The sequence below is a fragment of the Sus scrofa genome, chromosome 1 (genome assembly GCF_000003025.6).
Source record: "Sus scrofa isolate TJ Tabasco breed Duroc chromosome 1, Sscrofa11.1, whole genome shotgun sequence".
Classification (NCBI taxonomy): domain Eukaryota; kingdom Metazoa; phylum Chordata; class Mammalia; order Artiodactyla; family Suidae; genus Sus; species Sus scrofa.
This window is the reverse complement of record NC_010443.5, coordinates 192,483,873-192,628,051: the sequence shown is the minus strand read 5'-3', so window position 1 is coordinate 192,628,051 and position 144,179 is coordinate 192,483,873.

The window sequence follows — 144,179 nt, the reverse complement described above, 5'->3', positions numbered from 1 at the left end:
CAATGAATGTGTGCATGTAGATGAGGAAATATGTGGGTTGAACTCAAAAAAATGCCAACTGACTTTTTTCTAGCTCAATTAGAGGCGAATGAACTAAGGAAAACAACTGTTCAATTCTGAGTAGAATCTGAATTAAAAAATAAATATTCAGATCTGAATTTGCTAGTTTGGAAAACCAAACTGTTTCTCCTTTCCAATCCCCAATCAGAAAAATGACTCTCAAAGTAAGAAATAGCGTCAGAGCAAGTTTCAAATCCAGGGCCTCTTCAGTAGAAGGTGTCCTCAGGCTCAAGATCAAATCAGGAATGTAGGTGTTAAGTCCTTTGTAAAGACTTCAGAAAGATTTAATGTGGTGCCCTATAGGCTCAACTAAACAAAAACAAACAAAACTGCTAAGAATCTTAAAGACATTTTATCCCAGCAATCCAAAGTATGATTTGTCTTGAAGATATTTGTGAGTGTGGCTTTTGTCTGATGATGTCACACTAATATGATTCATAGAAAACTTACAAAGTTTTAAAATATAAGTATATTAAAGAAGGCCTTACCAGCTTGGACCAAAGGGGATAGGAATGGTTCGACATGGCAGGAAGATTTGGACATCTGAGCTTCAAAGTTTATCTCCTTATTGAAAAGAAGGATGATGGATGATGCAAAGGTCAGGACCAGCAACTCAGAGAGCAAAGCCAAGACACACACACAGTTACACACACACATGCACTTCAAGGAGTAGAACTGAGTCCATTGGGCCCTAATACAAGAATATCAGGGGTCAGAGAACTATTGATAGATGCCAGGGTGGATTTCAGAATTTCATGAACCAGGGGCTGATAAGCAATGTCTTTTACTTTTGTTTTTGTGCTATAGTTCTTCTTCTTCTATATCTACCTCTGTATCACACCTTTCAGTGTATGGGGTCTGTTTATAGGTCTTTGGATTAAGAGAACTTGTACTTTATTGAACTGACCCCGAGGAAAACACAAAAGAAGCCCTCTCTATGCTTGGATCTGATTTAGAAGACAGTACTCTGGACCTTCAGTTCAAGAATGATGCTAAAATGGGTCAGGCTCTCTGGGCTCCTGTAGGGTGGGACGTGAGTATATTTTGCATGTGGAAAGAAAGTGAGTGATTATCAATGTCTTGAAGTTATTGCTTTTGTATTCTTGGGAGGCTTGATTCTCTGTGCAGGAAGCCCAGTTATACTACTGTCAAGAGTGCATGGAGAGACAAAGTGAAGGGTTCATACAGAAGGGGAGAGGCTCTGAGGCTGCACAGGAAAAGATGGCCCTATGCCAGCATTCCAGCAGAGCCCAGCTCCCAACTGACCTGTCAGTTGGAGGGAATCACAAGAGTGGGCGCTGGCAAGACCAGCTGAGCCCAGCTCACAAAGTAGAATCCTGGGCAAATGAAATGGTGGCTGTTTTAAGCCACCACGTTTTAGTGTGTTTGTTAGGCAGTGATAGAAAACCAGAACAGAAATCATCCTTGTCTGCTTTGGATGCTCCGATGATTTAAGCAGGTGATATAAATTATCACAGGAAATAGCAGGGAAAAGAAAAGTACAATGGGGCATCTCTGAGATTTCCCTTGTAGATTCCCAGAGCATGATGGGCAAAGGCCATCTCTGACCAGAGTATATGGCATCAGAGAAAGACTGGCCACATTATCTTGTTACTAAGTCACTTTTTATCACCAATCTGGTTTGGTCTTGGACCAAGAAGCTATTTATATAGTGCTATATAAATGTAAGTTTGTGTTATTAACTTATCACAAAAGAAAAACACAAAAAGAAAATCCGACAGGTCAGGGGCTTGATAGATTTCATCCAGCAGAGAGCACTATAGTGCTTGGCCTATGATGACAGCCTTAGCAGACATAGCCCATGAGGGATTTAGCACAAGCAAGGACCTAACATGCTCTGCATCCAATGTCTCAGCACATATGTGGATGTGTGCTAAAGACACTAGAAGGCTGAACTAACACAAGCACAACCTAGGCATCTTGCAGTATCCAGGCTCTGGGAACACACTTTTCCCTTGCAGTAACTGTAAGCCTGGATCTGGAAACAGTGTGCAAATTATAGACTTGTGGAGTCTAAACAGTTAAGTGAATGTAAATGAATGTGACCTCCCAGGAAATAAAAATATGAGCTCATTATTTTGTTTTCCAATCCAGAGAGGAAAACACTTTGAAATGACAGTTGCTGGCAAGAATAAAAGAATAGTAATAATAATGATAGCTCTGCCCGAGTCAATTTTCTCCAAGTGGCAAAATCTGATAGGAGTTTACAAAGTAAAGTGACATCAGCCAATCCGAAGCATAGCGACCACCAGGGAGCTTGTCAAGAATCTCTCATCAAGGGGCCTTTGACCAGCAGCATTTACTCAGCACATTCATTCCCTGAGGTGGGGGTGGGGCTTGGGCATAACCGTACCACTTTATGCAGGCCTCACAAAATGTATTGTTAAGGGATGGGTAATATATGACGTGATGTAAAAATGTTCCATTTTAAACATTTCCAAATTGGCCAATTTCCTTGATCTTTAAAAATATTTGCAAAGCACTGCAGTGATAGAAACATTTTTTCTATCTTTAAAATGCATAGACCGGATTCATCTTGGAGATGGCTGTGCTATTAGAGTATTTTATGGATGCCATTTCTGCAGGCGCTGGTACTTGGGTAACATAGCAAATGGTGGCAGGGTTATTTGTTGGGTTTGCTCAGCTATTCAGGTGGCCTCTCCGGGCTCCTTGCTGCAGGAGGTTCTAATCCATAGAAGACCCTGAAGAGCAGAAAGTTCTTTTGAGGTTTCTATGCCTTTAAATTTCCATTCAAAGACCACCTTTCTTAATTAGGCCCACTGCTGTATTAATACTAAAACCTACTCTCTAAACCCTTGCATTTACTGATCTCCCTTATTCTTCTCTATTTAAAAAGAAATCAAATAATTATTTCTATTAACTACAATGAAATGCAAGCTCTATAAGAACAGAGCTTCGTCTTTTTTTTTTTAACCCACTGATATATTCAAGTGTCTAACACAGTGCCTGCAGCTCAATAAGCATTCATGGAATAAATAAATGAATGAATGCATCTCTGGTAAAGCATTTTATTTCTCTGATGTGTAAATCTCATCTCCTGAATAAGAGTGATTATTCTTGTTTCCAGGAACTGTAACCTATGAAATCAAACATGATTCCAGGCAAATCTAGTTCATGTTGGTGAGATCCAAGGAGGTTTTTGTTTTTTGGTTTTTGTTTTGTTTTTTGTTTTGTTTTGTTTTGTTTTGTTTTTTACATATAATCCTAATGACTAATAAGGTCAGGAGATTTCAGTTTCTGATTTTCAACATAGAAAAATTCTCCATGGATGTCTAAACTGTTATTTTCCACAGCATGGACCTGCATAATAGGATTGAACTAGCATGACTCATTCACACATGTGTTAGATAGACTGATTAAGAGCCTACTTTGTATCAGACGGGTTCACCCTGTGGATGCAGAAATGAATCAGTTGCCAGCATGAGTCCTTAAGGAGCTCACCTTCTGGTACAGTCAAAGACATGCACATTTCTACAGCAATGATTGAATGCAACTCGTACCACAGAGGAGGCAGGAGCAGATCGTGGAAGGGCCATGGAGAAGAGAACCACTCAGTCTGCCTGCAAGGTAGCAGTGATCAATGAGCCGGCAGAATGGGTGATGAGAGAGGGAAGGTCAGAGGTCAAGCATTCTGGGTAGAGCTTACCCTATGGGAAAAGACACAGGGTGGCCAAGAACATGGGAGTTTGGAGTGGGACACAGTGTTTGGTGGAGTACTTTGTATCTTGATTCAGCTCATTACTTGGAAGAGTCCTCCCTGAATCTCAGGTAAAGAAATGACATGGCTGTTCAGATTCAAAATAAACAACCCACCTTACTATGGAGGCAGCATCTTGGTAAAATTTTTTTAAAATTATAGTCGATTTGCAATGTTGTGTTAATTTCTGCTGTATAGCAAAGTGATTCAGTTATATATGTGTGTGTGTGTAATACATAAATATTTATTTATGGCCACCCTGCGACATATGGAGTGCCTGGGCCAGGGGTCAGATCCAAGCCTCAGTTGCCACCTATGGCTCAGCTTTGGCAATGTTGGATCCTTTAACCCACTGTGCCAGGCAGAGAATGAACCTGTGTCCAGGTGCTGCAGAGACACTACTGATCCCATTGCACTATAATGAGAACTCCCATATATTTTTTCATATTTTTTTCCATTATGGTTCATTATAGGATATTGAATATAGTTCCCCATGCTATATAATAGGACCTTGTTGTGTATCTAACATATATATATTAGTTTGCATTTGCTAATCTTAAACTCCTGATCCATTTCTCCTCCACCACCTCCCCCTTGGGAACTACAAGTCTGTTCTCTGTGTCTATGAATCTATTTCCATTTCATAGATATGTTCATTTGTGTCATATTTTAGAGTCCACATATAAGTGATATCATTTGGGATTGTTCTTCCCTTTCTGACTTACTTTGCTTAAAATGATAATCTCTAGGTCCATCCACATAGCTGGGAATGGCATTTTTAATTATTTTTCATAGTGTATTTCATGGTAGTATTCCATTGTGTATATGTAACACATCTTCTTTATTTATTCAACTGTCAGTGGACATTTAGGTTATTTCCATGTCTTCGCTATTGTGAATAGTGCTTCTATGGATATAGGAGTCCATGTACCTTTTCAATTTATAGTTCTGTCCAGATACATGTGGAGGCAGCAACTTTGGAGGCCACATGTCTGTAAGTGACTATGATATATCTCATATGCACATAATGATTTTGTCCAGGTTGCTCCAAATTCTCATTTTGACGAATGCCCAAGCATGTAATTAGGTGTCTAAAAAACAACAGCAATAAGTGACATCATCTACAACTAACCCACTGGCAAGCTTCCTGTTAATACATTCATTCATAGGGAGTTCACTGGTGGCCTAGAAGTTAAGGATCCAGTTTTGTCACTGCTGTGGTAAGGTCACTGCCATGGTGTGAGTTTGACCCCTGGCCAAGGGACTTCCACCTGCCTCAGGTTTGGAAAAAAAAGAAAAAAAGAAATGTCCAAAAAATAGATTTTTACAGGAAAACACACACAATTAAGTATATTAAGGTTGGATAATCTTTGTCCAATGAGAGGGCTGGGGGTGCCTGATATATCAATGAAGATGATACAAAAGGTGATTTACCTGCAATATCTGTTGTCACAGTATCACCAGGACTCTCTGATTTGACCTGGATGGCTATAAGAGTAAACCTTCCTTGCTCATATTTCCAAATGCACCACCTTACTGTGCTTTGGACAAGCCCAGGAGATGGCCATGGTTGTGCCCTCTACCAGGAATGTTCTTCTGCTGGATGGCCACATGGACCACTCCCTCATATGTTCCTGATCATTGCTCCAATGTCACCTTCTCAGCAAGGTTTGCCTTGAAGCATCTTATTTAAAACTGCAATTTCTTCCCCACATCCTTATCCCATCCCCCCCTTCCTCGGCCTCTGGAATTCTCCATTGCCCTTTCTGTTATTTAAATTCTTCTATAGCAGTGGGTTTTCAAATTATATGTTTGCCAGCTTGCTTTGGGGCCTATTGAAGGAGAAGAGACGGGGAAGTTGAAGAGACAAGGTCTAGTTTTCCAGCATTTATTTTAATCTAGCTACCTTTAATGAGTTTTATATTTTTGACTCAATAGAATATATCATTTAAAGTGTCCTGGGGTTTTGCAAAGTTATAAAATGATGGGCAGAGAAGAAAGCCCACAGGGATAAATTCAGGAAAGTTAGATTTAAGCCCTTCATCTCCTATAGACCAGCTGTGTATAAACTTAGGTATGCCATGTTCCTGCTTTGTACCTGTTAGATGGTGGGAAAAGTGATGGTCTCTTGGTCCTATTCTAATGGACTGTTTCTGTGATTCTGAAAAGACAAAACCTACTCACTGCTGTTGTAAAATATAGAAGTAGCTGCTCATGAAAACTGTCATTAGTATGAGACAGAGACAAGAGCAAGAACTGACATTAAGTAGGTGTGGGAAGATGCATTCCTCTACCAAAAAAGTGATTTTCTCAGGGACCACATGACAAAATATAAGTGGTGAGAAATAGGAAACAGGCTAGATGGCTAAAGGTGAGAAGAATGGTCAGGTGGGGCTATTTTTGAACAAATATGAGACAATATAAGGATTCTTGATATCTAAAGGGAAGGATTTGGGTTCCAGCTTTTCAGAGATTAATCTGGTGAAGGTTAAGGTACTATTCTGTAGCCAGAATCATATTTCGGTTTTTTGTTTGTTTTTTGCTTTTGAGGGCTGTACCCACAGCATATGGAAATTCCCAGGCTAGGGTTAAATCAGAGCTGTAGCTGCCAGCCTACACCACAGCCACAGAAATGCCAGTGCCAAGCCATGTCTGTGACCTACACCACAACTTATGACAACACCAGATCCTTAACCCACTGAGCAAGGCCAGGGATCAAACTTGTTTCCTCATGGATACTAGTAAGGTTCGTTACTGCTGAGCTGAGCTACAACAGGAACTCTGCCAAAGTCATATTTTGAACCTCATCCCACAAATGTGCCTTCCCACTTGAGTGAGGCCCCAGGAAATATGGACCATTTTGTGCTTGTGTTTTTCAATATCAAAAGCAACAGAGGCTTCTCTTCAGAATGCACTGTTTCAAAGGAAATTGGATATCTTGTGACACACCCACAGGACTCGTGATAACAGCTGTCATGGACACCCTATTCCAAGTCCTGAGTGCGTGCTGGTGAACATGAGCCTGCTCTTACTGAAAGGTCAAAAGGGAAATCAATACAGAGAGTAACTTGAAACAGTATAGACTCCCCTGTATGTGTGATGTGTTGAAAAAATTCCCCTCCATCAGCTTCTGCTAAGCTTCATTTCCCTTCTTTGATTATCTAGTTATTTCGAAGGACTAAAGGACACAAGTTTTGTCAGAACTAATTTATGGTGATGATATCATATTATTAATTCAGGCCCAAAAGCTTTGATTTTTTAGAAGCTGTTTGAATGATGGTTTTCTTTTGCACTGAGAGAAACAAAAGTTTGTTTAAAAAAAGTGGTACCATATGGGATATTACTTAGATTTAACTCTCAAATTTAGAAGCTGATGAAAAACCCTAAGTTTCTTGATTTAGATACGATTACAGTAAGTTGAATATCTGACTCCCCAAATTATATTACATTAGAAACATTTTTTTTTGGACTAGGAACATGAATGACTATAAACATTATAATAGTAGCTAGGTAAGAGCAGTTGGCCTAAATAATAGCAAAGGAGAAGACAGCATATTATTAAAAATGAGACAAGTACTTCAATAATGAAAAATGTGATCATTATAGAATATTTACAAAACATGTACTTTCTTGAAAATAAATAAGATGAAAACAGTCTATCAAATAGCTCTAGGATCAAAGATAATGTATTAATGTCCAGTCATAGTCTTAGACATTAATGCCAATTAGAATAAACATCCATGAAAACTGAAAGGAGGCTGAAAAACCTGACTTTAGAAGCGCACTCATTAATTATTGAGCTAGGATAATAACAACTAATTCTTCAAGTTAGTCTCCACACCCCTTTCAGTTAAAAAAAAAAAAAGAAAGAAAGAAAGAAAGAAAGAAAAAAAAAGAAAAAAAAAAACCTGGAGATAATATGATAGATTATAAAGACAAAATCTGAATTAATATATTAGAAAATATGAAAAAATTAAAACACAGATAAATGTAAGAACTAGCATTTTGAATAAATCTAATAATAGTCAAACTTCTTGCAAATCAAGCAAATTAAAACTCAATCTCATAATTAAGCAAATTTCAGGAAACTAAAAATAAATAAGAAATTTGTATACCAGTAAGAGGCCACAAATATGGGAGAGCTTAAAGACTTTAAAGAATAATATTATTGTCTGAATAATGTTGGAAAATCTATATGAAATAAGCTATTGTCTGAACAATTGTCTGAATAATACTGGAAAATCTATATGAAATAAGCTATTGTCTGTGCTTTATCTCAAAACAGACGAGATGATATAAGACATATATTAAATGGAAAGAAATTAAACATTATTAAGAGCTTCTCCAAAATGCTGGGTCCCAAGTATTTTAAGTTCTAAAAGACACAGAACAAATAACGCTTATGATCTCTAAATTTTTGTGTTGTGGAAAGCAATATATTTCTACTCAATTATGTTTATAAGTCAAGTATAATCCTCACCATAAATCATGAAGATAATTCAATAAAATTTACAAATTCCTTGAGAGAAATATACTAATAAAATGATAATATAAATCAGCATGTTAAAATAATAATATACATTTAAATAAAGTTTACAAAGGAATGTAAGGCCAGCCCAAATTAAGATATATGTTAATATATTGATATACTTTAATAAATGAAGAAGAGAAAATATTAATATATGGTAAATATAATTTGAAGAAACTTTTTCAAGAGCATGATAAAACAGCTTTGAGCAAACTGTTAATTAAAAATACAAATTTTAATGAAGACTTCAAAACTAATAATATCAATATGATTAAACAATAGAAAATTTTATTGTACACATGCTATAATATATAATATGTAATATTTTACTGTATTTTCTGTATGACATGTATTCTTACAGTTTTAAAGAATGTATATTTAAAGTTTTCCTGGAAGTTCCAAACAATACATAGAAAATAAGAATATTATTTAGAGAAGGGTAGATTAAAAATTTTGACAATTTAGGAATTTAGCTACTTACAAAGTAAATTTATAAACGTTAAGTAGCTTTCCTATATAATAGCAGTAACCAGTCAGATCAGCAGATATTTAAAGAAAACCAACAGCACGCTACGTGGACGCACATACATGCACTCTCATTAGAAACAGACTATTTGATCCTGAAAGTAAAATAAATTATAAACAGAAAAGATCTTTAAAGTATTCTTTTCTATAGAGAAATTAAAGAAGAAATGATATAAAATATGATTTAACATTGTCACAAGAGGAAGTAATCAGAGAAAAATAAAAATATATAACAGACTAAAAATTATTTGGTAAGAGAAGTAAATTTTTTTAAAGTCCAGATTATTCAGCAAAAGAAAAAAAAATCAGATATTTGAGAAAAAAGCTGAATGAGATTTAACCAGGAACATGACATTCATGTAATAGGAATTTATAAGAAAGAAAATAAAGAAGGATGAAAGGAGAATATATTAAATAAACTAAAGGAATAAAATTACCAGAATTTAAGAAAGAAAGGAATTTTCAGTTTATAAGAATTCAACAAGTGCCAACTTCATGGAAATGAAAGAAGCCACATCTATATTAGAAATGAGGAAAATAGTGCCTCCATGGTGTCAGAAAGTGATAAAACAAGCAAACAGAAAGCAAAACAAAACAATGCTGTTGTCCACAAAGGAAAAAAAAAAGTCAAAGACTTTGGCCTTCGCCTCAGAAACACTCTCTGCCAAAAAACGAGATCATGTTTGCAAAGCTTTGAGGGAAAATAATTTTTGTTTGTTTCTTTTTTGTCTTTTTGCCATTTTGGGGGCCGCTCCCTCAGTATATGGAGGTTCCTAGGCTAGGGGTCGAATCAAAGCTGTAGTTGTTGGCCTACACCACAGCCACAGCCACACGGGATCCAAGCCGCATCTGCAACCTACACCACAGTTCATGGCAACACCGGATCCTTAACCCACTGAGCAAGGCCAGGGATCAAAGCCGCAACCTCATGGTTCCTAATTGGATTCGTTAACCACTGAGCCACAACAGGAACTCCTGAGGGAAAATAATTTTGCACTTAGAATTCTACATGTATCAAAAGTATAAGTCAAATGTGAATACAAATTTAATATATGTTCAAATGAGCAAGAACTCAAAAAAGTTATTTCCTATATACTTTTTCTCAGAGAAAAATGTCTTCAGCAAATGAAAACAGAAACTACAAAGAATGAGAAAGAACCAAATGTGGAATCCTATCATCATGCAGTTACATCAGTAGTGCATCAAAAAACCTAAATATAGGAGTTCCCATCGTGGCGCAGTGGTTAACGAATCCGACTAGGAACCACGAAGTTGCGGGTTCGGTCCCTGCCCTTGCTCAGTGGGTTAACGATCCGGCGTTGCCGTGAGCTGTGGTGTAGGTTGCAGATGCGGCTCAGATCCCGTGTTGCTCTGGCTCTGGCGTAGGCCGGTGGCTACAGCTCCGATTCGACCCCTAGCCTGGGAACCTCCATATGCTGAGGGAGCGGCCCAAAGAAATAGCAAAAAGACAAAAAAAAAAAAAAAAAAAAAACCTAAAAAAACTTAAATATAAAGCAGACCTAAAAAATAAATAAATAAAAGCTGAACCCCAAAGAGGAAATGAAATGCCCCAAACAATGTTCCCATTAAGAAGGCGGATTTTATACTAATATTCATTTAATGGAATATTAATATTCATTTAATATTCATTTAATGGAATTCCCATCATGATGCAATGGAAACAATTCTAACTAGTATCCATGATGATGTGGGTTTGATCCCTGGCCTCGCTCAGTGAGTCTGGGATCTGGTGTTACCGTGAGCTGTAGTATACATCACAGATGTGGCTCCGATCCAGAGTTGCTCTAGCTGTGGCATAAGCCAGCAGCTGTAACTCTGATTCGACCACTAGGCCTGGGAACTTCCATATGCCACAAGTGCGGCCCTAAAAATCAAATAAATGAATAAATAAATAAATACCTAAAAATAAAAATAATTTAAGAAACTGAATGGCCAGGGTTCTGCAATGAAGACAGCACATTTTAATTATTAAGCACCACAACTAGGAGAACCATGAAAAATATCTGGAGGAAAAGCTCTCTAAATAAATCATAAGTCACTTGCAAAGAAAATTGAGATACAGATGATTTGGAAGAACTGATGGAGTTCTTTGGCAACAGGAGTTTCTTAATGTGATTGTAACAATTTACATCCCCACCAACAGTGCAGGAGGGTTCCCTTTTCTCCACACCCTCTCTAGCATTTGTTATTTGTAGACTTTTAATTGATGGTCATTCTGTCTGGTGTGAAGTGGTACCTCATACTAGTTTTGATTTGCATTTCTCTAATAGTCAGTGATTTTGAGCATTTTTTCATGTGCTTTTTGGCCATTGGTATATCTTCGTTGGAAAAATGTCTGTTCAGGTCTTTTGCCCATTTTCCAATTGGGTTGTTGGCTTTTTTGCTGTTGAGTTGTACAAGTTGTTTGTAAATTCTAGAGATTACGCCCTTGTCAGTTGCATCGTTTGAAACAGTTTTCTCCAAATCTTTGAATTGCCCCTTTTTTTATTTAATGGATTCCTTTGCTGTGCAAAAGCTTGTAAGTTTGATTAGGTCCCATTGGTTTTGCTTTTATTTCTGTTGCCTTGGTAGACTGACCTGAATAAACATTTGTTAGGTTGATGTCAGAGAATGTTTTACCTATATTCTCTTCTAGGTGTTTGATGGTGTCTTGTATTAAACTTAAGTTTTTAAGCCATTTTCAGTTTATTTTAGTGCATGGCATGAGGGTGTGTTCCAGTTTCCTTGAATTTACATGTGGCTGTCCAGTTTTCCCAGCACCACTTGCTGAAAAGACTCTTTTCCTCATTTTATACTCTTGCCTCCTTTGTTGAAGATTAATTGACAGTAGGTGTTTGGGTTTATTTATGGGTTCTCTATTTTGTTCCATTGGTCTCTGTCTGTTTCGGTACTACACTTCTTGATTACTGTGGCTTTGTAATATTGCCTGAAGTCTGGCAGAGTTATGCCTCCTGCTTGGTTTTTGATCCTCAGGATTTCTTTGCAATTCTGGGTCTCTTATGGTTCCATATAAATTTTTGGATTGTTCTAGTTCTATGAAAAATCTCCTGGTTAATTTGATAGGAATTGCACTGATTCTGTAGATTGCTTTGGGTAGTATGGCCATTTTTATGATATTAATTTTTCCAACCCAGGAGCATGGAATATCTTTCTATTTCTTTGAAGTCTCTTTGATTTCCTTGATCAATGTTTAACAGTTCTCAGCATATAAGTCTTTCACCTCCTTGGTCAGGTTTATTCCCATGTATTTGATTTTTGGGTTGCAATTCTAAAAGGAACTATATTTTGGTATTCCTTTTCTAATACTTCATTGTTAGTATACAGAAATGCAACTGATTAGTGCAGGTATTTTCCCTGACCACAATGGCATGAAACTAGAAATAAACCACAGGAAAAGAAATGAGAAAAAAAGTTAACCACATGGAGACTAAAAAAACATGCTACTAAAAATCCAATGGATCAATGAGGAAGTCAAGAATGAAATTTAAAAAATACCTTGAGACAAAAGATAATAAAGACACAACCACTCAAAATCTATGGGATGCCACAAAAGCAGTGCTCAGAGGGAAATTCATAGTGATACAGGTCTTCCTCAAAAAAGAAGAAAAAACCCTAATCAACAACTTAACCCACCACCTAAATGAATTAGAAAAAGAACAAACAATACCTAAAGTCATCAGAAGCAAGGAAATCATAAAGATCAGAGAGGAAATCAGTAAAATAGAGATTCAAAAAACAATAGAAAAATCAATGTAAGCAAGAGCTGGTTCTTTCAAAAGGTAAACAAAATTGACAAACCTATGGCTAAACTCACCAAGAAGAGGAGAGAAAAAGCCCAAATAAACAAAATAAGAAATGAAAAAGGAGAAATCACAACAGATACTGCAGAAATAGAAAAAACCATAAGAGAATACTATGAACAATTTTATGCCAACAAATTTGACAACCTAGAAAAGATGGACAATTTTCTACAGATTTGCAGCCTGCCAAAACTGAATCAAGAAGAAACAGATCAACTGAACAGACTGATCCCTAGAAATGAAATTGAATATGTCATAAAAGCACTCCCTACAAATAAAAGTCCAGGAGCAGATGGCTTCACAGGGGAATTCCACCAAACATACAAGGAAGAACTTACACCCATCCTCCTTAAACTTTTCCAAAAGCCGGAAGAAGGAACACTCCCAAACATAGTCTATGAAGCCACCATCACCTTAATACCAAAACCAGACAAAGATACTAACAAAAAAGAAAACTATAGGCCAATATCTTTGATGAATATAGACACAAAAATTCTCAACAAAATTTTAGCCAACTGAATTCAATAACATTTAAAAAAGATCATACACTATGACCAGGTGGGACTCATCCCAGGTTCACAAGGATGGTTCAACATACGTCAATCAATCAACATCATACACCACATTAACAACAGAAAAGTAAAAAAATTGCGTGATCATCTCAATAGACGCAGAAAAAGCATTTGACAAAGTCCAACATCCATTCATGATAAAAAAATCTCACCAAAGTGGGTATACAGGGAACATACCTTAACATAATAAAAGCCATTTATGACAAACCCATAGCAAATTTAACACTCAATGGAGAAAAGTTGAAAGCCTTCCAGCTAAAATCTGGAATAAGACAAGGATGCCCATTCTCACCACTTTTACTTAACAGAGTATTGAAAGTCCTAGCCACAGCAAACCAACAAATAAAAGAAATAAAAGGTATCCAAATTGGAAGAGAAGAGGTAAAATTGTCACTGTATGCAGATGACATGATACTATATATAGAAAACCCTAAGGACTTAGCCCAAAAACTATTCAAACTGATCAACAAATTCAGCAAAGTAGCAGGATATAAGATTAACACTCAAAAATCGGTTGCTTTTTTGTATACTAACAATGTAATATTGGAAAAGGAATACAAATATACAATACCTTTTAAAATTGAACTCAAAAAAATCAAACAAATACCTGGGAATAAACCTGAGCAAGGAGGTAAAAGATTTATATGCTGAGAACTATAAAGCATTTATCAAGGAAATTAAAGAGGATCCAATGAAATGGAAAGATATTCCATGTTACTGGATTGGAAAATTTAATATTGTTAAAATCACCAGGAGTTTCCATTGCAGCAGAGCAGAAATGAATCCAACTAGGAACCATGACATTGTGGGTTTGATACTTGGCCTCACTCAGTGGATAAAGGATCCAGTGTTGCTGCGGGCTGTGGTGTAGGTCACAGAAGTGGCTCGGATCTCGTGTTGCTGTGGCTATGGTGTAGGCTGGCAGATATAGCTCCAACTCAACCCCTAGCCTGGGAACCCCCATATGCTATGGGTGCAGCCCTGAAAAGACAAGAAGACACAAAAAGATAAAAGATGGCCCTACTACCCAAAGCAAGCTACAGATTCAAAATAATTCCTATCAAATTACCCATGACATTCTTCACAGAACTATAACAAACCATGCAAACATTTATATGCAAGCACAAAAGACCCAGAATTGCCAAAGCAATACTGAGGATTAAAAACCAAGCAGGAGGCATAACTCTCCCAGACTTCAGGCAATGTTACAAAGCCACAGTAATCAACACAGTGTGGTAGTGTTACCAAAACAGACATAGAGACCAATGGAACAGAACAGAGAACTCAGAAATAAACCCAGATACCTTTGGTCAATTAAACTTTTAAAAGGAGGCAAGAATATAAAATGGGAAAAAGGACAGCCTTTTTAGCAAGCAGCACTGGGAAAACTGGACAGCCACATGTAAATCAATGAAACTGGAACACACCCTCACACAATACAACTTATAGAATGGGAGAAAATAGTTTTAAACAATGCAATGTCTATATCTTAAATATATAAACAACTTATACAATTCAACAGCAAAAAAGCCAACAACCCAATTGAAAAATGGGCAAAGGACCTGAATAGACATTTCTCCAAAGAAGATATAGAGATGGCCAGAAAGCACAAGAAAAAATGCTCAACATCACCGATTATTAGAGAAATGCAAATCAAAACTACCATGAAAAAAAAAAAAAAAAAAAAAAACGGAGTTCCCATCGTGGTGCAGTGGTTAACAAATCCGACTAGGAACCATGAGGTTGTGGGTTCGATCCCTGGCCTCGCTCAATGGGTTTAGGATCTGGTGTTGCCGTGAGCTGTGGTGTAGGTTGCAGACGTGGCTTGGATCCCACGTTGATGAGGCTCTGGCGTAGGCTGGTGGCTACAACTCTGATTTGACCCCCAGTCTGTGAACCTCCATATGCCATGAGAGCAGCCCAAGAAATGGCAAAAAGACAAAAAAAAAAAAAAAAACTACCATGAGGTACCATCTCACACCAGTCAGGAATGTCCATCATTAATAAGTCCACAAATAACAACTGCTGGAGTGGGTCTGGAGAAAAGGGAACCCTCCTGCACTGTTGGAAGGGAATGTAAATTGGTACAACCACTATGGAAAACAGTATGGAGGTTTTCCATAGAAAACTATATATAGAACTACCATATGGCCCAGCAATCTCACTCTTAGGCATATATGTCTTTCAAGGAAAGATAAAACTTTCCTTGAAAAGACACATGCAACCACATGTTCATTGCAGCAATATTCAATAACAAAGACATGGAAACAACCTAAATGTCCTTGGACAGATGAATTAAGAAGAAGTGGTATACATACACAATTGAATACTACTCAGCCATATAAAAGAACAAAATAATGTCATTTTCAGCAACATGGATGGAACCAGAGACTCTCATACTAAGTGAAGTAAGTCAGAAAGAGAAAGACAAATATCATATCACTAATATCTGGAATCTAATATATGGCACAAATGAAACTTTCCACAGAAAAGAAATTCATGGAGTTGGAAAACAGACTTGTGGTTGCCAAAGTTGAGGGGTAGTGAGTGGGATGGATTTGGAATTTGGGGTTAATAGATGCAAACTATTGCTTTTGGAAGTGATAAGCAATGAGATCCTGCTGTATAGCACTGGGAACTATATCTAGGCACTTATGATGGAGCATGATGTGAGAAAAAGGAATGTATATGTGTATGTGTGACTGGGTTACCTTGCTGTACAGTAGAAAACTGACAGAACACTGTAAACCAGCTACAATGGAAAAAATAAAAGCATTATAAATAAAAAAAGATATAGAAAATTGAAAAAACTGAGTGGTTATGAGGGAGGAGTTGCGGGTAGGGAGTGGGGCTAGGAATTGTATTTTACAAAGGTGGCAACATTCAAGCAAGTGAATGGTTAAGGAAAATGAAAATATTGGGTTAGAAAGGCTGTGAGAGAACAGATTGGGTGGAAGCATTAATTCTATTTATATTAATAAATCTGCCTAAGCAAATGTGTTGTTTCATCACAAAATGTGAGTTTTAACCTTGGCAATTTAAAAATTATATAGAAATAAATGGACATTCCTGTCAAGGCTCAGTGATTAATGAACCTAACATCCATGAGGATGTGGGTTCAATCCCTGGTTGTGCTCAGTGGGTTAAGGATTTGGTGTTGCTGTGAGCTGTGGTGTAGGTCACAGATGTAGCTCCAATCCCACATTGCTGTGGCTGTGGTATAGGCTGAAGGCTACATCTTAGATTGGACCCCTAGCCTAGAAACCACCATATGCTGTGGGTGTGGCCCTAAAAAGACAAAAGACTAAATAAATAAATAAATAATATAAAAATCATAGCATAACTTACAAAAATGTAGTGTGGAGAGAAATTGGAAGAAAATGTTAAGAGTATCTCATCTTTTATTTGACACTACTTGAAGGTAGCAGATTATAAGGTAATTTATAGACATTATAGTTTTTAAAATTATGAAGAAAATGTTGCAAGGAAGAGAGTCTAAAAATATTACATCTTATGAAAGCTAAAGCCAACATCATACACATGAAGTCAAAGAAAACAAAGGGCTTAGAGAAGATAACAGATACCATAGGAAGAAACATTAATACAGGTGGAAAAATATAAATGACAGAATTAAAGACAAAAATATCTGTTACAGCCAAAAAATGTCAGTGGGATAAATTAACCTCTTAAAAGAAAAAGCCTCAGATTATATCCAAAAAACCTAACTATATGCTATACGTAGGAGACATATCAGAAATGGATTTAGAAAGGTTGAGAGTGAAAAGAGTAAAATCATATCAGGAAAGCACAAACAAAACATAAATCACAGTATTAACATAAAAGTTAAATCTAAGACACAGAAAATAAAGGGTAAAAGGGAGTTATCATAATAAAGGGCACAAACACATAGAAGAACAAATGCTCATGTGTCTTCATGCATCAAATAACAGAATAATTGAAATGTGTAAACAAGAATGGCAGGCAGTAAAAGGAAGAAAATAGAAAAATGTTAACTAGCAGAATTTAACGTCTCTCTGGTCTCATGAATGATCCAATAGATACATTTTCAGAATATATAGAGAATTTAAAGTGCACTTTAAAAGGTAGACCCAGTAGAAAAATATCTTCAACATGGTACATCGGAAATGAATGTCTTTTCACGTATCTGTGATAACAACCGTTGCCCACATATTAGGCAAAGCCTTTCTTTAGTACTACCATGGTATTTCTTATTTTGTTACCCTCCATTCACATACCACTATTTTATTCTAAATTACTGTATCACACTAAGATTCTTCCCATATTCTCCTAAATTTGGGTCTCCTTGTCCCATTCTCCAGACTTAATCTCCAGTCAACAAAGAGATTTCTCCTAAATAAAATTAAGGAAACAATCTCTTTGGCAATATTGAACAAAAACTCATACATAAATTACTGATTGGGATACTATAACACTTTAAGAGGTTAATGATGTTTCAATATTAGGAATTGTGTCTAACTTATTAATGATCCTCTCCATATACACCAAAAATGCTATCTATGAAATGAGGTATTTATTCCTGATCTCAGTTATAATTCTATTATGTGGTCAATACCTTGTAAAAGGTAGCTTATCTTAATGCATTTAATGTATAAGTACAAATATATGTATTGTATTTTAATTATGTATCTTATTTATTCATATATGTATATGTATTTATATATACAGAGACACAAACATATTTTTATATCACTGCAGAAATATGATCCTAAGCTTTTTTTTTTTTTTTTTTTGCCATTTCTTGGGCCGCTCCCGTGGCATATGGAGGTTCCCAGGCTAGGGGTCGAATCGGAGCTGTAGCTGCTGGCATACCCCAGAGCTATAGCAACGGAGGATCCGAGCCGTGTCTGCGACCTACACCACAGCTCACAGCAACACTGGTCCTTAACCCACTGAGCAAGGGCAGGGATCGAACCTGCAACCTCATGGTTCCTAATCGGATTCGTTAACCACTGCACCACAACGGGAACTCCCTAAGCTTATTTTTTAAAAAGTATATTTTTTTGCTTATTTCCCTCTTCTTCCCTCCCTTCTACCTTTATCCTTCCCACCAAGTAACCCAGATCATCAGCATATGTACTTTCTAATTTTTCCTCGTACTTATGTAATTACATATGAACACACATATATGCATATATACACATACAGACCCATGCATATGCATAAATCCATATACATAATGCTGTTGTTCATGCATTTTAAGATTAAGAAGACTATTTTTATATGTAAAACTTTCTAAATATTGCTTTTCTTCCTCAGCAAAATACACAATGCAGATCCCTCCACATCAACTTCTGCAGCTTTGAGGCATTTTATTTCTGGCATAATATTCTATGGCATGGATATAGGATAAAATGTTTAACCTATAATTGGAATTCACATTGTTTCCTCATTTTGTCACTACATATAATGCATCATAAAATATCTGCATTTCATTGTAGTGGGTTGGGTTTCCTGGGAAACAAATTCTGAGTTCCTGAGTGTTACTGCAGGAGACTCAGAATTTCTATTGGATTTTATGTATTTTTCTGTTAAATCTGTAAATATTCTTTGGGCATTACAGAGGTGAATCCTTTATCTGCTATCCTTAGTATCTGCATTAAAAATTTCTAAAACTGTTTTTATCATATGTTGAATTTGTTAATGGCATAATTTACCAACAATTTTGTATTACTGTTACACTGGAATGTTTATTTCATGGGGAATTTCTTTGGGGAATGGTATAGAGGTCGAACACAAATATTACCATTATTTTCCATTGATTTGACAAATGAATATTTTCATATTAATTCACATATATACCAGGATCTACTTCCAGAATATTTATTATTTTACCAATAAAAAATCAATTATCAATATAAATCTTTAATCTGATAAATATACATGAAATCAAAGGCAAAATCATGACTGATAAGGGAAAACAAGTGTTACCATTAAAATAAGGAAATGAACCACCTTTTATTTAAATAATTTTGAAAGTATGAATCAATTAAGAAAAGAGACAAATGTATTGAGTATTAAATTTATAAATATTTGGCATGATATGATTATATATTTGAGAAGAGAATCAGCTGAGAAACCATTTTAAAAGTAAGAGAGTTTTTACAAATTGCCTGGTTAAAAAATTAATATACGAAAATCAATTTCTTCCCAGACACAGTAAAGTTAAAAAATCAAATTCAGGAAATATCTCATTTACAAGAGCAACAAAAAAGATAAACAATCTGGAAAGAAACTAGAGAAATGTTCAGTCTCTGTTGGAAGAAAATGATAAAACTCTACTGAGAGGCATAAAAGGAGAATTGAGACAAAGGAAAGGCACATTTCTTACAGATATAAAGATTTAATACTATGAAGAGTTCAGTTCTTCATTTATCTGTAAACTCATGACAGGGCTTGGGAATCTCAACGAAAGTGCAAAGGTCCTGGGATCCCAGGACACGGTGAAGGAGACAACCCTGTCTGGAGTTAAGATAAAGATATGATTCCACTTAGTCTCCTACTTATATGTGGTAAGAAATAACACAATTATTTTTCTACATATTCTTTTTGATTTGTGCTTTCTGATTGGTGAGGTAGGCTCATTCCTCAGGAGTTCATAACAAGTTTGGTTTCTGAGTTAGCCCTGTAAACAGGTTCCAGAAACCCATCACCTTAACTTGGACCATGCCTGTGAGCAAGGTCAAAACTGAGTCAATGTGAAAACGTTTCCTTGGCTTATAAATTGTTCTCCCAAGCAATGCGTGAGTACAGAGTTCATTTTGAAAATACTCTCTCAATGTCTCCACTACATTGCATTACCATTTTCTTATTGGCTGTTTATCTATATCAGCGGTCAGCAAACTATGGCCCCTGGGTCAAACCTGGCCTGCTGTCTGTTTTTATAAATAAAGTTTTATTGGAACACAGATGCAGTCACTCATTTACATATTGTCTGTGGCTGCTTTTGCTTTGCAATGGTAGAGTTGAGGAGCTGGACCAGAGTATATAGCCACACAGACATTTGCAGTCTGACCCTTGAGGGGCAAAGGTGGCTGATATATGTTCTTAACCATAAAAATATTGAATACAAGCTCATTTCTTTCTTATCTCAGCATACTCCAGACTTCGGTCATACATGGAGCTTAAAAACAATTTTTGTATTAATGAATTAAAAGAAGGGGTGTTCTTTCCATGCTTTGTTTAGATTATTAAGGTTTTATTTACTTGTATGTGTTTCCTTGACTATTTTTAGTGGAAAATGGGGTTGGGAGAACATCCCAGAAGGACAGCCACCTCCTCACTGTCTTCACATGGCTTTTCCTCTGCACACGCCTTTTGAAGAGAAAGGGCTCTTTCTCGATCATCCTGCTTCCTTTTCTTACAATGGTGGCAATGTCATTGTGAGAGCCTCATCTTCATGACCTCATCTAACTTTAAATAACCCCTAAAGCCTCCAGCTCCAAAGACTATTACATCGCAAGTAGGGCTGCAACATATGAATTTGGGGAGGGTCCACATAGTCCATAACACTTGTCTTTGATTTAATTAGGAAATGATGCTTTGGTTCCCCTTTAAATATAGAGTAAGAGAGAATGAGTGGGACCTGGGAGAGAAAATCCCACTGGACAAAGAAATTAAAATTGGCTCTCTGGCTCTGCTCAGTCAAGAAGACTCTGTGATGGATAACTACAATTATGGGCAGCTATGGGCAGCTATGGGCAGCTATTGGCACTGGGTGGAAAAACTTTCCAAAACCCTTTCTGCATCTCAGACCAGATATTCTTCTCCCTTTCTTTGTAGGTAGAGGAGAGAATTAAATGGAAAGACATGAAGCCCAGGGAACAAGCCCGAAAAAGTTTCCCTCCCCAGGCTGTAAGGCACCTGCTTTTGTCACAGGAACAAGTAATTGTGAATTACAGAGTCCCTGCCACCCAGCCACAGCTGCCCCCCATGGACCTCTCTCACATTGCTTTCTGATTATTTCAGATTCCTGTAAAACAACCCTCCGTTCAGAAGCCCTTGTTGTGAAGGGGGAGGAAACATACTGGCAACTAAACCACTGAAAACAGGTGTCGACACAGAAGAGATGCCTTTTACCAAACAGCCCACACTCTTAGGCATTCATAAGGCACAATCGGGCTTGACTCTCTTGGAAGAATAATAAGAACACACAGATAGTGTTTGATAATATGTAAAAGTACATCCATGCACATAATCTGACTTAATTTACAGAGTGACACAGTGACTTAGAATTCTAATGAACCCCCCCACGAGCTTTACAAATAAAGATGTGTGAATTATGTCATGTTTCTATGTGGGTTTTATGATTGTTGGCATCGTATGGCACTAACATAAGAAAGTGTTGTTAAAGGCATGGTTTTCAAAAGGGAAGGGTGTTCGGAGTTCCCGTCGTGGCGCAGTGGTTAACAAATCTGATTAGGAACCATGAGGTTTCGGGTTCCGTCCCTGGCCTTGCTCAGTGGGTTAAGGATCTGGTGTTGCCGTGAGCTGTGGTGTAGGTCGCAGACGTGGCTCGGATTCCGAGTTGCTGTGGCTCTGGCGTAGGCCGGTGGCTACAGCTCCGATTAAACCCCTAGCCTGGGAACCTCCATATACTGCAGGAGCAGACCTAGAAAAGGCAAAAAAAAAAAAAGGAAAAAAGGAAGAGTGCTGTACCCAACGCGTACATACACACACACTGCAGCCAGAGTCATCTTGTCAAAATGGAAATTTGAGTATATCACTTAGATAAGCAATTCAGAAAAGTCGGCTCTGCTCTGAGAACAGTGCAATGCAGGCTCTGCCATAAGCTGTCTGTGATGCTGGGCAAATTGTGTTTTTTTCTAGATTTCCTTTATAGGATAAAATGCTCATACTCCAAGATGCCAGGACACTGAACATTTACTGTCCTCCAGGCACTGGGCTAGAAGCACTTTAACTATATTATCTCCTTTAATCCTTACAGAAAAACTGTGTGATTAGGAATTTTATTATCCTTATTTTTCCTTTCTTTTAACAGATAAATTCTAGGCTAGCATAGTAAATTACTTACTGAAAATTTCATCACTGGTAAGTGGAGAATGAGGCTATAACAAAGGTCTGTGTGACTCCAGCTATTCATGTTGTATTCATTCGTTTAGCAAATTATTCTTGCATTTTCACTTTGTCCTAGACACTGCTCTAGGCATGTGATATAAAAACCTGCTTGAACTCTGCCCTTCTGGGATTTATCCTTTAAGAGGGGAAAGAGTTTTTAATCAAAGAAATAGAACATACTTGGAAAAGAGCAATTCTTCTAAGTGCCAGGAAGGATAAGCTCCTGGTGATATAAGAAAATAGGACATCACATGGAAGAATGTGCTAAACCCCTCCTGGGAAGGTTGGCCCAGAGAGAAGATTCTGAAACTTTCTAGATTTTCTTACCCAAAGCTGACCCAGCTGAAGCAGACTCGATGGTGGGAACACAGGAACCACTGAGGGTTAAAGCAAAGAATGTTGGGCCATCAGTCATCATGGCTGTGGAGTGGTCAAAAATAATCAACCTAGAGTGCTACCAAGAGGTACACAGATGTGCAGAATATAACTGATCAGATAGAAGGAAGTGGAAGGAACCAGGCTACACCTCTCTAGCTGAGGAACTAGAGGAAAGACTATTAGTTGGTGATAAGAAAAATCTCATTGGAACTGATTCCCAGGTAGCAGTCACTAGGTGGCATTAATGGGGAGGTGGGAGGGAAAACAGTGTAGTCAAGCCTTAAGTGGATATCTATCTCATAGATAATAATAACAATGTTAAGCAAAACCATCTTACCCAAGTACAGTGAAACCCCATGGATAGAAACACAAGAACAGGCTCTATTCTGCTAGGATACAGCAGCTAAGATTAATGGTTCAGTATTTGCTCATCAGATGACATCCAAACTAAAGGATTAAAGATCCTGATTACACCCACTTCAAAATGCATTGCTTTTCTGACTACTTCCACTTAAAGAGTTCATAAGAAATATCCTCTCTCATATTTGTGTCCTGGAAAGTCCCAGAAAGAAAGCAACTTCTGTTTGCCACGTTTTCAACTGGCCCTCTTATGTTTTAGAGCCAAGCAGATTTCGTGTATGTGTGTGTGTGTGTATGTTTTTAATTATTAATTGTTCTTTTTCCACACCCCCTTTTCCAATTGTATTTGTTATTATTTTTCTCTGCATAATGGAGGTATGAAGAAAGAAAAACAGGACATCTTTAAAAGGCCTGGCTTTTCTTTTGACATTGATCTCTTTAGTAGTCTTGGGATAGAACTTGCTGTTACAAGGGCAGTTTTAAAATCATTTTAATTAGGGTTTCTGAAGTTCAACACAATCATCCCATTATTTGTGGTTTGTAGGACATCACAAGGAAAAACAAAATTAGACGATCCTTAGCACAAAACTCACCATGTTAAGGACATCCACATTGATGTTTCTGCTTTTATTTGCATAATAAGTTTACTGGATCAGTGTTTCTAACAAGGCCATATATGCAACAGAAGACCAAACAGAATTCTCCAAGAATCCAGTTGAATCACCTGAGAAGCTAAATTACCCACAGCTTCAAGGAAGGCAGGCTAGAAATATAGGCTAGTTTGTTATTGAAATGAAAGATGGGCCAGGGCTAAAACAACAATGGCTGGGAGAATTTTAAAATCCCTTCTTAATAAGAGGAAAAACACACATTCGAAATTAAAACTTAATTAAGGTCTTGGCAAAGAGCTGTTGTTTCAAAAGTAAGTAAAGAAAAATCACATAGAAATTGTTAACTATAAAAATGGTGTCTGAATCATATTTGTGGAAATTTCTAATTTATCAAACCACTTCTACTTCATATTAAGCAGAATGAATGATGAGAAATCTGTGGGTGAGAAAAGGAGACAATGTTATGTTTCTTACTAATTATCCCAGATGCTACTACTTCTCTTCAGGAATGAGAAGTAGGGCGGAACGAGGAAAATGTAGACAAAGTAGAATGTTTGAGGTATGTTCCCAAGAATATGCTACTTTAAGAAATATCAGATTAAAATTCTGTCAGCAAATCACTGTTGCACAGGAAGAATGTAATGGGTCTCTTTTGGGGAGGTGAGTTGCTAATCTTTGGAACATCCTCAGTGCTTCTCTCATTATGCTGACATAGGAGTCAAAGATGGCTCCAAAATGGGTACTAGACACCTTGCAACACACATGGCCTGGCCCATGATGCATTTAAGCTGTCAGTGAAATGAAAAAGAGAAGAGAGGCTGGCAAGGCCCAGTGTGAGACTAGCACTTTTTGAGGCTCTGTAGTCCAATGGTTAAAGGAGCAAACTGTCATCTGCCTGCCCAGACTTGAATCTTGGCTCCTCTCTCTCACTACTTATCTTTAGGAAGTTCTCTCAAGCCTCTGTCCTCTGTTTCTTCTGTACGCAACATGTGTGGTAGTAGAATGTAGCTCATAAGATTAAGTTGTGCCTAGAACATGTTGAGACATTCTCTGAATGGTAGAAATCATGATTAGGATTATAGGGGTAAGATAATAAATGTTCAGTGCTCTTCTGAGGGAGAACACCTTAGGCTCATTCTGAATTGCACTGATATTCAAGATTTGGTCTTGTTCCTTTTTCCCGATTACTTTAGGGAGAACAGTAATACTCAGTGTTAGCACTGTTATGGTTCTAGCCAGTTTCTTATGTAAATCAAGGCCCCAGACAGCAGCTGGGTGAAGAAAGCACAGACTCCAGAGAGAGAAACTGGGATTGGCAAGGGTTTGAAATACCTTCAAGGCCCTAGTCAAACAGTGTGAGGTTCTGGAAATTATGCCATCAGGAAAAGCAGACAGCAAATTAGGAGATTAAGTTGTAGAGGCTGGGTTAACATGGGGACATGAGAAGTAATGCCAGTGGGAAAAATAGCAGCTAATTAGATATTAGATGGACTTCGACTTCAACAAACACAGGTGGCCCATGAGTGTGTACCTCCCAGGCCATTCAGTGACTGTCTTGCTATTTCTGTAGAATTCTTCCCCAATGGGTCATTATGTTTCATGTAATGCCACCCAAACCTGCCACAGCTGACAAGACCAGGGATGGCCATCTGACCTAAAGGTAGACATCTATAGTATGGGCCAGTGGACAGGTAGTTTAAGAGAAGTTTCCCAGAAACAGTCATACTGTCAGTTCTAAGATGTGACAGCTGGTCTGCCAATCAAAAGACATGAGTGGGAAGCTGAAATCACTCAACAAGAAAAAAAAAACTACACACATATGTATATTTACATACATACATATATATCTCAAGCAGAGACCTCTAGTGTACAGGCAAATGGAGGTATAGTAAGTTTATGACAACAAAATCCAATAAATAGTTTTTATAACAACTGAGTGATCAGTAAATATTTATATTCTGTATATTGTACCTCAAAAGCATGACGGAATATGATAGATGTTTAAAAGAACTAACTTCTTTTTTTCTGCTTTTTAGGGCCACACCCATGGCATATGGAGGTTCCTGGGCTAGGGGTCTAATTGGGGCTGAAGCTGCTGGCCTACGCCACAGCCACAGCAATGCCAGATCTGAGCTGCGTCTGTGACCTACACCACAGCTCACAGCAACAATGGATCTTTAACCCACAGAGCAAGGCCAGGGATCAAACCTGCAACCTCATGGTTCTTAGTTGGATTTGTTTCTACCACACCACAATGGGAACTCCAAGAACTAATTTCTAAATTAGAAGAGATTTTTTAATTTAAAATAACAAAAATGCGTACTGAATTATTCATAAACTTTAAATTATCTAGAGTATTCACTCTGATATTTCTGGGTGGGTAAGATTTAGGTGTTTTTGTAAATAGCGAGCGATGAGATAAATAGATGCTTTTGAGTGCCTTCCTTTCCTGAGGATGGTCCAAACAGTTGAACTGAGGAAACTAAATACAGACCTACGAGAAATTAATCACAAGTTTATAAACTGTTAGAACTGGAAGGGAGGGGGAGGTGATAATTATCAAGAATCTCCTCTTGCCAGGTAATATGCTAAGGAATTTACCAATTTATACTCAAATCTTCTCAGTATTCACAGGAGTTAGGCATAGTTATTTCTGTTCTATAGATGAGGAAAGCATCATATATGCTAGCTACTTATTGATGCTGAAAAAAATCATCTAAAACTTAGTGGATTCCAGTGATACTTTACTATGATTTCTCATGGCTTTGGGGGATGCCTGGGCTCAGCTGGATGGTTCTTGCTCCAGCTTTCTAATGCTTAGCTGGGCCAAAGTAACCTGCAAACCCCACTGAGCTGAACATTCAAGATGGTACATCTATAGGCACATGTCTGGTGTATGAGCTGAGATGGCTTGGTCATCAAGGGCACGGCTGAGTAGCTCTCTCTTTCTCTCCATGTGACCTTCACATGGTGAGCACAGGCTCCTTCAAAGCATGGCCATGAGAAGATTGTCGAACTCTTTATATGGTGGCTGGCATCCTCCAGACAGGGAAGTGAGCAGGTGAACAGGCCTGGGCTCTAAGGTCATTTGCGTGCTGTCCTCAGAAGACTCCAATTGCCACTTCTTTTGGTAAAATAGGTCACTGAGCCCAGCTCAAATCAAAGGACAGGGAGTTAGACCCCACCTGCCATTGGGAGAAATATCAAAGGCTCTCTGGCCATCTTTAAAAAGTTATCCCATGGTAACTCAGTTAGTATGAGAATTGAATCTTGACCTACCATATGGCAGGCTCTGTTTTATCATATTTCAGGTTATTGTACCCAAGAGAATGTTTTATTTTGCTGAGGAAGTAGCAGAGACACAGATAGGTAAAGTCATGCAATCAGATTTATAGCATTATCTAGGAAATTTCCCACATAAAAAGATGCCCGGTATCGATTTGTTCAAAAATCAGAAACTGCCTCTAAAAAGGAGGTTCAAATTCAACTAATTTAAAATAACTCAACACAAAGCACTATGAAAATCCTACAGGGAGCTCTCCAGAGCAGGTTGGATCTGCAGGGATCTGTAAAGCCCTAAAACCAAATGGGCATGACAGGACAAAAGCTGCATGCTGCTCCTTCTGTATAATCACCAGGTGGCTGAGACTTAGAACAGATGGGCCAAGTCCAGAAAGTGAATCATGTCCTACAGCTGGGATGTTAACATGTTGGGGTGGAAAGTCCTCATGCTTAGAGAGGAGTGGAAAGCTCTGGGTAAATCAGCTGTGTTGCTCTCTGCATTTAGAGCCATGAAAAAAAAATCTCCACTAATCTGTGAATTTTCAGAAGGAAATCCAACAGTGATGTTAGTGCAGTGATCCAAAAGGGAAGACGGAAGAGGGAGGTGTCTCCAGGATTTTAGTGCTTAGCCTGTAACATCACACAGGGGCAGCTTTGCAAAGTGTCAAGAGTGGTGAGTAGGAGATCTCTCCCAGATACTGGGGAGAAAATACTATCTTTTTTTTTTTTGTTCAATGGTGATAATGAGAAATTAGGCCAGAAATCATTGTAAAAAGCCATCCTTACAAAACTGTTTTATATAAAAAATAATGAGGACAGAACTAATTTAGTTAGCTAATTATCACATGCATTTCACATCAGCCCACAAGCAACCAGAAACCATTAGCAGTACACCCCACCGTTCTCATCAAGCAGGGGATTAATGGGAACTAACCTGGGATTGGCTTTTGCAGAAATGAATCCACCATTTTCAAAAGGTAATAATCGCCCTGGGCCTCCCCCTGTGATCTGTACCACTCAGTCAGTTTCCCCCTGGATCCTGGGTAGCAGGAATAGATTTGTCTTTACCTCTTTCTGGATCCCCTGGCCCCCCATGCTCTGAGTGCTGGAGGTACAAAGTGCTTCATCTTACATAGATAATCCTAGAGCTCCATTCATCCCATTAGTGACAAAACCCAATTTCGTGATGACTTCTGACTCCTCTTTGGACCTGGATCTAGGAACTAAACACATCCTAGATGTGTTCTTGTCAGGAGCTGAAGTTGTGAGTTGCTCATTTTTTCTAGTGGTCACTCCTATCTTCCTTAGATCCCACACTGTATTAGGTGATAAGAAAGGAGAAAAAATGATTTCTATAAAGAGCTCATAATACAAGATAAAAGAAAACCAACATGCAAACAAAATTTAGGATGCACTGTGATGCATCATGACATGCAATTGAATCAGAACATCCTTGACAAGAGACAGATGATGCAAGGGATGGGAGGGGGAGAGGGGGTTGGGCCTGAGGATTGAAGAATTTACAGATGTGAATAAACAGCAGATCTGGGTAGTTCTTCCAACCAGAAGACAAGCACTATAGACAAAACATAAAAATAAAAATTGCAAGTGCTTTGCCTGCCTGGAAAGTCAGGGGCCTATGGAGAAGTTGCAGATGAAATAAACTTACCAACTTGTACTCTAATTATGGGCACAACCAGCAACCTCTGGGAGATTTTTAGAAATATAGAGTCTCAGGGTTTACTACTGAATCCAAATCTGCATTTTAACAAGGTGACTTGCATGCATCTGAGCATTTGAGAATCCCTGGGCTAAGGTGTACAATAGTTGACAGGTTAGTTGGAAAAATAATAAAAATAAAAATAGAGCTTTCAGCCTTTGACAGAACACAAACCTGCCAGGAAGTGAGAGGGTGAGCAATTCAATTGCACCTGAAGATCCTCAAGATTCTTTTATTTCTCTCTTCTCTGCAACAGAGACCATGCTAAGATCACTAAGAGCTCATTGTTAGTGGAGTTGTCAGGTTTTAGATGAGTTTGACCATATATTTTCCTCATTGCTTAAGGTGTCTGGTAGGGTATTATTTTGATGCTATGTTTTCATTCCTATCATTTTATTTTTAACCTCATGGCTCTTCTCCATTCAAAATAGACTTGGAAGGATCCACTGCCTTGGATTGGAGTTGCTACAGAACAGCGCAGAAAATAAAGAAGTCAATTCTAGGCTTTTGAGCTTCGAAATGGATTTTGAAGGTGGATGCTTTGGGATGTGGAAAACTCAAGGTTTTATCTTCAAAATCCTAACCTGGGGAGTTCCTGTCGTGGCGCAGTGGTTAAGGAATCCGACTAGGAAACATGAGGTTTGCAGGCTCGATCCCTGGCCTTGCTCAGTGGGTTAAGGATCCTGCCTTGCCAGTAAGCTGTGGTGTAGGTCACAGATTCAGCTCAGATCCTGCATTGCTGTGGTGTAGGTCACAGATTCAGCTCAGGATCCTGCCTTGCCAGTAAGCTGTGGTGTAGGTCACAGATTCAGCTCAGATCCTGCATTGCTCTGGCGTAGGCCAGCGGCTACAGCTCCAACTAGACCCCTAGCCTGGGAACCTCCATATGCCGTGGGAAGCAGCCCTAGAAAAAAAAATTAGGGGCACAAACCTCAGGCTCTTGTGAATAGATAAAGAACCAAGCAAATTTGCTCTGAAATCAGGTAGAGAGTCGGTAGGGTGCGTGGAGAAGAGATGACCAGGAGACCAGGAGTATCCTAGATTCTCCTGGGTCTCAGGACTCCGCAGGTTTGAATGTGAAGACTTGAGTTCTTCCCCCTGGGCTGCCTCAGATTTCCCAGAGCCCCTGATAGAGAGAGAGAGTCCTTGGTGTCCCCTGGCACACAGAGGTGGTAAAATGCTCTGGGATTCCACAAAGTGATAATGACAACACCGATGAGGAAGGCTTTGAATGTGAAGAGACCTTGCTGCCAGGTTCCAGAATGAGGAGCAGCAATCTGCAGAGACTGATAATAGGAGACCACTTTCACCTCCATCCTCAGCAAAGCTTGGCATCGGATGACTGTCCCCAACTGACAAGGATCTCCCTACATCTACTGAGATTGCATGTTTGTGTCTGTCAAAAATGGAAACCTAAAACACATTTAATTCTACTTTAGAACAAAAAAAAAGAGATACTCTCTCTGCCACCCTGTGTATATGATGTGAATGTTCATGTCAGTTGCTGATACTTAAGATTCACCAACAGAATTAGCACCAGCCCTGATGGGCAGACCAGCTGTGATCTGTCCATTGGTTGACCAGACCCATGAAGAATATTGAGGAATATTCACCTGGGTGGTTCATACTCTTGGTTTATTTGGTGATTTGGAATAAGCTAATCATAACTGCATTCATTTTTTTTCTTGCTTAAGGAAAAACATAGAAAAACAAAGAAATCTGAGGGAGAAAGGGGAACAAAATTCTGACATAGTGTCTCAAATTCAAAAGATCATCTATAGACTTGCCTTCAACAGTCCTGGGCAGTCCACCTAACCCATCTAAGCCTCACCTTTTTCTGTAAAAGGAGGAATCTCCAGGGTGCAAACAAACCCACAGAGTCTCTCTGCCCAAGTATATGTAGTGTTACACCATCTACCATCTGGTCTTCCAAGGGACTCTTTTTATCCCCTGAGCTAAAGCATGATCGTTGTTATGGGCTGAACTCTGTCCCCACAAAATTCACATGTTGACACCCCAGATCCTAATACTTTAGAATGTGACTGTATTTGGAGGTAAGGTCTGTGAAGAAGCAATGAAGTTAAAGTGAGGTCATTGGGGAACACCCTCATTCAATAGGACTGGTGTCCAAAGAAGAGGGCATTAGGTCACAGGCATAGCCAGCAGAAAGATCATGTGACTATATAGCCAGCTACAATCCAACAGGAGAAACCAACCCTGCCAACTCTTGACTGTGGACTTTGAACCCCCAGAACTGGAAGAAATGCTTCTGCTATTTTGGCCACCCAGTCTCTGGTACTCTGCGATGGCGGCTCTAACAAATTCATGAAGCTACTACTTAACAGCAAAAACCTCTGCCCTTGGAATCAGGCATAGCTTTGGAGCATATTAAGGGTATGAGAAGAGAGAACGAGCAAGAAAAGGGAATCCACCCCTTCTCTGGGGCAGCATAGCTACTGCCTGGGCCAGTTCTTAACTCAGACACTTTTTAAAATAGATATGGAAATGTACTTCTGTGACTCTACTCATGGACCCTTGAGCCAAATGAATCTCTTCATGCTGTATGAGCTAACAAACCTGTGAAGGAGTCTGCATAGCCCTGAGCCTTCCAGGTACAGCTGCCTTATAAACCAGTACCTCCCCCCATCTAGCACCTGAACATGGATTCTGGACTTAGCTCACTTTCTAACACCTAGCCTCAAATGTCCTTTGCCACATTGCTTTTTGTGTTCTCCTTTCTCTGGAGTCTTCTCTCTTGCCTAAGGTCTGGTGACTAACCAGGGTGGCTCTTTAATACACATTAGATTCTTCTTTAATTGTCAGAGATCATCAAGTGTTTTTATATCAGGACTTTCTACAGATGGAGCCATGTCTATGAGCTGCCTTTTCTTCTAAATAATAGAAAAGATGGGCAATATTTTAAAGGAGTCATGAAACATACAGCAGTACTGTAATGGTTATAACAGTATTAAATAAAAAGAAAAAAATCCCAACTTCTCCATCCCATACCAACTTAATTATTAATTTTCCATGTCTTCTGTACATAAATATTTTACACTCATAATCATGGAAGAAATACAGTTTTACTCTGCTTTTCTCACATCACAGTGCAGATGCTTTTCCTTATTGCTCTGTGATCTTTATTATTTTTAGTGGCTTCATAGCATTACATATAAATGGATGTACCTTGTCTTAAATATTGTTGGACATGCAGGCTGTTTTAAATTTCTCTGCTATTTTGAATAATGCTGAAATGAATATCTTTATGAAAACTCTCTTTTCCATCCTTACAGTTACTTTCCATAGGAAATAACCAAGTCAAAAAATCTGGGTATTTTTATAATTTTAAATGTATATGAAATCTTCAAAAGAACTTCCCAAATTACATTGCTTGTAGCAATGTAGGAATGTACCACTTTCATTTCAACCTCATCTGAAATTGGTGTTATCATTACTTCTGATTTTTAATTTTTAGTAAAAATTAAATATGACCTCATTTTTGTTTTGATCATCATTCTTTGATCAAAATGTTCTATTTATGCATCCTCTAATTTGTGAATTTATATTCATACTAAGAGGTAAATAAAGTCATGGCAGAGAGAAATGAATATTCAATACTCACTATCTGCCAATTTACTAGAGATTTCATGCTTGTTACTTTTTAATCTTTGCAATTAAAAAGACTATTTCACAAATAAGTCACCTGAGACTTTGTGTGGTTAAGGACCTGTCCAGAGTTATAAGTCTTGTAGGTCAAGGAGCTGAATTAAAACTCACAACTGTCTCCCCTTATGAACTAACCAATAACGTTAGGAAATTGATTGATAGACATCAAAGCATTGATGCATAAGTTCATACCAGGCCAGAAGCTGAGACTGATCTGTGGATAGTTAAAAATGCAATATCTGGGCCCAGAACTCAGAGTCCCATACAGTGACTTTGGAGTGTGGCCTGGAAATCTGCATTTTGTAACAGCCCAGGTGATTTTCATCATCAGCTTAAGATTTGCATTTGGCAGCAGTTTTCACTCTCAGCTCTCAGAATCATCTATAGAGCTTTTTAAAATCTACAGATATTGGAACCACACTCCAGACCTACTGAATAAAATAACCTCAAGTGGAGCTCCAAAATTTGCCTACAAAACCCTCTTGCCCAGGGTATTCTTACCAAGTGGCCTCTTGGGGCTCCTCAGTGGCATTTGGAAAGTCACACACACAAGGACGTCACTGCTATTGTCCTTTGAGTCTGTGTCAAGAGAAGGTCTTTTGCAGAAGTCGTTAATTAATTAAATAGAAGCCTCTGCAGTGAGGTGCCAGGGAGCCTGGTATTCCCAGTAACTGGGTCTGCTTGCCTTTTTAGATTCTCCCAAAAGATCACAAGAATTCTGAAACTCTTTAAAACGTATAATTTATTACATTTCTTGGATACACTGTGTATCTTACTTCTCATATATGCTAAAATTATATTTCCTTCTTGCTGCCAAAAAAAAGTGTCTGCTCCCATGACAAGGCATGTTTCTGGAATCACCCTCCTTTGAACCCCCCAGTTATTGTTATGTTCACACGTTGGATGAAGAGCCTGTGAAAAGGGTCTAATTTGGATTAATAGGATAATTACTGTGTGACAAATGAATGCCAAATAATGTGAGGAACTGCTTTGAGAGAGAGAGAGAGTTCTTAGTTTGACAAAGGCTTGTTTTTGGGTGCACAGTCTGAATTGAGAACTTCAGAATTATTTCCCAGGCTTCTGATGATATTTGTATTTAAACACACAATGCAACCTTGCCATTTTCTCCGATATTTTTAAGAGTCAAGTTTGAACTCTCTAGTGGAATCTTTCTCTTGTAACTCAAACCTTTGCTGAGGTGGCTGAGTTGGCACCTCAACCTTGTTGACACCCCTATGTGCAGCTTCCTGAAAATAAGGAGCCAGAATCTCAAGTCCCTGGGTGGGAGAAATGCATCCAGTCTGCAGAGCTCATGCCTGTATTCACCAGGGCATTCAGCCTGCTCTCGGGCGATTGTTTATATGTTTCTCATCCTTATTAAGCTGTGAGCTCCATCAATACCAAGGGCTGTGCAGTAATACTTTGAAAATACTGACAGAACATCTTTAACAATTAAATGCTTTTAAGCCCTTAAGATGCCACAGGTGCTGTGCTAGCTCCATTAGGCATGTTTCAGGGAAAAGAGACTGTGACAGAAGAAGGTGAAGAAACTTGTCAAAAATAAAATGCAAAGGGCAGACCTGAGATTCTAATTCTGATCTCCTGGCCTCCAAAGCCTGAAGCATCACGTCTTGTTTTCATACTACCCCTACCTGACCCAGAGTAGATGTGTAGTAGATATTTAGACCCTCTGAATTACTGAGAAGCTGCCCTCTGCTGGATGCTGTGCTAAGCTAGTCACAGACACTATCCTCCGCCCCAAATCTAACCATCCCACTTCCCTGTGGGACTTGCCTGTACAGATGGCAGACTCTCCCGAGATAGGTACAGGGTCACCCACAGGGGACCAGCTCGCATTTCAGCAAAACTCAAGGCTTCTGTCACCTGAATGAATCATTGATTTTTCTCTTCTTTCCCCACTTCCCTACTCGCCACCTTTAATTATTTAATTAATTACTTTATTTATTTATCTTGCTTTTTGGGACCACACCCGTGGCATATGGAAGTTCCCAGACTAGGAGTCGAGTCTGAGCTGCAACTGCAGGCCCATACCACAGCCACAGCAATGCCAGCTGTGAGCCTCATCGACAACCTAGACCACAGCTCATGGCAACGCTGGATCCTCAACCCCCTGAGTGAGGCCAGGGATTAAATCCACATCCTTGTGGAAACTAGTCAGATTCGCTAGAACTCCATCCACCTTTATTTTATGATGGGCTCTTTTCCATTCTACTTAAACCTTTTTCCTCCCTTGACTTACTGCCTGAATCCCTTAGGACATCTTTGGTAAATAATAGGCACCTGCTACTTGCTTTGTACTAAACACCACTTTCATCCCCAGGCTCACATTGTCCCATGTCCATCAGGAACTTTTCTGGGTTCTTTCCCAGCCACTGTGAAGAGTAGTGATTGGGGCCACACACTCTGCTGCCTACAGTCATAGCCCCCCTTTACTTCTTACTATTTTATGACCTGAGGCAAGTTGTTTAACCCAACTATATCTCAGCTACAAATGGGATAATAATACCACTACCTACTTCATCAAGTCAGGGGAGAGTTAAGTGATTTAATACATGTCATGAGCTTATAGCAGATCTTATCTTGTAATAAGATCTCCAACCACATTTGCCCTTTGACCTGCTCTAATGTCCTTTTAATGGACCTCAGTTTGGGATGCCTGCTATTCTGAGTCCTTTGTGCCTGTCATTCATCTCTCCTCCCCTTTCTGACTCATTCCTCAATGACTTCTATTTACTTTTTAATTTTCTTCTCTGTCTCTCTTTCACATTTTCATTAAGTTCTACCTGAGGCTACCCAAGGATGTATTTACAGGTATACATATGTATTTATATTTACCTGTATATGTATTTGTGCTTCTGTATATACAGCCATCAGACTAGTGGAAAAGCAAAAGTTTCAGACAATTGCCTGACTTCCGTTTTTTACAAACTGGGTTGATTTGCAGACTGAATTAATAGAATCAATGACAATGACAGGTAGGATCTATGTTAATGTCATAAAATAATTACAGCTTCACTCAAGTGAATTTGTTTGTAATTGTGTGTGTGTGTGTTGCAAGGCTGATGTATGCCATATTGCAAATAAAGAGCAAGTCTGCAGAGTCCCTGATGAATCTGGAGTGGGGCATGGGTGGGGAGAAGATAGTCAACATTTCTAAGACTCAGCTCTCATATCTGAACAGCAGAGCTAAGTGGGTTTCCTACATAATGGTGTTGGGGGAATGCCTTATTGATATTAAAGGTTTAATGCAATTGGAGAGAAATGTGAAGATGTTTTACAATCTTTTTATTTCCTTACTTTTTACATGGGTTCTAACAGGAATCTATAGAAACTACAATCTTTCCTACAATCTTGTAGCCATGTGGTAATCTGAGACTATGTGTGTGTTTGTGTGTGTGTGCGCATGCGTGCATGCATGTGTGTATTCTTTCACATTCCTTGTCTACACAAACGTATGACTTTCTCCTAGGCATGAATTAATTAATTAAATTTGAAATGTTGAATGAATATAATGAGTCACGCAGAAGACACCAAACACAACATTTGGCATCAGTACCAACCATTCTGCGGTACTGGGACTCAGGTTCAAGTTGGTGATGATATAGATGATGAAATGTTAAAGAAGATGAGACTCAGAAAAGAAGAGAAATCTCTGTTCTGGTATCCTTTATCAGTTATAGAAAGGATAAAGTCGCATTCTTTAGATAATAAGTTAAGTGGGGAAAGGACTGGAAAAGATATTATAATATTACAAACTATTTCTTGTATAAATCTTTGTAAAATTTTTCCTTTCTGAAAAATGAAAACTCATGGAGTAATATCACGAGGTCACAAATGCTCCTAAAATCTTGCCATCTTAACCAATCCATGCCTTCTCTATGTTACCTAAAAACCTGTGGCTGCGGGAATGGGAAGGTCCTGAGGTTGATAACAGAAGGAAATGGTGTGTAAGCTAAATGTATCAATTTAAGCATCTTATCATCTATTCAACTCATTTGCAACAGTAGTTCAAGTTTTATTTGTATTGTGATTCAGGTGGATCCCTGTCACCAGACAGGTGAGTTTCCCTTACCAAATACCTGCTCTGAGACTGAAATCCCTCGTATATAAGGTGTGAGAAATAAGGAGAGAATAGGGAGGCATAGAGTAGAGAGAGAGAAAGATAAGAGAGAAAAAAAAAATCAGGGAGAATGCTAATGTTTGTTTAGCATCTCCTAGGTAACAGGCATCCATGCCAGGCACTTTATGTGATCCATCTCATTCATTTTCACAAAACCGGGACTTGTTTTTCCTTTTTGAGAGTAGAGCTTACATAAATGACCTGACTTGTTAGGAGCCATGAGCACCTTCTTTCACTTATGGAGAGCAAGGAGGCTCTCCCATCTTCATCCCATTCAGCGTTTCCACAGCACCTCACACAGGTAACCTCAGAAAGTTGAGCTAGCCTTCCCACATCACACAGCAATGAAGAGCTGATATGGTTTGGAAGTTAAATATATACAGAAAAATATAAATATTCTATTAACTATAGATCCCTGTCACCATGAAGTCACTCCTTTTGTCAGCATAAGCTAACATTTTCATGACGAGGGGAAGTTCATAAGATGGTAATTATCTTGAAGTCCTTGAGCCAAAGTGACCATGCAGCTCAAATTTAGGTCACTCCAGTAGGAATGTGGGCAAATTTGTGGGAGACAGGAAGATTCTGTTGTGAGTGCTCAGGTTATTTCGTTTATCTTATATGACATGATATTGATCCAGTTTCAAATATTTTCACAAACCTTTTAATGCTCATGCATCTGTTTAAAGAAGGCAACCATTATTTCAAAAGCACATTTTATTTGGTGGCACAAAGATTTAGAGGATCTTGCTAATGTATAATCCAAGTCATTTACCCATGTTAATATATTATTGAAACACAGAATTAACAAGTTTCTAAAAAAGACTGTTTCTTATGAATGGGGTCAATATCACTGTCACACCCTCATGATACATTGTTTAGAACCACCCCTTCCCCTTTGGAACATAAATCCAGCTCTACTTTATCTGAGCCAGCCTCCACCTGGTCCCCTTGCAGACATGTGGGATTGGATGAAAGGCATTGTTTTGCTTGATAATCTCTGACCCATGTGACACTCATTCCATCAGTGACTCAGCTTTTCAATCACATATTCACACAATTAACAAATAGACACTAAGTGACTATTGTGTCAACAATTCTGTTTTGAGAAAGTTCCACACTGAATCAAGAAAGAAGAGTTGATACAAATTACAAATGACACACTGTGCTGATGAAAACACTTATTGACACCAATAAACTATTCATTCTCCTTCAAATGTTTATTCATTCAGATTTTACAAGTACTGAGATGTGCAGACACTCTCTCAGATGTTTCCAATCAGTATTAGCATGCAGAGGGACTGACTCAAAATGTGAAATACTGAGCAGAAAACTACAGCTGTCTGCATGGAATATTCAGCTTTGTTGAAAGTCTCCCTCTTTCCCTTATTTACAATTCTGAAATCTGGAAAACATAGGAAAATACAAAGGTAGGGAAAAATGTCTATTTGAAATAATGAATTGAAATGCATTCTGACATAACCGTCTTTAATACTTCGGTCTTTAAGTTTTTAATCTTTCTTGTGAAGAAAATTAAATTTATATAGAAATGTACAAATACATACAGATAGAAAGCTATGCATATTTTCTATCAAAATATTATTCGTGAGATATTATAGCCACATATTCACTTAGCAAGTCTATTATGGGCATTTTATATGCCAATGAACATTTTTCTATAGTATTATTTTTAGTAGCAGCATATCCATTGCATGAATGTACTATAGTTTACTTAGGGAATCCTATTGTTGAACATTTAATTTAATTCTGATTTGGTTTTGTATTATAAATTATACTATTACATCAGTCATCTATTTCTAAAGTAATGTTGGGTAACAAGGCACTACAAAACTAAATTACTCTTTATATTCCTAGATCTACTGGTTGGCCATGGCAGCACCTCTGGGTCCCTTTGCAAATGTGCAATTCAGTATATCCTATCCATGTGAGTTTCATCTTCCTTGAACCATCAGGCTAACTGGAGCATGTGACATCCACAGCAATAACAGAGATAAGCCCCACTTTGCAAGTATATTCCAAACTCTCCTTGACATTAGCTTCCTATAAAGCAAATCTTGAACTCAAGCTCGAAGCTCAAAGTACAATCTCACCTTTGTTAATTGCTGCAAGAGAACATGGGAAAAAAGCATGGAAACTGAAAGGAGTAGAAATTTTGGAAAATAGTGCACACTACCACAATTGTAACTAGTATATAATGATAGCTCTTGAAAGGTGTATTTAAGACTATTTTGTGAAAGCGAAGTTGGACAACATCATTTACTATCTATATGCATGTATCTAATCTGCCCACATCACATGCATTAGGTATAAAAATATGCTGACACCTAAGCTCCTCTCTAAGGATTGGATTCAGGCCGTCTCAGCAGTGATATTTGTTTTTCTATTCTTTATCTGCTAGTTGGTGCTACACCATCTTTCTTCTGTCTCTTCTGATTAATGACCTCGGATGATCTTGCTTTTCTTCTTTGATTAACATCATCACTACTATCTGGGACACATACTTGTTATTTGCCTCCCTGCATGAAGCCAGGTGGCCTGAAAGGCCATTACCAGCATACCTCTCCAACCTTGCTGAACTGGCAGTCTAACCTGAGCTGGGAAAAGGGGATCAGTCTTAGACCAGTGTATTCACTCTTAAGAATTTTTTCTGCTTTCTTTATTAAGAGTTCACTTTCCTGTATCTATTTGGTCAGCTACTGTGACTACTCTTAGATGTCTCCATCTTCATTGAGTATAAATAGGTTTCAAGAAAGCCTTTAAATAGGCAAACTGGCAAATTTTACAATCTATATAGAGGAGATAATGAATGAGTCACTCACACTTTTGCTGCCTATGTCTTTAGAATACTAGATCCATGGTTCTCAAACTTGAACATACTGAAAAAAACATAGGTTCTCCAAAAAACACATAAAAGATGCTCAACATTGGCAGTTATTAGAGAAATTCCAATCAAAATTAAAATGAGATATTACCTCACACCAGCCAGAATGGCCATCATCAAAAAGTCTGTAAACAATAAATACTGGAGAGGGTGTGGAGAAAAGGGAACCCTCCTACACTGTTGGTGGGAATGTAAATTGGTACAATCACTATGGAAAACAGTATGGAGGTACTCAGAAAACTAAATATAGAACTATCATGATTTAGCAAACCTACTTCTGGGCATATATCCAAGTAAAATCATAACTTGAGAAGATAAATGCACTCAAATGTTCACTGCAGCACTATTTATAATAACCAAAACATGGAAGCAACTTAAATGACCATCAATAGAGGATTGGATAAAGAATATGTGATACATATATACAATGGAATATTACACAGCCAGAAAAAATGTAATAATTCCATTTGCAGCAACATAAGTAGATCTAGAGAGTATCATACTAAGTGAAGTTAGTTCGACAAAGACGAATATCATATGATACCCCTTACACTTGGAATCTAATAAGAATGATGCAAATTAATTTATTTACAAAGGAAAAACATACAAATTTTGAAATTAAACTTATTGTTACCAAAGTGGAAACATAGAAAAGGGGTGGTGGGATAAATTGGGATGTTGGGATTAACATATAAACACTACTACACATAAAATAGATAATTAACAATGACATATTGCATAGCAAGGGAAATATACTCACTATTCTGTAATAACATATATGGGAAAAGAATCTAAAAAATAATAGATATGTGAATATATATAACTAATTCACTGAGCTGTACACTTGAAACTAACACAGCATTGAAACTAACACAGCATTGTAAGTCAATTATACTTCAATAAAATTTTTAAAAAATGAGTTTGTAAATTTGGCTATTTATCCCTACTCCCCAAATTGTGGTTTAGTGTTCTAAGAAGATATCCAGAATTATCATTTTTAATTAGTTTTTTGAAGCAATAAAAATAAGATAACATCTTAAGATATGTTCAAAGAGTTTTATTATTGCATTTAATCTGACTGCAATATTTTTAAAGGGGAAAATATTTTTTTAAATGCCTGGGTCAAAAAAAAAAAAGGTTTTTTGGGTTTTTTTAATGCCCGAGTCTCACCCTCAATTGTTTAATGTACTTGGTTTTGGCTAGAGCTGGAATAATAGAATCTTCTAGAAAGCCCTAGGATTTTGATACATAGGATTTTAATATATAGATAGTGGGAATTATTGTCCCTGAGAAGTTTTACTGAGAATTGATGGGTATTGCTATTTGGCCCTCAGTAGACACACAGGTATACATGTATCCTCTGGACATTCCTCTTTGTATTTTTCTTTTTTCTTTTTTTTTTCCATTTTCTTTTTTATCTCCATGAAGAGAAAGTCCTGTCTGTGGTTAACTACAACACTAACTTTGTTTAAGAACTTCTCTGAAGGAGAATTCGTGTATGAAAATTGCTCCCTGGGTCCTCAGGTTTCAGCTCTCACATACAAAGAGCTTAAAAGTCATCATTCCATTATTCCAACAAGAAAAAAAACTGGAAAAACTGCAAAGCAGTGACTTTTCCTAGATGTCTCAGAGAACTGAGGCTGCAGGTAAGGCACTGCCCCACAATCGCGAGAGAGGCACATTCAGCAAGACAGAGCCCCTGAGATCTACCTGCTGGAAGCAGAAGCCACTGGAATCATAACCTGATAGGAGCAATGACAGGCCTGCTTGCATGGCTGGTCCTCAGCCAATGTCTGGCCACTTGGATTTTCAGACGGCTCTCAACAGTATCAGAACAATGCTCCCTGTGCCTAGACTGTTTATATAAACCTTGTGGTTTATGCTGACACCAATTTTCCATCCAGGAGCCTGCATTTTGGTAAGTGCCAGGCAGAGAGTGACCTCAATCAAAACTTTGGGCACTGAGGCTTTAATGAACTTCCCTGATAGGCACCATTTAATACACATTGTCACAACTCATAGCTGCAGGAGTTGAGGACACTCTGTGTGTCTCTTCTGGTAGAGGACTGGGGGGTGCCTGTGCCTGCTTTCCTCCAAATTTCACCCATACCTATTTTTCCTTTGAGATTTCTGTTTTGCATCACTTTATTGTATGAAATTCCAGCTGTATAATCATATTCTGAATCCTGTGACTCTTTCTACTAAATTACAGAACTAGCAGTAGTCTTGGGGGGCTCCTGCCAGAAACCTTTAAGTAGCAAATTTAATGAATTGCAGGAGGCTTGAGTATGGGCAAGCTTGAGAAGGAGAAAATCCTGAAGCCCATTATCTTAGGGGGCATCCCATATATTCATGGGCTTTATTCCCATGAACCCTGGGACTCCCCATATTTCTCAAGGTGAAGTTTTGAGGAGTAGTATTTCCTTGTTCTGGCAAGGAAAAGAGTCATCATTACAAAATAAACCCAGAGACTCCTATATAACAAAATCCTGTTCCCCAAGGGAAACATATTTGCAAAAGGTTTATACCAGGAAGAAAATTCTTCTATTCCAGTCGTCTCCAGGTTTCCTATCTCACCTAACAGGAAAAAATATCCAATAGGGATCAGGGTTTCAAGGAATTAGATCGAGAACACTGCACCCACAGAAGGATTTTGGTATATACAAATATAAAATCATTATATTGTACACCTGAAACTAATACAATGTTACATACCAATTATATACCTCAATTAAAAATAATTCAAAATGGATCTTGGACTTAAAGGTAAAATGAAAAAAATTTCAAAATTACTTAAAAAAACTCAGAAGAAAATCTGTATAATTTTGAATTTCATGTTAAGTTTTCAAATGTAAGACAGTAGCATGACTCATGAAAGAAAAAAAAATGGTAAGTTGGATTTTATGAAAATTATAAACTCCTGCTCTGGGAAAGACAGTATTAATAGGATGAAAAAACACAGACTATATTAGGAGGAAGTATTTGCAAAACACTTATCTGATAAAAGACTCAGATACAAAATACACAAACAACCCTTAAGCCTCAATAAGAAGAAAACAAATATCCTAATCAAAAATGGACAAAATATTTGAATAGACACCTCCCAAAAGAAAACATACAAATGTCAAACAAACATACGTAAAGCTGCTCAATATCATTTGTCATTACAAGCATGAAAAAACAATAGTAAAATGCCACTGCATACCTAGTAGAATGACTGAATGGCTAAAATAAAAAAAAAAAAAAATGCTATACCAACTACTGGTGAGAAATAGGAACTCTTGTTCATTGTTGGTTTAAAGGCAGACCAGTACAGGCACTCTCTAGATAGGTAGAAAGTTTGGAAGTTTCTTATAGAGCTATAAGTTTTACATTATGACCCAGCATTTGTGCTCCTAGGTATTTGCTCCATGGATTTGAAATCCTACATTCACACAACACCTGCATGCAAATGTTTACAGAAGCTTTATTCATAGTGACCCAAAATGAAGTAACCAACATGCTCTTTAATAAGTGAATGGATAATTAAATTGTGTTACAATCACAGAACAAAGCATTATCCAATAATGTAAGTGGATGAACAAAAAATTAAAAAAAAAACAAAAATAAATTTTAAATGAATATTGCTAAGTAAAAGAAGTTAGTATGAAAGGTTACATATTATATGATTCCAATTATATGACATTGTTTAAAAAGTAAAATTCCAAAGGCAATAAATACATAAATAGTAGCTAGAGATACTGCATGAAGAGTGAATATTAATGTATGAAAAGTAAAAAAAAAAAAATCTAGAAAAGCACTTAAGAGTTTGGGGAACCCAAGGATGGAAAGCAGAGAGTATGCATTACAAATGTGTGAAACAGCTTGCTGAATGGGGTTCAAGAAAATGTTTAGACTAAGTAACTCCAGAATGAGTCTCTCAGACTAAAGGCAAAAGGATCTCTCCATTGTAATGCACTCTTATAAAGCGGCTTCCTATGGAAATAGGGGTTCATAATTCTGAAACCACTATTGACAGAAACTGGCAGTTACCAACTGAATAAATGGATGGCAGATGGAGGGGGTATGCTTCTCATGATTAGAGTGTTAAGTTACCGATGAGCAAGGGGATGAAGCTAGAAAGATCTATGGGTGATAGAGTTGGAGACATCAGTAAGAACTCATATTTAACTTATACAGATGTTTACATATTGAAATATTTGTAGATAGGTGTGCATACCTAGCTCAGTATACACATCCATATGCCCTTGCACTGTCCACCCAGAAGGCCTAGAAGCAATGGCACCTCAATAACAACAAGCACCTCATGCCTAGATCTTGGTTTCTAATACTGTTCTCCAATTAAAGGCAGTGGAGCATCTTGGAGAAGTGACAGGTGCTAGGAATGGGAGTGGAACCATACAAGAAGAACCTAGAGAATTTTGTAGAGCTGGAAAGAAGGCATTTGCTATAAAGCAATTAAATACACACATACACACAATGATGGGAAAATGTTAGAGGTTTACAGGAGGCAATTGAAAGAGCTCCTAATGTCCAAAATGGGAAAAAAATTTGAGCAACTAAATAAATGAAGCAGTATGGGATTATAACCCAAAATATAAAATAAGCATACATGATATAAAATGAATGGTTGAAAAAATAAATGAGGAAATGCATGATTAAAGAAATATAAGAGAATAGACAAATATCCCATGTAGAAGACTTCCAAATAACTTATGCACATTCTCCACCTTCAAGAAAATGGAACATAACTTTTCTCTCATTTTTTGAACATGGAGTGTGTATAATGATTTCTGTCTAAAAAGTATAGTATGGAAAGGGATAAAGTAGAATAATGGAGAAACCTGACAAATACTCATTCAGCCAGAGCATCAAGATTAAGGTCAACAGAGATAAGTCATGAGATGATAAGTAGCCTTGATATGATAGGATGAACATGGTATTTAACCTTTGTGGTCTGTTTCCCAAAAAACACATAACCCCAGTATAAAAAAATCAGACCAAATTGCAAAAGAGGTTTACTCTACAAAATATATGACCATTAATCCTCAAAATTGTCAAGGTCATCAAAAACAGGAAATATCTGAGAAACCATCATAGTCCAGAGGGGCCTAAGAACAAATGACATTTCCTATGGTATCCTTGAAGGACACAAACAGAGCATAGGTAAAAACCAGTGTGAGTAAATATGAAATTTAGTTAATTTCTTTAAAAAAATTGCTTTCAACCAATAGCCATGCATTTTGTTTTTGATTCTTATTTACTTATTTATTTGTATCATCAGCTGAGGATAACCCCAGCCACACCTCTGTTGCTGTTTTGGAGTACCAGAAGTGAGATCATCTCTTATTTTAAGCACCTTTCCCAAACACTAGGTACCATATCTCAACCCTCTCAACCTGCCAGTTGAAATCTATCAGTGTAACTGATTTGATGCCCCTATGGAAACCAGAGCTCGCCCCCACCTCTAGATTTGTTTCTGTAGGTGTCATGGTAAAAACAAGATTGTTCCTGACAGCTAGGATTTTGAACGGGGCTTGAACTTGGCTGCAAACTGGTACATCTCTTACAGAAAGTCATGGTTCTTTCCCAGAATTTTTAATTTATGAATTTAAACTAGTTGTCTATCCTGTGTCTAAAGGCTCACCTCTCAGTTATGCAGGTTAATTTCCACAGAGCAATTCATCTTTTTTTTTTTTCCAGGTTGTATTTAAAAACCAACAGTTCATTCTGTGACAGCATGTTGCTTGGAATATTAATAAACATCTTAAAGGTTTATGTTATCTTACTTAGGAAATTAAAATCCAATCCTATATTCAAAGCACTCCACTAAGCATTCAGATCTTTCAAAGCTAAAGCTTCCTTCCTTTTCAGTGATTCCCTTCTCACTGGGGAGATAAAGGAATTGACCAAATATTTCTAAATCAAGCGGATATATGTGGTGGTCACTCCAACAGCATTATAAATTTCCCAAGCAGGCCAGGACATTGTGGGCTGGGAGAATCAGGAAAGATTTCTTTGAAAGCCTCTAGGATGCTATTACCTAGAATCAGTTAAAAAAGGAACTCCAAGAAGAATGAATGGGAAAAGCAAGTGGTAAGACAGAGCAAGCCTTTCAGAGGCCTTTCAGAGGATGAACACTAGAACTATATGCTCTGAGTAGAGTCACCAAGGGGTGAGGCATATGTCAGAGATTGGATCCTTTGTGTGCAAAGTGAAAGAGTTTAAAGTTTATTTGTTAGGCAATGTGGAGCCATTAGGAGTCACTTCTGAATACAAAAGTGCCATGATCAGAGGGATAGTTAAGAAAAATCTTTCCGGCAGCCATGTGGAAGACATATGGAAAGAGAATTCGGGCTGAGCAGAGCTCCAGTCTACAGTGAGAGCCTGAACAAAAACAGAGTCTTTAGAAAGGGAGGGTGGGGGGACTAGGATGGGCGACACAAGATAATTAAAAATGACGTTTCAACCTGGGTGAAGAAAATTTGGATCACAGAGGAACAAGAACAGGAGCAGAGTTTCTGCAGGTCAGTCCTGAGACTGAGGCTGTGCTGATCCCCCCAACCAGCTAGTTCTTCTCAATTACTTCTCCATTTGGGCATTTGTTGAATTATATAATATTCAATATTCTCTACATATTTTTTGCCGCCACATGTGCAATCAGAGATCATGACCAACCAAGACTTCTCATACTGAACAAACATATCCATTGACACTGAAGCGACTCATGGGCCTGAACCCAGGAACCAGCACTGGTTCTTCAAGCTACCTGTTAGTAAATAGAAAGTCTGAGATACTCTGATTCCACTGTGCGTCTGAACTCCACATTATCACATCCTTGACAACAGTGAGAATCCGGTGATTTTTGCCCCCAGATACCTGAAGGGAAAGCAATGACATGAAAAGTGAGAAGTGATTCGCTTCTCTGATTTTGACAGACCAGCCACTGTTTTTGTAGGAAGATGTTCATCCTTCCACCACAACCTCTGTGGGGAACTAGTAGCAGAGTTGAGTGAGAAAACATTCATGGGGACCTTTAGGTGTAAACAACAAGGCCTCCAGGAAGCCTGGACACTTGCTTAAAATCTTATGTCTTAACTTTATAAACATACAAACATGAATAGTCTTATTTTTATAATTATTATAGACCTCATCTTGTATTTGGTTTCGTATCTGTGTTTGCTTTGGTATAAAAGTTAATGTGTTCTTAAACTTGTGGTTACCAAGGGGGAACGTGGAGGGAAGGGAAGGATTGGGAATTTGGGACTAGCAGATGCAAACTATTACATATAAAATGGATAAGCAACAAGGTCCTACTTTACAGCACAGAGAACTATGTTCAATACCCTGTGATAAATCACAATGGGAAAATAGCAAAAGTAATATATGTACACACACACACACACACACACACACACATTATATGTATAACTGAATCACTTTGCTGTACAGCAGAAATTAATACATTGTAAATCAACTGTACTTCAATAAAATAAAATTTTTTTAAAAGTAGTGTGTTCTTTCTCATTATTGGAGTGAAATTTATGCTCCTGGAAGATGTGCCATGCTAACCCAGTGGCTCTGGGTACTCACTGCAGACTCCTATGCTCCCCCTGCAGGTACACATAACCTTGTATCATAACTAAAAGAAGGATAATTTTTTCTCAGAAGCAGACAGTGGGGTAAGAGGGTAGTTTTCATATCTGCCAAGCTCATCCTAAGGACAAGTGGGAATTCAAAAGCCAGCTGGACCTGTCGATGCTGAGCCTCTAAGAGGAACTGAGGCAGGCAGCCCCTCCAACATGGGCAGCACTTCCTCACATTCTGGCAGAGACAAATACCATCCCAGGGCCTTTGGAGATCGCCTGATTGGTCTTGAAATAAGCAAAGCCTAGCTGTTGCAAACGAGGGAGCCAAACTTTCCCTAACTCCATTAACATTTCCCTCCATCCAAATATGAAAAATGGGCCCATTTATTATTTATCATCTTCCTGGTTGATATTTTACCTGCTGCCAACACAGCTCAACCCAGCCAAGACCTCCCCCCACACACGGTGGGCCCAGAGACAGATGATCCCAGCAAAGCAGCAGCATCACACCCAGGGAACCAGATGGGTGACCTTTCTGTTTCCTGCTCTCCAGACGAGAGAACAGACCGTCACACTCTCTGGGCGGCCTGGGATCTTTGCTTCTATAAATTCAAATGTACATTTTCAGACCGATGGTCTGTTTCTCAAAAACATGGATCACACATTTGCCAAGTACCATCCCTCATGCGTCATGCCAGAGTAGCCAGTTTTTCTGTTATCTGAAATCCCTTACATCATGCCCCCTACTTTCTTGCCAACTTCCCCTCAAAATAACATGGTGTGAACTTTTTCTGTTGCCTTTTTTCTTCTCCTACGTAGCCCATGTGTTTCAAATATGTTTAATATATTGTCACATCTCATATTTTAAATATCATGAGGATAGGCCAACTCTAGGATATTTTAAGTGCCCTCATTATGAAACATATGGCCAGAGGGGTGGGAATAGGGAGGTGGGGAAAGAAATATGGCAAATGTAACATTTTCCCAAGGGAAGGGGGTGGGGAACATGACCTGCAAGATGCAAGAATCTATGTGCATCACTACTGAAATACCATCTGTTTCCATTCAAATTATCATCTTGAAATTATAACTTCTTTTTTTTTTTCATATGCCATCATGTATTGGATTCAAGGGCCAAAACACATCATAGTGTTTGCAACCAACCAATCCAGTTGCTGCCAAAGCTGTGGTAATTTAAGAAACAGAAAAGAAAAACAAGGGAATGTTATAGTTGTGTTTTCATTTGTACTTTTCTTTAAAATAGAAGCATTATTACTACAAGATAGTAATAATAGTAAGGATAGTCATCAATAACATCATTCACCGATTCATTCATTAGTTGATTCGTCATTCATTGATTGATCATTCGTTAATTCTTTCATTCATTCAGCAGCTACTTAATGTATTTTATAAACCACACATGATGTGTGGAGATGGGAATATAGAGACAAAAGTACCTTCATCTTCTGTTAATCAGAGACCAAAGGAAGTGAGGGGATAGAGAGCAGAGTGTTAAGATAGGAATGATAAGGCCTATTGTAGAAGTACACAGAGATGTGACAGGAATACTGATAATTGTGCGGAAGTATGGCGACATTGCTCAGCGATAGGGAATTCTTAAAGAAGGCTATTTTTAAGCTGATTTAAGAAGTAGGTAGAATTTATCCATACAAAATGGATGTTGACCTTCCCAGGCTTTGGAACCAGACTATGCAAAGCTATAGAAGTGTCCACAAGCCCTGGTAACAAATAATTGATTCTGGCTGGACCATGGGGGTAGAGAGGGCAGAAATATAAGAGATGCATACAGAGAGGGTGGTTGGAGCAACTCCTCCAGAGCCCAAGTCTATTGAAGTCCAACAGGTACTTCAGCAACTAATGCCTGGATTCCTACCAGGAAGACAAGCTGTCTTTGGTTGAAACAGTAACTTTTTTTTTTTAATAGCCATGTCTGTGCTATTCAGTTCCCAGGACAAGAACTGAATCTGAGCTGCAGTTGTGGCAACAGTGTCTCCTTTAACCCGCTGAGCTTGGCCGGGAATGGACAGAATCTCTACAGTGACCTGAGCTGCTGCAGTGGGGTGCTTAACCCACTGCGCTACAGTGGGAATTCCTAAAACAGTATTTTAATGAACACAGCACTGAAAGGGATTGAAAGGTCCTCTATGTCAGATGTGGCCAAGGTCAGAGACACAGACAACCCTAGTTTAGGTAAGATATAAGGAATAAGTAAATGTATTGCCTTGACAAGAGTGTTCAAGAGCTGAGCATAGAGAGGAAGAGGTGAAGAGATGGCATGGTGGAAGAACAGGGGTCTTCAGGAGCAGAGGGCAAAGAGAGAAACTCCAAGTATCGGAGAGAACAGAGAAATCTTTGGCGGGGGCAGGGGGGGGAGCCTGAGTAATATGCAATTGTTTTGGTTGCTTCTCCTTGAGAAAGTATTTTTCTCTCCATGTTTGCTGCTCTTCTCCAAACTCTCCCTTCTGCCCCTTTGTAAAGTATTCTGCAATCTTGTATATTTTGTGGTAGGTTTAACCTTCTTTTGTAAAAGATAGCGAAGGGATGGAGCTTACTGAAATAACATAGAACACTGAAGATATCACAGGAAAAAAAGAAAACAAAATCCAATATAAGTCTTAAGGATTTTTTTTTTTTTTTAAATCATGGGATCGATGGGATTTGAACTTCCACAAAACGCACAGACAAGATTTCAAGCCAATCTTTCCAGTCTTTTAGGTCCAAGGAAGCACTCTGGTTAACATTTAGGTTGTGTCAGCAAAGAATTAACTGTGATAACTGTAGTTAAGAATCAATATATGAGGTCCTTTTACTATGGAGAATCTGTCTAGGGAGCACCCCTATGATGCTTCTAAGGACTCAGTCCTGTGCAGGGCCAGGGGTGTGTTCACGATCAAAGACATGTGGCTAGGGGACATTCCACAGGCATGCAGCCTCTCCCCCGGCTTGCCATCAGCCCTTCTCTAAGATTTGAGCCTCCCACTCCACTGAGAGGCTAGGTGAGTGGTTCCAGGTTGCTGGGGCTCTGACATTAAGATCAAGGCTGGTGAAGGAACAGGAAACCTGCTGTGTTCTCTCCACTACCTCTTCCCTGTGCTGTCCTACAGTGTCATTGTTACTGTTAAATTACTATTCCTGCTTCTCTAAAAAAAATAAAATAAAATAAAAAAACAGTTAACATCTTCCCAAGTGACAGGCAGCATACTATAAAGGGACAACACAGATTTCAGTGACTCCTGCGTTCAAATTCTGTTTCTACTACCTACTGTTAGGTGGAATGAAGGACAAGTCACTTTAAGTCTCTAAATTTCCATCTGTTAAGTCAGGGTCCTAAGCCCCTAGGAGTGTAATAGGCAACAAGGAAAATCCACTGTTAAGCTATCCAACCAATGGACACTATAAACTAGGTGCACAGGATAGCTGCTTCATTCCAGTGCCCTCTTTCTTAGCAGCTGTGGCACCGCATCCTTGGTAATCTACTTCTTTCCTTTGAATGCCCACATTTTGATAATCTGTTGTCTGGCTCCATGGACATCCACTTTCTCTAGCTTCTGCCTTGCTCCCATATGATTGATTCTCTACTCGGCAATTCGAAAGATATTTTGAAATTGTGAACTTGATCCTGCCAACCTTTGGATGGAAACCCTTCCATAGTTTCCCATTTTCTAGGAATGCAGTTGAAATAACACATCATGGTCTGTGATGGGCTCCCCGCCTGCCCCTTCTACCCGTCCTGACCTTGATGCCTTTTCCCCACTCTGCTTGTCTTGTTGCTAGCCCTGAGAACACCTGTTCACTTCTAACTTATGGTCTCTACTTTGATTTGCCTTCTGCCAGAGATATTATTTTCTCTCAGATTTCTGTCTAACTGGTTCTTAGCAAAAAACACCACCTACTCATAGAATCATTCACTCACCACTCAATCAAAACTGCTCCCATTCTTAGTACAATCACATTTTGCACTCTCTAAGGTATTTATCTGATGCTGTGCTTTTTTTCCTGTCCCCTTTCAAAACTGTCAGCTCTGCAGGAAAGTAAACAATCCAGATATGTCTGTCTGGTCCATTACTAGGTCCCCAGCACCTAAAACTATTCCCACTACATAGCATGCCCTCAACAAACAGTTGTTGAATGAGTGCATAAAGGAGCTTACCATTTTGAATGCCTGGACTATGGAGCAAAACTTCACACTAGCTTGTCTATATTTAGTATAAACATAGCTTTAACTCTCTTGAAAGAGACTCCATTAAGCTTGTTAAAAAGAATAGCCAGCTATAACTGTCTCCAACAAACCACCCATAAGCAAGAGTACTCTTCTTATTAAAAGGCTCCCTTTGGGCCTGGCTGTGGATAATTGTTTCATGAGGACGGGTGGGTGGATGGCCTGATTATAAAGACCATTCCCTGCAAGCAAGTTTCTAAAAAGGCACACAAGATGTTCAGTCATGATTACAGATGGCCATCCACCTTTCTCCCCTCCTCCTCACCGCCCTCTCTCCTAGGCACTTACAAAGGTGCCGAGCTGTCATCCCATCTCTGAAAAACTACTTCTATCACCTCCCCCTCATTGCCCTTCATCCCTCCCCAACATAATTACCATCTTACTAATAAGTCAAATGAGTGGGTACAGCAAAGTGGGCAGCTCCATTTGGCTGCCTCACTGAGCACTGGCATGGAGTGAATGGGAAATATAAGTAATAGGGCTGCTGCCGCCCCCGAGCTCTGAGGGAAGCCTGCTAATGGTTTTCTCTTCAGTGGCTGTCATGTACAGAGATGGCAGAGGGGACCAGCTAGAGGAAGGCAGTGTTATGGCCCCATCTCGGCCCTAAACTATGCCCCTCTAGCCGGTGTGCTTCCCTAAAAGCATGGAAAGGAGCCAGCCAGATCCTTCCAGCCTTGAAAGGACACAGCTTGTTCTGTGCTGCCTTTTTTTCCCCAAACCCAAGCCCATTTCCATCAGATACCACCCCAAGTGAATGTTGCCCTTCCCAACAGTCACAATCCCCACTCTTAGATGAATTTATCAGGCAGAAACCCCTGCCTGACAAATTGGAATTCCAGGCTGGAGGAAAGATTCTGAGACCTGTGACTGGAAGGCAGCAGAATACTTAAGGCACTTTCTTCATCCAGGCAGGCCAGGAATGAAGGCAACTCGCACAGACCACAGGACCACAAGGAAAAGGACATCTTCACTAATGTCTGTGATTTTGCAAAACGGTAGCATGAAGATCAAGCAACAGCACAAGAAGTGTCAAGTGCTGAAAATGCAATACCAGGGCTCTTGGTGTAGAGTTACTTAAATTCATCTTCAAACCACTAGAACATGGGTGGTGGCAAAAAAAGGGGGGGGAGGTGGAGCAAGGAGTGGAGTGGGCGTGGCCATGCTCCCCCCCAACCACCCCCCCTCATTGAAAGACCTCAAGGAAATCATGGTGGCAGGAAAATTGCCAATACCTGGGCCCCAAATTAATTTTAATATACCAGAGAATGTGTTCCTTCTTTTTTACGTATTTTTTTCTTTATTTACACAACCAAGCTCTGAACAGCATTTTGAGAGGTGCAGGGCAGGAAGGAGGCGAACCTTGTCTCATCTCAGCAAGGACTCCCTGGTGCGCTTTTAAATATTAATCTATACCAGGGTATTCATCATCAGGAAGGCAGCAATGGGGATGGGCCACACAACTTCATCTTTCATCATATGGAGCTCAGGATACTAAAAAAGCAAATGAAAAATGATCCAGGAACCTCCCAAGACCTCTTCACCTTGTCACCTCCGCATTTCTTCCCTGAGAGGTCCAGCCACTGTGGTGACATTCTCCCTGCCTTTAATGTGCAAAATAAAGGAAGCAAACGTGGGATGTGGGATGTGAATCACAGTCAAGCCCTTCAGATTCCGAATAAAGAGATGAAGGTGAGTGTGGAAGAGTGGAAAGCCCAAATTCAGGTATTCTTACAGAAATCTATCCATACCTATTTAAACATATAACTAATGAAGAGTTGTCAAAAAGCAGGCCAATAGGCAACTCAGTAAATACCATTTTTCAGAAGTTTACTGTTATATATTGATGATTGTTAAAAATTTGGCGACAGGAGGGCTTAGGAAACACTTTCCTTATATATTTTTTTATCCATTCTTTTGGTCAGTCTTGTATGGGATCATAATGTTCTATGGTTTTATTTTTATTTGATTTTTTGCAACTTTTTGGATAAGAACTAGCATAAGTTTAGTGACTGTGTTGTGCTAGGTGACTATTATTTGTCGTTTTTATTTTTACTAAATTCCACAAAGTTGATTAGTTTAGACCAACTTAGCAAATAGAAAAATTAAAGTTCAGAAAGATGAAGGTATTTGTTTTAGGCCACAAAGTTCATTAAAAATAAGGTGGTAGCAACATGGAGGGACTCAGAGATTCTCACACTGAGGTAAGTTAGAAAGAGAGACAAATATCACATGATATTTCATACATATGGACTAAAACAATACAAATAAATCTATATAAAAAACAAAAACAGACTCAGAAAACAAACTTATGGTCTCCAAAGGGGGAAAGGATGAGGGATGATATATTAGGAGTATGGGACTAATAGATATAAGCTACTATATATAAAATAAATAAGCACCAAGGATTTACTATATAACATAGGGAACTATATTAAATATCTTATACCATCTACAATAAAAAATAATCTGAAAAGAAAAAAATATATATACACACGTGTGTCACTATGTTGTAATCCAGAAATTAACACAACTTAAAATCAACTATACTTCAATAAAATAAATAATGTAAATCCAACTTCATGCCACCCTGTTTTCCCTCCTTAATAGAACTGCTAAGTTTATATGTCAGGGCTATACTGATCTCAGGATAATATACATGGGTTTTGCTAGTTACTTATTGTGGACTGAATGCTTGCCCCCCTCCTCCAAAAATTCATGTGTTGAAATCTAATCTCCAGTGTGAGAGTATTTGGAGGTGGATCCTTTGGGAGGTGATTAGATCATGAGGGTGGAGCCTTCATAAATGGGATTAGTGCCCTTAGAAAGAGACCAGAGTGTTAGCTGTCTCTCTCTCTCTGCCTCATGCGAGTAAAATAAGATGTTGGCAGTCTGCCATCAAATAAGAGGGCTCCCAACATTACTAATTATTAGAGAAATGAAAATCAAAACTACTGTGAGGTACCACCTCACACCTGTCAGAATGGCCGTCATTAACAAGTCAACAAACAAGAAATGCTGGAGAGGGTGTGGAGAAAGGGGAACCCTCCTGCACTGTTGGTGGGAAAGTAAGCTGGTACAGCCGCTATGGAGATACCTCAGAAAACTTAATATAGAACTACCATATGACCCAGCAATACCACTCTTGGGCACATATCCAGACAAAACTTTCCTTGAAAAATATATATGTACCCAAGTGTTCTTTGCAACACTATTCACAAGAGTGAAACAAACTAAATTTCCTTCAACAGATGAATGGAGTAAGAAGATGTGGTATATATACACAATGGAATACTACTCAGCCATAAAGGAGAACAAAATAATGCCATTTGCAGTAACATGGATGGAACGAGAGACTCATACTAAGTGAAGTAAGTCAGAAAGATAGAGACAAATACCATATGATATCACTTATATCTGGAATCTAAAATACAGCACAAATGAACTTTTTCACAGAAAAGAAACTCATGGGCTTGGAGAACAGACTTGTGGTTGCCAAGTGGGAGGGAGAGGGAATGGGATGGACTGGGAGTCTGGGGTTAATAGATGCAAACTATTGCATTTGGAGTAAATAAGCAATGAGATCCTGCTGTATAGCACTGGGAACTATATCTAGTCACTTGTGATGGAACATGCAGGAGAATAATGTAAGAAAAAGAATGTGTGTCTCTGTGTGTATGTGTGTGTGTGTGTGACTGGGGCACTTTGCTATGCGGTAGGAATTTGACAGAACACTGTAAACCCACTCTAATGGAAAAAATTAAAAATCATAAAAAAAAAGGAAGAGGGCTTTCACCACAACTTGACCACGCTGATACCCTGCTCTCAATCGTATCCAGAACCATGAAAAATAAATGTGTTGTTCATAAGCCCCTCAGGCCATGTATTTTGTTATAGCAGGCCAAATTAAGACAGGATTTAAAGAATTTATATTACTAAATACATTATTATACTATCAATACTACTAAAATTTATGGCAAATATGGGCTCACATATTCGTTAAGCTCAGAGGATTTGTTTCTGATTGAGCTCTCTTTTAGATAGCTGCACCAGTTGTTCACATCTGGATCTAATGTAGGTCCCAACTGGAGGTCCAAAAGCACCTTCATCCTTAGGGACAAGCAGTGTATTCAGCCACATCCATCATTGGTAATGTGCTGCCTTCTAACTCACGGGCTGTTTCAGAGAGTGGTCCTGAGTGTTGTGTAGACACTATAGCACTCCCCATGTCGACTTTATCTCTGTCTTTCTTTGCAGTCTTGCTCTTTATTTGAACTGGTCTCCATTAACAAGTGGAGTTTTTCAGTAACTTTAATTTACTGAACTATATCCTTATACTTCTTGGAACTTGCCATTCCCCACAAGTTAAAACTGAGCCCTATGATAAGTTACCATTGGGGGTTACACTGGGGGACCATCTCTTAAGTAAACACTTATATCTGGTTCATGACATAGCTCTGCTTGTTTCCAATATTATTGTCAAATTCTAGGCAACTTTTCTTTTTCAATCACTACTGTCCAATCTCAGGGTGCTTCATGTCCAAGTCTACCTTTACTATGAAAAGACCCCAATACTAATAACAAATGCTGAGATTTTACCTTTAAAAAGCATCATTCTTTAATCATGACTTTGGCCTACCTCTAGTCAACATTTTTGTCTATAACCTAGATGATGATAAATGTGACTAGATCAACCTGTGTGTGATATAGAGCCAGGAAGGCATGTCAAAAAGGGACCCCAAAAAAATGTTCCATGAGCTTCAATAATAGACTGAACATGAAATTTAACAGGCACAAATGTAAATTTAACAGGCACAAATGTAAATTTAAAAATAAAACCCACCAACAATGGCACACATGCATAATTGGGGGAGATTTATCAATAACACATGCGAAAAAGACACAGGCGTTTTAATTGACTTTGAGCTCAATATGAGTCAACTGTGTGATGTCCTTGCCAAAATACTAATGTAATCTTGGGCAACAAGAACAGAAATAGAATTAACTTTTCAGAACAAGAGGCAATCATCCCCTTCCATTTTGAGCCAATGAGACCACACCTTGAGTGTTGGGCTGGATTCTGGGGGAACATTCAGACAGGGGTGGAACTTGGAAGGATGTTATACCGGGAATGAGTAAAGAAATTCATGGTTAGAATGGGAGAAAGCCAAGAGGAGTATCTTAAAATATCCAAAAGGCTGCCACATAGAAAGAGTAACAAAATTTTTCTGTGGAACCATATACATGGGAAATGTAGGGAAGTCTGGGATCAATATAAAGGGGATGATTTACAATTCAGAATGTCCTTAAGTGGAACAGGGCTGCATTGGGAAAAATGAGTTGTCAAACAACAAATTAAGCAGATTCTGGATAATTGCTTGGGCTTTTTAGAGGAGATTCATGCCTTCAGTAAATCAGGGTTGGACTAGATGCACTGTACCTTGACCATGAGTGTTATATACATAGTCCATAGAATTTACCCATTGTTGGAAATCATGAATCATTTGTTGTATTTTTCAATGATTTTCTCTTACTTTTCCAATTAAAAGTTTGCTAAAGCCTGGGGTAGCATCCTTATGAAATGCTGCTTCTGCTTTCCTTCTTTTTGTTTCTAGTATGGGGCAAAGATGAACCCATAATAATTATGCACTGATTGATAGCTGACATTATTAATTCATGTAACTAATTTACATAACTATAAGCGTATATGTTACTTCAGCCCATGTTGTGATTGTTCTGTGTCATCCGAGTTAATCTATGATTTTGTCAAACCACTGATTATTCATCTCATTTGAAAGAATCAAGCTCCCCCCACCAAAGATACCTAGTTCTAAGTAATATGGACATGCTGGGAAATCACCCTACGTCTTAGTGTTCTCTTTGTGAAGCACAGGGATGGGATTTCCAAGATCCCCTTTAGTTCTGCCATTCCATGAATCTAGTCATGTGGACTGCCTTAGGAGTTTTCATTATTTTGTCTTTTCCATATATTCCCTTCATCTCTCGCCATCTACGTTTCTTCATTGACTTTGATAGTATCAGCACTGAGCTGGGTATGTTAGCATTACATTCTGAACATAGCATCTCAAGAACTCTTAGAGATTAAATATGTAGAGAATTATAAATATTTGAAATACCCTGGGGCTGGTGTATGTACTGTCTTTAAACATATCTTTTTGATCTAGTATCTTTTTATTTGCTTGCTTTTGTGCTGGCTTTTTCCCCTCTGTTGGAGCATCAGAACCTTCACAGGCTTTAGGACTGGCAAAAGACCCTGTGGACAGTCATATCAACCTAAGTCCTTGTCCTCCATTCTTGCTTTAAGTTGAAGAAAATAATGGGATACTCACATACAAGCAATGTAACTACAACAGACTCAATACTAAGATTTGCTTTTGCTGATCCTGAACTATGTTAAAAGTTAACTATTGAAAAGTCCAAGCTCTAGTTTTAGTGTTTATTAACTCACTTAGGAGAGACTAATAACCTTGTTTGGAATCCATTTCCAAAGTGATGACCCATACATTCTACATATATTTTATGCCTTTCTTGAAAATTATTTTCTAATTCTCAATTTGTTACAATCAATTTTTTTCACTGAAGCTCTACCATAAACATAAGTGAAATAAGACCATTTATTTATGTTTTCCTTTTGTTTGCTTCCATTCTTATTTCTTTCTTTTTTTTTTTTTTTTTTTTGCTTTTTTAGGGCCACACCCACAGCATCTGGAGGTTCCCAGGCTAGGGGTCTAATAGGAGCTATAGCTTCCAGCCTATGTCACAGCCACAGCAATGCCAGATACAAGTCACGTCTTCAACTTACACCACACCTCACAGCAACACCAGATCCTTAACCTACTGAGTGAGGCCAAGGATTGAACCCGCAACCTCATGGTTCCTAATCAGATTTGTTTCCACTGTGCCATGACGGGAACTCCCATTCTTATTTCTTCGCTCCCTATCCTTCTTTCCTCCTTCTTTACTATATTTCATCAAAAACTGCTTTAAGATGCCATACAAAAAGGTGCAGAGGAAAAGTGAAATTTACATAAAGGGAGAAGTTAAAGCAAAAGAAAATATTAGGTGAGCTCAAAAGAGAGGTAAATACAGAACATGGGTTGCAAACATCCACTACTCTTTCTGGAATATTGAGCTATGTTTTGTAATAGCAAAGGAAGAAGGAAAGACCAGGAACTACGTATTTCAACATGTCTACAACATAAAAACAAACTCATTGATCAAGAAAAATATGAGAACTCCTGGTGCTAAGACCAGTTGGAAATGCAGAGAATACCATAGGTTGATGTAGATACATGGTTCTCAAAATACTATTTACAAAAAGGACAAGAAGAACTTTTGATAGAATGCTCTATTATTTCTCAAAGGAAGCAGTGGCTGTGATGCAAATAGCCCTTCATTTAAAGGCATTCTAGTAAGGATGGATGGTGGGTAAAAAAGGTACAGGGAATAAGGGGAGCCATCAGGTTTCTTTGATTGTCCAGCTTAACTTAAAGAGGTTTTTCAACAACTAGAAGACTTGGTCAACTACATCTCCTTCAGAGAACTTTCTGTAAACTAAGAGACCCAAATTTTCTCATCAGCCCAACAGAGCTCTTGGTAATTATTGATGCTCATGGGTTTGAAGTTATAACATCTGATGAGGACCAAAATATCACTATTTCCTATGTCTAGCAAAACCCAGTCCTAAGCATTAAATCCTTTGTTAAAAATGACTGGACTTAAATATCATCTATTTGTATGTTGCATATAGCATTATATATGTGTGTGTGTGTATAAAAATAAGTGTGATGTAGAAACTGAGGATTAGAGAATTGCATTTAAGAACTTGTCCAAACTCACACAGGAAAGTAGAAGGGCCCAAATTGAAATCCCTGTTTCTCTGACTGTGAAAATGGGTTGTTCAGTTACTCCTGCTAAGGCTTAACCTTGGCTAATTCCCTGACAGATGCTTATTAAATATCTGGCCTTTTAAAAAAAACTGCTGTTGTGCTATTGTTTCTTCAAATGTTTGCATGGTTTTGCATAGCCTTTATGATTCAGTTTGCTCATAAGTTGGAGTGAAGATAAAAAGGGAGGTTTATATTCTCTCTCCTGCTCACTCCCATCCTCTCTATCTCCTCCTCTTTTACTTTAATATTACAAAGCCTATACACATCTTGGCAGACATAAAACATACCCTGCTTTTTAAAATCTAGTTTCAAAGGATGAATTTTGTCTCTTATAGGGTCAAGGTTTATTGCATATCATAGAGCTAAGAGAAGAAAATGCTGAATTTGGTGCAAAGCAGAAAAGAGCCAACTTGTAGTCTTCACTTTTCCTTTTATTTGTCTTATTTTAAATGGTCAATAATTTTTTATATACTCAGGATGCTGCAAAAGAAGGTTTCCTGCTGTTACTATGAGAATGGGCAGGGATGGAGATCAAGGTCATAACCTCATCTATGACACAGCAGTCACACTTGTCCAGCCCATGAGGTAAAGTCCAAGATATTTTTTACAGCTATGTTAAGAATTTGGACATGGAGTTCCCATCATGGCTCAGCAGGATAAGGACCTGACATTGTATCTGTGAGGATGCAGGTTTGATCCCTGGCCTGGCTCAAGGAGCTGGCATTGCCACAAGCTGAACCATAGATCATGTAGAGGTGGCTCTGATCCAGTGTTGCTGTGGCTTTGGTGTAGGCTCCAGCTGCAGCCCCAATTTAGCCCCTGACCCAGAAACTTCCATATGCTGCCAGTATGGATGGAAAAAAAAAAAAAAAGTTGCATATTATCTTACCATTGTTTACCTGCCCAACACTTCTGCCACTAATCTCTTAAAACTTGCTTAAAAGTTACTTGAAATTTTATGTGTTATAAAATAGCTTCAAAGGTCAATGTTTATAAAGACTGTGAAAATATATAGCTAATATGCAAAATACAGAAAACAAAACTGTGAAAATAGGAAAATAAAAATCAACTATGACCAACTATGACTTTATCTCCATGACATTACTGATTACATATTTGTGAATGTACATTTTAGCTTTTTTCTATGTGTATAAATGCCCTAAAAACAGATACAAACACATATTTGTTTGATTTTAAGAGAATCAGGATTTTTCTTTTAATTCATTCCATATAATTGCATATTTTTATTTCTCAGTTTAATTTATAAGCATATTATAAGTTTATGGAAATTTTTAAAGTATGTTTTAAATAGATGTATAATATTCCAACATAGGTTATACCATAGCTGCTCTAGTTATGCCAATATTAGAGCATATTTATGTTTTAAATTTTTTACTATATAAAAAAGTGCTATAATGATCATTGTTGCTCATATATAAAAATTGTGATCTACATTAAATTACTTACTTTTCCATCTATAAGAAGCAAGGCAGTAGGAAAAGTTTTAATAGGTCACGAGAACAGAGAGGGAATTTCCACATAAAAGGGAGTACCATGTGCAATGGTCCTATAGGGAGGAGGATGGCCAATAAATAAATAAATATATGTTATAACCCTACAAACAAATAAATAAAAAAAATGGCAAGAGTACAGAGAAGATGAGGAAGAATAATGAAGGGAACTGGAAAAAGAGTTAGGGGCCAGCGTATGCCTTGGTGTTTATCTTAAAAGCAAAAAGAGAAGCCTTTGAAGTTTTAATTTAATTTTACTTTATTTTATTTTTTGGCTTTTTAGAGGTTCCCAGGCTAGGGGTGGAATTGGAGCTACAGCTGCCCACATGTCACAGCCACAGCAAAATGAGATCTGAGCTGCATGTGCGACCTATACCACAGGTCACAGAAACACTGGATCCTTAACCCACTGAGTGAGGCCAGGGATCAAACCCACAACCTCATGGTTCCTAGTTGGATTCGTTTCCACTCTGCCATGACAGGAACTCCTCAAGTTTTATTTTTAAAATGGACTTGAGAAGCAGGGCATAAAACAATCTGTGCTTTAAAAAGTTCCCTTGACTGCTGTGCAGAGGGTGGATGGAGAGGAGAATGGAAGTTTCATGGATGAAACAGCTAGGGGGTATTGTCATATTTCAAGTGGGAAAATTGTAGCTTAGTGTAGGATGCTGAAAAAAAAATTCAAATTTTAAAAAGATGGAGAAAAATGAATGGATTTAAGAAATATTTAGGAGACAAAACTGACAGAATTTTATGGTACATAGGATATGGGTGGGGAAAAAAGGAATATAAATTTACAAGGATGTCTCCTAGATTTCTGACATGCAAAGCAGGTGCTGCCATTCACTAAGACAAGGAATACTGCAGGAGAATCATGCTTAGTGGGTAGATATTTTCTGCTCAGCTTTGCAGCTCAGGAAGCATTTAAAAACATGTGGTTACTGCTCAGAAATGTTAGGAGCAGTCCAGTCTTGAGGAGGTGCATTTGACTCTCAATGGTATGTAAATGGTCATGAAAGCATGGACTTGGATACAATGCCTAAGGAAATGGTAGAGACTGGGAAAAGCAGTGAGTCTGGAAGTAAGCATTTTAAAGTGCAAGTAAGAATGAGGCAGAGGAGGCAAAGTTGAAAGGGAATCGGCAGCCAGAAACCTACCAGGAATGTTAAAAGAGTTTGGGAATGGGAGGTGATGAATTCATGAATGAACCACCTACTTCTACTTAGTCTGTGCTCCTTTGACTTTAATGTGTGAAATCTGCTTAGCATATTAAAACAACTTTATAACAGAGTAAGGGAAGCTCAGGCACTATTTTTAAGTAAGTAATTGAAGAGAGTTTTATTGCTAATTTTAGCTTGTCAGAGGCACTTTTTAAATGGCATAAAACATTCACTCCTACAGAGATAGGACGATGGGCGAGGGTTTAGGAGATGGGGGTCGTTCAGACCGAAGGTCTCCACAAATGTAGAGTGCATGTTCAAGCCAATTGTAAATGAATGATGGAGCACAACTGCTATTTCATTGTACTTCCGTACTGGAAAGAAGAGGTTTTATCAAAGGAGTTATTCTACATGAGCTGGACTCTGGATTATAGAGGACAAAGCAGGGTCTCAAAAAGAAAGGTTTGGTGAAAGCCATTCTGAGATTTGAGGGTCTTTGGATGCCAGTGGAATATTGAGATGTTGGCTTGTTCAGTTCAGCTGCTGTAATACCATAGACAGGGAGCTTAGAGAACATAAATCTATTTTTGCGTGGAGGCTGGGACATCTAACATCAGGATGCCAAAATGGTCAGGAATCCAAGCCTCATCTGCAACCTACACCACAGCTCATGGCAATATCGGATCCTTAACCCACTGAGCCAGAACAGGGATTGCACCGGGATCATCATGGTTACTAGTCAGGTTCATTTCCACTGAGCCACAACTGGAACTCCAAGTTACCTTCTTACTGAATCTTCATGTGACTAAAGGAGAAGTTTCTCTTTTTATCAGGGTATAAGGATCCCACACTTATAACCTAATCTAACCCTAATTACCTTCTATAGTCTCCACCTCTAAATGTCATCACAGTGGATTTTAGGATTTCAACATAGGACATTTGGGGGGAACAAACACTGAGTCCATAGCAGATACCATCTGAGAAAGGAAATAAAAAGAGTGCATGGGAGTTCCCGTCGTGGCTCAGTGGTTAATGAATCCGACTAGAAACCATGAGGTTGTGGGTTTGATCCCTGGCCTTGCTCAGTGGGTTAAGGATCTGGTACTGCCATGAGCTGTGGTGTAGGTAGCAGACGCAGGTCGGATCCAGCGTTGCTGTGGCTGTAGTGTAGGTTGCAGACGTGGCTGGGATACTGAGTTGCTATGGCTGTGGTGTAGGCTGGAGGCTACAGCTCCGATTAGACCCTCAGCCTGGGAATCTCCATATGCCACAGGAGTGGCCCTAGAAAAGTCAAAAAGACAAAAAAAAAAAAAAAAAAAAAAAAAAAAGAAAGAAAAAACGAGTGCAGGGAACAAGGTGGTAGAATCCCCAAGAAGCTGAACAACATTACCATCAGCCTGAGTATGTTAATTTGTTTCTTCAGTTCCCGTATTAGTATTAATGAAAAACAAACCCCCCAAGACCAAAGGACTCTTTGTGTTTGTTTTTTGAAAGCAACTGGAAAAGAAGGTGGTAGCTGAAGAGGAGGAAACTGTGCCTAAAAATATTTCCAATCTTGGGACTGAAAAACACCAAAAGATGCAGTGTGGTGGCCGTCATGAAGCAAAAGTCAATCAGACTGAGTTTGTGAGGGCAGTGGATTCATCCTGGAACACTTAGGTCCTAGGAAGAAGACTGAGGTAAGGGTGACTATTCATCCATGGAATGTCTAAGGAGACTCTAATGTGTGCCAAGTCTAAGAATAACTTGGTAAAAAGTAACCAAATAATTAGTCTCTCATAAGGAAATATAGGTCTACTAGCAAATGTGTTTTAATTCATTTATTTATTCATTCGTTTGTCTCATTTTATTGAACCCCTACTATGTCTCAGGCATTGAGAATAAAACTGAACAAAAGAGGACCTTGCCTTTATTACCTAGCTTGGTGATATTTTTAACTCCTCATTTGATTCTGCAAGACATTTCTTTTCACATGACCCCTGATTTACTTCAATGTTGCAACTTGGAACACTTTTCTACATGAGCTCACTTTAGTAACTATCCTGAATGCTATCCATAAATTATTCCTGAATATCTAGCCAACACAAAGGTCAAGAAAAGCTAGAGTGTATGCATTTTCTTCTGGAGTCTTCCCTCATGCACTCTAAACCCTTCCTGCTGCTTCCCAAAGACTAACATATTTCACATTCTGGACTTCCCTCATGGCTCAGTAGGTTAAGGATCCCATATTGTCACAGCTGTGGCTCTGGTCACAGCTGTGGCAGGAGTTCAAAGGCCCTAGAACTTCAGGCTATGGGCATGGTCAAAAATTTTTTCTAATTAAAAATTTTTTTTAAAGTTATTCACATTCTGTCCCTGCATCCTGAGGTCATTTGGACATCCTGGAACATATCACTCACTTCCATAATTCCTTGTTAAATCATCTTCTTGTTGAATAAATTAGCATAAAATATAGGATAGCTGAAATCCGATTACATTTTAGCTACTCTAGCCACAGACAAATTTGGTGTTCTCACTACACATACTCATTGGGGGCAGAAGATAAATGTTGCTTATTGTTTTTTGAGCATTTGTTTAAAAACCCCTTATTGCATGCTTGTTAGTCCACCCTCCAAGATGCGGGGTTTCCCTTCACAGACCTATCTATCTCATGTCTATCTCCAGCTGAACTAAAACCCCCATTTTTATTGCTTCTTTCTACACAAGCCTTCCATTTCAAAGCATTCCATTCCCATCTCTATGCTAATCCAACCCTTTGGGATGCAACTTACTTCCGATTTTGTATTCTTCCATTTTCACATCTGAACCATTAAAGTATACAATAATACACTTGAAATACCCAAAGGGCTCTTGTTTCAGATTAAAAGGAGGACTAGAATGATAAATTATGCCCAAATAGAGGTGACTGAGAAGCCTTCATTATCATGATTTTTTAAATTCCTGGCAAATACCTAAGAAAAATCACATGAATCAGGATTTCATTTCTAGGAATCCTCCTGAAATAAAATGACAAGAATATGAATTAAAGTATGCACAGGGCTATTAATTGTAGCAATTTGATGTATCAAATGATTGAAAACTACTTAAATATCCAAATGGCTATTACTAAGAAGTGGTGAAATAAACTATGATATCTTCACAGAATAGGGTAGTAAGAAGCTAGAAAAAAAAAGGAATGAGAATTTATTATAGATATTATAAATAGATGGATGGAGAAAGAGAGATCGGTTTATTTTAAAGAACTGGCTCACACAATGGCAGAGACTGGCAAGTCCAGAATCTTCAGGGAAGTCTGAGAAGTTGGGAACTCAGGAAGGAGTTGATTCAGTCTTGACTCAAGACAGATGCAGGCAGAAGCCATTCCTTTTCGGGGACCTCAGTCTACTCTTAGGGCCTTTAGTTGATTCCCTGAGGTCCATGCACATTACGAAGGGTGATCTGTTTCACTCAAAGTCTCATGACTTGGATGCTGATCACATCTTTGGAAATACCTTCACAGCAACATCTGCACTGATGTTGGATCAAGTAACTATGCACCATGGTCTAGCCAAAATGACATACAAAATTAGCTTTATGTGTATGAAATAATGAGTGAGACATCAGGTTTATATAAATATAGATATAATTTATAAGTACATTATATATCTATATTTACCTCTTTATCCATCATCTATCTATCTACTTATCTGTTCAGGCATACCTTGCTTTATTGTGCTAAATGAATACTGTGTTTTTTTATGAATTTAAAGATCGTGGAAAACCAGAATCGAGCGAGTCCATCTGCCTTGCTTTTCCATTCTTTTTCATTATAGTTATATTTGTTAAGGTGATCTGTGATCAATGATCTTTTATGTTACTCATGTAAAAATGTTTAGTCACTGAAGATTTAGAGGATGTTTAACATTTGTTAGCAATAAAGTATGTTTAGTTAAGGTATGCACATTGATATTATTTTAGACTTAATGTTATTGCATGCTTGATAGACTATAGCTTACTACAGTATAGTGTAAACATAACTTTTACACTGGGAAACCAAAAAAAAAAAGTGATTCTGTTTATTGTGTCATTCCTTCTATTGTGGTGGTCTAGTACCAAACCTACAATATCTCCAAGATAAGCCTATACATTACTCAGCTAAACTTCATTCTTATATTTGGAGTACAATAGCTTCTTCAATGTCCTTTTTCTGTGTGTGTGCCAGGAATCTATCCAGGATACCACTTACTATTTTGTTATCTTAACACTTAGCCAAGACTACTTGGCTCCCCTTGCTTTGTAACCATTTCTCAGGCTTCCTTTGTTTTTCAGGGAGTATTTCATTAGTTCGTTTTTGATTTTTTTTTTTAAATTAACTACAGTTTATTTACAGTATTCTTTCAATTTCTGCTGACAGCAGAATGATCCAGTCATACATATACTCTTTTTTTCTCATAGTATATTCCATCATGTTCTATCACAAGAGATTGGATATAGTTACCTATGCTGTACAGTAGGAGCCCATTGCTTATCCACTCTAAATGTAATAGTTTGCATCTACTAACCCTAAGCTCCAAGTCCATCTCACTCCCTCTCCCCCACCCCCTCTTGGCAACCACAAGTCTGTTTTCTATGTCTGTGAGTCTGTTTCTATTTTGTAGGTAGGTTCATCTGTGCCATATTTTAGATTCCACATATTAGTGACATCATATGGTATTTGTCTATCTCTTTCTGACTTCACTTAGTATAAGAATCTCTAATTTCAACCATGTTGCTGCAAGTAGCATTATTTTGTTATTTTTTATGACTGGATAGTATTCCATTGTATATATGTACCACATCTTAATCCATTCATCTGTCGATGGACATTTAGGTTGTTTTCATGTCTTGGCTATTGTGAATAGTGCTGCAATGAACTAAATTTACCAGAAAACAAAAAAACTATCAATGCCTACTGGGATTATGCCAAAAAGGGTCAAGAGCACCAGTGTGACAAGGATCCCACTAAAAAAGAATGAACACTTAGAGCATCAAAAAATTTTGGTTATAATAGATTCTAAATCATCATACTTAAGTTCATAATGACACAAAAATAAATCCCACTAATCATTTTAGGGAACTGTCAAGGCATAAAATCATTCTAAAAACTGGTAGAAAAAAAAAGAAAGGTAGGAAGGTGAAATCAAGCATCTATCCTGACTTTCCCATACCAATTATGTTTCAAAATAATTTAATAGTGAAAGCATGAAAGTTCTTTATAGAAGAATCCCACAGTTCATAAGCACAGGTGGAATAATAGAATATCACCATTTAGCCACGCCTTAATGTAACAAGACCTCTGGACAATGATCTTCCATGGCTCCTAAAACTCGTAGGTGAAAGGCTAATGAAGAACTTAAAAATGAAAGAAGTGAATTGATAACTCCTAAACCTTAACATTGAGAAAGAAACATAAGATAGTGTGTATTTCTTGAAGTGATAAAGTATAGGGAAGTATTTATAAAGATAAAAAAATCAAACATGATTTTTATCAAATCTCCATGGAGGCTCAATATTCACAGGGAAAAGAAAGCCCTGCTAAATTACAGATCCAGAATGTGAGAAACATGATAGAAAAAAAGAACTTGTTTATTTTCCCCAAATAAGTAAGAGAGAAAGAGAAAGAGAAACTGAGTGACAAACTCTAGTAGATTAAAAGAAATGGGGATCTTCTGCAGAGCACAGAGAAGTCTACCCAATATTCCATGATAATACATGTGGGTAAAGAATCTTAAAGAGAATGGATGTGTGTACGTGCATGACTGAATCACTTTGTTGCACAGTAGAAATGATCACAATATCGTAAGTCAACTATACTTCAATACAACCTTAAAGAATGGAAAAAGAAACTTTAGTCATATCAATCAAATATAATATGTATACATTATTTAGATATTGATTTATAAACCAAGTAAGGAAAATGGTAGAACAACTGATAGAATTGAACACTACAAATTTGTAGTGTTGATATAAAGAAATTTTTTTTTGATTGAACACTGGTATTGTGGTTATTTTTGCAATATTCTTTATTTCTGGCACTTGAATGTCAAGTAGTTGTTCTGTTTTGTTTTTAATGCAGCCTTAGATTTACTAAGTTTATGAGTTTCTTCTATATATTATCTCCTTGGACCCCCGTGATCAACTAAAGAGTTATAAATACAGGTAATATGAGCCATTATTTTTTCTAGCGGGAAACTAAGAATTAAAAAAATATAAATGTTTTATCCCAACATATTCCAGAAAGTAGAATAATCAAGTCCTCTGTTGTATTTACATCATGCCCCATTGGTTCACTATCTGAGCTGCTCATGTTTACGAATTAGCATAAAACAGAAAGAAATATCACAGCTTAGGATTTTATAGGCTTTTAAAATTATGTTATCAAATCTGTTTTATTTTATTTAACACACTCAGATAAAGTACATACTCAGACAGAAAGACACACACACACACACAGTGGGAAATAGCCTAAAATCCATGTCTTGTTTTTGACTTTTCCCATTGAACATTCCCTGGTCACAATTCAGGACAAAGAACAATTCCCAAGTAACTTATGATTTCAATTACTTTGATTTTTTTAAAATGATTTGTATTTTTTCCATTATAGCACTTGAACATTCCCTGGTCACACTTTAGGACAAAGAACAACTCCCAAGTAACTTATGATTTCAATTATTTTGATTTTTTAAATGATTTTTATTTTTTCCATTATAACTGATTTACAGTGTTCTGTCAACTTTCAACTGTACAACAAAGTGACCCAGTCACACATACATGTATACATTCTTTTTCTCACATCATCCTCCATCATGCTCCATCACAAGTGACTAAATATAGTTCCCAATGCTATACAGCAGGATCTCATTGCTTATCCATTCCAAATGCAATAGTTTTCATCCACTAACCCCAAACTCCCAGTCCATCACACTCCCTCCCCTTCCTCCTTGGAAACCACAAGTCTGCTCTCCACGTCCATGAGTTTCTTTTCTGTGGAAAGGTTCATTTGTGCCATATATTATATTCTAGATATAAGTGATATCATTGCTTTTATTTTAACATTAATAAATTAGTATTCAGTAAGCCACTCAAATGACTATCTCCTATTAAGGTACCTGAAGTTTTCCATTACAGGAAGTCCAGGGTCCTTATGATTTAATGAATAATTCAAAGTTTACTAGCCCATCCTGAATTTCACATATACTTTTCTACCGTGCATGGTTCACTTCACAATACCTAATTCTATACAAAACTAATCTTGAAGGCTATATAATATTCCAACAAACTTTCTAGATATTTCCTAAAGTGGAGGATATTCAGATCATTTTTTTAAAAAAATTGTTTTTGGCCATGTCCACAGCTAACAGAAGTTCTCAGGTCAGGGACCAGACCTGTGTCACAGCAATGACAATGCTGGATTCTTACTTGCTGAGCCACCAGAGAATGCCCAGATTATTTTCTGATTTGCATTATGCACAAGCTTTGATATACATTCATGTACCTAACATTTATAGCTATATTATGAGCTAATTCTTGAGTATTACTTCCCAGAAGAAGAATTAATGAATTGAAGGAGATTTGAGGCTCTTGATTCATATTAGCAAAATACTTTCCAAAACTGTCCTACCAAGCCTCTTGCTTGCCAGGAATGCACCTCTCAAAGCCCTCTGCAGCAGTAAGAATCTGCATATTTTAAAACCTATGTGGATTTGATTTGCATCTCTTTCTAGGCTCTTATCTGAATTGTATCTGCTCTGAAATTGATGATGGTTAAGAGTATGTAGAGGAGACAAACTTGAGATGTTTCTTCCCCTGGAGCTGGCTCCCATAGTCCCATATTATGTAGTCATTTCCCAGAAATGATTTAATTCAGGACTGCCCTTGTTTTGAGGTATGAAGTCACTGAGTTTTTTCTGCTTTTAATCCCCTTAATTCTTTTGATTTGCTGGATGGTTGAAAACAAAAGGAATAAATCGCTGACACACAGGAAGCCATGCATGTTTCAAATGAAATTCTCTCTTTGTAAAGCTGGGCAATTACAGGCTTGGCTCACTCTGTCTCTCTTCCAAACAGTTCCGTGCATGGTGGCAATGGTGTTTAATTCAACGACTACATTGACCAGGCTGCTGGTCAGAATTAGGCTTAGTTCTGATCTGCTTTTTTAGGCCGTGTTTAGAATTCGCTAATCAGAAAATTGAAACAGTGTGCACATCAAAGAACCAGTTTCCTTTAGAAATTCCCAGGTTGCTTTGCATTTCCTTCTGTCCCCTTTATGTTTCCAGGGAGCTGAAACATTATTGGCGCTCAACTCAAGAAAAAAAAAGTAACTATATGGGGGGGTATATGTTAATTAAACTTACTATGGTAATCATTTTGCAATATATATGCATATTAAATCCTTATCTTGCATACCTTTTACTTTTACAATGTCAATTATATCATTAAAACTAGAAAAAAGTCAATTAAAAATTCACTTGGTATTTTGAAAAAGAGGTATAGGACTTAAAAACACAGAATGGCCTGAAAGAAAATGTGATTTAAGCTCCCATCTCTTTTTCTGAATTTCACTTTTATCTTTTAGTAAGAAGCTTTGAAGAACTTCCTGAAAATTGAAAGCAAAGTATAAGAAACAAAACCTCCCTAGAAGCCAGATCTGTATCAATAACCCATAAATTTTGGAGCTTGGGTCACCATGTGCATTCTACAGCATCCATGAACATCCATCCATTCATGCAACAGCCAAATATTTTTTTATTATATGCCAGTTTCATGGTAAGCACAAAAGATTCAAGACTGAAAACAAGATAATTCTTATTCCCATGAATGTCAAATTCAAGGAAAAGACAGATCCATTTCTGATTAACTCTAATATAGAACCATCCAGAAGGACAAACAGCTTTGACTTCTGCCATTTGTGAAACATAATGAAAAACAAACAAGCAATACAAAAATGTCAAACATATTACAAACCACCATGACCACCTTAACTACATATTTACAATGCCAATTTTGTGCATTTTGTTAAAAAATGGCTTTCACTCAACAGTAAATAAAAATTTGTTGTGGGGTGCATATTTTCCTTTAACCTTTCTTCTATTTCATGCTTATCAATATATCATTAAGTTTCCCTGAATTTCCTTTTCTGAAAGACTGTCACAAAATACCCAATCTGTGTTTAATTTATGATGTGGTATCCTAAAGCATCAGGACTTGGTGGTCCAGAGATGGGTTCTCTGAGTTTTGACAAGTGAAAGGTATCACATCTCTTTGGCTCATTCCATTCACTTTTGTTCATATAAAGGCATTGGCCTTACTCTTCTGTGTTAGAAAACTGAGTGCCAAATGTTGGCGTTGGAAACCAATCAGCAGGAGCATTTCCAACTATGGAGAATTTTTTCTGTGATATGTGGACCTGGTCTTGCCAGAATTCTCTCCCAACCAATGTTCCAGTGGGTAATGACCTGAGTAATCACAGATTCCCATTGTTTAGGCCTTTTCTATATTCCAGTAACTCTAGGAATATCCACAAAAATGAGTTTTTTTTTTTTCTTAAAAATATCTATGATGTGGTTTAGATGGACTTGACTGAAATGAGTTCCAGATGGCCCTGACCATTTTTATTCATCACTATATTCTCATGAGATAACAGGCTCTGGCCCGTGGTAGATATCTAATCATTTTTTTTGGAGCAAGTAATGAGAAGATGCATTAACACATTTCCCTGATTAGTGCAGAACTTTTAAAATGCACACACCTTGCCTTTGTGAAGTCCATCCCTTTGTCAGGACTTTCCATGTTGTTGCATGGAGATCACCAGGAAAGGCAGCTGTTTCCAAAGTGCCCAGGTTACTTTAACCATCTCACTCCTATGAATCATGGACATAAAAATGTTTGGAATAGCAGATCCTTTCTTCAGAGCAAGAAGCATTTTACTTCAGATATCCTTAGTTTTCTAATCCATTTCTTGGTGAAAAACATATATATATATATATATTTAAAATATTTAAAATATATATTTTTTGTGTTATGAATACAAACCAGGCTATTCATGGAATAGACACCTAGAGCCCCACTGACTCTCTGTCTTTTACAAAATCAAGCTTGTTCTTGACTATGAGCTTCTTGGTTTATATTTCTCTCTCTCTTTGTAACAGTTCCTTATTTTTATTTTCTTTTCCTCTGGTTGATTCATTGTTTATATAGGTCTCCAATTAATTGTGGTCTCTTTTGAGAAAGTTATTTCCTGATTAAAGTATCCCTCCATTGCATATTTTATCACTACCTATATCCTGACTCCACTTCTTTTTCTCAATATCACCCACATGTATTTTCTCTCCTATCTGCTACTGAATCCCTGGTGTGAGGCACAGTGCCCAATTCAGTATTTGTCAAATCATTTAATGAATGGATGAATCTAAGAAATACATCAGGTGACCTGAAATATTCCTTCCTACTTTTTGATTTCTTGACAACCTGATACACCAGATACCATTTAACTCTTCTATGTAATGGGAGGCTTCTGGGGCAGTGTCCAGACTTCAGATTTTAAGGACTATATGCGAAAAGTTTAAAGGTAGTGATTTGTGATCATCAAAAGGAGGTTGCTTATTTATAGGCTGAGAACTTTAGAAGGAACATGAATTGCTGCCCATTTTACCAAATCTGAGAAAGATGATTAGAGAAAAATTGCCTTTATTCAGAAGGTTGCACTGATCAGCAAGATTTACTGACAGCTGTTAGGAGTCTGAAGTAGAAATTCCTGCAAACAATAACAAGATTGATAATGAAATATTGATCAGAGTGCACGTTGGAGGGCAGTTCTATCCATTTCCCTGTGGAAGCCAGAGCTTCCTCAGGCTATAAGGAGAGTCTGGATTGGCATCTGCAGCCCCAGCATTTTTCTTCTTGGAGGTTGATGGTGATGCTTATTTAGAACTGTCTGGAAAGTGTGATTATTTCTAATTTTCTTTGGGCCTTTAGGGTCTCCCTTTCTTGTCCTCTTTTGTTCACCCTTTGTCCTTAAATATGTCTTTGAAAATGAGCTCCTGTGGCTTGGGAATGGCTTGTGCAAAGAAAATTTTTAAATCAATCCATCAGACTAGCTCTGTAGCAGCAGCCCCATAGTTCAGGAATGATGGCCAGATCACTCAGCCATCACTTACATCAGAGATCACTTCCTCTGCTTTCTATCCCACTCATGCCCACCGGAAACTTGGACAGATTGGAGCACTTTTGCACAATGTCAGATGGTACTGTCTTTTGGCTGCAGTGCTAATCAGAGAGCCATGGTGCTACAAATCCTTTTACTTCCCCACAGAACAGATAATCCATGGACATTAGAAGTATGGGCTATCACCAACCTTCTCCTTCACTTTCTCATGCTTCTGTTTCTGTTGACACCTGGACAACTTGTCATTGGAGGATAAAGAGAAATGAATTCCATCTCAGAAGTCAGTAGGACCTTGTGTTAACCAAAATAATTAAAATGTACTTTATGTTACTGTGGTAATTATTTTACTGTACATATATATACATATATGTATGCATCAAATCATATGTTGTATATGTTCAACCTATACAATATTACATGTCAATTCTATCTCAATAAAGCTGGGAAAATAAATAATAAATATATGATATATAATATATAAAGAATTGCTACAAGTCATAAGAAAAAGATAAAATGCCCAATAAATTAATAAAATAATTTAACAATTATCAAAAGATACTAAATGTCCACTAAGCGTATGTAAAGAAAGCCAAACGTTTAGTTATTAAGGAAATGAAAATCAAAACTACACTGAAGAATTATAATACTATTGCAGAGGATGTGGAACAACTGGAACTATCATACATTGTGAACTGGTTAAAAAACTTTGGAAAATGAGTAGTTGGTATCTATTAAAATCTGGCAGTTGTTTAACATATGACCCATGAATTCTACTCCTAGGTATATTCCCAAGAAAAAGTGAGGGCATGAATCTACCAAAATATATATGCAATAGGTTCGTGGCAACTTTACTCATTCTACTCCAAATCTGGAAAGATCTAAATCTTCATCAAGAAGAAGATGGCAAATAAATTGTATATTAATCTTGCAGTGTATTGTCACCTACTCAGAGATAGAAAGAGACATACTCTTGATACATGCAATAGCATGGATAAAAATCGCAGACACAGGTGATGAAACAAAAAAGATAGATCACAGCAGAGTATATATTGTTTGATTTTATTAGTATGATATTGTATCACTTGGCAGAGGGCAGTTATTGACAGTGGGGTCTCCTAGGTGCTGTGGATAATCTTATTTGGGATTACATGATTGCAATGATATGTACGTATTCATTGAGCTGTATACTTAAATCTGTGCACTTTGCTGTTTGTGTATTATACCTCAATAAAAAAAACCTAAATAAAACAAAATGACATTTTGGATTAGGTCAAATATATTATGATCTGAATTTCTCCTTATGATATTCTTTATGATGTTCCAAAGCCACCAGTCAGAAAAATCTAGGCAGAACCATCAGTCTGCCCTTTGGCTTGAGATACCATAAATCAAATAAGTATATATACCATGCTAAGAACAATGACCAAGATAAAGAAAGACTTCTGGATTATTTCCCTTGAAAATGAGAGGACTGAACATATTCATTGAGCAGCAAGACAGGCCTCAGTCAATTATCATCAAAATATTTTTCTTTTTCAGGTCTTTTCAAAGAAGCTGACTTCAATTGGCCAAAGATGGTCTCTGTAGATTTGCATTTATGACATGAAGTACTACTGCTTAGCAATGCTATAGGAGTCTGATTTTAATATTTCATGAAAGACCTAAATACCAAGAAATAAACTTTTGTGAAATTTGGAATTAGCACTCATTTCGGAGTCAGGAGACCTGTAGTCTAAACTTCACTTTGATATTAAAACCAACTGCATAATCTTCAAAGATTTATACCTTCTTTGAGCAATCTTGCTCTCCTGTAAAATTCAGGGATTTTTTATTTTTTCCTAAATAGTAGAATTATTTATCCAAATTATTTTTAATATAAAATACATATTAAGATCTGTTCTGATTGATGGTTAGGTGGCATTAGGGCCGAAGCCCTGTCCTTCCAATCTCCCATTTTTGTCCTCCATGGTCCCCTGAGGCCCAAGGAAGACAGTTGGAAAAGCACTGGAAGTAGATAATATCAAGCTCTGGCATTGGAAGATGAAAGGGAAATCTCAAAGGTATTGCCAAGATATGCTCGCTTATCACTTTGAATTTTAGTCAGTGATTCTGTTTTAGCCACTGTGCTCAGAGGAGGCAATATTATTCCTTTTCATGTTTATAGAAATCCCTGGTTGCAGCATGCCTGCTACCTTAAACCTCACAGGAGACACTGCAGAAGAGGAAGCCTATAATGGAAAATGAAATTGGTCTTAGCAGTCTTCCAGTCCCCTTACCTTCAACTTCCTGGCACTCTCCTCTAGAGCTTTCTGTAGCACCCTCTCATATTGCCCTTGACCCATCAATCACGGTCCTCTGAATCAGTGGGTATTCCCTCTCAAAGATCTAACTCATTTTTGGCTATAAAGACCTTGCTAACAATGTTAACTCTGATACAAGGAATAAGAAAAAAAAAGAGAAAAGTAGAGTGGAAGAAACTCTGGAGGCAGTCACCTTCTATCTGGGCTTTGCTGTGCCATCTTGGCAAAGACAATATATTTCTCTGAACCACTCATACCATTTGCAAAACAGGAATAATAAACTCCTTGTTGGATGCTATGAGGAGTAAAGTCAGTATCTATGAGTGCTTAATATACCTGGCACATAGTCTTCATTAGAAAAAATAATAGCTATAATAGATTGAACTAACATATACTAACTTGTGCAACTGGACCATCTGCAGCATTACAAGGTACTTTTATAGTAGAGAGAATATTAGACCATCTGAGTCATGGTTTTCTGGGAGTTTTCCAGTAGATCCCTTAATCTTAAGGACACCTCAGTCTCTGGGGTTTCTAGGGGAGGACAACTCATAAATGCCAGATTGTCATCAGGCGGCTTACCCAAAAGCTCCAATGAAAACTGAGACTGTGGATGTGAACTTCAAGGGCACCACTGAGGTCGGTGATTCCTGTCCAACATTTAATTTTGCCTCAATGTATTCTGGGAAAATGGAGGTATAGATTATTTGGACCTGCACAATTATTCTTCAGGGATTCTTAAAACCCATTACCTATTCCTACTCTTTAGGACCTAGTAAGGGAGAAGCCATCAATGCTGATTGCACTTCCTTGACCTCAGCCTTTTGCTGTTGTTAAGGTGCACTAAATAAAGGAAGCAGCACAGGCTCATGGTTAGACTGGGCAGGTAAGTCAGACAACTTCAGGCAAGGAGAATTTGACAAATTAACTGCTATTAGCCTCAGTTGCCATTTAAGTAAAATAGGGATAATATTGTTTTATAGCTAATTATGATGGTTAAATGAGTTAGTTAATTGGCAGGTAGAAATGGTTCACCAAATTTTAGTACATAATTTTCAAAGACAGAGAACTGGCCTGCAATTGGGATTTAGGGGTTATATGCTTGCTTTTTTTATGTGCTAGGTAAGGTTACTTACCCTTTTTCACTTTGATCTGTTTGCCCATTAAACAAAAAGTGGGGGAGGTTGGATTATATGATCTCAAATATCCTCTTTTAATTTGAGGATTTTGAGCTCCTCAAAAACCAAGAGCAGTTCCTTAAGTTCTCTGCTCTACCTAAGTATTCTCATTCGAGATAGGCATCTGAATATGACCTTGAAAACAGAAGATGTATATGCTCAATGTAATGAACGCCTCGATAAATCAATTCACTAGAAATCAAAAAGATCCTTGTCACCTAACGTACGAATATGATGACCTGGTTATCTGCCTAGCAAGTCATGATGCTTGATAAAGTCAGGAATATTAAAGATTATTTTTAGAGGAAAAATGGGTCTACAACTGGAAAATTGGAAGCAAATATCCTTGAAAGATGAGAGAGTGAAATAGTCATCTGGGGAAGTGGAAGACTCAAAAAAAAAAAAAAAAAAATCCAGTGCTAGTGAATAAAAAAAAAGCCTGCAGATGTGTCAGAGACAAAGTGGGTAATCTGTGAGAATTCAGGGAAAATAGGGGCTATGTCAAAAGAGTGGCAGAGAACAACACTAGGATCAGTAAGAATGAACTACATAGCAGGCATTTTCACGTTCTTGATTTCAGAACAATCCAATTTTAGTAGGAGGAATCTGAGGATCAATAAGACTATGTGACTTGCCTAAAGGACTGCAGCTCGAAAGTGGCTGAGATAGAATTTTAACTCAAGTCTGTCTACCTCTACAACCTGTGAGTTTTCATTCATATTTTATTCATACATTTATATTCCTTCCTTCATTCATTCAGCAGTGCCAGGCAGCAGAATTAGAGCGATAAATGAGGGAGGTGGTAGCTAGCCCAGTACTTTCAGAGCTTACTATTTGGAAGAAGAGAGAGAAAGTTAAATAAATAAATTTCAATCACTACGGTAAATTATAATTTAATACGTTATAAACTATAATATATAATTTAATATATAGAGAGAGACATAGTAAGTTCTATAAAAGAAAAAAGCAGAATGTCGAGATAAAGCATAAAAGGTGTTGTGAATGGACCTTAGGTTAGAAAGAGGGATCATATACGGGGATGCCAAATATCCAAAGAAAACTCTAATTTGAACATATGCATACACACCAGTATTCACTGTAGCACAATTTACTATAGTTAAGACATAGAAGCAAACTAAGTACCTACTGACAAATGAGTGAATAAAGAAGAGGTGGTATATTTATACAATGGGATATTACTCAGCCACAAAAAAGGAATGAAATAATGCCATTTGTAGCAACATGGATGGGCCTAAAGATTATCACATTAAATAAAGTAAGCCAGACAGAGAAAAACAAATATTATATTGTGTATAACTGGAATCTTTTAAAAAAATAATACAAATGAACTTATTTACAAAACTGAAATAGACCCACAGACATAGAAAATAAATTAATGGTTACCTAAGGGGAGAGGGGTACATTAGAACTTTTAGATTAACTGATACATGCTACTATATATAAAACAGGTAACCAACAAAGACTTACTGGAACTCCATCCAATATTTTTTAATAACTTATAAGGGAGAAGTTCCCGTTATGGCTCAGTAGGTTAAGAACCCGACTAGTATCCATGAGGATACAAGTTCAATCCCTGGCCTCGCTCACTGGGTTAAGGATCCATCATTGCTGTAAGCTGCGATGTAGGTCACAGAAGCAGCTGGGATCTGGTGTTGCTGTGGCGGTGGTGTAGGCTGGTAGCTGAAGCTCAGATTGGACCCCTAGCCTGGGAATTTTCATATGTAACAGGTACAGCCCTAAAGAGGAAAAAAAAAAAAAAAAATATATATATATATATATATATATATATATATACACACACACACACATATACATAAATATATATATATTTTTTTCAAGTGATTTAGTGTGCTATACACCTGAAACTAACACAACACTGTAAATCAATTATACTTCAAGGAAAAAAAGGAAGAAGGATCATATGCATCCTCTTGGAGGAGGTGAGATCAAAGATGAAATCTGAAGGATGAGAATGAACCAGCTATACAAAGAATAGGGAGGAGAACACCATGCATTTTTGCTACAAAACAAGCAAGTTAAGATCAGCTGTATCAAAATTCTACAGTGTATTATGATGCAGGTAGCTTGAGGGCACTTAAAAAAAAACAAAACAAATGATGAATCTGTTTATCTTAGTTTCATGAACATATTGGGCATAATATCTCATGACATATTTTCAAAAAGTCTAGGTTGAATTAAGACTAAGATGTCATAATATTTAGGTGACAATTTAAGCGGTTAATCATCCATGCTAAAACATGTTAATTGTGCTGAAATCTGGAGCAGAAATGTGAGACTCAAACTTAAGTCCCATTTTGTTGAACATTTTCATCTAAGAGGTTCATAGAATCACACAAAATGTATTTAATGGATCAATGTTGAATGGGTAGATGGGCAGACTACAGCAATGTCAGAAACAAACATCCAAATGCCTTAAGTTGCTGTATTCTATAAAATGTAAAATGATAAAAATGAAAATATGAGAATTTCCAGAGTTACATTAAAATGACTGATTTGACGAATACAGATAAAGAAGGATTGGCTTGAGGGAAGTTCACATGAGTTCTGGGAGTCCAAACTGCCTGAAGCTTAAGTTAGTCGACTGTGCCAGAAATCTCCTAAATGAAACCTTGTCTGGTGAGACCTCTGCAATCCTCACTGATCAGAGCCCACTGACACCACTGTGCTCAGGTCTGAGCCCTTCCCTTAAAGAGCAACATGGAAAAAATAGAACTGGTCCAGAGCAGAGTTGCTTTGGCCCCAGTCATTCAATTATATTCATGCCATTTCTGCTTAGTGCATATATACCTCTGTTCCTTTTAACTGGAATTCTCCGCCTCCTAAATTTTGCATGCTGGATCCCTTTTGGAATCTAGGTTTAAATGTAAATGCAATTTGGGAGTTCCCATTGTGGCACAGCAGAAAGGAATCCGACTAATATCCATGAGAATGAGGGTTCAATCCCTGACCTTGCTCAGTGGGTTGGGAATTCTTCTTGTTGCTGTGGCTGCGGTGTAGGCCAGCAGCCTTAGCTCTGATTCCACCCCTATCCTGGGAACTTTCTTATGCTGTGGGTGTGGCCCTAAAAAGAAAAAAAAAAAAAAAAAAAAAAAAGGGAAGTATCCTCAGGGCACTTCCACTGTCAAAAATTAGCCATCTAGCTCCCCTTCTTCAATCCTACCAGTCACCCTTTATCATGTTGCCTTATTTTATTTTCCTCATTTTACATTTACCTCTCCAAAATTATATTTTATTTAAGTCTTTGAAATGTAAGCACTTCTAATTTCCACTAGACATGGAAGGATAAAGGCAGGGCTTGGTTTTATTTCCTTTCCCCTAGGTACCATATAGACATGCTCAAAATAAATGTCTTTGAAAATGAATCATGTAAATAAAAATGGAGGGAAACTGCCACATTTAAATGGGACTAAAGGTCTACAGCAGAATTGCCTGTAAATATACAAAGCACCATAAAAGGAAATAAAAGAGACCTGTGGTGTAGAAGTTACACCAGAAAGACACTTAGGGTCAGTCAGTAGAATGTAACACATCTCAGCTTTGACTCAAAAGTAGTCTGACAACAGTATAAAGCAGTGTGAAGTTTTAAGAGTCACATGGTATGTAAACAACCAGAAATTACAGAGTTGTGTATTGAAGACTTTGTACAACATAGCCTTGGATAAGTGGGAGGCTGAATTAAATCATGTCAAAAGTCATCTTCAGTTGGAAGTATTTCTACATCTATAATAGCAGTAAAGGTCCAGAGAAGCTTTTGCTTTGTTCTATCATTGAATAAAGGAGGAACTCCAGCTGTGGAAAAGAGCTTAAAGCAAAGCTTAGAACCAAGCAGAGCTCAATTCGCTAATGCAATTTATTTTTATTATTTTCTATTATTTTCTTATGTTGGTCTCAAAAGAATAGAGAAAAAAAAGAACAGGTTAGGGAGGGGAGTTTCATTTATGAGACCAGGATTCCAACATTGCGTTGAGCAAAGACCCTAATTATTAATTAATAAGACAATTTCCCTAAGACACATTATTTACCAGATTGGCTGTGTTAATGAGGATGTTTTGCATCTAATTTAATGCACCACAATGAGCATTTTTATCACAAAAAGGACAAACCTTCTCTACATAATCAAAGCCCTTATTAGCAACAAACTTCTGGTAAGTAATTCCTCATTCCTAAATGGAAGACACGTACACCACAAAAATCTCTCCCTGGGGAACTTAAAACTTTCAAGCGTGTATTCAACATGAGTCTCAGAAAATGCTCTGAGGACTCTATATTTCCATCTTTCACTGACTTCTAGTGTCTACATAACAGAGTTCACAAATCCAGACCCACCAACCTGGACTGGCCCCAGCTGGTTACAGTTTTGTTTGCATAGAAACCTGGTTTGGGGTGCTTCCAAAGCACATTCAGTTGAATATTTCTCCCAGTAACAGTCTGCACCAATTCCTCCTACTCAGCATTAAAAATCAGACAATGGCACCATCATTCTCACCCAAAAGTTTCAAAACATCAGGGTCTAGTCTTAGGCATCAATGTCCACCTTCTTCCATCCTAAGTTAGATGACAAGTCACTTGTATCTGATATCAGTCTCACAGATAATATCAAAGACAGCTAATCCATGAGGCTTCAAAAGCTTGACCATCTGGTCTACCTACCATAATCTCACCAGTAATGACATGCTCAAGAATGTGAGACCCAAAATTGGAAGGCTACACAGAGCTGCTCTGTTCCATCCTTTAATTTCTTTGGCACGCATAGGTAGTCTTCCTCTAAAATATTTCTTCCTGGGCACAAGAAGTAGAAATTATCACAATATTACAAGAAGCACATTTAGAATTTCTTGTGAGCAGATGACTGCTTTACTGTAGAGAAGAAGGATAGTATATCATGTAGGGGGTGGCCAGTAAAGTCATAGAGAATGAGGTTCAAATTCCAGCCATGCTGCTTACCTGCTGTGACAACTTGGGTGAAGTACTTAGCTTCATGAAGTATTCATGTCCACACCTACAAAAACAGGGTACTAATAGGCCTGCCTGGGGCAGTGGTTGACAATAGTATAGGAGTTAATGAATATCAAGCATTGTGTAAAGTGCCTGATATGGAGTAAATAGCAAGTCATTATGAGCTATTATTATTATTTTTATAACAAATAATATTATTAATGATATAAGCAGCGGTGCAGAAAAGTGGGTGTCTATTTCTAGAATTGCATGTTGGGGTTGTTGTAAATCCAGAGACTGTGATGCTGTCTATGCTTGCTTTTTCATTACAACATCATCATCAAAGCTCATTTTTTATTTTCTCACCTGGACCACATCCTTCTAACATGGCTCTGCCTTCAATCTCTTCCAACTTATCATTCAACTCATTATTTTCAACACTACTACTTCTATCTTCCTTAAGGACATCTTCAATTACTTAACTCACAGCCATAAGCTGTGATCATTTCTAAGGTCTTGTTAAATAACACTGTATGCCCTTCACATAACACTTGAGGTCTTCTAAAGTCTAGACTGAAACTATTAACTTCACAACTTTCATCAAAAATCTAAATAAACAAGAGTTCCTTTGTAGCTAAGTGGGTTAAGAACCCAGCATTGTCACTGCAATGGCTCGTATCGCTGCTGTGGTACAGGTTTGCTCCCTGGCCTGGGAACTTAGACATGCTACATGTGCAGGCAAAGAAAAAAAAAGTAAAGAACTGGTATCAAGATGCAGTTTAGTTGGTGGCAAAGCAAAGAAGCCATGGAGAGAAGGAAGGATATTTTCCACTTGAGGCTGAAAGGGTTATAGTTTTGCTCTCCCCCTCTCTCTTCCATAGGATGGGAACAACAGCTAATGAAGAGAGCAGTACCTCTTTCATCAGAATATCACTTATATTTCATTTAAAAAAAGAGATTCCTGGAGTTCCCGTCGTGGCACAGTGGTTAACGAATCCGACTAGTAACCATGAGGTTGCGGGTTCGATCCCTGTCCTTGCTCAGTGGGTCAAGGTTCCGGTGTTGCCTTTAGCTGTGGTGTAGGTCGCAGACGCGGCTCGGATCCTGCGTTGCTGTGGCTCTGGCATAGGCTGGCAGCTACAGCATCAATTCGACCCCTAGCCTGGAAACCTCCATATGCCGCGGGAGCGGCCCAAGAAATGGCAAAAAGACCAAAAAAATAATAATAATAATAATAATAAATAATAATAATTTTAAAAAAAAGAGAGATTCTTAACACTTTTGCCCTGTATATGTCCTAAATGTTTTACTTAATGAATACTGTGACATTCAAAAGCAGAATATGGTAAACTGATACAGCCATTGTGGAAAACACCATGGAAGCGCCTCAAAAAATTAAAAACATTAGCTACCATATGATCCAGAAAATCCACTTTTGGGTATACATTTGAAGGAAAGAAAATGACCATCCTAAAGAGATATTGTAACCCGCATGTTCACTGCAGATTCATTTATTTATTTATTTATTTATTTATTTTTGTCTTTTTGTCTTTTTAGGGCCGCACCTGTGGCACATGAAGGTTCCCATGCCTGGGGTCTAATCAGAGCTATAGCTGCCGCCCTACGCCATAGCCACAGCAATGCAAGATCCAAGCTGTGTCTGCGACCTACACCACAGCTCACAGCAATGCCGGATTCTTAACCCACTGAGTGAGGCCAGGGATGGAACCCCCAATCTCATGGTTCCTAGTCAGATTCATTTCCACTACACCACAATGGGAACTCCTGCAGCATTATTTATAACAGCATTATTTCCAACTCATGGAAACAAAGTGCCTATAAATGGATAAATGGATAAAGAAAAAGAATACGTATATATATATACACATACATATATACATACATGCACACACACATGCACATATATATACATATACATACATATACACATACATATATACACACACACACATATATACACATATATATACATATATTTCAGTCATGTAAAAGAAGCGCACTTAGCCATTTGCAACAACATGTATGGACATTGAGGGTACCATGCTAACTGAAATAAGTCAGACAGAGAAAGAAAAATACTGTATGATGTCACTTATATGTGGAACCTAAAAAAAACAACCCCAAACCAAAAACAAACTCAGAGATACAGAGAACAGACTGGTAGTTGACAGAAGAATATGTGAAAGGAGTCAAAAGGTACAAACGTCCACTTATAAAATAAATAAGCTCTGGAGATGTAATATACAATATGGGACTACAGTTACTAATAATGCACTGTGTATTTGAAAGTTGCTAAGAAAACAGATCTTAAAAGTTCTCATCACATACACACAATTAGTAACAATGTGAGTTGACTGATGCTAACTGAACTTATGGTAGTCATTTAGCAATATACTCATAGGAAATTACTAAGTCATACATCTTGGACTAATATAATACTATATTTCAATTATATCTCAATAAAGCTGAGAAGCAGAATATATATTAGCAGATTTCTTTTTAGAGAGGCTTTGGAATTTGTTAAATATGACAAGGTTTATCTTCGCCCTCAATGCTGAGACCTTCTTCCCCCACCTACCAACTATGTCGCAAGGCCCCTCCTTTCTCGGTAATCATAGGTGATACTTGGAAATGATTATACGTTACTTCCATGTATTTTATTTTTTATTTTTTGAGGGGTAAAGGAGAAAAAGATAGCTGTGTTGAATTGCCAGGCAAAGGGGGCCACAGCAGGCTAATGCCTCAAAGTCTGTGCCCCCACTTCCATATATATCAATAGATGGCCTGCAGTGATGATGCCTTGAATGTTGAGCAGGGATGGTCCCATTTTGGGGGTGAACTCTGGGGTAAGGCCAGCAAGAGCTGCCCTCTTTACCTTTGGCAATGCATTTCTAATCAACAGCAAAGCCTTGCCTGAATCTGGAATCTCAGATGATATTTCTACTTGAGGACAGTGATTCTTCAGTTGGTATTTTCTCCACTTGACCATGAGGCACGATACCTTCAATTCCATCAATGTGTGTGTCTGTTGAGAACTTCCCATGCACTCAATGTTATATAAAACTCCACTGCACTGGACAGAACTTCAAGATAATATCATTCCATTAGGCTCATTAGAGTCTTCAACACCACCCCAGTTTTAACTGAGAGCAAGATGTTATTTTCCATCACTAAAATTATCTACATGAGGAAGGACGATATTTTCCAGAAACAAACAGCTTGTCCCCCACCCCCAAGAAATTATTCCAATCATACCCTGAGGGCCCACCCCTTCTTTCTCCTCCAAATAGACAGGGGATAGTGACTCACAGTGGAGACACTGACAAATACTCTGGAAATGGCTTTAGATAAGAAGATTCAGATCTCCAGTTGCAGAGACTGATAAATGACAGAGGCCAGGAAAGGAGACATGTAGAGGCAGAGGGATAGGAGAGGCAAGAGTGTAAGGACAAGATAAACATACATCTTTGAGAGAGAAGGTTATAAGGGCCAGGAAGCCCTGCAGATGAATCCTCCTTTGCCCTCTAGGGGAGCATATGGACCAAGCACCATCAGCCAATTACTCACAATATGCCCAACTGACTCTTCTTCCACGAATGACTGAAAGAACTATAGTCTGGAAAAACATAAATCTCTACCTATCCAGCCAGAAAAACAAAGCAGGTCTTGAATATTTTTGAAAAGCTCACATCTTACCTCAAAACTAAGGAGGGACTAGACATAACTAGCCTAAAATTTTCTGCCATAGAGGTTGGAGGAATATACCGCCAAGTTACAGATAGATTAGTTCCATGTCATAGTTGTTTGCCATGATGGCACAGCTAACAGTCAATGCCATGGGAACATATTACTTCCAACGAGCCAATCCACTCAGTCCCCAGGACAGAAAGAACATCAAGAGTCACTGGAGGAGGAGGTGAAACTTCCTGTTTATCTCTCAGCTCCAGGTGACTGAGTTTCCAGAGGCATGGTGTGCTGATGCTCCATCCCTACTGCCCAGTTCAATCACAAATGGATTTATACCCGAGATGAAGCTAAGATTGTAAATAACCTCGGACCCTATGCAAGCAGGGAGGGAGGAGGCATCAGTGTGAAAATTCACAAGATAGAAGAAGTGATACAAAGTGATTCTCCGGCTGTGTGTCTTCACAGTTAGTCTCTGTGTATGTTATTCCCTAAAGGTGACAAGCCCTTACATTGTGGGTCATCTGCTGGTCACCTTAGGCCACATAAAAGCAAGGTTTCCTTCTACCTATTAGACATGTGAACAAATCTACCTATTAGACATGTGAACAAATCGAGGTACCCAGAGAAGAAATCAGGATATGCTCTAATCTGTTTTCCAAAGCCAGTCTGTGGCAGTGTTTCACTCTGAATCACTTCCTGAGAATGACTTGACTAAGTTGGGTTAAATAGTTGGTCTGTGGGTCAAGTACAAATACATAAGGGAAATTAGAATGGGAAAAGTCCTAAGGAAGATAACTGTCAGCCTCTTGACCCCAAGGAAATGAAGTTTTACTCTACCCTTATGAAGTCCAGAAAGGTTAAATGGCTTGGCCAAGGTCACAAGATTAGTATGTGGTAGGAAGTCTGAATGGTGAGCGTATCTCATCCTGATCTCCTGCCTCCTCTTAAGCTCTCTTTTGACCATTTCAAACAAAATAGATGGAAATCAATAGTTCCAACATGCGTATTTTTCTTTGGGCTGTGTAAGAGAACAGGATGAAGTTTTGGCCTGAGAAAGAAGAAAGTGAAGAGCCAAGAGCAGGAGCAGTCATGAATACTCTGAGGTAACATAAGTCTTTTCTCTGGAATAGCAGTGCAATAAGAGGGGTGGGAAGATTGGAGGAGGAATTTGTTGAAAAACAGTTAAAATGAGACCACGTCTGAGAAACAATACAAAAGGCTGGTTTCTCAATGGAATTTTACCTTTCAGGTTTGAGAGAAATAGCATATTCTAGCAACAATCTTACCATGACAGCCGTGAGTCAAAGAACTGATATCGACTGTCGCAGAGAAAATGGATGTTTCCAGTGATGAAGAGTGACAGAATCTATGTTGATTGGCCCAATTCTCTTTGAGTAGCACAGATAGAGTTGGGGCATTAGTGTTCTCCACTCAATTGTCAAGCTATACTTAAACTCAGGTTCTGCTGGTAGAGTAATAATAAAAAATTCTTATATTCATTATAGTGTTACAGGATTTCTAAATAAATTTCATTAGAATTATACAAAACTAATAAAGTTGGGTGGACAAACCATTCAATTTGATTAGAAAACGTGTCCCTTGGAGTTGCTATCATAGCTCAATGGGTTGGGAACCCGACATAGTGTCCGTGAGGATGCAGGTTCGATCCCTGGTCTCACTCAGTGGGCTAAGGATCCGGCTTTGCTACAAGCTACAATATAGGTCACAGATGCAACTTGGATCCAGCATTGCCATGGTTGTGGTATAGGCCTGCAGCTGCATCTCTGATTCAACCCCTAGCCTGGGAACTTCTGTATGCCACAGGTGTAGCCATAAAAAGAAAAAGGAAAAAAGAAAAAATAAAGAAAATGTGTCCAAGTCACGTAATTAATTAATACGGCAACACATTGAAGTACAATTTATTGAGTACCTATTATGTATCAGTCAGTGTAATAGGTAGTGGGAGTGTATCAGCTGAAATAAGACAACCAATTTCCTGTTCTCCCATTAGGCTCCAGTTTAGGAAGCAGACCAATAACTACATATGAATGAATGCATATATGTTAAATGGTCATAAGTGCTAGATGCTTAAAAAATAAAAGATAAGAGGATAAAAAGTACTAGTGGAGTACTATCTTAGGGTAGTAGAATAGTAGTAGGCCCCCCCCTCCCTGAAGAGGTGATACTTGAGCAGATGTGGGCAACTCTCAGGGAGGGGACTGGCTTTGGCAGAGGAACTGGCAGGTTCAAGTGCCCCAAGCAGAAGTGAGTGTGTTTGGCCACACAGTGGGAAAGGGAAAGATGAGAAAATGAGTGAGAACGCATGTGGTTTGGGTGATTCCATGGGGCCATGAAGGCATGGAATATATCTGGATTTAATGAGTGAGATGGAAGCCATTGAAAGATTATAAGCAAAGGAGTGACTTTGGCTTCTGTGTTGAGAATAACTAAAGGGAGGAATAAGACCAGAAGTAGAATTCAGATTCTGGATATCTTTCCCTATACTTCTGGGTATCAGAAGATCCCGGAATATCCACAGTTCAGTTTTCAGTGGGAGATGTTTTTTTAGGTCACTTAGAGATGACTTCTTACACCCCATTCTTCCCTTCTTGCTCAGGGGAGCTCTCAAGATGAATTCTGGTTTGCCCAGACCAGGTGGGATCCTATCTCCTCTATCGTCCCCATCAATGACCTGTACAGATGTGGTAAAGTACAAAAGAGTACTCATTTTAGACAGGAGGTATCAATGTATGTCACTGAAGTTACTAGAATTTCCTAAAACAGAGGAATTATTTCTGTCCTAAAATGGAACTTCATAGCAGTGGAGCTATAAGGCCTGGGACAATCTTTTCACCTCCCTATTACTCTACTAGTTTCTATCTATGGTACATAACTGAGAAAACTAGGCACTGTGTCTCATACTCCACAAAGGTTAATTTAAAAGAAACTAGAAAGCCACAGTTTGGGAGAAAATATTTGCAAAAGATACATCTGATAAAGGAATCTTACCAAAATATATAAAGAACACTTAAAAATCAACAATAAGAAAACAACTAGATTAAAAAATGGACCAAAGATCTTAATAGATACCTCACCAAAAAGGACATACAGATGTTAAATAAGCATATAAAAAGATGCCTGCATTATGTGTCATCAGGGAAATACAAACTAAAACAACATGGCAATAAAGCCACGCAACATCGGAGTACAAGGCAAAGGCAAAGGCAGTATTAGGGTAGGTGTTTGGGCTCAAACTGGAATGTCAAGAAGAAAGTAGATTTGTAAAGACCTGCAGTGACGGCTCCAGTAGAGTTGCCCTGAATGGCCATACTCAGAGTCCTGGCAGTTAATTGCCCCAGAGACAAGAGTGCCTTGGACAGACATATAGAGATTAAAGGGACAAAATGTAGCAAGTAAATAACAAAACTACTCAGATGATCCCACTTTAAACAAAGCAAGCAGGGAAGTACAGTTTGGGATAGAAATCTGTGGATTGCCCTGACAGCTGCCAGCCTCCAGAGGGCCTGGACTGACATTCAGTGACCCCTTGGTGGCTCTGGCCTGTACTCCCTGCCACCCACCAGCCTCCTGGCTCTCTGCTCCTCCAGGACCAGCAACCACAGCCATTCTCTGCTCTGGGAAACCCCACAGGTGATTGCCACCCTCTTTTCCAACCTAGAGCACCAGAGGAGGATTGGGATGGTGGATGGTTCCAGCCCTGAGTAGAGGAGAGGGTCTCCAGGCTCTGCCAGGCCCATGGCTTTGGATCCGCTCAGATGAAAATGCTCAAGAAGGGAGCTAGCAATACCTCACCTATCTATTATTTCAGGCAAAGGACCTTTTACACTTGGTGGATGTTTCTGGTAACAGAAGTTTATCCCTTTGCCTTCCAAATTAAAAGACAACAAGAACAGCAAAAGACACGCTAATTTTGTTTGCTTACGTCCTGTAAAGCGTTAAAAATATGTATTTGTGGTGGATTGGTCTCAACATTGTGGGGTTGAAATATTTCTATGATGAGTGGCAATTCCTCCAGGCAGTTTCGAACCTAGCTCAAGCACTTAATGAACTTACATTGCATTATTTCTAATAGTTCAAGATCACTTTCTGACCTGAAAACCTACTAAGTTTCATAAAATGGAACCAAGCTACCAGGTATTCCAAGAATACCTATCTGCCTTTTCTTTTCTCTTGATTTCCAATTTTTTCCCATTTCCTTCCTTGTTTTTACCTTTCCATTTATTTCTTGTCATTGTTATTGCAAAATAATTACAGACGTGTAATCACTGTTTTCCACTTCCAACTTCCAGAAGCCCCCTCTGGATTTGGTCAAGGTTTGGCAACTGATTAGAATTCTGTGCAAAATTAAGGTAGTTGAATTAGGAGTGATGGCTTGAGAGAAATTTCTGTGCATAAAATGTGCATGATTTTGAATTTGGACTTTGTGACACATATTTTGACAGGTTTTTACTGTTGTCTTAGATGTGGGTAGGAACCCAAATAAGCAGGAAATGGGGTTGAGGGAAAAAGTTGTCTGAATAACATGTGAGATAATCATACTATGATTATTATTTTAGTGACTTCTTCTAGAGCCCCACATATAAATCTTTAGTGCTGGGCTGGTATGTATAACACTTCCTTTCAAGTAGATACTACATACTGCTACCATGGAAAGAACATTGAATGTCAAATCATAAAAACCAGTCCTAAGTCATTATTTTGTTACTAAACACTTGTTTGATACTGCGAATGTTACCAAACCACTCTGAGCCCAGTTAGATGAACAATAAAGTGGGTCAGATAATAATAATTGATCTGCCTTATAAAGTAGCTTGGGAATGAACTGAGGGAATACATGTAGAAAATTCTTTGAAAAATAAAAATTACTATGTTCATGAATATGTACTTGCTATTAACTATTTTTCAGTCATTGTCCTAATTTCTCCCATGGTAATGACTGGCAGAAACCAGAATACTAAGGAAGAAGAGAGCTAAGTCAAAAACAGAAATTTAAAGCAGTCAAATCAACAAAAAGCTAGAAATAATCAGGGGAAAAAAAACTTACTTCTTGTAAACAAAATGATTATTTGATTGTAAATGAGTATTATAGAACTTGGCATAATTATGCCACTTTTTTAAGGAAAATTTTAGGTAATTTCAATTCTATTTAAAATACCACTGATTAGCACAGTGGACTGGCAGTTAGGATATTAGGTCTCTATGAGGACTTTACTATAAAATAATTGTGCATCCTTGAGTAGATCACTTCCCTCCCCTATGTGGCTCTGATATTTCTTCCAGAGAATGAAGGTGCTGCCACATCATCCCTTAAATTCTCCAAGTCTTGCTACTTCCAGGCAAGCCCCTCTTTGTCTGGGACATGAGCCCTCTGTTTCAGGCAGGCTCTGGGAATTCTGAGCATCAAAGCAGAGCATGATTTCCTTATCCCGTTACCTGGAAAATAAGTCCCATCATTTATAGGCTATGAGCTGCTGGAGGGCAGGCCCTGGTTCTGGGTTGTACAAACTGTTATATTTGGAATGGATGTGCAAGGCAGCCCTACTGCACGGCACAGGGAACTGTGTGAGATTGGGTCACTTTGCTGTATAGCGGAAATTGAAGAACCATTATAAGTCAACTCTACTTTGTTTTTTAAAAAAGTAGCCTTGGCATACTATTGATATTCATCATTGTCACAGCAACACTTTTGCAGTTCTTTCTTTCATGCTCCAGAGGTCAATGGTCAATTCAGAACATATCAGATGGAGTGGGAGGAGTTTGGTTTAGGATACTCTGGGGTGGGCATCCAACATGGCTGGCACAGGTGAACCCCGTGTATGAGGGGATCATTCCTGTTAGCATGTTCATTCTTTTGAGAATAATATCAACACACAGAGGAAGCATCCCAAATAGCTTCCTCTTAGACGATGCAGGAACCACGCACTAGATGTTGCTTCCACTAGGTCCCTAGCTACTTTTCCTTTGCCTTCAGTCTCTGTGCATACTTTTAAATACTGTGGATGATAAAACACAAACACTCAAGATCAATGTATTTAACAGATTTAATTTTTATGGGTGATAAAATGAGCAGCACCTAACATGGGGGTTAGTGCTGAGGTTTATCACAACAGTGAGTGCTTAATAATTTCTTTTTTCTTTTTGGCCACACCTGCAGCATGCAGAAGAACCCAAACCACAGCGTTAACAATGTGGAATCCTTAACCCCTAGGCCACCTGGGAACTCTGGGGGGTTACTAATTTAAAGGGTGATCTGGCCTTGCTGTTTGGTCTCCAAATCTGATCTCCAGCTCAGATGGAGATCTCAGATTATATTAGCTTATATTAAGGCACAATCTCCTCTCCCAGGAAGAGGGCTTGCCTCAGAGCCTATAGCCTGGATGGTACTAGAGAAAGTGCACCCTCAGAGAAAGCTATGATTTTCACCAGTCAAAATAATAAGATCAACAAAGGAGCCATGACCATCCTGAATCACTGTCTCCAGGGTGACCTGTGGTCATATCAGGCTGCTGCAGACACGAGCTGTTTCATTGTTGATTCAGAGCCATGGCAGCACTCAGTGTAGGAATCTCAAGATCTGTGTCCCAGGGTTGTTGACAATGCTAATGGATCTTAAGCAGGTAATTTGATTTTAATTCCACTATGTCTTTGTATCCTTATCTGTATAATGAGGCCATTGTTTTAGGAAAGCAGGAATTCACTTTTGCAACCATGGTGGGCTTCAACATCATGTCAGATACTGCTATATGATGCTAGTACTCTTTCACACCTGACATTCTTTCTCAAAATAGTGCTCCAAGAACTCACATCCTAGTCAAAACAGATCAGACATGTGAGATGCAACATATTGGAGACCTCTGATCTAGGGAAGAGGGTGCTTCAATAGAAAAAAAGGACTGCTTGTGGCTTTGCTGTGCTAGGAAATCAACTCTTCAGAAAATCTCAGGGGAGGGCTGATTGGTAGCATTTTCCAATTTCTAGGGTATAACCACTCAAACTGCAGCTATTTTAAGCTAATGATGCAACATCAAGTGGCTTGCAAAGTTCCTAGAAATTTTGCAGTTGGCTCTTACAAACCACTACAAAACAGCTCCAGTACTCTCCTGGCAGTGACCTCCTGGTTAAGGTTTACTGGAATCTGTAAACTCACCACAATTCAGTGAAACATGGGTATATAACTATCTAAATTTTTCTGGGTAGCTGATTCCTACTTTTCATTAGTTATTTGATGAGTTCATGATTCAGATAAGGACCACTAGCTAGACAGTATCTACACTAGATATTACAATTCATGGCTGGCTCAACTCTCCTTCTAAATATATACTGCCTTCTCACACCCTTTGTAGTTAGACAAGGTCAGGAAACTGATTCTGGCAGGTGTCAGTTCTAAGGTAAAGGTGTGCACTTGGAATATGTCTGCCTGGATCTCTGAGTGACTATATGGAGTTGGCAGAGAGGCCCTGCCAACTCGCCCTAGGAATATAGCATAGTAAGAAATAACCATATACTCTGAAATCACTGAAATTAAAGGGGTAAATGTGATACTACAGAAAAATCCCAGTTATTATGACCAATACAATTAATAAAGTGCTTTCCAGACCCTAAATTACATAAGCTTAAATAAATGATCTGAGATGACAATTGTATTCCTAACTTCGTTGTTTATGTATAATTAATAAATCTCTAGAATTATTAACCTCTGAATAATCTTTCCTGGAGCTGAAGCTCTGCCCTCAATTGTCATCTGAAGCTCAGACTCCAAGCTTAGGTTATTTCATTCTCCTCACTGCTCACAACTTTTGAGTCTACTTTCTGAGCAGCCAGACTGTATCATGAGGCCACTGTGCCCCATGAAGGGCATGAGTCAATATTTATTGAGGGCTGATACTATATGCCTCACACTTTACAAATTTGGGAAGCATTATTTGAGTATATAACATCATACCAACAGCTAATTTGGCAAGTATTATGTACAGCACATCTAGAAACTGATCATCCTGGTGGACCTGGCTCTCAGTATACTTAAAGAGACAGCTATTTGTGATTTCATGTTAAGAGACCTTAAGAATTCCTCTTGGATCCAAATAGCTTCACAGTGAGTTTATGACATAGCTTGAAGTTCTCCTACTAGCACTGTATCACTTTGGCCAAATAAACACCATACTTTGTATAAATTTCCCTAGGAAGGGCATGGATCAATTATCAGGCATGCTAATAATTATAGGAATCGTGGTACTTGAAAGAATTCCTTTCTGGAAGCTGGATGAGAGCTATGCATTGAAGCACTTGAATTTTTGTGAGAGAAGAGAAATAGGTGAGAAAGAAAAAGAGGCCATTTGGGAATAAGAACATTGTTGAGGGAACTCACTTTTACACTTCTCAGGAATGGATGAATTAGTAAAAGAAGGTATAATTATCACTGACATTTTATATATAAGCACAATAATGAAAATCAGAGAAACTAAATGTCTTATCTTAGGGAAGACAATTTATAAGAGATGAAGGATTGATTTAAACAGAGCTGATTATATTGATTATTGCACATGCAGGATATTTCAATTTAGTCTACATCAGAAATGTAGAAGTCATCTTTTTCAGACTTCTTTTAATCTAAACATCATGAACCAAAATACTTCAGGAAAGCAAGACAGGCAGAGCAATAGGCTTAGTATGGCAGATCAATCTGAGGCTGAGGAGTTCCCGTCGTGGCGCAGTGGTTAACGAATCCGACTAGGAACCATGAGGTTGCGGGTTCGGTCCCTGCCCTTGCTCAGTGGGTTAACGATCCGGCGTTGCCGTGAGCTGTGGTGTAGGTTGCAGATGCGGCTCGGATCCCACGTTGCTGTGGCTCTGGCGTAGGCCGGTGGCTACAGCTCCGATTCAACCCCTAGCCTGGGAACCTCCATATGCCGCGGGAGCGGCCCAAGAAATAGCAACAACAACAACAACAAAAAGACAAAAGACAAAAAAAAGAAAAAAAAAAAAATCTAAGGCTGAGAACCACCTGACTGCCTGGGTTGCTCATTCCTGCCCCAAGGTTGGAGGGAAGGACAAGGGCTCAGATGCACACAGAGAGAAGGAGCTAGGATGTCTGACCTGCATCCATCTGTCTGTCCCACTCATTTCCTTGTATTTTGTCAAGCACTAGATGTGTCTGGCCTTCTGACAATCCTGTCTACACCACCCTGTCCACAGAGGGGGAGGAAACAAACTCTTCCCTCATGAGTTAAGAGTGCAAAGGGAGAGAAACAAAAAATGATAAATGAACAAACAGATTGCATTTTTTTGGCAAATATTGTGAAAATGAAAAGAATGCCTTGTGAAATGATTGTGATCTTGTTCTTCTATGAAATCCTTCAATACAGGATGGGTGGGGGAAGCATGTGACCCATAAAATGTCTCTTTGGTCAAGGACATTAGGAGGTAGCTGATTCTCTCCTGCTGGCTCAGCAAAAACCCCACCATCCCAAACCCAAGAAACCCGCAGATACAAGGATGAGAACCAGAAAAACAAACTGGTCATAGTAATAAACACAGGAATCCCATAGCAAGAAATTTAACCTAGACCTGGCCTCCCAGGAGACTACCTTTATGTCCATCATCAGAGTACCAGACAGGGCAAAACAAAGTAAATGACAACAACTACTAGGGACTTAGAATAACAGGGTGCAGGGATACAATCCGTGCTTGTGAACAGCCAAGTCAGGAAAGCTCGGGTCAGGTTTTGTCCAAAGAAAGCTAAGAATGATGAGTAACAAGGGACTAGAAAAGCAGAGTAATGATGACCAGGTGCAGGTGCTCTGCAGTGGTTTCCTATTCTCCGTGTTAACTATGTGGCATATTTCAAATCCAGCAACAAATTTAGCTGAGTGTGGGCCTACAATGAGTCAGGCATATTATTATGTTTATTGTTATGTCACATTATGTTGTCTCCATTCGGGGCCAAAAATGTCACATAGCACCATTTCTAGACACAGCAAGATCACATACTCCTACAACAAAAGAGCCTTGGAAAGCCCATGCAGTCTCCTTCATTTTCCAACTCTAAGCAAAATGAACAGTTGGAGGATTTCCATTTTGACTCCAAAGAAGCCATTTCTTCAGGATTTCTCCATGGTGGCTTTCCTTGGAGCTTCCTGGAGTTGTGATTATTCATTCTAAGTAGGCCATGAAGGACAGCTTGAACAGAGGGTCTGAAAACTAGGATAAGATTTGAAGGAAGCGTCAGGGTATTAGATATAGCAGTTTATAGAGTTAGACATATCAGGATTCAAATTCAAGCTTAGCTAATTTGTATGTGAACTTCGGCCAATTGCTTAAGCAATTTAACAGTCAGGATCTAGCTGGGATTCAACTACTCTCTGAATATTTAAGCAGAAGGAATTTGATTCAGGATTTACACAGATAATGAGAAAGCTTAGAAGTCTCATAGAGGACAGTCAGGCAATCCAGACATTAGTAATAGCAGGAAGTCACCACTCCCTTAGGCCAAGGAGGGCAAAGGAAGGAGTGCCAAGACTATGGTCAAAGATGAGAAGCACCTTCTAGAAGGTAGCATCATGGCAGGTCTCTTTATCAGAAGCTGAAACCAAATTAGGAATATAGCCACTGGAGGAGCCTTGGGGGGAAACAGAAGGGTCGGAATACCCTGGCTTCCTTCCCATCAGCCAATCTCCCATCCATGCCTGCAAATGGCCAGAACTAGACAGATGACTGTGGGCAGAGAGCCTGGATAACAGCCTGAAGGGGTCAGCCACCCTGCCATACAGAGCTCAGTGCAATGGGGGAAGTCCATTTTAAAGCTTGTTATTATTAAAGCAGTCACTGTAAGCTCATTTAAAGTGTAACCAGGGGTACAGTGGTAAACATTTAACAACCGACTCTTTAAGAAGTCCTAATTTGTTGCTGGTTTGCATGATATGAATATCTTCATCATGGCTAGTTTCAAACACCCAGTGTGAAGGCATTGAGCAGAACATTGAGAAGATTGGCTCCTACAAGTGCTATAAGTAACTCCAGCATAGGTTGAAAGTAAGCTTCTGAAGAAAACAGCACTTGTTCAGTTCCAGGAGAAAGCATGGATACCAATAGTTGAAAACTGCAGATAAATAGGGTTTTGGATCTGTTTAATTAAAACTTGTCAGATTCAGACGATAATACCTCTTTTTGAGTCATCAGTCCTCATCAGTTGGGACCACATCACTAGAGAGTTGATCATTCGTTATAGATATTTTTGAGGAGATCCATATTACATAGGCAGTGAGCTATGACGGTTCAGAAACACAAATCCCAATCCTCCCTTGCTTTAAAGCCAAGTTGTAAAGCCTGGCCCTAGTAAACTTCTCTTTATGTAAGTGGGATGACATTAGCCCTTATTACCTGAACTCTCAGTAGGAACTGTTTTGCATATCAGGACAGATGCAAATGAAGGCTTGATGCTATCTTGATTTTTCTTCAGACTGCCTTTTCCCATATCTCTCACTGCTGTTGCCATCCTGTCACTGAACAAAGTAAGGGCAAACTGGCAGGGCTCCTCGCAGTCACTGATAAATGACATGCCTGTGTTTCTGATTTGCTGACTTTTGTGATTATATGAAAGTACTACAGCCATCACTAAACCATCACTAAGCCCACCCTTCTAACAAGCTCTTTACAAATTCTTGCATTATTAGTGCTTTCAACAATTTGGGAGGAAATCTCTTGGACACACATTGATCTCTCTACTTCAGTGTGGAGTTGACAGGTCTGAGGACATACAGTTGTGGAGAATGGAATTGTGGAAGCTGGAATGCAAATATTACAGTAGCTGGACAAATATGGATGAGTAAAATATCCTCAGTAAGATATACCTCTTTTATTTCCACCAACTGTTTTACCTATTAAATAGGTGTTAAAATAAATTAAGAGTTGGCCCATTTGTTAATTTGCACCTTGGAAACAGAAATGATGATGTGTAAAATTCAGTGCAAGGACCAGGGGATGTAATCATAAAAAAAGTAATTCTTGTCCCTATGATGCCTTCAAGATGTTTCTAATCTAATAAAATAAAAGACAAGGAGAACTGACAATTATAGGCAATGTTATAGCTGTTAAGGAAAGTTAAGCCTGAGGTGTTCCAGGAGCACTAAGAAAAGGCTGTGGAAAAGTTATTTCTAAGAGAAGAACTGATTAAATAAGACCTGAAATATGTTTAAAGGATTGGAAAAAGAGAGAGAATATTATTTCAGGTAAAGCTAATAGATTGCAAGAAAGGCAGGAACAACAACAAAAAAAGATCAGAGGGGAATTCCATTTCTGGCTAGATGCTAGATTTACCTTCCTAACTGAAATAATCCAAAAACAAATAAATAAATAAACAAGCAAACAAACAAACAACAACAAAAAACATATGGGGCTGTGATTTTCAAGCAATGGACCTAAAGCAACAAAAGGTAGTTATCCTTGAGGGATAAGAAACAGATGAGGAGTTCCCACCGTGGCTCAGTGGTTAACTAATCCATCTAGGAACCATGAGGTTGCGGGTTGGATCCTTGGCCTCACTCAGTGGGTTAAAGATATGGCATTGCCGTGAGCTATGGTGTAGGTCACAGAGGCGGCTCAGATCCTGAGTTGCTGTGGCTGTGGTGTAGGCCAGAGGCTATAGCTCCAATTAGACCCCTAGCCTGGGAACCTCCACATGCCGCGGGTGTGGCCCTAGAAAATACAAAAAAAAAAAAAAAAACAAAAAAACAGATGAGATAAGCCCTATCATGGTCTCTGTGGCCTCAAAGGAATTCTCAGGCTATGATAAAGGAAGGAGGAACCCTGGAGAAACCAGTGGACTCCAAATTGATGAGACAAAAATGACATTCTAGAGTGAGCAATTTGGCTCATGTTCACAGAAAAGTGAACCAGAGAGGAGAGATATGTTAAGAGAAATCTCTAGAGATACGCAGAAGGTCTCCTTAAGTACTTAGCAGAGTACTGGTCAGTACATGTGAAAAACTAGCCAAAGCCAGAAAAAAAAAAATTACTCAGACAGTTTAACTCCCAGTGTTCACACAGGGTCATAAATGGTATCTATTCCCAAAAGCCAGGCTGGAAAGCTTCATAATTAATGGTGAATTAAGTAGAATACTCAGAAGGATCTTGCATCAGTACTGGAAAATAATTGTTTGGATCAAATTTTGGTCTGGACACTTCTAAAAATTCTTGAAATAAGATCTAAAATGATCAAGTTTTTTAAAGTAACAACACACTGTAGAAAAAGTTAAATAATATTTATAAGAATACAAAAATATCAGCACTTAAGATAAAATGCACAATATCTTTCATCCAATTAAATATTACCAAACCTAATGTGGTTAATGTTAATTATTGTGGTTAATGTGGTTTTCTTCTAAAATGAAGAAAAATCCATCAAAACTACTGCAGAATAAAAACAGCTATTAAGATTAGTACACAGCTATTATATTTAATATAAACAAACATTTACAGATGAAAACTACAATGCATACAATTAAAATTCACTAGATAAAATTAGAGAAGAGATAAGGTATTCAGATGGCCAATAAGCACATAAAAAAATGCTCAACATCACTGATTATTAGAGAAATGCAAATCAAAACTATTATGAGGTACCATCTCACACCAGTCAGAATGGCCATCATTAATAAGTCCACAAACAACAAATGCCGGAGAGGGTGTGGAGAAAAGGGAACCCTCTTACACTTGTTGGTGGGAATGTAAATTGATACAACCACTATGGAAAACAGTATGGTGGTACCTTAGAAAACTATATATAGAACTACAACATGACCCAGCAATCCCACTCTTGGGCATATATTCCGACGAAACTTTCCTTGAAAAAGACACGCACCCACATGTTCATTGTAGCACTATTCACAATAGCCAAGACATGGAAACAACCTAAATGTCCATTGACAGAGGAATGGATTAAGATGTGGTATAGCAACATGGATGAACCAGAGACACTCATACTGAGTGAAGTAAGTTAGAAAGAGATAGACAAATACCATATGATATCACTTATATCTGGAAACTAGTATGTGGCACAAATGAACCTTTCCACAGAAAAGAAAATCATGGACTTGAAGAATAGACTTGTGGTTGCCAAGGTGGAGAGGGAGGGAGTGGGATGGATTGGGAGCTTGGGGTTAATAAATGCAAACTGTTGCCTTTGGAATGGATTAGCAATGAGATCCTGCTGTGTAGCACTGGGAACTAGTCTAGTCACTTACAATGGAGCATGATAATGTCAGAAAATAGAATTATACATGTATGTGTAACTGTACAGTAGAAAAAAATTGTTTTGGGAAAATAACAATTAAAAAATTAAAAATAAATCAACTGAACAAAAAAAATCATAAAAGAAGATGTGGTATATACACACAATGGAATACTACTTAGTCATAAAAAAGAACAAAATAATGCCATTTGCAGCAACATGGATGGAACTAGAGACTCTCATACAAAGTCAAGTCAGTCAGAAAGAGAAAAACAAATACCATATGATACCACTTATTTCTAGAAGCTAATATATGGCACAAATGAAATTTTCCACAGAAAAGAAAATCATGGACATGGTGAACAGATTTGTGGTTGCCAAAGGGGAGAGAGTGGGATGGACCGGGAATTTGGGGTTAATAGATGCAAACTGTTGCCTGGGAATGGATAAGCAATGATATCCTGCTGTATACCCCTGGGAGGTATATCTGGTCAGTTATGATGGAGCATGATAATGTGATGAAAAAGAATGTGTATATGCATGTGTGACTGGGTCACCTTGCTGTACAGTAGAAAACTGACATAATACTGTAAGCCAGATATAATGAAAAAAAATCATTAAAAATAAAAAAGAGATAAGGTACTGCAAAAGGAAAAATTACAATAATTTTGGATAAGATTAAATGGCTTAATATAAAGGTAATTGGAGCTCCCAAAAGAAGTAAGGTTGAAGACTATTTGAAGACAAATGGGTGAGTCATTCCACAATTGAAGAATGCTATAAACCAATGGAGCCCAGGAACTCAACAAATTGGAAACAGGATTTTTTTTTTTAAATCATATGTGCATTATGGTCAACTTGTTCATAATCTGTGATAAAAGTAAGAGCTTAAAAACAGGCAGAAAAAGAAAGACAAATTATGAATTAAAGAGTAAAAAATAAAAATAAGGGCTGATTTCCCACTAAAGCTTTGCAAAAGATAAGAGAATGGAACAATGCTGTTAAAATAATGCAAGGAAAAAAATTCTGTCAGTCTAGAAATTTAAACCACGTGAAAATATATTTTAAAATGAAAGGTAAAATAAATACATTTTCAAAGACAAAAAAGATTAAAAAATCCAATACTGACACACCCACAATATAAGAAATGTTAAATGAATTCATTCAGGCAAAAGAGAAATGTTACCAGATAAAAATATGGATCTATGCAAAGAATGAAGAACCCTGGTAAATGCATGAGATTTTAAAATTTTAATATTTTAAAATAAAAATTGTTAAAACAATGCAAAATATACATAAAATGTGTGTATATGTATAACTGTATGTAAAATGTTGGTGTAAAGTTATAATATACAGGTATAACTTGGAGAAAGTTATTGTGGGTTTCAGTTCCAGACCATCTCAATAAAATGAATTTTGCAAAAAAGCAAGTCACACAAATTTTTTGGTTTCCCAGTTCATGTAAAATTGTGTTTACAATCTACTGCAGTCTATTAAGTATGTAATAGCATTATGACAAAAAAAGTACATTAAAAAACTCAATCCAAAGAAGATCCAAAGAGATAAAGAAATGAATGAGACAGAAAGCAAACAAGATGGTAAATTTAACTTTATCGATAATGACATTAATCATGAATGCGGTTAACATCCCAATTAAAGGTAGAGATTGTCAGGAGTTCCCATCATGGTGCAGTGGAAACGAATCTGACTAGGAACCATGAGGTTGCGGGTTCGATCCCAGGCCTCACTCAGTGGGTTAAAGATCCAGCATTGTCGCGAGCTGTGGTGTAGTTCGCAGGTGTGGCTCAGATCCCACGTTACTGTGGCTGTGGCATTGGCCATCAGCCACAGCTCCAATTAGACCCCTAGCCTGGGAATCTCCATATGCTGTGGGTGCAGCCCCCAAAAAAGAAAAAGACAAAAAAAGGTAGAGATTGTCAGATTTTAATAAAAAAATGAACTATATGCTCCTACAAAGAATATGTTTTAAATATAAAAACAAAAGTGGTTTAAAAACAAAAGGATGGAAAAAGATATACTATTCTAATACTAGTCAAACTAAAGTTGGAATGTGTATATTAACATCAAAATGGATTTCATATCAAAGAATTCCACTGTGGACCAAGAAGCTAATTTCATAATGATAAAGGTATTAATTTATCAAGGGATCACAATCAGATGAAAGTGTACAAATGCAAGGAGAAATGGACAAATCTACAGTTTACAGTCAAAGATTCCAGCACCTTTGTCTCAATAATTATTGGAATGATAGGCTTAAAATTCAGTAGGGATATAGATTTGAATAACACTATCATAACTTGATGTAACTGACAGTTAGAGAACATGCCATTTAATAACAGCAAAGTTTAGGATCCTTTGTTGCAAGTATATAACATTTACAAATATAAATTATATTTTAGGCCAATTATCGATATATATAAAAGGATTTAATTCATTCAAACCACAATGGAATTTAATTAGACACTGTTAGCATTAGAAATATAACTGAGAAATTGAATAAAATACTTCTAAATAATCTTTGGGTCAAAGGTAGCAAAAGGGAAAATAGATTATTTTTTAATAAATGAAAATACAAACAATAGTACTTGGGGAAAATGTATAGCCACTGAATACCTTTATTAAAAAATAAAAATGATTCAAACAGTTATTTCTGTTTCTATTTTTAAAAAATCAGGCATTACTACAAAAAAACATAATTCAATTCCAAATAAGCATAAGCAATGACATGTCTAAAATAAGAGCAGAAATAAATAAGACAAAAAACAGTGAAACAATGGAGAAAATAAATGTACTAATCAAAAAATATATATTTTTAAAAAATCAACAAATTGACACAACTGTAGCCATACTGATGAGGAAAAGAAAGAGAGGACACAAAATAACAATATCATGAATGAGAATGGTGGTATTACTACAGATACAGAAATATTTAAAGGATAATAAGGGAATATTTTATAATTTTATGAGTTAAATTGGCAACTTACATGACATAGGCAAATTTTTTTAAAGACACAAACTATGTTAAGATACTCAAGAAGAAATAGATAACATGAATAGCTCCATAATAACTAGAGAAATTGAATGTGTATTTAAATACATCCCCTCTCTCTTTCCTCCCTACCTCTCCCGAACTAATACTTTAGGCTCGGCAGTTTTACTGGTAAGTTCTACCATACATTTAGGGAAGGAGTGACACCAATTCTCTACAAGCTCTTCCAGAAAACTGAAGAGGGAATCCTTATAAACTTATTCTATAAGGTCAATATTACCCTCATACCTAAACCAAGCAAAGATATTACAATAAAATAAAATTAAATATTAACATTTTTCATAACATAAGTTAAAAAATAAAAACCCTAAAACAATTAGCAAATCAAATCCAACAGTGGAATTCCCAATGTGGTACAGCAGGCTAAGGATCTGATGTTGCTGCAGCTGTGACATACGTCACAGCTGTGGCTCAGATTCAGTCCCTGGCCTGTGAACTTTTATATGCCATGGGTGTGACAAGAAAATCCAAAAACATATAAAAATGATAATACATCATGATCAAGTAGAATGTATGCCAGAAATACAAAGTTGGGTTAATATTTGAAAATCAGTCAAAGAAATTTGCTGTATTAATAAACTAAAAGAGAAAAATAACATGAATGCCTCAGAGCAAGGGAGAAAGTAATTGAAAAAATATAAAATCCATTTCTATAAAAACTCTCAGAGAAGCAGAAATAGAAGGGGGCTTCCTCAGTATGATAGTGGGCATTTACGATTAAGACAAAAATGTACCTGACATCATAAGTAATGGTGAAAGACTGAGTGCTTTCCTTAAATATCAGGAGCAAGACAAAGACTGTCTGCTTTCACTTTCTACTCAACATTTTAATGAGGGCTCTATGTAGTACAATAAAGCAAGAAAAAACAAATAAAAGCCACACAGACTGGAACGAGGTAAAACTCTATTTGCAAATAACATGATTGTTTATGAGAAAATCTGGCAATTACCTGGTGGCCTAGTGATTAATGACTCAGCATTATCACTACTCTGGCTTGGGTTAGTGTTTAAGCTAGAGTTTGATACCATAGCCTGGGAAATTCTACACGCTACTTGCTACAAGCCATAGCCACACACACACACAAATCTGATAGAACCTCCAAAATTACTATTAGAACTCGTATGTGAGCTTACCAGTGTTGCAGGCTATAAAATCCATATGTCCAAATCAATTGCGCTTTTAGAGAAAACAAAATAGGGAATTTAAATAAAATTAAATATTACTTGCAGAGCATTAAAATACAAAATATTTAGGGATAAATTTGATAATAATGTACAAAGCCTGTATAATAAATGTTACAAGACATGGCTGAGAGAAATTAAAAAGAGCCTAAATCAATTTGTGATATGTATAATACTCTTGGGTCAAAAGATTCAAACAATATTTGTAAGAAGTCGTTGTCTCTAAATTGATCTATAGTCTTGATACAATGCCAGCTGAGACTCCAGCGGGCTCTTAAAAAATTTTTGGTAGCAACTGACAACCTTAATTGTAAATTTCCAGTATAAAAAAAATCTTAAAATAACAAAAACAATTCTGGAAAAGGAGAACAAAATTTCAGGACTGGAATGGCCTGATTTCAAGACTTAAAAAGCAGTATTAATAAAGACAGTATAGTATTGATAGAAAGGCAAATCAATTAGCGGAACAGAGAAAGAACTATATATATATATGTATAATTCATTTTCAACAAAGCTGCAAAGGCAACTGAGTGGAGGGAGGATATGTTTTTGATACATGCCACTGGCATCCACTGGATATTCATATGCAAGTAAATGAACTTCTATACATATCTTGCATCATATACAAAAATTAAGTAATCAAGATTAAAATTTTTAAATTAAAAATTTATATTAATCTAAATATAAAACTTAAAGCTATGACACGCAGAAGAAAACCTTTTTGAACCTGAGTTAGGCAAAGATTTCTTAAATAGGATGCCAAAGGCACAAACAACCCATAAAAATTTATAAATTGGTACCTTGGACTTCATCAAAATTAAAAACTTATTCAGGAGATGAAGAGAATGAAAGATAAGCAACAGACTGGGAGAAAATATTTTCCAAAAATTTAGCTAATAAAGGCCTTATGTCTAGAATATGTTAATAATTCCTCATATATTTGTATCAATGATAAGAAAACCATACTAATAAATAAATGGGCAATTCATTTGAAAAGATACATTACAAAAGAGAGCTGGTGGCAGATAAATGCATGAAAAGATACTCTCTACCATTAATAATTAGAAAATGCAAACGAAACCCACAATGAGAAACTAATTTCTATTAGAATGGCAAAATTTATAAGATTGAATGTATCAAGTGTTAACTTGGCAAGAATGTGGAGGAACTTGGAGATTTCATGGGCAGCTGATTAGAGCATAAAACAGTACAAAATATTTTGAAAAACAGCTTGGCAATTTTTCATATGCACTTTTTTTTGGCCACACCCATGGCATGCAGAAATTTCCAGGCCAAGGAGTGAACCTGAGCCTCAGCAGTGACAATCCCTAATCACTGGGCCACCAGGGAACTCTACAACTTTTAAAAACTTGAGCATATACCTATATGCCCCTACCATATGACCCAGCCATTCCATTCCTAGGTATTTAACTGAGAGAAATGGAAGCACATGTCCATATAAAGACTTGTAAACAAAAGTTCATAGCAGCTTATAGATAGTATTCAAACATGGGAAGTAACTGGGGAATGAATGAACAAACTAATGGTTCATACAATGGGAAACTATCAGTAATAAAAAGGAATGAAATACTGATATACATGATGACATGAATCCAAAATAATTACGCTGAGTGAAAGAGCCAAAGAACTATAAGCTACATGGTTCCATTTATAAATACTAGAAAATTCACACTAATCTATAGTGACAGCAAAAGGATCAGTGATTGCTCATTGTGGGGAGAGGTGCAGGGAGGGAATACAAAAGAGCAGGAGGGAACTTATCTCAGGATAATTGTACGTTCACTATCTTGATTGTAGTGATGGCTTCACAGGGGTATACAGATGTCAAAACTTATCAAGTTGTACACGTTAAACAAGTATACTTTATTGTATGTCAATTAAACCTCAATAAAGCTGTTTAAAAAGAGAGAGGAGATGAAACTTAAGTCAAGCTGCTCAGCAAGGCAGAGACATAAACATGAGTATTTGCTGCCAAAATGCAAAAGGGCTGGCAGAGAATTGGGGCAGAAGGTGAAAAGTCTTGTAAACTATGAAAGGAGTTTGCACTTATTTCTAAATAAGGAAGTAAGTATAAAGGAAGCATTGGAACATTTTAGAGCACGTTGGGTGTTTGTGTGTGTTCTCTGTAAATTTAATTCATGCTTTCCTTTTCAGCTAATCTTTTTCTATTACCAATGTTACCAGACCAACCAAAAACAAAAAAAAATTAAAAATACCCTTTTCAGTCAGAAAGAGAAAGACAAAATACCATACCAGTATCACTTATATCTGGAATCTAATGTATGGCACAAATGAACCTTTCCACAGAAAAGAAGCTCATGGACTTGGAGAAAAAACTTGTGGTTGCCAAGGGGGAGGGGGAGCGGTTGGGATGGACTGGGAGTCTGGGGTTAATAGATGCAAACTATTGCATTTGGAGTGGTTAAGCAATGAGACCATGCTGTATAGCACAGAGAACTATATATAGTCACTTGGGATGGAACATGATGGAGGATAATGTGAGAAAAATAATGTATATGTATATGTGACTGGGTCACTTTGCTGTACTGCAGAAATTGACAGAACAATATAAATCAACTATAATGGAAAAAATAAAAATCATAAAATAAAATAAATGGCCACCCAAAAATACCCTTTTCCCAATACTTATTTCCTAAACAGTCATCACAATATGCAGGTGTGTTCTTCATTCTGAACCATCCTCAGCCCCTCTGATCTTGCCATAATGAACTCACCATGCTAATGAAGAGTGACATACTAGATGAGTTCCTCAAATACTGAGTTATTTCCAGGGATATTCATGGAAGATGGTCCTTCATAATCCATTTTCTACAGAGACATATAAATCAGTTTAGTTCCCCCTGCCTGCCTGTTCTCACGTCCCAGTGGAAAGAAGACTTTTAGAGTTAAAAATTCTGCAGAGGTCTTACTTAAATCCTAAATTTTGTCATTTCTGCATAACCTTGGGCTTATCAAAATCTCTTTTTTGAAACACAGCTTTCTCACACAGGAAAGGGACTAATAACACAGATGTCATAGTGTTGTAGTGATTATAATAAGCTTCAACATATGTAAAGCCCCCAGCAGAGAACCTTACACATACTTGAGGTTAAATTCCCTCAGGTTGACTTTCATCTCTTCCCATCCTTCTCTCTCTCAGCAATATTTCCACTAGATGAGATGAGAACATCACATTTTGCTCCTCAGTTACACATTTATTTGGGTGTAACTTCACAATCCATTCATAAGATGCATTGTTTAATTAAAAAAAAATACACACGACTAAGGCTGTTATTATGAGACGTACAGACTCAAGACTGGCTTAGGCATGAGCTCTGGCCTGGATTTTAATCAACACAGCCAGGGTTTTCAAGTCAGGGCCAAATTCTTGTGACACATAATACAAAATTTATGAACTTACTGAAACTGATTTATAAACTGATAAAGGATAATACAACCATATAAAGCTGGTTGCAAAATAACCAGAGGGCAAAATTGAAGTTTTATTAAAATCACCTCACTCATTTTATCTCATACCTATGCTGGATAAATAGTCATTTTTGTAGGATCCATAAACACCAGGGAACTCCCAGCCCGTTTCCAATGCATGAGGTACTAGCTTTAGAAGAAAGTTATCCCAGGAAATGAAGCTCATATAAAAATGAATTCAATAAACTCTTAGTAAGTACCTACTCCATGCCAGGCTCCGGCACACGCAGACATCAAAAATATATTTCCTATCAAGGGGCCTTCAGTATAACAGAGAAGGCAAACATGTCAACCAAAAGAGGGGTAAGGTGTTGGATTTTGATGTAGAGCTCAGGAGAAGCTTTACTGGAAAACCAAGTCAGTGTGTACACTCCAGAAATAAGTACATTTTCTGACCTCAGGATTCATTCTTTCATTCATTCAATCACTCAGCAAATAGCAAATATTGAGTTTCATACACCAGGCATAGTGCTAGGCCTATTTTTTTTTTTTTCCTATTGAATCGACACATTACATGTTTACTTTTCTTTTTCTTCCAACTGAACCAAGTTCCTGGAGGACACAGACTGTTTTCCCAGTAATAAAACACTTAATATTTATCATTCAATATTTGCTGAAACAATATAAGATCAATTCTTATGAACTGGCTTTGTTAGAAGAGAAAGAGAATAAAAAGGAACCTCTTGAGATGGTGAAAGTAAACACTTTTCGCGTTTTGCCAGAGGTGGTCTTTGAGTCTTCCCACCATTCTTCCTTGCAAGGGGGGCAAATGGTTCATTGCTGGCATTCTCCTGCAAGGAATATGGCTTTTGCATATGTTCAGCCTGCAATCTTTAACCCCATTCCCCGCCCCAATATATTTAGAGTGGTGGGTGTCGAGTAGAACCCAGTGCTGTATTAGAAGTTTAAGACTATAATAGCAAGTCACATATTTTAAATTCCCAATTCAGAAAAAATGTCCTCACACTGTGAGTCTGGCTATACCAGTAACACTTTTCACATGCTGGCACCTGTCATAATCAACAATCACGGGGTCAGAATAAAGGGATCATTGTTAGAAATCTAGCATTGTGGTTTCCTATAAATCACCCCATTTCAACAAATAAACCTCTAATATAGGATATTTCTCATGCCTAAAGATGAGAAAATTCAAATTAAGAAAGGCTAAGAAAATTGCCCAAAGCTTATCACAGAAAAATTAAGGTTTATAACCAAGTCAAGTTTCCTTCAGAGCCCACAAGTTTCTACCACTTCACACAAAGCTCAGAAAGGCCATTCATCTCAGTCTGCTTTTTTAAGATATCTGGAGCACCAGTCACCCCATCTCTGCTCAAACGTCTCCTTTATCTGGGTTGTTACATGCCTGAGAACAAGCTCCAGACAAACCATAACTGAGGAATTCTAGTTTTGAGTTTCCTAAACTCCAGGCATTCATGTTCCACCTTCGGGATTATTTATTATTATTTAATATTTTTGATTTCTTTAATTTCTATTTTTACTGAAATAAATTTGTTCCAAAAAGGCATTTTATATCATTACTAGGAGCAATAATAGAATAGTGATTAAGAACACATACTGGAGACTCTTGAATCAAGTTTAAGAGATCTTTAGGATAAAATTAGGCATACCAACCTTCACATTATAGGGATCTCAGAAGGAGAAGAGAGAGTGAAGGGGGTCAAGAATGTATTTAATGAAATCATGGCTGAAAAATTCCCAAGCCTGAAGAAGGAAACAGATATGCAGGTACAGGAAGCCAAGGATGAGCTTATTCCAAACAAGATGAACCCAAACAGACCCACTGCAAGACATTTCATAGTTAAAATGGCAGAAGTTAAATATAAAAAGAAGATTCCAAAAGCAACAAGAAAAATAAAGAAACAGTCAGTCACAAAGGAACCCCATAAGGTTATGAGCTGATTTCTCTGCAGATGCTTTGCAGGTCAGAAGGGAGTAGCATGATATGTTTAAAGTGCTGACAGGGAAAAACCTTCAACTAGGAAAGTTATGCCCAGCAAGATTATCACTTAGAATTGAAGGTGAGATAAAGAACTTCTCAGACAAGCAAAGATTGAAGGTGTCCATCAATAATAAACTGATACTGAAGAAATGTTAAAGGGTATCCTCTAAGTGGAAAAGAAAAGACTATAACAGTTAAGTCTCTACAGAAGAGGAAAACCGTACCAGTGAATGCAAATATATAGTAAAGGCTGAGAATCAACCACTTAAACTGGTACAGAAATTAAGTGAACACACATACTGGGTTAAATCCCATCTCCACAATTTACTAACCTATGTGCCCTCAGATAACTTATTTTACCTCTCCGCTTCCTTTTCTTATCGGGAAAAGGAAATAACCACCGCATCCAAGGCCTAGGTTTGCCATAGGGATTAATTAGATCAAAACATGAGAAATAGAACAGTGCCCTGCTTGGATTAATTATTCAAGAATTATTAGATATTTTTATTATTAGCATGTAAGTGGAAAACCCAAATCACCTTCTACAAACCAAAGGTATAAATCAATACTAGGAGAACAAGCCATTATTATTGAATCCTGGCCATATATGCTGCTCTTGAAAGCTGAAGGCCTCAGGCTTACTCTCTGCACTAAAAGGAAATATTAGTAAGTGTTCAAGGGTGGCTAAAAACTAGCACAAAACTGAGTCCTTCTCTTTGATATCGTCAGGAGAATTAAAAGCAAATGAAAGGGAAGTAATTTTTGCACATGATTCAATGGCGTTTAATTTCTTGCCTGGGCTCGTCCTGAAAACTAAAGTGCTGCCAGCTGGACATGAACCCCACGTTAAGAAAACATGTTATGAAGTACTTCTCTGGGCACAGGCAAATGGGCTTGTTGCCTCTTCACTGGTCCAAGTTCTGCCCTGGACTGTCACTGCTGAGTCTCTACTCCAAGAGGCTTTGACAACTGTTGGATATGTATTCTGCATACCCCCAAAGTTATGTTTGGCAGCTTGGACACAGATTCTATTCCACACTTGACCCAGATTCACACAGGAGGTGGCCCTTATTAAAGGTCGAAAGAGCACTGATGTAGGGCGGGGAGAAGCCATGCACAGCAATAAGAAAGCACATGAGGGGTCAGGGTCAGCCAGGAAGAAGACCTGCTCTAAAGGGAATCAGACTGTTGAAATGGACATGCAAACAGAGTTCACTGTCCAATTTAAGATATGATCATGGGTGTCAGGACACTAATGCTTCCTGCCAGCACATGCTTCATCCAGGAGATCTCAGGGAGGAAGTGCCGGCTAGAACTGGAAAGGCCTCAGGCTAAGTCTGTCATCAAGTCTGGAATCAACAACAGCTGACATTCCAAGGATCTACAGAGGGCTGGAGAACTGGATGGAAAGATATCCTAGCAACTGGCTGTGAAGAAGAAGCATTAACTTTTCTCTTTCCTCTTCTCATCTACTCATTACAAACAAAACAAAATCATATTATGCACCTACTATGTAGGTAGCTCTTAGTTACCCCACGAGACACCATATAGATGTAAATGTTTTGTCTTTAAAACTCTTATGGTTCAGTATGGGATACCTGTACAAATAACTGTGGTTGAAGATATAAAGTAATTAATAAAATGATAGACATACTTTATAAATTTGCAAAAGGGAGAAGTCAGTTACAATCATGAGAGCTGTGTTTTTAAGGATAATAAGACTCAGATGATTAAAGCTAGGAAAAAAGACACAACAGGCTGAGTAGTGCAGGCAAACCATCATGTATGGGAAGCTCCAGGCGTGTTCTAGAAATGGTAGGTAGTCAAATAAAGTTAGACTCCAGCAGAGAGCATAAGGAAATGAGTGTGATGGTTTGGGAACAGTTAGTGGAGTGTCTTTGAATGATGAGATAAGGGGTTTCTGGTGCTAAAGGCAAAATCCATCTTTCCGTAAATCCTGCTGAGGAGTATGGGCCATGAGATATCAAGGGGTCTTTCTAGGTTGCCTTGACCAGGTGTCATGTTCTCCACCATTGCCACCAGCTCCAGACACAAGCTTTACTGTGCAGATGGATTCACCACCCCCTCCATTGCTTGTAGCCCATGCACACTTATGCATTTGGGGATGATAGGAGCTCCTGCTGGAGAACTGAAAACCAGATAAAACTCTGAGTGCTTTGGTTATTTGGTTGAGGGGTGGCGGTGAGGCACTTTTCCCCACAGACAGAAGGTAGGAGCTTGGGAAAATGAGCAGAGGGAAGAAAAAGTGAATCCTAGAGCATTTCAAGATCCCCAGTCCCCACATGGCCAAGCTCGCTGCTCTCTGCAGCTAAATATCATAATGCACATTTTTCTCCTCTCCCCTTCTTTGCCCAAACCCACATGATAAGCACTGGGATGAAATGCCCCCTCACCTGGTGACAAAACAGTAGCAAGCAGCAGCTGTGGCCCTCTCTTCAGCTCAGTAATGAGGATTCATTTCCATTTTATCACTTCTGTCACGTCTGCTTTTTCCCTCTGCGTTATTTTATTATTATGGCTGAAATTGATTGCTGTAACTGAGCAGGCAGCTAAATCCCATCCCTTCATGCTCCCTCCCTCCAGCTCCCTTGAGCCCTTTCCTCTCAACCTTGTCTCTCTTTGCTCAACATCCTTTCCCTGGCCACCTCCTCCTGCTGTGGTGTGTTAACAGAAAAGAAAAACTCATTTGAAACAATTTATGAGGTGACTCAGCAATCTGTGTTCTCCTAACTGCCTGCCTGGGCTGAAGGCAGAAAGCAGCCAGCAATTCCAGTGCCTTGTGATGAGACAAAATCGGGTACCAGTTTATTGAACTGCTTTCTGGAGGGAGGGCCCTGAGAAGACTCCCACACAGAGCTGCAAGGATGCCTGATGGAGCAATCCATAGGTGGTTTTGGAAAGATGCAAAAGAAGAGGAGGAAAAGTGGTAGCTATTGTGTGAGGCATCATCCTGCCATGTTTCATTGTTAGCGAGTGTGCCCTAGACAAATTGGCTTCTGGAGGTGCTGTATATTGCTCAGGATTCCCACTGAGCCTTGAAGCCTGGCTTCTCTAACTTGGTTTCTTACAATTCCTTGAGCATTGCCTCTGGGTTGGCACTGTGAGATAGAAAAGGCTAGGGATGGAGGGGTGGTTGGGGGAAGAAACTTATCACATGAATGAGTATATGGGTTTAAGAGCATCCTTTGGCGTTCCCTGGTGGCCTAGTGGGTTAAGGACCTGGTGTTATCACTGCTGTGGCTCAGGTCACTGCTGTGGTATGGGTTTGATCCTTTGATCCTTGCCCTGGGAACTTCCAAGTGTGGCAAAAGTAAAAATGTATCCTTCTTGGAGGGAGTGAAGGGAGGAAGAAAAGCCAAAAGAAATGAAGAAGTTAAAGATGGTATGTAGTGTGTACATACCACAGATCAGACTTGCTGGTCAGTATTTAATGCTTGGTGGGTTTGAGATACCAATTCAGATCTTCCTGAGCACCAGACCCATGGTCTTTCCATTTGACCAACACTGGTAGGATGGATGACAGTTGTTGAAGCAGCCCTCATCCCAATTAGCTTACTTGAAGGGAGCATTCACTTGCATTCATGTACTTGCATCAATAAGATTTAAGCTTTAACATTTTTGCAGTTCCTAGAACATGGGGGAATTTTAAAATTGTAAAGTGCACACACACAAACACACACACACAAAATACTCATTTCCCAATCTAGGATAAAAAGAATAGATAAAAAGTAATTTTTTCTTGCCTGGTAAAATTTAGAAATAAATCTTCAAGCTTGGAGTTTGCTTTAAAATTTGCCACTTGAGAAAATTAACAGTATTTTTTTTTTTCTTTTCAAAAGAAAGCTGGTCTACATGGGTGCTGTTTGGGTTAAGGACATTTTAGCACGCATGCTTTTTCAGCAAGGCTTACCTTGTGGAGCATAAACCTGTTAATCTTTTTGTATCCCCAGTATGGATTAGATGAGACTTCACAAAACCCTGGGGTGTCATCTTGGATGCTGCAGGATGGTGCATCTGCATTTCACCATGGGACAGAACAATGAGTTTGCACCTTCCAAAGTCCAGGCTTCCTCTGGAGGTGCTAAAACTGCCTGGCTCACTGCCCCTTTATCTCCTCTTTCCCGCCGGACATTTTACAGATTGCATTTTTCTCCTATTATGGGATCCGGTTTGCATATGCACTAAGAATTGTGTAGGTCCTGAATGAGAAATATCTAAGAAGGAGTTCCCGTCGTGGCGCAGTGGTTAACGAATCCAGCTAGGAATCATGAGATTGCGGGTTCGATCCCTGCCCTTGCTCAGTGGGTTAACAATCCAGCATTGCCGTGAGCTGTGGTGTAGGTTGCAGACGCGGCTCAGATCCGGAGTTGCTGTGGCTCTGGCATAGGCTGGCAGCTACAGCTCCGATTCAACCCCTAGCCTCCATATGCCACGGAAGCGGCCCAAGAAATGGCAAAAAGACAAAAAAAAAAAAAAAAAAAAAAAAAAAAAAAAGAAAAAAAAAAAAGAAATATCTAAGAAACCAGGCTTTGAAACTCACAAGCCTCCCGCTCAGGCTCCATCTCCCTTCTTTCCTCTGTGCCATGAGCCCCTTTCCTGGCTGGTCCTACTTCTGCCCTTGGCCCTTGCACCTTGCTTGAATCCCTGATTTTCTTTGGCTACCCAGCCAGGCTCTGAATCTGTCCCTTTCCTGGCCAGACTTGGCTTTCTTTTGCCCCACTTCCTACTTCCCTCATCAGTCTGGTGATATTAGCCCTCATCCAACGTTATGTAATGTCCAAGATTTCAGGGGAATGAAGTTTTTGGCTGTTTTTAGCAACCCTTTGCTTATTTGCCTGTGGGGAAAATGGAATAACTCAGGATCTTTCCTCCTAGCCACCATGTTGCTCTGGTGAGAAATGGCCCAGCAACTATTATGAATGACAGCTACACATGTGCATGAACAGTATAATAGGATGATGACCGCCCCTTAGTAACGTTTTGGCAAATTGCCAGTTTTGTTCTGTAATGGTATTAAAGATAGAACTTTCCCTGCCACCACCACCACTTGTGAAGCTAAGAAAGGGATGTCTGGCCTACCCACAGCACTCCCAGCTCTTCTTTGGGTTGCCTGAATCCAGATTGAACCTGCCTGGTCTCAGGAGACTGCAAGAGACTGCCAAAATAAATATGGATTAAATGAATGGACACATGATTGAATGAATGTCCCCTCCTCTGATGATCCTTTACCTGAGCCATTATGTCCAATTACAGATGTCACTCCAGGGCCTGGGAAACTTGCCCATTCAGGGTGAGGTGGACCCCGGATGAAGGCTGAGTCTGCTCTATCCCTATTGTGAGCACTTTAAAACTTCACCTTGTTTCCTGTATCTTGGAAGCCTGAGCTTCTGAACCCAGCCTGGGAGAATGAGAAACCACTTTGTTTCTTGGTTGGCAGCAAGAAGGCCCATCCACCCCAGGAAAGGAAGGATTTAATGTTTCTCAACTCCATAAATCTGGCCTCATTCTACTTGACTCGCTGAAACCTGATTCAGATATATTGTGTGAAACTCCTAAGGGCTGCTGTTCTGACTTCTAAGCCCTCAAGAGAGAAGCCAGGGCCCCATGTGTAGGCAGGAGCTCTAAGGGGAAAGCTATGGGGATCTGTCCAAAGAGGCTGAGAGCTGAGTAAGAGGACCCATCTGGTAACCTGCGGATCTGGGTTTGAATCCTGGTCTTCCCACCTTTTAACCACATGATTTGAGGTAAATTATCCAGTCTTTTTGAGCACGCATTTTCTCATCTGAATATGATGATGCTAATTCCTTTCCTCTAGCCTAGTTGTATGAGAATCAAATGGCCTAGCAGATGAGAAAATTTCTAGCATGATGTCTGGCATTCAAACCATAATCCTTTATTCTGATAACTTCCAGAACTGTTATATCTGGTTCTTCTGAGCCAAAGACACCAGCAAACTCTTTGGGTCAAAACCACCGATACCGAGCTCTCTTTTCTGCAGTTTCTCAAAACCCAGCTTGTGTCGTCATCACTGTCCCCATGGCACTGGCATTGGCAGCTCTGGCATTTTGGTTGCTATAAAACTTTTCAGTTAAGGAAGTCTATTTTAAAAATCCTAATGTAACTGGCAAGTTCAAGTTTATTGCCCAAAATGCTCCAAGAAACTTGGCTTAAAGAAAGAATTTCCTTATGTTGCAAGTTATGCTAGAGGCCTTCATCTAAAATAGATTGATCCCAAATTTTAGACATTAGGATCTATGATGACACCCTATCAAATATAGGGTTCCAGAGCCTACTGCCAAATTCTCTGACACACTGAAACTTTTCATAGTTCCTCCATTCTTAGAGATTTCACCTACTGGAGCACTGAGTTGAATTGGGTGATGGTACATGGAATCAGATCTCATGCTATGGTTCCAAAGAGATGTCACATCGGATATGTCACCACTGACTCCAAGAACATTTGAGATGGGATCTGACTATGCTGAAACAACTTGCAGGGATCCCTCACCTAGCTTGTTCTCTTCTCTGTTTTGCCTAGAGGTCATGACTCTTATCCTTAACTTTGGATCTACCCCAATACAAACTTTCTGAGTCTAAGGTCCTTTGTTCCTAGTCACATGACCTCTCTTGGCATTGCTATTAAGACTTTCTTAATATAGTCTCCAGGGGATTTCTCTTAACCCCCTATGCTTCTCACATTACATTAACTTGCATTATCCTTGACCTTTTTTCTACAAGTCATCTTCTTTTTCCAACAAACTCAAATAAGTTCCAGCTCAAATATTTTTTTTTTTTTTTCTGGGTGAGGCAGTTCTCATTCCTCCATGACAACCTAAGTGTTCTCATGGCATTTTTTTCAAAGTCCATGCTGATCAAAGTACATTATAATTTAAAATTTTACCTATGTTTCCATCTATCACCATACTGGGAATTCTCCCTTGTATTTTCAGCACTGGGTGCATAGCTGGACACACAAGTTGAATGAGTGAGTAAACAGTATAACCACCTATCATTTTTATTTTCACTTCTTCTCATCTCAGTTGCTGGGCAGTAAGACATATGCTGAGCCCAGAACCAAATCTCACTCTCACAATGAACCAGTTAGTATAAGCTTTAGTTAGACAGGGATTCTCAGATATTAGCATGTATCAGAATAACCAGGATGGCTTGTTAAAGCACGGGTTTTTGGGTTCCAGCCTCAGAGTCTCTGATTCAGTAGGTCTGGGGTGGAACCTGAGAATTTGCTTTTTTAGCCAATTCCCTGAGAATGCTGATACTGTTGGTCTGGAACCATCCTCTGAGAAGCTTTGATCTAAAGTGTATCTGCACATAAAATGTCATCACTCTTGACAATGCTTCACCCATTTTTGTAATGCTATTTGATTTTCCAGGGTCTTTTTACAAACTGCATTCTGCTTGGTTGATATGGTGACCACCATTGGGTTTGGAACATGAGTCAGGAGAATGACTGCTCAGAAATTCACCCAAAGCTTGGGAAGCACTGAAGAATCTGAAGGGATGAGAAAAAAGAAGCACCCTTACCTTGAGAATGGAATACAGGATAGAGAGAAAGAGAGAAAGAAAGAGAGAGAAAGAAAAGAAAGAAAGAGGAGTTCCCGTTACAGTTCAGTGGAAATGAATCCGACTAGAAACCATAAGGTTGTGGGTTCAAACCCTGGCCTTGCCCAGTGGGTTAAGGATCCATCATTGCCAGGAGCTGTAGTGTAGGTCGCAGACATGGGTCAGATCTAGCATTGCTGTGGCTGTGGCATAGGTTTAGCACCTATAGCTCTGATTAGACGCCTAGACTGGGAACCTCCATATGCTGCAGGTGCAGCCCTAAAAAAAAAAAAAAAAAAAAAAAAAAAAAAAAAAAGAAAAGAAAAAAAGAGAAAAAAGAACACTTATGTGATCATGATGACACAGATTTTGCCTTCTTCTATTACCCCTTTAAAATCAATATGGGAGTTCCCCTCTTGGCACAGCGAAAACGAATCCAACTAGAAAATATGAGGTTGCAGGTTCAATCCCTGGCCTCACTCAGTGGGTTAAGGATCCGGCATTGCCGTGAGCTGTGGTGTAGGTAGCAGACACAGGTTGGATCCAGTGTTGCTGTGGCTGTGATGCAGGCCAGCAGGTGTAGCTCTGATTAGACCCCTAGCCTGGGAGCTTCCATATGCTGAGGGTGTGGCTCTAAAAAGACAAAAAAATAAAAAAATAAAATAATAAAATAAAATCAATATGATTAAAAATAAAATCACAACACCCTCCACAGCTGACCATACATCAGAAATTTCCCAAACTATAGAAGAAGTTATTCCTGTCTATGGTTCCAGAGAGTACATCAGATGAAAAATTACTGCTCATGCCTCATCTTTTTAAATAGCCCCAAGGGTAGTGAGGCAAGAGGTGGGCCAATAAAGGGCCCAAATCATTAATTCTATCAAATATAAGGAGATGAATTTTGATAAGATACAATCTGTAACATAAAAGAGGTTTATAGAAAGGTTTCAAATAGGGAAATGATTTTAAGATGTAGTTAAGGGACACAATTTGTATTAAGAATGGAGCATGATAATGTGAGAAAAAAGAATGTATACATGTACATGTAACTGGGTCACCATGCTATACAGTAGAAAAAAATTATATTGGGGAAATAACAATTAAAAATATAATAAAAAATTAAGAAAAAAATAAATAAAAATTAACATAGTAAGAAATCAAAGCAGTATATAGGAAATCAAGGCAGTATGTAGGTGATAAACTAGAGATACAAGAATGAAAGAAGAATTTTTTTTAAAAGTAACAAAAAAAGGTATTAAAAAAACTAAATGGATATACAACTAAATAAAATATTTATTATCATAAACTGTAAGTCCCAAAAGTTAGAGACCACCTATGTGTTGGTCACTATTGTTTCTCTAGCACACATTAGTCACTTACTGATCTTTTTTTAATTTTTTTATTTTTATTATTTATTTATTTATTTGTCTTTTTGCCTTTTCTAGGGCCGCTCCCGCAGCATATGGAGTTTCCCAGGCTAGGGGTCTAATCAGAGCTGTAGCCGCCAGCCTACACCAGAGCCACAGCAATGCAGGATCTGAGCGGCGTCTGCAACCTACACCACAGCTCACGGCAACACCGGATCCTTAACCCACTGAGAAAGGTCAGGGATCGAACCAGCGACCTCATGATTCCTAGCTGGATTTGTTAACCACTAAGCCACAATGGGAACTCCTCTTTTTTTTTTTAAAAGAAAGTTGAGAATGACAGAAAATACACTCATGTATTAATAAATTACATCCACAGGAAGGAGGCAAACAAGCAAAAACAATCATCAAACACATCACAGAAGAAAACATACTTAAACTGAAAAAAAAAAAGAACCACTCTTTCATAACCCAAAATTACTAGCAAACAAAAAAAATTAAGCACTAAAAAGAAATTCTTACGAAGATAAAACATAGAAATAGAATTTTTAAAAAAGTAATGCTAAAATCAGACTTTTTATTTACAGCATTGTCAGCTGATAAATACCTACTAAATTTTAAGTGAGGAATTGTTACCCAATGATTCTGTCCCCAGGTAACAGTTTATTTTTATGCAGGATTATGAGAAGAATCTTTTTCAGATGCATATGAGTCCAGAAAATAGTCTTATCCATTAAAAAAATTGCTCTCAGGCTACATCAGCCTGCTGTGAGATGAATCAAATAGAAAAACTTATGATGGAGTTTATTCATTATGTCTATTTTTTTTCTGTTTTTTAAATCACTAATTTCTACTTTTATATTCATGAGCTTCTTAATCAAGATTTTTAGCATATTTTGATTTTTTTTCTTACTTCTTCAGTGACTATACAGGATTTGCAAAATTTATTATTATCTTTTATTTATCTTTCACCCATTTCCTCCACCTCCCCGCCCTCTCTTCTGGCAACCCCAATCTCTGTTTCATTTTAGATTCCGTATATAAGTCAGATCATACAATATGTGTCTTTCTGTGACTTATTTCATTTAGCATAATGCCATCAAGGACCATCCATGTTCTCCTCACAAACAGAAGAATTTCCCTTTCTATGGCTAAATTATATCTACATCACATTTTCTTTCTCCATTCATCTCTTAATGGGCATTTAAGTTGTCTCCACACCTCAGCTAGTAACGTCACAATGAACATGAAGGTACAGGTATCTTTTTGAGATAATGATTTGCAGTTTTCTTCAGATAGATACCCAGAAGTGGAATTGCAGGATCTTAGGGTAGTTCTATTTTTTAATTTTTTGAGGAACTGCCATACTGTTTCCCATTGTGGCTGCACCAATCTACATTTCCATCAACAGTGTAGAAGGGTTGTCTTTTCTCTGCATTCCTGTCAACACTTGTTTTATCTATTTGATAAGAGCAGTTCTGGTAGGTATGAGATAATATCATAGTGTGATTTTTTTCATGATTTGAAATCTAGTCTTTCAATACCTGCTAGAAATAGATTCAATAATGGTCATCAAACTTATCTTTGTTTTATGTATATATATTTCAAATATTTATTTTTACTAAATTCTTTTTTTTTTCTTTTTTTTATTACTGTGGTTTTGACTTGCATTTCCCTGATGATAAGTGATGTTAAGCACCCTTTCATGTACCTTTTGGTCATCTGTGTCTTCCTTGGAAAAACATCTGTTCAGATCCTTTGCCCATTTTTTAATTGGATTTTTTTTTCTTTTTTGTATTGAGTTACATGAATTTTTTATGTATTTTAGTCATTAGCACCTATCAGGTACATAATATGTAAGTGTTTTCTTCCATTTCATAGGTTCCCTTTTTGGTTTTGGTGACAAATATAAAACATCATTGTCAAAATAGATGCGTTGGAGCTTACCTCTATGTTTTCTTCTAGGAGTTTATGGTTTCAGCTTTTACATTCAAATCTTTAAGCTATTTTGAGCTGATTTTTATGCATAGTATATGAGAGTGGTCCAGTTTCCTCATTTTACATGTGGCTGTCCAGTTTTCCAAATGTCGTTTATTGAAGAGATTATCCTTTTTCCCATGTGTATGGAATCCAGTGGATTCCCTCGTGCGTGATGCAATGGATCCCGATGGAATCCAGTGGATTCCCTCGTGCGTGATGCAATGGATCCTGATGGAATCCAGTGGATTCCCTCCAGCGTGTAAATTGATTGATCGTATATGTGTGAGTTTATTTCTGACCTCTCTACTTTGTTCCACTGACCTATGTATCTGTTTTTATGCCAATACCATTTTGTTTTGATTGTTATGGCATTGTAATGTAGTTCAAAACCAGGGAATGTAATTTGTTCTTACTCAAGACTGCTTTGGTCTTTTGCAGTTCAATACACATTTTCAGATGGTTTGTTATATTTCTGTGAAAAACACCATTGGCATTTAGATAGGAATTGCACTGAATCTGAGACTGCTTTGTGTAATATAGACATTTTAAAAATGTTAATGCTTCCAATCTGTAAGAACTAAATATCTTTTTGTTTATGTGTCTCCAATTTCTTTCATCAATGTCTTATAATGTTCAGTGTACACTAATGTACACCAATGTATCCGCTTTGGTTAAATTTACTTTTAGGCATCTTATTCTTTTTAATGTAGAATTTAATTTTATTCACCTTTTTTTTTCTTTCTTTTTTTTTTTTTTTTGAGGATGACCACTTTTGAGGCTATGGATTTATCTCTACCTACAGCTTTAACTGAACTCTCCATAAATTCTGATATGTAATGATTTCATACTTGCTATATTCTTAATATTTGATAGCTACAAGTTTGGATGGCCTATGAATGTTTAAAAAAATAAGTATAAACTAGTTGAGAATATTTTATTGTTTATAGCTTTGTTTTAAATTGCCAATTTTATTGAGTTTTAAGAATATTCTGTGTGTATATATATGTATATATATAATATACATGTATATTTATATAATTAATTTTCATAATATACTATGTGGACATTTTAAATAACTTCTAAAGGCATTCTTGATGGTTATGGGCCTTTCTAGGCTCCCATCCTAACATACTCATGACCAGAAGGGAAAGGCTTGATGTGGGAAGAAAGTGAAGACATAGAAGTATTATAAAATTTTCTTGACTGTAGTTACTCTCTTTCTCATTACTGTCCATGAGAAATTCTTTAAACAGCTCCAAGATCATTCTGATTAGCACTGAGGAAAACAAGAAAGCACAGTTAAGTGCCAAAAAAAGTGCATTAAGGGACTTGATGAAGTATAATGTCCAAGCATAGAAGGCTTCCCTTTCAATGGTCACTAAAACACATCACTTCATGAGGTCAGCTTTTTCCCATGGAATGTGCTGCATTTCTCCTTTTTCTCAATTTTATGGGTATTTATTCTGTTTATGGTCATAGATTAAGAGAATTTATTCTTTTTGGGGAGAAAAAGAGTCATTTATTTTTGAAAACTCCTGTAAATCTTATTTAAATGGAAAGCTGTCCACTTGGGTGGGGTTTGCCTGTGGGAGCAGGAAAGGATGAGGACAATAGAGGGTAGCCACAGGGTTTGCTGTGCACTTCCAACTAAACACTTTTCTCTTGGAACGCCTGAGACTCACATTTTACTGGATTCATACCACACATGCATTTACCAGAAGATAATTACAAGTTTGCTTCATTAAAAATATCAGTTCTTAGCTGCTTTGTATGCCTTCAAAGCCCATGACCACACCACCACCCACCAATACCTCTGCCCAGGTTACTCCTTCTTTTGCAGAATCTGTGGCCCTTGTATTTTCTTCTTGATAGTTTGATGCCATCAGCTCTACTGATGACCTGGAACTTCCCACTATAAATCTCCTTTAGTTAGAAGGGCTGAATGTTGGCTCTACTAATACTGCCATTTTGGAAAAGGACTATCTCAGGCTTCCAAGTTACCCCTTCCTTAAGTAACTTTGCTAGAATAAACGTTTTACATGTCCTGCAAAGGACACTTGCTGGGGCCTCAGAAAGGCTGACTCTGTTTGCAGGACCTAAAGATCCTACTCCTTTTCTAAGCCCGCTCAGACTTATGTGGATTTCTTCCCGTCCTGGCTAGATTTCCTGAATCCATGCTCTACCTCTCCGTCTCCTAATCTCTTATGACACTAATTCATATAAATTTGTTTCATAAAATATAAAGCAACCACCAAACCACATGTAATAAGGCCTTTTAAAGCATGCACATGCATCTGCTTAGAAAGGAGTTGGCAGCACAGTGACTAAATATGTCCTGGTAACTTCAGAATGCACCATACTGACGCCTACAAAGGCAGCATCTCTCTTATATTCACTTGCTATGGTGGCTTCTGCCAACACCAGGTACTTTAATGAAATTGATCTAGCAAGACCACTACTTATGTGGCAGCTGGGATGCAGCCCATGTTTGCAGAATATTGGAGCTGCAATGGGAGGATTTATATGCTGTTAAAAAAAAAAAAAAAAGAACTATGGTCTGGTATATTTTAGCAAGATTTCTTCTAAACTATACAATCACATACAGGCATAAAGAAGATGCCCCAGGCTTGAAGTATGGCAAAATGCTTTAGAAGGAGTGAAATGTAATATGAAGCACCAGTTTGGAAGTTTGAATACTGGCTGTTCTGCATAAGAACTGGGTGATCTTGGGTAATTTAGTTAATGAGTTTGAGGGTCACATTCTTCACCCTGAAAGTTTGCATAAAAATACAACTGTAAGTGAAGATTAGAAATGCATATGTAAAGCCTTTAGCACCATGCCTGGTGCAAGTCAGATGCCTAACAGTGGTAGCTCATGTTATGACTAAATGAACGTGGAATCTTTTTATATGTCAAACTTATACATGATGGATCTTTAGTCCTGTTGTTTGCCTTCCAGATCTAGCAACAGTATTTAGGCACGAAGCTATGCTTGAAACTTGTGATTCAAAATACAGTTAATTTAAAAAAGTATAGAAACACATTCTACTGAGAAGTCCATGGTCTTTCCCTCCTCATTTCCAGTCTTTGACCAGGTATATGCCTCTTTGTATGGCCATATACCACCTGGGCCCTAACCAAGTTCTAAATAGAAAATATTAAAGAAAATAGGTATGTGTCTTGGATCACGTCTGTTTTTGCTAAACCAGTATCCAATGCTCCTTTCATTAGCATAAGTTTCCTGATTTTTTTCAAGGAATGATCATCTCACTTCTCAATACAGGTTGTTCATGAGATGGACAGGAGTTTGGCACATAATCGAGCCTTGGACAATTAAGAGTCTTACAGTCCCCTGGCTTTGTTCATGGTGAGCTTATGAGTGCGCCGAAGTCAGAGAGCTTCAATATAAGACTCTTGTCAGAAGTGTTGAAGTAATTGTGAGGATAAGGTACAAGTTTGTCTCTGCTAGCAGCTACTCTGCCACCAGGAGATGAAGCCCAGCTAAGAATGGAACCAGCCCAGAGGGCAATCACAACAACAACAAATGCTCATGGATGGAAGTTATGCAAGTGAATCCCCAAAATGTGATACCTTGGATCAAGCCATACTTGATTTTTCATTTTCACTCTTTTTGTCCAAGTTTTTATGCTTTTCTATAACTTTCAACTAAAGAGTACTGATTGATGGAGTTCCCGTCGTGGTGAAGTGGTTAACGAATCCGACTAGGAACCATGAGGTTGCATGTTCGGTCCCTGCCCTTGCTCAGTGGGTTAAAAGATCCGGCGTTGCCGTGAGCTGTGGTGTAGGTTGCAGACGCGGCTCGGATCCCACGTTGCTGTGGCTCTGGCATAGGCCGGAGGCTACAGCTCTGATTTGACCCCTAGCCTGGGAACCTCCATATGCCGTGGGAGTGGCCCAAGAAACAGCAAAAAAAAAAAAAAAAAAAGAGTACTGATTGACATACAGGGTGGTTTCAGGTTTCATGGAGCTCATAGTTTATATATAATTTAGATTGCCCTCTTTAAAAAAAAAAAAAAAAGAAAGTATGAAGGAAAGTAAGAAGGAAAGTAATTATTTATTAAGAATTTGAAAAGAAACAGGACAAGTATAAACTATAAAGAGTTAACAAATATCCCAAACTTTATAAAATCCCTACATAAACCTTTTTGTTAATTGTTTATATAATACTTTTATTTTTTGTCCTTTGCTCTCTTGATGTTTTAATTGTCCTTGTTATGAGACAACTTTTTTTTTTCCTTTTTAGGGCCACATCTGTGGCATGCAGAAGTTCCCAGGCAAGGGGTTGAATTGGACCTTTAGCTGCTGGTGTACAACACAGCCACAGCCACATCATCTCTGAACCATGTCTGTGACCACAGCTTGCGGCAATACCACATCACTGACCCACTGAGGGAGACAGGGATAGAGCCTGTATCCTCATGGATACTATTAGGGTTCATTTCCACTGAGCCACAAGGGACTCCTGAGACAACTATTTTTGCTATCATTTTTCTAAAGATAGAATTCACGTTTCCTCTGATGGTCAATCAAACTCCACTGGTTTTAAATTTTAATAGCTCAACTTTTTAGAGATATACAAACCATAATTGCTAAAGACATTATTATAAAAACATGAGTTATTATAAAGTTTGGGAAAATTTCTTCCAAGATTCTTTGACATATTAACTGTAAGATTTAAGAGAATTTCAAGTTTTCTTGTATACTGACTCCTCTTGAATATTCTTTAAATCCCTGCAATTCAATATCCATTTTGTCCTAATTATTCTCAAAGTCCTAGTTATTTATAATGATGATATCATATGAGTTTTCTGTGATATTTGTCCATGTTAATATTTCATAACACAGTAACAAGACTTTTATGTTTAATTATCTTCCAATGTATGCCTATGAGTCACTTCTCTTCATTAACTGGATTATCAAGCAATCCTAGGGCCTATTTTTGATGAGTATGTAAATGTATATGTTGTATCATTGGTCTATTCTTGAGAAAGGAAAAGTTTGTTTGACTAGATATAGAATCATCTTCTACTTATACCTTCACATATATGATAGTTGGAATAATTTTCTGCAAACTAGTTTCTGACTCTATTTATAACAACATTTGTTTCTCCTTTTTGACTACCTATTGTAGTGTGTTGAGAATCTTTTTTTTTTTTTTAATGGCTGCACTCACAGTATATGGAAGCCAGTGACTGAATTTGCGCTGCAGCTGCAAACTGTGCCACAACTGTGGCAATACTGGATTCTTTAAACCACTGAGCCCATCTGGTGTTTGAACCCGTACCTCTGCAGAAACTTGAGCTACTGCAGTTGGGTGGTGCAACCAACTTAATCTTAGCTGAATCTCAACAATGCCTACAGACAACCAGTGCTATCCAACATGAAAAAAAGTATTGAGGGGGTGGGCATTAGAGTGGCGTGGGATAATAAGGCCTAATGGATTGTGTTTAAAGTAGCTTATTTTGCAAATCTTGCAAAAATATATTACCAAATTAAAACATTCCAGGTCCTTTCTCAGAGTCTTAGAAGAAGCCCATGCAAGTGAGGGACCCTGAAGCTTACATTTCATAAAAAATATACCTCTGCTGATACAGTACAGGATTTGTGAGCTATGGAAAACTCTGGGACCTCTAGTTTTCAGCTCTTGGGTCATTTTTACATCAGAAATCAGAAACACCATTTGAATAGAGAAGAAATCCTGACCAAAAACACTGTACATATTAATATCTGTGATGCTCTTATAACCTCTACTGAGTTACCAGTATGACTTAAGCATATATGCCATAATATTAAACTTTCGGTTTTTGTGCCATAATCAGAGATGAAAAATCATGCTAGCTTGAATCAAAGAGCTTATCATGCTCTGACTTTGACAGCAGCCCTGTAAGTCATTTTTGGGAAAGCAAGGGAATTCCCCTATTGTCAACCTCAAAGGATTAGGTTTTCTTGTCTACATATCCTTGACATCCTCTTATATTTCTTCCATACCCTGGACTGTGTTCTTAGGGACTGAGTGACTTACATCTGAGACCCTGAAAATTAATGAAAAACCTTGCATAATGTAAGATCAATGAGAATAACAGGGGATTTGAAGGAGCTTTATCCTAGGTCAGGGTAGGTGGTGTGCCAAGAAAGATTTATGCTGATTTAGCCAGTGAAGAGAAATTGAGGATTAGATTTTCAATTTGAGAAGTAAAATGGATCCCAGGGAATTTAACTGGCCACTCTACATGTGCTTCACTGGTTACCAGCAATCTCTAGATCTGTCTGTTATGTGGGAATACATAGAGTGAGTGAATCTTGATAATTCCCTGTTCACCTAATCAGATTATCTCCTTGTCTAAATGCAGACTGACAGGTGGAAGACAAACCTGTAACTGGAGTGCATTCAATCGGGCTCTGTGTCTTTCCTCGGTTTATGGTTCAAGTGACTCTTTGGAAAAGTTAATGAGCACAGAGCTGCAAGGCTGGAGGTCTACATATTGTAGAGCCTGGTGTCTGAATTGGCAAGGCTCTTTAAGGAATTTTTCCATGCTGTCACCTGTAGCAAAGGCACAGAAATCACCATCTGCTCAAGCCCCACTCAATCCCCCCTGGGGAAGATGATAAGATATCCCTCCTGGAGTCCCAGATGGATGACTCAACACTCAAGTACAAGGCTCCTTCCAGAGAAGCTACAGGAGATAAGAATCAGATGGACCTGAATGTACAGCACAGTTCCCTGGCTCAGGAGTTCTAGTACCTTACCTTGTTCAGCCTGGAACACAAACCAAGTTAGCATGAGCTTTGGCATCAGACAGAACTAAATTCAAATTTTCTCACAGTGGAAACACTTAGGTAAGTTACTCAATCACTATAAGCTTAAATTTCTTCTCTAAACATGGGGTATAAGAAAACATACTGCTATTTGTATGGTTCTGAGAATTAAGTATAGTTAAGTGGATAAAAGTGACCATGACTAGGCTGAGCACGGAGTGACATAAAGAATTTTTTTTTTTTGGCTTTTTAGGGCCACATCTGTGGCATATGGAGGTTCCCAGGCTAGGGAATCAGAGCTACAGCTGCCGACCTACACCACAGCCACAGCAACGCAGGATCTGAGCTGCATCTGCGACCTACACCACAGCTCACGGCAACACCAGGTCCTTAACCCACTAAGCTAGGCCAGGGATCAAATCTGCTACCTCACAGTTACTACTTGGATTCATTTCCGCCTCACCACAATGGGAACTCCCATTAAGAAAATCTTTATTCCTGGAGTTATAGTATACACATTCACTGGGAGACTTGGATCCTGACTCACTCTCCAAGACTGTTTGTGACAAACATCCTATAACCCACTGGTAATACATACTGGTATCCAAATTTTCTACTTGTAAAGGGTGGATAGACAGTCTTGGTAGAGCCCAATTCAAAGTTCCAACTTGCATCAGGTTCATGAGATGAGGATAAGATAAATCAGAGCCTCTCTCAAACTCTCAAATCCGGCAGTTATGCCACATTCACCAACACTCATAGGATTCGGACCAATAAAAAATGAGATTAAAAAAGGTACCCAGTAATTTGTTGCTTGACCATCAGATTCCATGTGTTCATAGTCCTCAACTCTAATGGAATATCTGCAAAGAAAAAGGAGGCTAGCTCAACTGGGCAAGGAGCATTTCAGTTACATAAGGAACCATCACTTCAAATAGTAAGCTATTTAGTTACAAAACTCTTCATTGGAAACAAAAATACTCCACAAAGTATATTGAATCTATCAAGCAATTTTGTCTTTTGGTCCCATTCTTTTAATTGGGATGGTAACTTAAGATATATTTGCTAAAAAAATCATACTATTCCCACGTAAAACTCATACCTTTGTTATTTCTACCTAGTATTAATTCAAGTCAGTTCCCCTTTGCACATTTGTTAAGCACACATTGTATTCCAGACAATGTGTTAGGAAATAACTGTACAGTGACAATCAGAGATTGATTTTTTTACTTGTGGGAATAGCTACTTCTTATCCACTTTGTGACAGATACAAATAAGTGATTACAATACAGTGAAGGAGGTGCCACAGTAGAAGTATTTTCATAATAATTTACTGGGGTAGTTTTAAAATATGGGAATGTATAATGCTTCTCCATGGTAGAGTTAGAGAAACTTTCAGAGGCTGTCTATTCTTTAAGAAAAAGTAGAAGTTGGCCATGGAAATGGGTGATAGATTTTAAGAGAGATTTGGTGATTGTTGAGATATTGAAGCAAAGGAGAAAAGAGTAATCAAAACAAGTTTTGTGAGTTTGGGGAAGGGTAAGATAGGGATAATAGTAATACATCTAGTCAAGTCTAGAAATGGCAAGAGAGTTTGGTGCTGTCAAGAGTGGAAGGCCAGTTGAGTTGGACGTCATGACAAATATCAGGGCTAAAGTTGGATGTTTTTGCATGATCTGCAGTGATATAAATTTAATCCAAACGTTTTTCATCACAGGCTAGACAAACTTGTATTTAAATGTGTGGTTCATTACCACTAGTCACATATTCTTAAGAAATATGAAAATACTACACTATTTTATAGCCTTGGGTTCAGTGAGATGACAATACCATCCTCATGGTTTTTCTATGAAGATTACATAAGAGTCAACAGAGAATGAGTTGAATCTTCATTGCTGCATTGCAAGAACTAGTTATATCAAAGTTATCCTTCAGCAAAAGATGGAGGAAAAAGATAATTACACTGCAGAAGTTTCATGGATGAGGTGCAGGAGAACTAATAGAATATTATGCATATTTGCATTTGTCTGAGGAGATAGAACACAGCTTTTATGATATCCAATGTCTATCACTCAAAGAAAAGGGTAGTATTAGTTTCAGAGAATGTGAAGAAAGAAGAGTAGAGAATAAATGCTGAGGGATCTCAACACTATGTGGGCAAGAGAAAAAAATGGGAAAGCCATGAAGACAAAAAGTTGACTCATAAATAGTATAAGTTCTGCTATAAGGCGATGCATGTGTTCCTCAGTCACTAAATGGTAATAAGCCCCTGGTGACCTTTAACACCCTGGTTTGAGTATATCATGTTATATGGCCAAAGTTACTTTGCAGATGTAATGAAGTTTAAGTATCAGTTGAAAAATAGGGAGACTGAATCTATTTTCACAGTTCCTAATGAGGGGCTTTTCTTCTAGCAGAGGGCAGAAGAGAAGTCAGGAGCTACAACAGAAGGGGAAGGCAGAGAGATTTGATGCAAAATAAGGATTTCACCCCCTGTTGCTGGCTTTTAAGGTAGAAGGGATCATAAGCTAAGGCATGCAGGCATCCTTTGTAAGCTGAGAACAGCCCTGGCCATGAGCCATCAAAGAAATGAGGATCTCAGACCTACAACTGTCCAGAACTGAATTGAATTCTTCAAAACTTTAATAATTCTAGAACTAGATTTCCACACCCCAACCCACACCCAAGACCGTCTAGATAAAAAACCAACTTGACCAACACCTAGATTTTAGCTTTGTTAAGACATTAAGCAGAAAACTCAACTGACCCATGTGGTGTGCGGACATTTAACTCATAAAAATTGTGAGATAATAAATTTGTATTGTTTTAAGCAGCCGTGTTTGAGGTTATTTATTACAGCAGCAATAGAAAACAAATATGCCATGCTATGAAAAATTGTGCAATGAAAAAACGCAGGGATCAAGGGCAAAACACTCAAAAACTTGACAGACACATGCAAAATACCCCCTTACAAAGGTAGACATCTAATAAAAACAGCAGCATAGTTTCACATATGTGAACTAGTTAGTAAATACATAAATACAACAAAAAATATGGCCCTTTACATTAAAAAAGACCTGAAACTTGTTTCTGGAATTAGGCATCGAAAGGATTACAGCTTATGCATTTTTGCAAAGTAGTGAAACGAAAGTTCACTGAAATTGAACAGAGAGTTTAACCTCATATGGGAGTGGGCATGGCTCGTGACACATAGTTGGTGGGTGAACCCAGTTGGCTGGTAGATGTTTAAAGTATGCATGTGTGCGCACTGTATATATTCTTATGTGACTCAGTGCATTCTTCTGGGTTCAGCTAGTATTCCTCATAGATGTGAACAAAATCATGCACAGGCAAATGCAAAAGTTGCATTATGATCAAAGTTTTCATTAATATATCCATTGCATCAGAATAAATTCATATTTTCAAAATAAGTGAATCTATATAGGAGTAAGTGCAATGAAAAATATTACAGCTGGCTGGGTGGCAGCCCATGCCAAACATAAGTCAATCTCCTTGACATCCAGACCAACTGGACTCTTGTCCTTATGAGGAGATGATGCCAGTCCATGCATGAGCCTGTGTGGTCATAGATAACTCAACAGGTCAGTTGTAGCAGCAGCCTTCCTCCAAGTCAGCAAGAGCAAAGTACTTCATCAGTATGTTTCACTCTCTTGAACATCAGACATTATGAAACCAAACCATCTTTGGGATCTAAACTTTAGTCCTAAGAGTTAGTTTCTCATTTTACAATGGCCCAGCTGGTATAAATCTCTTTGTAAATATTTTAAACACAGTTTCACTCTGATGTGGTTTTTTGCCCTCAAACAATTAGTGTTCCTCATTGATTGTATTTCTGCATGGTTGCCTTTGCAGAGTCAAAAGGAAGCTAGCATGGAGATACTGCTCCATGGTTAGGGGCAACTATAGAGAGAAAAAAATAACCCAAGAAGGCAGTTTTATGAAAAAATATATACACTAGTTATGACCAGAAATTGCAAAGCTGAGCTTTACTTTACAACCTCTATAATTTGATAAGTGCCCTAGAGTTTAGTCCAACCCCTTCACAGGGTCATTTGAAGCCCAGCCAACAGAGTGATTTGTCCAAGATCAAACAGTAATTTAGAATCAGAGCAAAGAAAAGAACTCAGACTCTCTAACAACTTTCAACATAGGGTGACCATAGACAATTTGAAAATCTTATGAAACCTCAAGCCCTTTTGCATGAGAGTAGCCTGTTTTTCTCCAGGTGTAAAGGTCAAATGAAACAAAAGTGTAAAGGTCTCATATTTGTTCATGGTAATATCTTAGGTGTAATTAATTTCATAATTTCTCCAATCATTTATTAGTCTCTTCCCTATTTCCACTGGAAATGAACAAAAAGCCAGATACATCTTAACAAAAGTTGAAAGAAAGAGGAACTAGAGCACCAGACACCAGTCATGTAAATTCACCCTATTTATAACCTCATCCTTGACCTCCTAACCTGGATCAACTCTTACCCTAGAGGAAAGAGGTTCTGAAATACACAGGTTCATTTCCTTCCAGTATTACCATGTTTCCAAGTACAGGACTTTTATGTCATAAAGATCAGTGAGTCACTGCTTAATTTTAAAAAGCCATGTGTGTGCGGGTGTGTGAAGCTAGAAATGTAAAAGGCCGCCCCCACTGAACTAGTTGGAAACTCAATTCTAGGCCCCTTGATATCTCTGCCTTAGAAAAATTCAAGTCTCCTTACAGTTTCAAGTTCTTTCCAGAAGATGTGCCATCATCCTCCATCATCCAAACCTAAGTGGTTTCCATAGCAACCTCCTCCTCAAAACCATCACTTTTTCTGGCAAGATCATCTCATTGTGACCACATTGGAGCTAAAAAATAAGCAAATAAAATTCTCAAAAAAGAAGTTAGGAAAATAACAACAGGCAAAAATAAATGTAATCCCAACGACACTCTGAACATAATAAGATTGAGAGAAGAAAACATTCCCAGTAATATTGGATTCAGGTTGTTAATGAAAATTTAATGTAGAGAATACTCTTATAAAAGAGGATAGAAGAAGGGAGGCAGGGAAGAGCCAGCCCCAAAGACCAAAGATTTCACAATGGTTTGGGGACAGCCAGCTTCTCCTCACCTCCCTTTTCTTCTCTGATAAGCATACAGTCACCGGCATTGAAATAGAATTAAAACTAAAGCTCCAAATGAGGTTTCCACTAGGAAAAGCTGTCTCTTGTAGAGCTGGGAGCAGTGCCAAGTGCTCATAAAGCAATTTGGGAAGGTTCTGCTGGAAAGGCAGGAATTCCTGTCTTTCCATCACTCACAGCCCTTTACAATCCCTGGCATATCAGGGTATCAGGATCTTATGGTACAAGTTAGGATCTGAAGTAGCTCAGGCAGGATCCATCGGCCTTATTCTAAACGGTTATATTTCTATTACTACCTTAACTTTGGCCACTGTTAATGGTAATAAAGGCCCATCTCTCTTCTATAGCTTTGGCTAAAAGGATATTCATCTCTTCCCCTTTGAAACCCAATTCTACCATCAGTATACACCATTCCCTGAGTAATGATTTTTGTGTTGTATCTGTAATAGTCAATCTCACTGTGTTACTGACCTGAGGGTAAGGAAGGTGCTCTTCATGTTCCCCTACAGTATATACTCTAACAGATAATTTTGTGGATTCCTAGGGACCAGAGCGTGTGTGATCCCCACACAAGGGCAGTGATAGGTTTTAGTGTTCAGATGCCATTCCTACCTGTCTATCATCAATCAAGTAGTCAGGGGTCAAAAAGAGTAGCAAGGGAACGTTCACAGGTACTTCAATCCCTTTCTGAAACAGGATTCCTCTGCTCTGACCACAGGAACTTATAAAGAAAGGGGATCCATTTTCTGGGGAAGATTTTCCTCCTGTGGCATTGCCAAGAAAGAAAAAAAAAAAGTTTTCATATCCAAAGACAGAGTTTCCTTAGGGAAATAAATGGATTCCTCCTAAAAGAGAATTGAATGAAGAAAAGGGTTGTGGAAGAAAGAAATAGTATTTGCAGGGCACAACAGAGAACATGTGCTGAAAGTTTGATAAAATATCCCCCGAGTGGAATCAGTCAGGACAGGTTTGTTTATGCTGTGGTAACAAATAACTCTAAAATATGGCTTAAAAAAACAAACATTTATTTCCTGTTATGCTAGAGAAGATTGTGTGTTGGCTGGGGGCTCTGCTCTGCATCACCCTAACTCGAGACCAAGTTTGACAACACAGCCACTCTTTGGAACTCAGTTGGAAGCTGCAGCAGAGGGGAGGAAAGCTCTAGAGAGCCAGAGTTTCCCTCCGAAAGTTCCGCTTTCCTTCTGTTCACAGCTTATGGGCTAAAACTCACCACATGATCCCTTCTCACACTGAGAACACCAGGAAGAGCCTTCTTTACACCTGCCTGGCAGGTGGAAGGCTGGGATGATTTGGTGAATGAAACCATGACTATCAGGAAAAAAAAAACAAAAACAAAACTCTGAAGGACATTTCAAATGTGTAGTTTTATGTTAGATTGTTTCTGAATCAGTAGCTATCCCAAACAGCTTTACTCAGGCCTTGAGCCCCATGGGAGCCCTGGAAATACATTACTCATTCATCCACTTTTCACCTGACAGTTATCGATGTCTGTATTTAGTCTTGTGGAAGGTAAGACATACAGGGTGTATATGTCATCTTTATAGGCTCATGATCCTTCTTGTTCTAGGATTATCCCATTATCACAACCTGTTCTGTGCTTCCATTAAAAGAAAAAAAAAACTCTTAGATGTCAATTTTGGTCTAGATTATAATAGAATTCATAACTGTACCTCTAGAGATATGATGATCTGAGCTCCTGCACCCTTTCTGGAAGGTTCTAGCTTTGCAGTTCTAGCTAGTTTCCCTCATCCCCACCTCCCCAATACTCTTAGCTTGTTCTTACTTTTTCACTAAGGGATGTGACAGACATCTCATTGAGGCAATTTGTACCTGATTACACTGGATGTTTGACATTATTCCCTGGAGTAGTTCAGCAATCATAGCTAGAATAGGTCATTCTTGTCTCTTTATAAGCAATTTTTTTTTTTTTTTTTTTTTTTTTTGGCCATGCCTACAGCATGTGTAAATTCACAGGCCAGGCCAGGGATTGAACCTACAACACAGAAGTGACAATGCCAGATCCTTAACCACTAGGCCACTCTGAAACTGCTGTAATTGATGATTTTTTTTTTTTTTTTTGTCTTTTTTCCATTTCTTGGGCTGCTCCCAAGGCATATGGAGGTTCCCAGGCTAGGGGTCTAATTGGAGCTGTAGCTGCCGGCCTACACCACAGCCACAGCAACCCGGGACCCGAGCCACGTCTGCGACCTACACCACAGCTCACAGCAACGCCGGATCCTTAACCCACTGAGCAAGGCCAGGGATCGAACCTGCAACCTCATGGTGGATTCATTAACCACTGCACCACGACGGGAACTCCTTGATGATTTTTAAAAAGATCTACCCTCTGAATTCTTCCAAAAATAGGGATGGACATAGGTCCTGGACCCTGAATTATCTGATATGTCAAGAATTCAGGAATCATAATTTTGACAGTAGTTTGTGCTTCCACGATATATTGTAGAGCTAGAAATAGAATGTTAAAAATTAACATTTAAGTTCAATTTCAAGTCAAGAGATTAATATTTATTGAAGAAATACCTAGTGTGCTCATTGATCAGAAGTGTTCTTATAGGAAAGGCAGACTGATTTCAGTCCCAGATGTAAGAAGTATGTCTTGACAAATCAACCCACTTTGAAATGCAAATCTCATTCACCAAAGGTCCTTAGGGATTACAATTGAGGCATAGTTTTCTAAGTGAACTTGACAGAGACTATACCTAGCATGTACTCCTCTGCACCAGTGAACCTCTGTGCCTGCCACATCATTTCCCAGGAATGTGGAAGACCACGGCCTGAGTCCGGCCCACCAGAAGTACAAGTTAAAACAGTCAAGCACAGCCCCCAATCCGTGATTCCCTAGAATTGGTGTACATGTACCCCAGCTTTCTCACCGCTTGGGTTGAAAAATTTAAAGTTGCATATTTTACACAACTGCCTAGAATTTGTTTGCCAGTTGTGCTCCAGTTGTCCATGCTGATGGCTGGCTTAATGGTAAACTATATTTTGGCTACTTTCTTTTCATATATCACTCCACATTTCTTTACTTTTTTTTCTTTTTCTGCTTTTTTAGGGCCGCTTCTGAGGCATATGGAGGTTCCCAGGCTAGGGACAGAATTGGAGCTACAGCTACAAGCCTATGCCACAGCCACAGCAAGGCAGAATCTGGGCCGCATCTGCAACCTACACCACAGTTCACTACAACACCGGATCCTTAACCCACTGAGAGAGGCAGGAATTGAATCTTCATTCTCATGGATACTAGTCAGATTCATTTAAGCAAGCTATTTAAAACAAAGTGTCTTAACATTAAATATATTTACTTATTTTTATTATTCACTTACTGTTAATATTTACTTATGTTGTCCCCTAACAGTCCAATTTCATATATATACGGGAGAGAAGGAAATTTCTTCTTTGAAATGTAATTGGGAGTCATTTATTTGTTTGAAAAGAATAACTAGAGAGTGAAACAATTGTTCATTCAGAGTCACAATTCATCTGGCTTTGATCATTTAGGCCCAGGATTTAAGAATTATAAAAATCTCAAGGGAGTTCCACCTCTGGGACCAAGCTCAGCCCTTTCTTTCTCTCCTGTTCTCCTAGGTTCCAACCCCACCCCCAGGTCAGATGCACGTGTTGCTCTCCCAATAGAGGGAAATAGTACAGGCCCTGCCTCCCTAGTAGATTCCCTCATTCTGGCCCACCCCTAACTACCAGATTTTTACCACTACTCATGGCTTAGTATGAAAATTATATAGTATTACAAAAATCATGCCACAAACCATACTATTTTTCCTCATAGATCTTCAGTACCATGCCTATTTCTGCATTGTTAGCTTCTTAGAATCAGACCCTTGGGATGCAGTTTGTGTTTTGTATTTGTACCAAAAGCCAGTTGTAGTAGAGTAACTAATGAGAACAATGCTCTGCCAGGGCTTGTGCTGTCTAGAGGGTGTGGAGAGAGACCTGGAGCATTCCTGCACATGTCCTCCACGTGGGGAGGGAGGATGCTGGTCCGGATGTGTCACTATTGTCTCCCAGCAATGGAAGGCTTCTGCAGCTCCAAAGGATAACAAACCATGGACAGCCTACAGACCACGTCCCCATCGCAGCAAAGTCTCACGAGATTATCTATCCCATCTCTTCACTTGAGAGTCCTGGACACTGAAGGAGAACAAATACACTCAGGGAATGTGATGGCGGAATGTGGCTGTCTCCACTCCAGCCCCACCAGGGCCACTGGCCAGGTATTGCTCTTTTTGATGATAGAGTTTTCTGGTTGTAGACGCAGGGGAACCTCTAATTCTTAAAGAGCACAGAGGCACTTGTTGTGGTCAGAAAACACCTGACCTTCGATCGATTGCCCTTCTCTCACTTTCTCATGCTTTTTCCCTAAGGTACTCAAACATGTTCTTGAGAACACTGAGGATACTTACAAAGGACCGGGGAAAACAGATGGGGACAGAAGTACTTGCTATGCACCAGGCATGTGCTAAGGACAGGCACATCTCATGTCACTGGGCTTCACAGATGTTATGTATTTTTATAGAGTGAAGGTTTGTGGAAACTTTGCATTGAACAGTTCTACTGGCACTGTTTTCCCACAGCATTTGCTCATTTTGTGTCTCTGTGTCACATTTTTGGAATTTGCAGAATATTAAAAACTTTTTCATTATTACATTTTTGTGTGACTTATGATCAGTGATCTTTGATGTTATCAGTGCAAATGATTACAATGCCCTGAAGGCTCAAATGGTGGTTAAAAATTTTTAACAATATCGTATTTTTAAATTAAGGTATGAGCATTGTTTTTTAGACATGATACTATGGTACATTTAATAGACTGCATTATATTGTACACATAACTTTCATATTCACTGGGAAATCAACAGATTCCAAGTGCCTCACTTTATTGCAATGTTTTCTTTATTGCCATTGTCTGGAACCAAACCCAGAGCATCTCTGAGGTATGCCCATCATAGTCTAATTATGTTAGATAAGTTATTAAGTTATTTCATCTAGTGTGTTTAACAACCCAGTAAAGAGGTGTTTATTATTATCCTTACTTTACAGTAAGGATAGCCCAGAGCCTCCACGTGTGAGAGGGTTTGAAGCAAGATCTGAATGATCCCCATACACCCACCAGTGTCTAGGCTTTGAGCTTGCCAGTGTCTTCTTCCCCACTATCCAATCAAAGGCCCTGATCTGAACCTGTAAGGTGCTAGAATTCCTGATGGGATATATAGTGCCCAGCTTATGATACACAGGGCTTCCCAAACTGTCCCAGGATCTAGGAAATAGAGACAACTACACCCAGGTCAAAGGATTTTAGTCCCTGTTGCTTACCAGACAAGAAAACCATGGAATTTTTGTTTTTTGGTTTTTTTTTTTGTTTGTTTTTTTTTTTGTTTTTTTTTTGGTCTTTTTAGGGCCTCACCCATGGCATATGGAAGTTCCCAGGCTAGAGGTCGAATCAGAGCTGCAGCTGCCAACCTACGCCACAGCCACAGCAATGCCAGATCTGAGGCATGTCTGTGACCTACCCCATAGCTCATGGCAATGCTGGATCCTTAACCCACTGAGCAAGGCCAGGGAGCAAACCCATGTCCTCATGGATACTAACCAGGTTCATTACCACTCAACCATGACGGGAACTCCTGCAGGATGGGTTTTAAGAGCAAGGCCTGAGCAGAAATTTCTGTCCTTGAGGAAAATGTCAAAGGTCTCATGTGCCTTCTGGGCTGCAAGGCTGTGGAAGGACCACTTCAGTATCACACCCTAGCTCCTGAGTCTCCAGCCAGCTGAATCACCCACTGATGACTTTAAGCTATAGGATGTGCTTCTCCACTCCTGTCCTAACCTGACTTGAGTGAGCTGCTGGCTCATTGTGTGCCTGGCATATATTTGTCTCTGCTTCCTTCTCAGCAGTCATGAATGTGAACAGAAGATAATTCAAACATCTGATCTGGGCTAGCTATTCTTACAGGCTGTAGTGTATGTAGCATGTCAAGAGGGCAATATCCCCAAAGTAAATTTGTCCCATGTTAATGGGAGGAATTTAAGGTCAAATAACTATAGTATTATGGCTATGAAGAAAGAACGCTGGACTTGGGAGTATCCCCTGATTCCATTTTTAAAATAGTCCTTTGCTCTTTGGAAAGTCATACACATTTCAGGACCTCTATTTCTTAATAGAAACAAAAAAAATAACATAAGATTATAAAAAATGTAGGATTTTTGTGAATTTAACATAGTGATGTCTGTTGGTAAATCTTATAAACTATAAAGCATGATATACAGAATTAGGACTAATAGGCTTGAGTAGCCCAGTCAGTGACAATCCCAAGAGCCTAGGGTTGAAATGCTTTTTTCTACAGCTGTCATGTGGGGAGTCAGGGTTCTTGGACTATTACAGAATGTGCCAAAGATAAAGTCAGAATGACATTTCTGAAATAGGGTCTTGTCACGGGCCTATGAGCTGCCACAAGTCCTGAATGTAAGCCCAAATCTGGGAGGCCCAAGGGAGTTGAAAACTATGGACGAGAGTCTGCTGTGTCATTCTAGGCAGAAATATGGGTAACATAGAGAAGCAATTGGGGTTTTATGAGCTCATATAGAATCACCTGTATATGCTTGACCCATTTGAGGGGGCAAGGGTTAGGACCTATATGTGGATGATTTCTATACTGCAGTGAAAAACTAAACCTTAACTAATATGAAACTGGAAGGCGCAGGTAAATATTCAAAGTTACATGAAGAGCAGGGAAAGGAAAATCAGATAATGGCAAGTTAAATATCAAACTCAGTCCTGGGTACTGTGCAGATCCAAAAGAGTGTGACAAAGCTCTGCTATTTCAGAAAAGTTAAATTTTATTGGAGAATATGGCAGATATATAAATAATTACCATGTGAAACAAAGAACAAATGCCAGAGCAAAAATGCAAAGCGCTGCAAGGAGTAGGGTGAGGAAGTCACTTTTGTTGGGTTAGAGACTGATCGAAAAAGTATCCCTAAAAGAAATGACATCAAAATGAGCTGGACTTGGGCAGAAGGGCTGAGAGAGAGGAGGTGGGCCCCCCAAGGAAGAGAGGTTGATTTGGGCAAAATATCAGAGTTGGGAATCTGGAAATGGGGTGCAACCTGGCCAGTCTGGGAACGAAAGACAAATGATGGGAAGATTGCTGGGCAAAAGAATGTTGAAGATGAGGTTCTGAGCATGGGCTTCCATTTGGCAGATGATACTTAAGGACTGAATACTGAGAATTAGGGATGTTGTTAAGATCACTCCCCTCCAAAAATGTGTGATTATTACCTTTCTAGTCAATATGATTTAGACTACACTTATTTTATTACTCTTTATGATAGTCCATCTCCAAGATGGTGCCCAGTGACCCCTAACTCCTGGTATCCATGCCCTCATATGAAATTGCCCACCTTGTAATAGGTGTGGTCGGTTTCACCATCACATGTAAAAGTGATGATATGTTATTTCTGAGGCCAGGCTATAAAACATTTTGCAGCTTTTGCCTCTCTCTCTCTCTCTCTCCCTGTGTGCATGTGTGTTTCTCATTATTCACTTTAGACCACCTGCCATGTCATGAGCTACTCTGTGGAGAAGCCTAGGTCACCAAGAGCCAAGGACTCCAGCCAATATCCAGAAAGGAACTCAGGCCACTTGCCAACAGCAACATGAATGAGTTTGGGGAAGACCATCCAGGATAGGCAAGCCTTCGGTGAGGCAGCCCAGCCAAGACTGCCACCTCAGGAGAGTCTCTGAGCCAGCACCACCCAGTTGAGCCAGGCTATATTCTTCAGCCTCAGTAACTGTGTGAGATAATGAATAATTAGTATTTAAGCCACTATATTTGGGGGTTAATTTTTTTACAGAGCAATTGATAACTGATGTACTTCATCTTTCAACACATATTTATTTATTAGGTGTCTACTGGTCTCAAGAATTGTGTAGTTAGTTAATAGTTATTACAACTCTAGGCTTCTTGCTTTCAGAAAATGATATTAGACTTTATATTGATTTTTTTTTTTTTTTTTTTTAGCAAAGCACTTTTTCTAGCTTCCAGCCTTTCCATGTTTCCAGCCCTCTCTCATCCTGGAACATTTTCTTCCTCCATCCTAACACCTTTCTGCTGGCCAAGTTTAAAGTATCCATTGCTTTAATTTAATTTCTTCCTAGAGAGAACTTTCCACATACCTAGACTAGGACAGGGCCCTCCGGAATAGTTTCTTCTAGCACACACTTTATCAAATTCCCTTGTCTAATTGTCATCTTCCCTGCTAGGTTGTGTATTTGTAAGCATGATGGATATTTTATGTATGGTCACAAATTAACTGGAGTGATTGTCTGCTTGTACAGTTCTTGAAGCCATTCTGGAGAAAAGAAGCTGTTTCTCATGTGCATTTCTGTCCCTCCAATTCATACTCATCCAAGGATGGCTGCAGTGGACTGTCCAACCAGATAAGGGTCCAGGTTAGTGGCCTCATGGTGATATGGACACAGTCATTGTCAAGAATAGAATTCTTGCCTATGAAGCCATGAAAAATAATGGGTAACAAAAGGTCTAATCTTAGAGGAAACTTACACAAACCATTGATTTCATCAGGTTTCATTTTGTTATTTTTAAAGGGGCAAGAGTTTCATAAGAACACAACTCTAGAGGAAATTTTCATTAACTCCAGAATGGCTTTTGGCACATGGTGCTGCTTCATGGGTCTTCCAGGATCTCAGCACAGAAGTCACTAGCTTTGCCCAGAGGGTCCCAGTTGACCCAAAGGCTATACTAAAGTTTATACAGCCACACGAAGATTTTCCTAATGGTTTTTCTTCCCACTTCTTTAAGTCTTATGCTCCCTTAAGTACCAAAATAAGAGTGGTATTTTTAAACCATTTGTCCAGGAAAAAAAAAAAAATCTCTGCCAACACACCAGGCATTTGCCATTGGTATACAGGGGTTTCGTGGAGCCCTTGGTGGTGGTAAGTAAGGCCAGGGCTCATTTGTATCCATTATGGCTGCAACCTGATGTGGAGCCCTAAGTGACCTCCCTTTGTGCTTCTCTCTCACCGCCCTGTGAGCCAAGCAGGAAAAGGGAGGTAAGTCTTATGTCTTCCCACACAGCTCAGCCCTGAGTTATGCTAATTACCATCCCAGAGCCAGTTAAGAAAAACACATATTGTCAAGCTGGGGCTTTGAAAGAGAAAACAATGAATATTTCTTTGCCCCTCTCTTCTTTTTGCCTCTGCTAATTGGTTCATTTTTCTGCTACAATCAGTGGGAAGATAGATTCTTCTGGCCCCCATTTACGAAATAAACTGAAATCTATTTCTCTTTCATGTCCATTAGAGCCAGCTCTTTGCTAATTGTGCCTATAAATGAGTAGATCATTAAAACATTACATTGGGAAAGTTTTTTTTTTTTTTTTTCTTTTTCTTTTCCTCATTCTCACAGCAATCTGCAGAGGACTTTTTCCTTCCACTTTCCTTTCCCTTAAGAAATGAAGCAATGTTTAGAACCTTTCACATTTCAAGTAAGAGTCTTTCAAATGAAAGGAAAAAATATTTCAAACCTCAGCATTTACGTCCATATGGTCGCTATTCAGAGTGAACAATTAACACAAAGCTGGTACCAGCACTAGGAGAGAGAAGTGCCAGCTTCCAGGAATGCTGGTAGATTTCTGATGACAGATCTAACATTTAAGGCCTTGAGTGCATTGTTGCCAGAAAGGTGACATATGAACAACAACTAAGAGTGAAAAGCAGTCTCTGCCATTGAGGCAGGTGCAACTCTACCGTGTATATACAGATAAACTGGTAGCACGTAAATTATGAGTTAACATATTCTGGCTTAATCCATATAATCAAGTGTTTTGACTTTTTTTTTTTTTTTTGAGTTACTACTGGTGTACTAGGTTCATTTTTTATTTGATATAACAATAATGATGTTTATCCTAATTCCAAACTAACCTATTCACTCTACCCAAAATACCAAAAGTACCAAAAAACATCCTAAGCAATATAGCCCCTGAAAAATCAACCAAATCTAAACTGTCCAGGAAGGCTTGTGTGGTTGCTCCACCAAAAATCTATTAACATAACTCACCAGGCTTCTTACCATCATGTGTGTAATTTAAAGGAAGAGAAATCTGAGGTAAATTAATCTTTAACATAAAACAAACAGGAGAGTTCACTATGTTCTAGGCATTGCCTGAGGAACTGAGGATATAGCAATAGTCAATGACCACTCTGAATCCACTGCTTGGAGGATAGAAACATGCAGGTATTCTGCAGCATGCTAAGGTCTTTGATATAAGGAAGCATGAAGTGTGGGATTAATCCAGATTGGGGATGGGGTGAATGAGGGGAGGGTTATGGTGGAGGTTTGGACTAAATTGAGCCCTTAGAATGAGCAGAAGTGGCCAAATAAATAATGGGAAGAAAGATTCTTCCTTTTGAGGTCTATCTCTTTTATTGTCCCAAATCATCCAGTAATGACCAAACCTCATCCTTCATATGAAAAGAAATCTATCACAGGCATACACAGAGAGCCCTGTTTGTCCATAGTGTTGTGTGTTTCTGTAGACTCTCCTTACATCTGTAAGAGAGAAGCACCAATAGAGGAATCAGACAGCTAGAACACCTAACTCTCGATATCCTGGTGAAATTTCTAAGCGAGAAGCCCAAAATACGTATGACTTTTTCCTCTAGTAATATTTTAAGTTTGAAACATGTGTTCCCAAATAATTATAAAGATAGGGAAATATATTTTAAAGCAACCAGCCTAGAGCCTGGCACAATCAGTCCTCAGAATATAATAATTTCCTACTCCTATTTTTCTTTTTTTTTTTTGGCCATGCCAGCAGCAAGTAGATGTTCCTTGGTCAGGAATCAAACCCCTGCCACACCTGTAACTAGAGCCACTACAGTGACCTTGAGTGGATCTTAACCCACTGAGCCATGAGGGAACCCCCCTCCTCCCATTCTCACATTTGACTTTCCCAGAGAGAACATCATGGTGTGACTTTGAAATGTTAAAGGCTCCAACGAGCTGCATTCGCATATAATCCTCAAAATTATTATAGTTTGCAGCAGACAAAAATCACTAATAAATTTAAGCTGAGCATCATGATTCTATCAATCCTATTACCTAATTGTTATAACCTTTTTTTCCCATTCGAGTTATGAAAAACCTATATACTGGCCATAATGGGATACATGTACTGAAGTCATGATCTGAGAGGGGAAGGAAAGCCCAAGTTAAGTGGCTTCTTGGCAAATAATACTGCCTTGCCATTTTAACCCTTAGAAATCAGATTCATTGGGGGAAAGGAAGAGTTTCTCCACCCTCTCCCCATCTTCATCCCCAATATACACACACGAGCTTACAAAAGCCCTTTTTTCTTTTCCTTAAAAAAAAAAAAAACCTATTAACTCCAGTACTATTAAAAAAAAAAAAAAACAAAAACAAAAAACAAAACTAAAACTAAAATGAAACAAAAACCACACATACAACATATTCTCTGATTAATTCCACAATGACAATTTTTTTCTGTAGACGGCCCTTTCTTAGGAATTCCCTCCATGGGGCCAGTGGGTTTCCATCCCCATCCTGGTGCAGTGGGTTGATGATCTGCTTTTCTGCAGCTGTGGTGTAGGTCACAGCTGTGGCTCCGATTCAGTCTGTGGCCAGGAATTTCCATATTTCTTGGGTGCAGCCATTAAAAAAAGAAGTCTTTTCTTATAAACCCTACTGTCCAGACCTCATATGTTGATATCAAGTTTTAAGGTACAGGGTCCATGTCTAGTTTGTCTTCCTTCTCCATCATCCAGCCCAGAGCCCAGCACACAATATCTGTTCAGTGAATTTCAGATGAATGAGAGAGATGGATGGCATGGCTTATTGCTGAGGTTTTATGCATGCATGATTATAGCCTCATAAGTGCGCTGTAAACTTGTAAATGTAAGGGGTAATTATTTGTTTCATTTATATTTCTAACATCTTGGGTGAAACCACCATCAGGCACATGTGTCACCATTCTCTTTCCTTTTCATTTGGCTGACAACATTCTTGATACACATTCCTACTCAACCAGATGCAGACTCAGAGTCCTTCTCAGAACAACCTTCAATGCTACTCTGTAATCAAACTAAATTGAAAA